The sequence below is a fragment of the Martes martes genome (genome assembly GCF_963455335.1).
Source record: "Martes martes genome assembly, chromosome: 13".
Lineage (NCBI taxonomy): Eukaryota > Metazoa > Chordata > Mammalia > Carnivora > Mustelidae > Martes > Martes martes.
In genome coordinates, this window is record NC_137901.1 from 75,898,129 (window position 1) to 76,041,357 (window position 143,229).

Here is a 143,229-nt window from a genome sequence, read left to right on the forward strand (position 1 = left end):
TCCCCGGCCTCCACCCTTGGGCATCACTCGGCCTTTCTGAGCCTCTGCTTCCTCCTCTGTGAACTGGGAGCGGTGACGACAGATCCTGTCTCTGGCTCTGAGTCCCCCCAGGCCACCACCCCAGACCTGGCTCCAACCCTGCCTCTCCGTCCTTTTCCTGCAGGTGTTTCTAGCTGTGCCCAGGGACTGACTGGCCGAGGACCTCATCGGAGAGCCTTGGACACCCTAACTGAACGGTGAGGGGCTTTTGTGGTTGCAACTAGCGTCTCCAAAGGCCACACCGGTGGGGGACCCGTGACAAGGGGGGAGCACTTGGAGAATGCCAGCCAGCTGTCTCCTGGGTTTGGGAAACACGGAGGGACCCGAGCTCCCAGCACTGCACTCCCCTCCTTCATTGCGCCGAGCATCATCACCATTTTACCATGAGTTGAGGAATCTGATGAATGATTGTCTCCCTCACTAGACTGTAAGCAAAGGGGAGGGTCCTGGAGAGGCAGCAAAACAGGGTTGTCAAGAGGTTCCACTCTGAAGCTGGGTGTGGCTCCTGGCTCTGCCTCTTCTCTGCTGTATAACCTCAGGCAAGGGACTTAGGGTCTGTAAGTACATATGGGGTATGTAGTTAAGTAAGTACTTAAGCCATCAAGATACCAAACTGGCCTGGCCCAGAGTCAGGCAGATCCCCGTTGGCCTTGCTGGTGTTGGCCAAGCCCTTGGAGCCAGTCGCCATCACGCTTCCCCCACTGACCCCTGTCTCCCCTCGCAGGGAATGGGGGACGAGGATTACAACACTTCCCTTGCCTACGATTACTACCCGGATGATTTTGACCCCATCATGGTCCTGGAGGAGTCTTCTCCCCTGGAAGGCACGACGGCCAGGATCTTCCTGGTGGTGGTCTACAGCATCATCTGCTTCCTCGGGATCCTGGGCAATGGGCTGGTGATCATCATCGCCGCCTTCAAGATGAAGAAGACGGTGAACACCGTCTGGTTCCTCAACCTGGCCGTGGCGGACTTCCTGTTCAACGTCTTCCTCCCGATCCACATCGCCTACGCTGCCCTGGACTACCACTGGGTCTTCGGGACAGCCATGTGCAAGATCAGCAACTTTCTCCTCATCCACAACATGTACACCAGCGTCTTCCTGCTGACCGTCATCAGCTTCGACCGCTGCGTCTCCGTGCTCCTCCCCGTCTGGTCCCAGAACCACCGCAGTGTGCGGCTGGCCTACGTGGCCTGCATGGTCATCTGGGTCCTGGCTTTCTTCCTGAGCTCTCCCTCCCTGTTCTTCCGGGACACGGCCCACGTGCACGGGAAGATAACCTGCTTTAACAACTTCAGCCAGTCGGCGGCCGGCTCTGCCCCGTGGCCCACTCACTCCCGCCTGGACCCCGTGGGCTTCGGCCGGCACACGGTGGTGACCGTCACCCGCTTCCTCTGTGGCTTCCTGGTCCCCGTGCTCGTCATCACGGCCTGCTACTTCACCATCGTCTGCAAGCTGCGGCGCAACCGGCTGGCCAAGACCAAGAAGCCCTTCAAGATCATCGTGACCATCGTTACCACCTTCTTCCTCTGCTGGTGCCCCTACCACACCCTCCACCTGCTGGAGCTCCACCACGCCGCCGTGCCCGGCTCCGTCTTCAGCCTGGGTCTGCCCCTGGCCACCGCCATTGCCATTGCCAATAGCTGCATGAACCCCATCCTGTATGTCTTTATGGGCCAGGACTTCAAGAAGTTCAAGGTGGCCTTCTTCTCCCGCCTGGTCAACGCTCTGAGTGAGGACACGGGCCACTCCTCCTACCCCAGCCACAGGAGTTTTACCAAGATGTCGTCGATGAACGAGAGGGAGACCAGCATGCTTTGAGGCCCGTCTGGGAACCCCGATGGACAGACACTCCGGCCTTGGAGGCCGCAAACTCTGCCTTCTCGAGACCACGGTGGAACCCTCCCCAGGACACACCGACGCCCCCCTGTAGTTTGCACGGGGTTGACTGGCATTTTGAGCTGGGAGTCCAGGGCTTGGAACTCCTTTGTTCGAGTGGCCTGATGGACTGGGCAAGCCATGTCCTCTCAACCTTGGACTCTTTCCATGAGGATCTGGGATCTGGGGAAGGCAGGGAGGGAGAAGAGCTCAGGCCCTCAAAGGAGGCCGACTGAAGATGCTCACCCTTGAACTTTCTGGGGTGATGGTGCTTTGCGGGGCCGTAGCTGTTTGGGAGACGGGATGGTGCCAGCCCCTCGCCCCAGGCCCTGCTCGCACCTTGCCTTTGTTTCCTGGGGGCCGGGTCATGGCGGGCAGCATCACCCGAAGTTTCCACCCCATCCTGGGGGCTGCCCTTCCTTCCCTGGTCCACCGACTCCAGCTGCCGGTGCTCAGAATAAAGCACGCCAGGGTGGGGGGCCAGGGAAGGAGGGCCTGTCCTCCTCCACAGCTTCCTCCGAGCCCTGCCCAAGTCAGCTTCAGGAAACAAGCTGGGGGCGTCCTGCAGGTTGGAGAGCGGGTCCAAGGTCTCGGTCACGGAACTCAGCGGAGCCTGTGGCCTGGGCCCTTGTCCTGTGCTGCCGAGAGGCCGGCATTGGGGCCACCTAGGAGTAGCCCCGTTGCCATTTCTCAATGAGGCCTGACACCTTCCCGTGCTACAGTGTCATTATCCCACTTACAAGTGACAAAGCGGACGTCCCGTTTGGGGGTGGGGGTGGGGAGTAACTCACAGTGACACGCAGCTAGCCGGAAGCCAAGTTAAGAGGTGAAGCCAGCTCTGTCTGGCTCCGGAACCTCTGTTTTTTTTTAATGGAGGGTGTATCTATTGAGAATATTCTAGACTCTCACGATAGCCTACATTTACTTAGCACGCCCTATGCTACACACTGTCCATGTGTTATCTCGTTTACTCTGCCCCGGCAGGCCTGAGTTAGGTACGGTTATTACTTCCCTTTTATATATGACGGATAGCTGCAGCTCAGAGAGGTTAAGTAACTTGCCTAAGGGCGTCCAGTGGGTCTCTGCCAGAACCTGGATTTGAAAATAGGTCTTTCTGGCTCAAAGAAGGTGTGGAGAGAGGCTTGGGGTTTTGACCGTAAATATCGATTACTTGGCAGATTCATATAAACCTCTTAATAGCGCATAACCCAGGCTTGCAAAAAGTTTTTCAAAATGACCCAACACGGCAAAGAAAGTACACTTGGCCTCCAGTCCCCTGACACCCACCCACACGTGCCCACCGTGGTTCCCATTTGCTGCACCGCCGGCGACCTCCAGGGAAGGCGGCGTAGGGAGAGAGGCTGGGCCAGAGGTGGTCGCTGGTGGGCCCGAGGCCCTCCGGCCTCCGAGTGTCCACATTCTCTTGTCTTCCACGTGCCGCCGTTGTGAAGCCAATTCCCTGACAAGATGCGGTGAACACATGTAATGTCTACACAGCGCTGGGCAAGTTCCCAAGGCCATGGGCTGTTTGGAAATCACACCTCATTAAGAGAGAGACTGTTCCTTCCCTCCTTGGGTCATTGCGCTTATGAGGAGGCAGCTCGGAACTGACCCCAAGTCAGGGCATCCGGTGGCTTCAAGAAATCTAAACTCGGGCCATCTGGGAGCAAAAACAGGGAGCTTGAAGTCATGCCCAGTGCCCCTTGTCACCTCCCACCGCTGTGGCACAGGTGAAGGAGCTAAGGCACGAGACAGCGTGGGATGTCCGGCCCCAGAGACCGTCCTCAGCCACTCAGCCTCTGACCGCCAGGTGCTACTTGCTCGGGCCGGGGCCCTCGCTCCTCCTGGGCTGCATGCCGGCCGGGCCGGGCCAGGGAGCCTGAAAATCATAAAATCATTTTGTCATTGGAAAAGCTGATGAGCAGGAGTAAAACTCAAACCAGCTGTTTCCTCCTTAGGGTCAGGCCTCTTTCTGGCTGCCCCAGCAGGAGTTTCTCAGTAAATACTGAAATGCAACCGTGACCTCCTCCTGCATCTTGTCCCTGCAGCCTCTTCAGAGTGTCTCCCAGGGGACATATACAAAGGTCCTGTGGTTCACAAAGAGTGTGCCCCTGCACTCCTCCACAGGCAGCCAACATGCTTTGTGCCTGAGAGGGCCTGCCCCCGTTCGGGGCCAGGAACCAGATGATGGGGCGCCCGTGCTGCTTCCTGGGTGGGGTGGGTGGGCGGAGGGCAGACGGGGAAGTGGGCACAGGGACAAGAAGTGAAGGTGGGGTTTGACAGGAAGGGGGGAGGTACGCACAGAGGAAATGCAAAATAGAGACAAAGCAAAGGGGTCTGGCATTCATTAAACAAGTCTTATGTGTCAGGCTCAGGATCTCATCAGACCTTCAAAAGGAGAAGAGGACCACCGGAGCCACATGGGTGACGCAGAACGAGAGGTTCGGCTTGCAGACCCCACCTGCTCAGGGAGAGCTCCCAGCTTCTTCAGCCTATGGGAGGAGGGGGGCAGGAGGCAGCAGGGGGACCAGAGGGAGGGGCTCAAGAGGGGACAGTGACCCAGATGTGGCACTGGCTGAGGAATGAGGAAGGAGTGGCTTAAGCCTGCCCCCAGAGTCAACTCGGGAGGGCTTTGGGGCCAGGCTGGGCAGGAGAGGGTAGAGCCCAACAGTGAGTGCCACAAGGGGCGTTCCCATCTTACAGATGAGGGAGCTGAGAGCTGTTCTTTGACGCTAATGGAGCTGGTATTTGCTTGGATGGAAGTGATCCATGATTTCCCAGCCCTTCCCTCTCCCGTTCCTCCCTAGCATGTGGTGCTATGGTGGCGATGGGTGCCCTGGGCCTGTGGTTGCCAAACCCTGGATTCGGAAAATTGCTGCTAGGGATGGTATTCAGGACCAGGAGGATCTAGGAAGCTATTTGTCCAACCAAGAAATAATTCAGGAGGGTGGGGGTTGCTTGCTTTCTCCCTTTGAGGACACAGTTGCTTTTGAATAAAGAAATGAGAGGTGAGAGTGGGGCTCCGTGCTGGATGTTCCTGCCCACCCCCAAACCCTCTTGCCTTCCTGCTCCACCTCACAGAGCAGCAGGCTAGGCTCAGAGAAGTGCAGCACGCTGCCCAAAGTCACATAGCAGTGTTGTGAAATGGCAGCAGGAGGAAGCCAGAAATTTCCTACCATTCCCCAAATTTAGGACTTCAAAGAAACTGTGTTTTGAAAAGCAGTCCCTCCACTTTATTTCAATTTCTTAGCAACCAAGGACAGTAGATTGTTAGTAATGACTCAAGATAACCCCACCCATCCACTCCAACATCCATCTACCCACCCAGCCACCCGTCCATCCACCCACCCATCCATTTACACAACCCATTCATCCTTTCCATAAAAATCTGTTTAATACCTTCTTTTTGCCAGGCCCTGTGGTAGGCACCGGGAATGCGAGGGTGACCAGGGCATTCACAGTCCCTGTCCTCAGGAGCTCATTCGTTGGTCAGTGGGAAAGATAGACAATAATTTTTTTAAAAACCACACCCTTGATGGAAAACAACCACACTAAGCGCTACACACCTATTAGAGAGAGATCTGACCCTGTCCAGAGGTGAGGGAAGCCTTGGGGAGGAGACGCTTGAGTTGAGATGTGTGGGATGGGTAGGTGCTGATTCGGTGGCGGAGGGGACGGGTGCTGGAGAAGGTGCTCCAGGTGGCGGGAACAGCACAGGAGGGGAGAGTGATGGCAAGGGACGGAAGAGGGTGGGCGCTCCAGCAGAGGGAGGAGAATGAGCCCAGAGCAGACAGGATGGAGAGGAGGGCAGGGGAGGCCATGGGCAGGGCAGGACGTGCCCAGATCTGCATCTTTCAATGATGTCAGGGGCTGCTCTGGGCGGGACAGGATATGGAAGGACAGGAGGGGAAGCCGGGGGGCTGCCGCAGCCCCCAACTGAGTGCGATGGGCACAGAGGTAGAGCTCAAGAGAAAGGGACTATTCTAGAGATACTTAAAATCTACCCAAGCTTTCTCAGGGGAGCGGTTAGCGGGAAGCCAACGCAGGGCCCATTTCAGCGGCACAGAGGCCTCCGTGCGTTCCTTTATTGATGGAAATTAATTGTAAATATTATTCAAATTTACCTCCCAATGCACAATTACATTTCTCAGGGGAGCCCTCTGAGCACATAATAAAGCCCTATAAATAATACATATATTAACCTAAGAGGAACGGAGGCACATTAATGCTGCACTTGTGGGTGGCGGCTGGGGGAGTTTATGCAGACAAGACGCTAAGTGCTTGGACGAGGATTTAACTTGGGAGGTCACCCGAGCTCTGTCCTGGGGAGCTTCTGGAAGTCTCCCCCCATCCCCAGAGGGGCAGCTAGCTGTTGCTCTAGAGGCCCAGTCAATGGCTAGGTGGTCACGGGTGGAGAAAGCACAGGTGTATAGGACCCTTACCTTGTTCCCGAAGCCCCAAGAAAGCATTTCCCATAGTCATAATAGTTGGTCCTATTAATTGAGCATGTGTAGGGTTTGGGTCTCCTCCAAGTGCTTTGGTTTCATTATCTCGTTGGATCCTTACAACAACCTTTGTGGCAGAAGCCATTCCTCTCCCCACTTCCCCATGAGGAAATGAAGGTTCTGAGAGGTGCAGTGTCCTGCCCAGCATCACACAGCTAGTAGGTGACAGAGCTAGGGTTTCCAACTCAAGTGTTTAACTTGAAAGCAACTTGCGAACACAAACTGTCCTCTAACGAGACTCCTTCCTAGAGAGAGGAAGGCAAGTGTATGCTCTCTGTCCAGCGTCAGATTTTAAGGAGATGGGAATGGGGGTTGGGGGCTGGATCTGACAGACTGCTTTTTCCTCTTGGAGGAAGGAAATGGTGTCTGGATGGGCTCGTCATTTCCTCACAGCCCCAGGAATCTTAAAAACCACATCCCTTCCCACCCCCAACCCCCATTTACAGACGGTGAAACTGAGGCTTTTTGCAGATCAGGGGGGAGCCTCCCACCTCCCTGACTGCTGGGACATGAGATGCATGTGGGAAAATGCCCACATGAGCCACTTTTCTGAGCACCACTGTTCTAGAGACCCAAGCACTCACTGAGCTGATAGTTTGTCGGTAAGGGCTTTGGTGCTGAGTTGCCATGAAGGACCCCTGCCCAGGATCTTGGGGGGTGGGAGGAGGATGTCACTGGGGCATTTCCAGCAGAATCCTATAAAGGGAAAGCAGGAGACCTTGGAAACCCTGGTATAGGGCAGAGACAGGCTGGGTTTGGGGCATAAACATTATCCCTCACATTTGCCCTGCATATCGGTGACGATGCTCTCTATCCGGATCTTGGTGCTAGTTACAGGGCTATCTTCGTCCATCCAACCTCATTTGTCTATACATACGTGATCACTGCACTATACTGTAGTAAGTTAGGCCTCAATGAAAGTATTTGGAAAAATAAATTTTAAAATAAAATGTAACATTTATGAACCTATTCATGGGGCCCGCAGGAGTGACACGCCACTTCCTTTGGCACTCTGGACAGAATCAGATTCAAGAGAGCAAGTCAGAGGGAGGTAGTCCTAGCAGGGTCCATCCAGGAGGCAGCATCACGGGAAGGACTGAGCCCTCCCAGGGGTCACCCCAGCCCTTTCCCCATAGCCTTGGATGGCTATGACACAGGGTTGTGTGGGCTCAGGCTTGAATCTCAGCTCCACCATTGACGTGGGCTATGGTTAAGGCCCTATGACTTGGCCAAGCAGCTCAACATCTCCAAAGGTTCAATGTTCTCATCTGGAAAATGGGTTTAAGAATCTGCAGCTCACAGGGTTGCCACAAGGATTCAAGGAGATGTCGCAGGTACGCACTTAGCAGGTGCCGGGCTTGCACACACCACCCACTTTCATCTGGAAGTATGTCAGCCTCCTCCCTGGGCTCTGGCCTTCCAGCCTTGCTCCCCCACAACCCACCCTCCACGAAGCAGCCGGAGTGAGCTCCCATCACGGAGCACAGCAATCCAAACCCCTTACAGGGGCTTACAAAGCCCTAAAGGATCGGCACTGCTTCTCCTTCTTCAGCTCATGCTGTTCCCCATCCAGGCGTTCCTCCCTCCCCAGACCACTGATGGCCTAACCAGGTCCCCCTCCTCTTTCCGGTACCAGCCCCTCCTGAGCGAGGCCCTTCTGGACCCCTCCCTGCAGGTAAAGCAACCCCATCCCTATTCACTGTCTATCAGATCCCCTGTTTTCCATCCCTGACACTACTTCCTGCCATCTGGAAGAAGTTTATGTATTTGTGTTTAGTCGCTTTCCATCTGTCCCTCTGCTGGGTGGAGAGCTCCATCCGTGCGGCAGAGCCCTTGTCTGTCTGGGGCACCTCTGTGTCCCTGGCACCCAGAGCGGTCCTTAGCCCAGGAAACGCGCTCATGATCCTTGGTTGTACAAATGAAGAAATAACCATAAGCTGATGTTCCTTTGATCAAATCATCGCCATCATTGAGTTTCAGGACGGTCACTATTACAATACACTGTTTCCAAAGTGTTTTCACATTTTTTTCTATCCCGAAGAAACCTGTGGGAGGGGAGTATTGCCCATTTCACAGATATGGATACTGAGCTCCCCTGCCCCCCCACCCCTGGCTGGGCTCACTTGGTTCAGAAGTGGAGAAGCCAGCACGGAGTCCTTGTCCTGGAACCATCAGGAGCTCCCCCAAACCAAGGAGGTTTCCATTCAGTGCTTTTGTCTCCCCTGGCCTTTTCCTCTTCCCTTTGTCTGATTAATTGCAGCCTGAAAACAAAGGAACCAGATGCCTCTCCTCCCACCCACAACACCCCCGCCCCTTGCATTGTTTTGTAGTTCTCTTCCGGACCAAGACTCCGTTAAGGATTTGGCTGGTACGACCATGACCACAAACTTCCTGTGTTTATCCTTCCACTTAGAAATCATGGATTGAGCAATCAACTGGGTACCAGGTCTGTGGTGGGCACTGGCCGATGCTATGGCAAAAAGTCCAGCTAGACACCTGATGCCTGAGGACCCCTGGAGCCCAGAAGAGAACCTCAGGATTTTCTTTTTCCCTGGTTTCCACCATGCAGCTGTCTGGCACCCATGCAGCAAGTATCTGGATGACTGAATGAGTTTCTGGTTGGCTTCCAGACGCTGGAGCTGTGGGGCAGGGACACACACACAGGGAGGTGGGGAAAGGGGGCTCTCAGCCATGGCTGGTGGGTGGTAATAGCTGGCAAGCCCCTGGTCGATGGCAGGCAGTTTACTATGACGCTCAGGCCACGGCCAAGACCCTAGTGCTTGACTGGGAAGACTGACTCCTGATGGCATTTCAGGCACCATGACAGCCAGCCAGAGCCAACGCCATATCCATCATTTCGTCTCATCCTCATTAAAAACCGGCTGGGAAAAACCGCCTTCACATTGGACATGAAGACACTGAAGTCCAAAAGGATCAGGGACATTTCCCAGAACCACACTGATAGCCACCCGTTGATTTCTGTGTTGAGCACCTACTATGTGCCAGGGACCATGCTGGGTTCTGGGGATACCTCAGCAGCCACCGCCCTAACATTTTGACTCTTACGACATGTTTGTATGTTCAAGAGCTGGGATTTGAACCCACGTCTGGAGAGCTTTGTTGCTTCTTCTCCTCCACCAGGTACACTGCTTCTTGAGTTACAGAATCCAGGTACAGAAGAATCAGTACAGAATGGAGAGAAAGGCTTTCTGTTGTCATGCCTCAAACCTCTCAGGAGTTAGAGAGATCACATCTTGGCTGGGAACTGAGATCGATTCTGGGAACCAGGAAGCAGCTGTCAGCAACTGCTCTCCCTCCCTGACTCCTCAAAATAGGACAGTGATTGATTCCCCCAGCTCCTTCCCTCCTCCGAAAGACCAGCAGGTAGAGGCACCGCTTAACCCAAAAGAACGGTGCGCTCGAGCTGGAACTGCAGGAACTGCGGTAGACCGACAGAACATGAAATTAGGAATGGAGTGGGTTCTACAGGCCCCTCCCAGACTCACTATGGGATCAATATGGTTTTCATCTGAAATGTCACCTTTTCTAGATCCCAGATTGTAAGCCTCATCCTGATCCCCTGGCCACAGCATCGTCAAGGATGCACTAGATCGATGGAAGTGACTTGTTCAATCTTAACATGTCAGATGGCAGGGTCCTTAGGGTCAGTCGAGTCAAACCCCTGCCCAGGGGAGGGAGGTTAGTCCCACAATCCATGGGAGGTGACCCAGGAAGGAATCCAGAGGTTCCCATGCCCAGCGATTTTGTTCCCTGCTCTTGTACGTAACCATTTGTGCCCTTCGATGGATTGGGCTTTTGTCACATTCTGGTTCAGACACATCAATCCATGTAAACTTGAGGAGCAGAGAAACAGACAATCAGTGTATCTTCCAAGACTGGGAATATAAATAACACAAATAAAAGTCCTTATAATCCATGCTGTTTGGCATTCATCTCCCCACCAACCGTGTGAAATAAACCAAGTGAAGGACGAAAGAAATAAGATTATAGCAATCAGGATGCATTTGGCTGCAAGTAACAAAACCACAACTCAAAACGTCTGACGCAGTAAGGAAAGCGCATCCCTTCAGGCAATGGGAACACCTGTAGGTTGGGAATTCCCCAGCTGGAGATGATGACAAGGGCACAGAGCGTTCCCTTCTCTCTGCTCTGTCATCTTCAGAGATTAGGATTTGTCCCCAGAATGGCATCTCTCCTGGTTATAAGACAGATTCTACCTATGTGACATCACGCAGGAGGGAGAGAAGGTTTCAGAATGTTGCAAGAGCCCCTGGCAAGCTCCCCTGGCATCTCATTGGCCAGAACTGGGTCACATGCTATTGCCGAACCAATCACTGGCAGGTAAAGAAGATGGCTTAGACCAATCAGAATCCACCCAGGAACCACAGGTGAGAAGAGAGGACATTCAAACACAATCAGGGTTCTACCCTGAAGAAGAAAGGGAGGGGATTAGGCACAGGCACCCAGTGGAAGGCAGGACTTGTAAGCTGATCAGCCAGCAGATTTGCCTCCTTGTCCTGCGGAACCAGAAATCCTCAGACCTGACCATTTTAAAACTACAGGGGGCCTGCGGAGGGTGGGGGGCAAATCTTAGAAATTAAGAACTTATTTCTTAGAAAATCAGCATGCTTTATTCCTTGAGAGTAATGATTTCTTCCTGTTCTTTATATTAAGTAATGCATAATCTGTGGCAAAAAACAAACAAACAAACAAACAAAACAAAACTTTAAAATACATGAAGGAGCAAAAAGAAAACAAAAATCAAAGGAAAATCACTTATGATCCCAGAGATCACACAGGTATCATCACTACTAGCATTTCGGTTTATGACCTACAGTGTAGTCTGTTTTTCTTTATCTTCTTACAATGCCTATCAGTGTAGCAAAAAAAGCTTTATTTAGATATTCTCTTCTATAACATTTTAGTCCATTTTTTAAAAATCAGGTCATCCAATGTCCCCGGAACATTGATTATTCAAGTGACGGCCAGCAGATCTGGTAGTCCCACAGTTAATTTGGCCAATCTCCTCTTGATGGACATTTAGGTTGTTTCCTTTTTAGAAGTATGATTTTTTGGTTGTTTTTGTAATTCCCTGATGGGTTTTCCGAGGAGCAGCTACTAGAGAGCCCTAGCCCTGGGTGGCCCCCAGATCTAACCTGAGCTTTCTGCCCACCAGTCCAGCCTCTGGGTCCCTGCTCTCCTTTCTCCCCTTGGAGTGGAGGGAATAGTTCTTGAGGCTCTAAGACGAGGTCAGCCGTCTCAGGAAAGGGTCTGGCAGGGTGGGCAGTGATCACACACGCAGGCTCTGGAATCAGGCCAGGTTGATCGGGCACATAACTGTTGCTCTCTAAGCCGGGGTTTACCCATCTGTGAGATCGGGAGTGTAATAGAAAAAGCCTTGTAGGGTTGCAGGAGGGTTCAGTAAAATAATCCACGTAAAGAGCTTATCACGGCCCTGGAAAATATTATGTGCTTAAAAAGTTGCTAGAGCTCACTGTTATGTTCAATTCTGGTTTTCCCTCATACCAGGGCTACAAGACTGCATTTGTTTTGTTATCTCTGGGGGCCATGCTTAATCTAGGCCAGTGATTCGGGAGGCTGCGCAAATCTGCCTAAATTATATACTGGGGTTGCACATCGAATGCTTGCTACAATTTGGCTGTGTGAAGAAAATGTAATTTCTTTGTAACCTGCGTGATCTGACTTATGACGTCTCTCCCAACCCCTCCCAGCCCTTACCCCACAGTGGCAGAGAACAAACCAGAACACAAAAAATTAAGCTTCACCTATGTTATGGCTCGAATTGCACCCCCTAAAATTCCCGTGTTGATGTCCTCACCCCCCAGCACCTCAGAATGTAACCTGCTTTGGAGACAGACCCTTTCTAGACGTCATCGAGTTAAAATCAGGTTATCATGGTGGGGGGCCCTGATCCAATAGGACGGGTGTCCTTAGAAAAAGGGGATGATATGAAGAGAGGCTGGCATGGGAAGGTCATCGACAAGCCAAGGAGAGGAGACTCAGAAGGAGCCAACCCTGCTGGCACCTTGACCTTGGATTCCCAGCCTCCAGAACTGTGAGACCTTACCTTCCTGTTGTTTAAGCCCTCCAGTCTGTGGTGGTTTGTTACAGCAGCCCTAGCCAACTAAAATAACCAGTTTTAACATTTTAGCTCAAATGTCCGTTTTACAGGTTCCTGAGCTAAGTTTTCCTTGGATAAACATACTCTTTCCCTCCCAGGCTGTGCCCTCCCCTCCCGTTCTAGTTGGGGCACGTGGTGGGCAGGGTTTGCTCTGATGTCTCTGCAGCCTGGCAGAGCATGGAGGTGCCCTGGGCCCTCTGCCACCTGGTGCAGAGATGTGTCCTGCACGTGCAGGTGGAAACCCGTGGGAGGAGGATCTGACTCTGGGCGTGGCTGACTTGGTTCCCCTCGGCTCCTCCCCTTGCCCCCCAGTGCAAACACCCCACCCCGGGTGCCCCGGTGCTGGATGCCTCATCCTCCCTGTACCAGGAGCAAAGTGAACATGCCTGGCTGATCCTCTCTCCAGAATCCCTTTCCCCTTCTACAAATCCTGGTTCTGGGAAAGCAGCAGCTTTTCTTCTCTGCTTGCGCTCTGCGTTCCCATCATCGTTGGTCAGTGAAGTTGTTCCCTGAGTTGTTCAGGGAAGGCGGTCTGATGCTCACCCGGGGAAGAATCCAGAGCTGGGCTTCCAGGCCCGGCTTTTGTGTGTCAAAAAAGGAAAATAAGGGAAACTGGAAAATCCGCCCTCGAGGCAGTGGTCTGACTTGAGTCCATAGCCTTGCGGCTGCCAATCCTTCCATCCCTCATAGACCGCCGGCGCAGTGTCCCCTTCCCCCATCCTTCCTCTTCTGTGACAGAGCCTGCCCTCTTCCTGTGCTCATGGGCTCATCAGATCACTAACAAGAACGGCTTCTTTGTAATTTCCGGAAAAGCCACCCATTAGTGTTACTTCTCCACGCTTTCTGCTGTTCCCAACAGGCTTTGCGGCTTAAAAGTTGAAATGAGAGAGTCAGAATGATACTATTAAGATGATTATTAACAACCCTTCAGTGGTTACTGACGAGGGTTCCACGCTTCACAGATGGGGAAATGGAGGCTCAAGGAGGTGAGTCACCTGCCCAAGGTGACCTGGCTGGGAGCTGCGGTGGTAACAGATGTGGAAGCCACCTTTGTCTGATTTCAGACAAACCGGTTTCTCTTTGCACATCGAAGGCTGCACTGTGGCCACCCAGTGGGACCCTGGTACGGCTGTGAGCAGGTCCCGTGCACAGCTGCATGTCCTGTCTCTGCTCGTTGATGGGTCGAGCTGCTCACCAGACTTATGAGAAGCTGGGGATGGGCCAGCAGCAGCGTTGGAAAAGCTCCATGGGGAGGTGGGGCTTCAGGCGATCCCTAAGGTTCATAATGTATCTGTAATAGGATTAGGGTTGCCTGGAATCCCGGGCGTCTGCCCTCCCTTCCCGAGCAGTCTGTGGCCCCTGGGTCTGAGAGTTGCCAGGAATGAGGCCTTTGCAGACTCTGGGAACAGATGCTCAAGCTGTTCCCCAACTGTCCCGTGTGCAGGGCTGTCAGCCACCTGCTGACCTCACGCCACCCCAGATGTCCACTGGGATGTCCTGATGAGCCCCACTTTTGAAGAGGAGGAGCTGGGGGCTCAGGGAGGTCAAGGCATGTGCCCAAGCAACACTAAAGAATGGTGGGTGCTAAGACCAGAGTCCAGGGCACCGTGGCTGTGGGGCTTCTGGGCTCAGCACCCAACTGGGTGACCTTGGCCACTGAGTCCCTGCTGCTCTGTGTGCCTTAATTGTCCCAGCTGCAAAATGGAGAGGCAGTTCAGGATCTGAAATGAGATGTCAAATCAGGGACCAGGAGACTCGTGTTTGAGTCTCAGCTCTGTTACAGGGTCTCTATGTAAACTTGAGGTCACGTGCCCTTCCTGAGTCTCAGCCTTCCCCTCTGGAAAGTGGGAGATGGGTTTTGAGAAGAGTGCAGTTACCCGAAGCTAGCATGTAACAAGTACCTACCTTGTGCCTAAGGGGCTTAAGACACAGAGCACTTCATAGACCCCTCTCAGCCCTGGGCAGCCTGCCAGCATGGTTCTGCACATGTTATGGGTGCGGAGACTCATGTCTGGGTATTTGCAGAGTCTTGCGCTTGGCAGAACAGCCTCTGAGGACCCCTATAAGCTCTGGCTTTCCAAGATTCTAGGCAGAGGGTTTGGACGGATCAGGGTTCAAATTCTGCCTCTGCCACTTCCCAGCTGTGCGATGTTCTGGACAAATTGCCTCGCCTCTCTGAGCCTCAGTTCCTTCATCTGCAAAATGGGTCCATCGGGTCCACCTTGCAGAGTTACTGGGATAATTATATGATGTGCTAAGTCCACTCTCAGGCTCACGGTTAAGTAGTGGCTCTTCTTTGCCCTTCCCCCACCCACATTTGTGGGGATGCTTGAGATAAAGCATTCTAAGCCAGGAGGCCAGAAGAGCCCTTCTCTCTCAGCAAAACCCCGCCCATCCCTCCCTCGTTGCTGTTCTGCTCCGCCACACTCCAGTTCCAGCAGCTGCATTTAATTGGATTTAACTTAATAGTTTTATTGATGCCTTTTGGTTCAGGGGACAAAGAGGCTTCTGGGTAATTCGCACGTTTCTAACAAACCAAATAAAGAGCTGATAAGCATAAACAAGTCCGTTTTAATTGGATTAAGGGAAGCCTTGGCTTGGGGACTGCTAAACCACAGAGGAGCTGGAGAAAAAAGGACTCAGATTTTCTGCTTCCTTGGACCCCCAAGCACCCTGCACAAGGCGCTGATTTCCTTCTCAGGAGCTGTGTGCTGGTGTGTTTACATCCGTCCGTGCCTTGGTCCATACATTGCACAGGAAGCTCTCCCCCACCCCTCTACCTCTTGTCTTTCCCCACCTGCGCCCTGTGACGGGGGTGCAACCCTCCGGCTTGGTCTCAGATGCCCTGAAGTTCAAGTCCTGCCCTGCCCGTTTCATGTTCACCTTGAGCAAATCATTGAATCCAGTAAGCCCGGTTTCTTCAGCTGTAAAAGAGGGTCATGGTGGTTTCTATCCTCCAGGGTTGGTGTTTGAATTACATGCTGGTAAATTACCTGCTACTGGAAAGGTTCACTAAAACGGCAGCCTTTGATAACCAGAGTCAGGATAAGGGAGGATCACAGTCCCTGCTCTCCCCAGGGTTCCAGCCAAGGAAAGGAGAAGCTGCTGGAGGGTATGATAACTTGCTAAATAGAGGGCCTCCTAACCCAACCTAGGGTATCCAGGGGACAGCTTTATGGACTGAGAGAAGAGACAGAGCTGAAGCAAGAAAGCATTTATTGGGGGTCTCAGAATTGCAATTCGGCACCAAATAGTGTTTCTCCCCACCCACCTCCAGAACAAAAGTCAAGGTTTTGTTTTTTTTTAAAGATTTTATTTATTTATTTTACAGACAGAGATCACAAGTAGGCAGAGAGGCAGGCAGAGAGGGAGGGGGAAGCAGGCTCCCCGTTGAGCAGAGAGCCCAATGCGGGGCTTGATCCCAGGACCCTGGGATCATGCCCGGAGCCGAGGGCAGAGGCTTTAACCCACTGAGCTATCCAGGCACCCAAAAGTCAAAGTTTTTTAAAGATAAAAGGGAATGCTAGTTTCTGAGTGTATTGTTCACAAAGAATTCTGATTGGTGTTAGTGACAGAAAACTCATCTTGGCTGAACACAGTTTCCAAAGCAAAGTCTCTCATTGTAGCAAGTTGCAGGTGTTGTGGTTTGGCGTGGTTCCCCGGGGTGAGGACATGCATGAGACCCACCTCCTTATGGCCTCCCGGCTCAGGTCATGATCCCAGCATCCTGGGATCGAGCGCCGCGTCAGGCTCCTTGCTCAGCCGGGAGCCCGCTTCTCTCTCTGCCTCTGCTGCCACTCTGCCTGCCTGTGCTCTCTCTCTCTCTCTCTCTCTGACGAATAAATAAATAAATAAAATCTTAAAAAAAAAAAAAAAGCCTTAGGCACAAGTGACCCCACTTTATTTCACTTTCACAGCTTCCAGGTGGCCATTGAGGAATGAATAGGAGTTGCTTGCAGTCATGCTTCCCAGACTTGACGGCACGTGCAAATCCCAGGCATCTTCTTGTTAGAATGTAGATTCTGATTCCATGGGTCGGAGGTGGAGCCTGAGATTGATTTCACATTTCTGATCGGCTCCCAGGTGATTGTAGGAGGCTGTTTGGAGGACCACGCCTTCAATAGCTGGAGGCCAGAGGGTTGATGGGGTCCCATTCTGAGACCAGTCTGACCTCCAAACCTGCCTTCTCATGAGCCCACCAGGAGGACAGGGAGCAGGTACGTGGGGGTATCTGGCAGGGGAGGTGGGCCAGGGATGCTTGGAGCCTGGGAGCCTTCATTGACATTGCTTTATTTCATCTTGAACTTCCACGGCTGTTTTGCATTTGATTCTGCGCTGCGTTCGAGCCTTTTCTGATCTAAAAAAGAACCATGTCTGGTGCTTTCACTGCAAGTATATATATATATATATATATATATATATATATATTTTTTTTTTTTTTTTTGCCATGTAACTAATTGGTTGTGGCACAATATTGCCATAAAACATAAAATCATGAGAAATAAGAGAGGGTATTCATTAAAAAGGACATCGTGAAACATAAAAAAAGAATAATGAAATTAAGACCGTTCTATTGCAGAATAACAAAATACGTGAGAGCATTTCAAGTGCATGTAGATTCACAGCAATGCTAAGGAAACAACAGATTTTATCTGGGGGGCTGTACGTAAGCACTTGACTTCAAAGTCTTTGATTCAGCATTATCCTCCCCCTCCCCCCACCTTGGTTGGTCTCATTCCACATCACGCTTTTTCTTTTTACACTAGAATTTATTCCTTCATTAAGAGCGGTATATCCCCCTTCAAATATCAGGATGTGTGTTTGTAACTGAGCTCTGTGTTTGGAAAGACATCTATACCGCTGTTCTTGGCACATTGTCTGATGTCCTTTGATAAACCTTTTAAAGTTCTGTGGGATGGTCGCCAGGGGATCAGTGGGTTGGGCATCTGCTTTTGGCTCAGGTCATGATCCCGGGGTCCTGGGATTGAGCCCCACATGGGGCTCCTGGCTCACCAGAGAGTCTGCTTCTCCCTCTCCCTCTGCCTCTCCCCTTGCTCGTGCTCGCTCTCTGTCTGTCTCAAATAAATCCTTAAAAAACTGTTTTAAAAAAATTAAAAAAAATAAAGTTCTGGGGGAATGTCAGTTGCAAACTCTGTGCCAGTGTCTAGACCATTTGGAGGGCTGAGATTTCTAGAACATACAAATGGGAACAGTGTGTCGGTGGAGAAATGAAATCAACAAACTGTCGACCAGTTTCTTTTTCTTTTTCTTTTTTTTTTAAACCGTTTACAGCGGAATTACCTTACCGCTCAGGAGTTATGCAGTAAAAATATTTGTGGCAAAGATGCTTCTGGCAAAAGTACCTAGAATCAAAAATCACAGTCCCCTCCTTGAAGGTTCTTCTTACATTCTAGTAAAATGGATGCTCCAGGAAGCAGTGATTCCCCCATACAGTTCCTCCGATGAGTGGTGGTCCTGAGGGATTGCTGGGCTGGGTACCCTTTTACTGCCTCTTCCTGGGATGGTACTGTCTGCCCTGGGTCCTGTCTCAGCCTGACTGTGTTAAGTCCCGGAGGTGGGTCTCCTGAGACACATGTGGGGGGCTTTGCTAATCAGGAATTGAGTGTGGAAGACGTTCTATAGGAAAAATCCCAGCACCGTGCCTCTGGTTGAAAATGTGTTCATTTTGGGGGGGGAGGGGTAGAGAGCAATGAGAAGTGAAGGGGGGTGGAAAGGAGTGCCCTGTGTGGAGCCCAGTGCGGGGGCTGGATCTCATGACCTTTGACATCATGACCTGAGCTGAAATCAGGAGTCGGACGTTTAACTGACTGAGCCAACCCTGGGCACCCACCGTGACCTCTGTAAACTAGGGCTCTGTTACGAAGCCTAAGTGAAAAGGGGGGTTGCAGAACTAAGCACACACCTGCTCATTTTAAGTGCTCATTAAACATATTATTAGCACAATTTGAACATAACTGTGTCCAGGGCACCTAAGTGCTTTTCGTGTGATTTTCACTGACATGCTTAGCCTGACCTGCAGAAGTTACTTCATACAAAAAAGCCCACAACCAGCGCCTGGTTGTCACTCAACAAATGTTAGTTCCTTCCTCTCTGGGGGCTCAGTTTGCTCAAAACAGGAGTGTTGATCTAGTCCAAGGCTGAGCACACAGCATGTTTTTGCAAATCTCAAACATCAGGGGTTTGGGGTGCTGACCTCCTGCATAGTCGAAACTCTACTTGTAACTTTGGGCTCCCCCAAAAGTAACTTCTAATAGGATCGGAAGCCTTGGTGATAATATAAGCAGTGACTCACACTATTTGTATGTTCTACACATTGGATATGGGACTTTAAGCCCAAATCCAATGGTTGCTGGATTTGGGCTGCCTGGGTGAAGGGGATGCATGGCCTTGGGCGAGATGGTTCTCTGCAGCTGAATCAATCCTTACAGAGGCTGACCACTGAGGTCAAGGCCTTTATTGAAAGAGTGTATTGAAGGAGGCGTGGCAGATTCCAGAGTCCTCACTACCCACTGGCCATTTTTTGACCTCTCCCTTGCTGACGGAACTCTGGTCTTGTTTGGGGCAGCAATAGAACCAGCCCCTGGGATGCTTTCTGACTCTATTAAGCCTCTCTGCCCCTTTCCCTGTACCACATACTTTTTTTCAGCCTTCTTTACAGCCTGCAGTGGTTTATCTGAGTCTAGTTGGGCCCATGATGGGATAAGGGGAAGTCCACAGGGTCTGGGCAGTGTCATTCTGAGAAAGGTAGTTTCCTAATTGAAAGTGATGGGCATGAGAGAAGGAAGAGATGGCTGGTGGCCCCTCTTCACTTTTTCCTGCCCCAAATGCAGGCATTGATGGTTTGGGCTGTGGCAGCCATCTTGAGGCCATGAGGCAACATACATGAGTTTATCCAAAGATGAACACACTAAGAATAGCCAAAAAAAAAAAAAAATTTGGATCCTTGGTGTCATTGAGACATTGAATTGGGCCTGGAACACTTTACCTCCAGCCCTCTTATTAAGTGGGGTAACAGTTATTGTATACTGTACTACAAATCTGGGCTGTGGAGTCAGGCAGAACAAGGTTGAATTCCATGTACCTCCAAGCTGTGTAACTTTGGGCAAATCTCCCTCCTCCACCTAGGCATTAGGTTTTTCATTCCCCATCTGTAAAATGGGATAAGAATACTACTTCCCTTGTAGAGCTGCTGTGAGTCACCACATATCTCCAGCATATTGGAAGTGAACTATACAAGAAGTAGGAAAGCTTGGAAGGATTCTATGGTAACTGAGCTAAAGAGAGGAATGACAAATATAGTAAAAGACATCATTACCAATGAGAATCACCAAATTCCTAGAAATAAGTTGGTTGGCAGCTTGAGGCAGTTAGCTCTACAAGATTTTTCTCACCTTTTAAATATATAATATAGATATGCATATAAAGATATGTATTACCCCCCCACACACACACACATACACACATACACACTGTGAGTTAGATATAGTCTAGTACTTACTGTCCAAAGCATTCCAAACTGATAGGGCAAGGAATTGTTTTGTCATATGAAACACTACACAAGGGGCACCTGGGTGGCTCAGTGGGTTGGACCTCTGCCTTCGACTCAGGTCATGGTCTCAGGGTCCTGGGATTGAGCCCCACATCGGACTCTCTGCTCAGCAGGGAGCCTGCTACCCGCCCCCTGCCTCTCTGCCTACTTGTGATCTCTCTCTCTCTTTGTCGAATAAGTAAATAAATAATCTTAAAAAAAAAAAAAAAGAAACACTACACAAAACTTCAATACATAAAACAGAGAACTAGTAGTATTCCAGTTAAAATTAAGTTAGGGATTGGCACCACCCCCTTATACTCACCTCCCTCTGGACACTTCCACAGACCTTTACAACTCTGAGGAACCCTACTTTCAAACCCTTAGAATGGGTAGTGTATCAGTTACCTACGGCTACCATAGGGCTGTCTAACAACCCCAAATTTCAATGCCTATAACCATCAGGGCTTGTTGCACTCCCCTCTGAGCTGATCGGCTAGGCAGTTCTGCTGATCTTGGTTGGGCTCGCTCAGATATGTGGGGATGGCTGAGGGCTGGTTGATCTGGGATGGCCTATGCTTGGGCAGTTGGGGTCACTCAGCTTTGCTCTCATCCTCCAGCAGGGATGGCAGACATGCAAGAGGGAGATCAAGTCTAACCATGCAAGTACATTTCCCACCTCTGGTTACATCATATTTACTAACGTCTCTTTGGCCAAAGCAAATGACGTGACCAAGCTCAGAGTCAGAGTGGGAGGGTGCCTCAAAGTCACATGATGACATGTATAAGGAAAGGTGAAAAACTAATGGTTTAAGAAAATAATACAGGGGTGCCTAGGTGGCTTAGTCAGTTAAGTGTCTAACTCTTGATTTTGGTTCAGGTCATGATCTCTGGGTCCTGGGATCAAGCCCTGTATCAGACTCTGTGCCCAGTGTAGAGGCTGCTTGAGATTCTCCCTCTCCTTCTGCCCCTTCCCCTACTTGCAGGCTTGCTCTCTCTCTCTCTCTCTCTCATAAATGCAAACTTAAAAAAAATAATATAACACATGTGGTCTCTGATAATCCTCCTGATTTTATTTATTTTTATTTTATTTTATTTATTTATTTTTTTATTTTTTGGCTATAGGGCACCTCTGAATCCTCCTGATTTTAAACACATGACCTTGAGAGCTCCATTGAAACTCCACCTTAAACTCTACCTTAAGAAGGTAGCTTTTTCTATTTCACTGGCGGGGCCACGTGGTTTGGGGGGTTATACCTGAGGGCTTGTGCTGTAAAAATTACAAGCTCTCAGATGCTCAGGCCAGCTAGTTGTTGAATAGTCCCCCCATTTACATGACTGCAAATATGACCTATCTTCCATCTATATCTCTAAGTTTAAACATAAGACTAGAAGCATTGCACTGGGGTGGGGGGATCAAAGAGCTTGTGATCCAAACTCAATTGTCTGGAGTGGAGAGGGGGCAACTTGTAGTTCAGAAACATAGGAAGCCTATCAAACATCCATGAAATCAGCCATATAAAATCACAGAACTTAAGACACAGTTCAACTTGTTCTGTGATGCATAAATGTCTCCAGGATGAAAAGGAAAACCCCAAGGATCCTTGTATAATGAACTGAGGCTGACACAGCAATTATGCCCTGTTGGTGTGGGGCTTGGTTTACTTTCCTGCCCCCAGGAACTTCTTTGTGTGGCACCCACACAATTTTGTGCCCCTGAGTACATGTGTTCTCACTCTGCTCCAAATACTTGATTTTCTAGTCCTGCTCACATGTGGTTTCTTTCCTGAGAGCTGCTACCACTTGAAAGGTTTGTCCAAACAAAAGTCTATCTTCACCTCATCAGTCTTTTAAGGTAACTGTCTGTCTCTGTGCATTTATGCATCTTATTTCTATTCATGTCTTTCATTCTCTCTTCTTTCACCTGGATTAAAATTCCCCGGAGGGTTGGCTTGAAGTTAGGGGTGTTTCAAGAACAACAGTGGTTTCTTTCTTTCTTCCTTTTTTTAAGATTTTATTTATTTATTTGACAGAGATCACAAGTAGAGCAGCAAGCAGAGAGAGGGGGAAGCAGGCTCCCTGCTGACCAGAGAGCCCGATGCGAGGCTCGATCCCAGGACCCTGAGATCATGACCTGACCTGAAGGCCGAGGCTTAACCCACTGAACCACCCAGGCACCCGAAACAGTGTTTCCTTAGCATGAATGATGTTTCAGAACCATAGACAGAGCACTTCCCACCCTGTAGATATGGTATGCCTACAGTGCAGCCTGAGGAGAACATTTAATTTTCCTCTGTGTAGGGCACCATTTCATCAAAAGATGGTTCAGTGGTTAACAGCTTGAGTCCGGGGTTGGAACGCCTGAATGTAATTCTGCCACCCCTCCCATCATTAACTGCCTGCCTCAGCCATGGTTTCTCCTCAGTAAAATAGAAATCATTAATAGTGTCTAACTCCTAGAGTTGTCAGGATTACATGGCATGGCATATTGAATTATTGGCCCTGATTCTTCAGCCCTACTGGTTATGCATGCTATGAAACTTGGCAGTTAATTCTGCAAGAGTCAAAGCCTGCCACTTGACCTCAGGCTTGACCATATGGCTTGTTCAGCCTATAGGATGTTCGCAAATGTGATGTAAACAGTGACCACAAATATGTTCAGAAATGCTCTCTTGTGCTTCTGTCATTACCATAAGCAAAGCAAAGCCCCCCCCCCTCAAGCAGTTGCTGCCTCTTCAGCTTTGCCCCTGGAATAAACATGGGAACACATTTGAACTCAGCTTTCAGTCTGGAGCTTGATATCCTATCTATCCCTGCCAAGTTGCAGCTCACACCCAAATCCATGAGAATAAATGGTTGCTGTGTTGACTCACTGAGTTTTGGTGCTATTTGTTATGCAGCATTTTTTGAGGCAGCAGCTGACCAATACAAGTAGAACAATTCACGTAAAACACTTAAAACAGTGTCTGCACAAAGTAAGTTCACCATTCCTTTTGGCTCTCAAGGTCCTTGTCAGGAGGAGATGCGAAGGTCAGTGGTACATTACTAAGATCTGGCTGTCTGCCCTGGGCAAGTCCTTTAACATCACTGGTCCTCTCTTTGCTCATGTACAAAGTAAAGCTAGGAATACCCCTTCTGAGTATGTCTGAAATCATCAAAGGAGACATGAACCTAAAACAGTATTGGAAACTATGGGCTGGTCAACAATGAAAGCTATGTGATCAGGTGCTTCTACCACCTCCCACATGTTAGAAACATTCAGATTCAGTCTGAAGACACCAGAGTACCAATGGGGGCAACAGCCATGAAATTGACAAGCTACCAACTTTAAACTCCTTTGTCAACACTACACTTTCTACTGATTTGATGCTAATTCCCATGTACAGAGTTAGGAGACCTCATACACGTTATTTAATTTAGCATCAGGAGGGCACCTGGGTGGCTTGGTGGGTTAAAGCCTCTGCCTTCGGCTCAGGTCATGATCTCAGAGTCCTGGGATTGAGCCCCACATCAGGCTCTCTCCTTTGTGGGGAGCCTGCTCCCTCCCCTCTCTCTCTGCCTGCCTCTCTGCCTACTTGTGGTCTCTGTCTGTCAAGTAAATAAATAAATCTTTAAAAAAAAAGAAAAACTTAACATCAGGAGAAGATCCAAGTAGCTCCCACCAATCTCTCGTGATAGCTGGGGGAAAAATGCTTCCAGGAACACGATTCTCTTGGAGGAAGGCGCTTACTTTTGCAGGACCCTTGAAAAGGTGTCTAAGTCACTAAGAACAGAGACACAATGATAGTTATGTGTCTACAAAAGATTAGCAAGCTATCCGCCAACTGGGAAAGGGAATGAGATGAGTGCAGAGGTGTTCTGATGGCGGGTGTGGGGTAGGCTGGAGGAACAAAACACAAAGCATGAAATCAGGTCAAGGAGAAGGAATTGGAGTGGGAGGATGGAGGAAAATGACAGTGGTGTTTGTGGAAGGAGGTAGGAATTGGGCCTCAATATGCCTGGGTTCGTAAGTGTATGTGGAATTTACACGAAGATTTCTGCAATAGGATGCAAGAAGTACAAACTGAAACAGAAAACTGATAAGGTGGCCTTTGTTAAAATGAACAATTCTTTCTCTTCAAAGATAATGTTAGGAAAATAAAAAGGAAAGCCACAGACTTGCAGTAAAGTCCTTATACCTAGAATATGTAAAGAATGCTTCTAATTCATTGATGAGAAGGCAGCACATTTTTTAAAGGGCAGAATATTTTTATTTTAAATTCCAGTATAATTGATACATAGTGTTGCACTAGTTACAGGTGTACAAGATAGTGATTCAGCAAGTTCATATAATACTCCGCGCTCATTACGATAAATGTACTCTTAATTCCCTTCACCTGTATCAACCATCGCTCCTCCTCCCCTCTGGCAAACACCAGTTTGTTCTCTATAGTTAGGGGTCTGGTTTTTTGTTTCTTAAATTCCACATGAGTGAAATCATATGGTATTTGTCTTTTTCTGATTTATTTCATTTATCATTATATCCTCTAGATCCATCCATGTTGTTGGAAATGGCAAGATCTTTCTCTTTTTTTATGGGTAATATGTGTGTGTGAGTGTGTGTGTGTGTGTGTGTGTGTGTGTACACCACATCTTCATTCATTTATGAATGGACACTTGGGCTGTTTTCCTATCTTGGTTATTGTAAATAATGCTGCAATAAACACAAGGTGCATATATCTTTTTGAATTAGTGTTTTCATTTTCTTTCGGTAAATACCCAGTAGTGGAATTAATAGATCACAGGGTAATTTTCTTTTTTTAAATTATTTTTATTAACATATAATGTATTATTTGCCCCAGGGGTATAGGTCTGTGAATCATCAGGCTTACACATTTCACAGTATTCACCATGGCACATACCCTCCCCGATGTCCATAACCCAGTCACCCTCTCCAAACCCCCTCCCCCCAGCAATCCTCAGTTTGTTTTGTGAGATTAAGAGTCTTTCATGGTTTGTCCCCCTACTGATCCCATCTTGTTTCATTTTTTTCTTTTCCTACCCCCACAACCCTCTACCCTGCCTCTCAAATTCCTCATATCAGAGAGATCATATGATAATTGTCTTTCTCTGATTAACTTATTTCACTTAGTATAATACCCTCTAGTTCCATGCACGCCATTGGAAATGGCAACATTTCATTTCTTTTGATGGCTGTATAGTATTCCATTGTATATAAATACCATATCTTTGTCCATTCATCTGTTGATGGACATCTAGGCTCTTTCCGCAGTTTGGCTATTGTGGACATTGCTGCTATAAACATTTGGGTGCATCTGCCCCTTTGGATCACTACATTTGTATCTTTAGGGTAAATACCCAGTAGTACGATTGCGGGGTCATGGGGTAGCTCTATTTTCAACTTTTTGAAGAACCTCCATGCTGTGTTCCAGAGTGGCTGCACCAGCTTGCATTCCCACCAACAGTGTAGGAGTGTTCCCCTTTCTCCGCATCCTCGCCAGCATCTGTCGTTTCCTGACTTCTTCCTGACTTGTTAATTTTAGCCATTCTGACTGGTGTGAGGTAGTATCTCATTGTGGTTTTGATTTGTATTTCCCTGACACCAAGTGATGTTGAGCACTTTTTCTTTTTCATGTGTCTGTTGGCCATTTGTATGTCTTCTTTGCAGAAATGTCTGTTCATGTCTTCTTGATTGGATTACTTGTTCTTTGGGTGTTCAGTTTGACAAGTTCTTTATAGATTTTGGATACTAGCCCTTTATCTGATATGTCGTTTGCAAATTATCTTCTCCCATTCTGTCAGCTGACTTTTGGTTTTGTTGGTTTCCTTTGCTGTGCAAAAGCTTTTGACCTTGATGAACTTCCAATAGTTCATTTTTTCCCTTGCTTCCCTTATCTTTGGTGATGTCTCTAGGAAGAAGTTGCTGCGGCTGAGGTTGAAGAGGTTTCTGCCTGTGTCTCCCCGAGGATTTTGATGGATTCCTTTCTCACATTGAGGTCTTTGATCCATTTTGAGTCTATTTTTGTGTGTGGTGTAAGGAAATGGTCCGGTTTTATTTTTCTGCATGTGTCTGTCCTGTCTTCCCACCACCACTTGTTGAAGAGACTGTCTTTTCTCCATTGGACATTCTTTCCTGCTTTGTGGAAGATTAGTTGACTATAGAGTTGAGGGTCCATTTCTGGGTACTCTCTTCTGTTCCATTGATCTATGTGTGTCTGTTTTTGTGTCAGTACCATACTGTCTTGATGACAACAGCTTTGTAATAGAGGGGTAATTCTATTTTTAATTTTTTGAGACACCTCTGTGCTGTTTCCCACAGTGGCTACACAAGTTTGCATTTCCACCAACAGTGCACCAAGTGTTCTTTTTTTCTCCACATCCTCATCAAAACTTGTAGTTTCTGGTGTTTTGTTTTAGACATTCTGACACGTATGAGAAAGTTTCATTGTGGTTTTGATTTCCACTTCCCTGATGATTAGTGTTCTTGAACATCTTTTTGTGTGTCTACTGGCCATCTGTATGTCTTCCTTGGAGAAGTATCTGTTCATGTCTTGTGCCCATTTTTAATTGGATTGTTTTTTGGTGTTGAGTTGTAGAAGTTGTCATATATTTTGCATAATAACCCCTTCTCAGATGTATCATTTGCAAATAGCTTCTCTTTAGTAGGTTGCCATTTTATTTTGTTGATGGTTTCCCTTGCTGTGCAGAAGGTTTTTACTTTGATGTAGTTTCAGTAGTTCATCTTTTATTTTGTTTCCCTCGCCTTAGGAGAAATATCTAGAAAAAATGTTTCTATGGCCAACGTCAGAGAAATTATTGTGTGCTCTCTTCTAGGATTTTTCTAGTTTCAGCCACACATTTAGGTATTTACTCTGTTTTGAGTTTAGTTTTCTGTAAGAAAGTGGTCCAGTTTCATTCTTTGCATGTGGTTGACCCATTTTCCCAACACCATTTGTTGAAGAGACTGTCCTTTCCCCATTGCATTTTCTCTCTCTCTCTCTTTTTTTAAAAGATTTTTTTTATTTATTTGACAGAGATCACAAATAGGCAGAGAGGCAGGCAGAGAGAGGCGGGGAAGCAGGCTCCCTGCTGAGCAGAGAGCCCAACACGGGGCTCAATCCCAGGACCTCGGGACCACGACCCAAGCCAAAAGCAGAGGCCCTAACCCACTGAGTCACCCAGGTGCCCCAGCCCCATTGCATTTTCTTGCCTCCTCCTCTATCAAAGATTAATTGACCATATAATTGTGGGTTTATTTCTGGGCTCATTATTCTGTCCCATTGATCTATGTGACTATTTTTGTCCCAGTGCCATACCATTTCGATTACTACAGCTTTGTAGTGTATCTTAATCTGGGAATGTTGTACCTCCAGTTTTGTTTTGTTTTGTTTTGTTTTCAAGATTGCTTTGGCTATTGGACATCTTTGTGGTTCCATATAAATTCTAGGATTGTTCTAGTTCTGTGAAAAATGCTGTTGGTATTTTGATAGGGATTTCATTAAATCTGTAGATTGCTTTGAGTAGTATGGACATTTTAACAATATTTATTCTCCCAATCCATGAGCATGGAATATCTTCCCATTTGTTTGTGTCATCTTCAATTTCTTTCAGCATTATAGTTTTCAGAGTACAAGTCTTCCACCTCCTTGGTTAAGTTTTTTCCTGGATACTTTATTATTTTTGGTGCAATTGTAAATGGGATTGTTTTCTTAATTTCTTTTCCTGCTACTTCATTATTAGTATATAGAAATATAACAGATTTCTGTGTATTGACTTTGTATCCTGCAACTTTACTGAATTCCTTTCAGTTCCAGTAGTTTTTGTTTGGTAGAGTTTTGTATATATAGTAACATGTTATCTACAAATAGTCAAAGTTTTACTTCTTTACCACTTGGATGCCTTTTCTTTCCTTCTTTTTTTTTTTTTTTAAGATTTTATTTATTTATTTGTTAGAGAGAGCGAGCGAGCACAGGCAGACAGAGTGGCAGGCAGAGGCAGAGGGAGAAGCAGGCTCCCCGCCGAGCAAGGAGCCGGATGTGGGACTCGATCCCAGGACACTGGGATCATGACCTGAGCCGAAGGCAGCCGCTTAACCAACTAGCCACCCAGGCGTCCCAGATGCCTTCTATTTCCTGTCTGATTGCTGTGGCTAAGAGTTCCAGTACTATGTTGAATAAAAGTGATGAGAGTGGACAACCTTGTCTTGTTCCTTATCTTAGAACAAAACCTCTCAGTTTTTCACCATTGGGTATCTGGACTTTTCCTCTAAGGCCTTTATTATGTTGAGGTATATTTTCTCTAAACCTGCTTTACTGAAGGTTTTTAAAGGATGTTGCACCTTACTGAATGCTTTTTCTGCATCTATTAGAATGATCCTATGGTTTTTATCCTTTCTCTTGTTGATGTGATGTATCACATTGATTGATTTGTGAATATTGAACCACTCTTGCATCCCAAGAGTAAATCCCACTTGATTGTGGTGATTTTTTTTTTAATTTTTATTTTTTAAAGATTTTATTTATTTCTCTGACAGAGAGAGATCACAAGTAGGCAGAGAGGCAGGCACGGGGTTGGGGGGAGCAGGCTCCCCACTGAGCAGAGATCCTGATGTGGGGCTCTATCCCAGGACCATGAGATCATTACCTGAGCTGAAGGCAGAGGCTTAACCCACTGAGCCACCCAGGTGCCCCATAAATGGTTGTTTTAATGTATTATTGGATTTGGTTTGCTAATTTTTAAAAAAGATTTTATTTATTTATTTGACAGACAGAGATCACAAGTAGGCAGAGAGGCAGGCAGAGAGAGAGGGAGGGAAGCAGGCTCCCCACCGAGCAGAGCCCGATGCGTGGCTTGATGCCAGGACCCTGGGATCGTGACTGAAGCCGAAGGCAAAGGCTTTAACCCACTGAGCCACCCAGGATCCCCTTGGTTTGCTAATATTTTTTGAGGATTCTTGTATCTCTGTTCATCAGAGATATTGACCTGTAGTGTTTTTGTTTGTTTTTGTAGTGCATCTGGTTTTTGGTAACAGGATAATGCTGACATCATAGAATGAATTTGGAAGCTTTCCTTCCTCTTCTAGGACTAGTTTGAGAAGAATCAGTATCAAGACTTTAAATGTTTGGTGGAATTCACGTGGGAAGCCATTTGGTCTTAGACTTTTGTTTGGGAGGGTTTTTTTTTTTATTACTTATCAATTTCATTGCTGGTAATCATCTATTCAGACTGTCTATTAATGATTCATTTTGGGGCCATATGTTTCTAGGAGTTTCTTTCCTCTAGGATGTCCAACTTGTCAGCATGTAATTTTTCATAATACTATAATCCTTTGTATTTCTCTGGTGTTGATTGTTTCTCTGCTTTAATTTCTGATTATGAATCTTTTTTTTTCAGTCTGGCTAGAGGTTTTTCAATTTTGTTGATCTTTTCAAAGAATAAGCTCCTGGTTTCATTGGTCTGTCCTATTACTCTTTTAGTTTCTATTTGATTTCTTTCTTTCCTTTTTTTTAAATTAAAAAAAATTTTTAAAGATTTTTATTTATTTATTTGAAAGAGAGAGAGAGAGAGTGAGAGAGAGCATGAGAGGGGAGAAAGCCAGAGGGAGAAGCAGACTCCCCATGGAGCTGGGAGCCCAATGTGGGACTCGATCCTGGGACTCGCTGATCATGACCTGAGCCAAAGGCAGCCGCTCAACCAACTGAGCCATCCAGGTGCCCTATTTCATTTATTTATAATTTAATCTTGATTATTTCCTTCCTTCTACTGGTTTGGGGGCTTCTTCTTCTTTCTCTAGCTCCTTTAGGTATAATTTTAGGTGTTTACTTGAGATGTTTCTAGATTCTCGAGGTAGGCCTGTACTGCTCTCATCTTCCTTCTTAGAACAGCTTTTGCTACATCCCAAAGATTTTGGACCATGGTGTTTTCATTTTCTTTTTTCTCCATGTATTTTTTTTTTTATTTCCTCCCTGATTTCTTGGTTGACACATTCATTGTTTGTTTTTGTTTTTTTTTCTTTTTTTTTAAAGATTTTATTTATCAGATAGAGATCACAAGTAGGCAGAGAGGCAGGCAGAGAGAGAGAGAGAGAGAGAGAGAGAGGAAGGGAAGCAGGCTCCCTGCTGAGCAGAGAGCCCGATGCGGGGCTCGATCCCAGGACCCTGAGATCATGACTTGACCTAAAGGCAGAGGCTTTAACCCACTGAGCCACCCAGGTGCCCCGACACATTCATTGTTTAGTAGCATGCTCTTTATTTAACCTCCATGTATCTGTCTTCTCTCCAGAATTTTTCCTGTGGTTGTTTTCCAGTTTCCTAGCATTGTGGTCAGAAAAGATGCACGGTATAATTTTAACCATTTTGAATCTGCTGAAACTTGTTTTGTGGCTTAACAGGTGATCTATTCTAGAGAATGTTCCATGTGCCCTTGAAAAGAGTGCGTATTCCACTGTTTGGGGATGGGATGGTCTGAATATAGATTCGCATTCAGAAATATTCACATTCATATTCAGAATCCTGTTAGATTCATCAGGTTCAATGTGTCATTCAAAGCCGCTGTTTGCTTGTTAATTTTCTGTTTGGATTGTCTATCCATTGGTGTAAGTGGGGTGTCAAAGTCCCCTACTATGAGCGTATTCCTATCAATTTATGTTTGTTAATAACCACATTATGTGTTTGGGTACTCCCATGTTGGGTGCACAAATATTTCAATGGTTATGTCTTCTCGTTGGATTGTTCCCTTTATTGATCATGTAGTGTCCTTCTTTGTCTCTTGTTACAGTCTTTGTCTTAAAGTCTGTTTTCTCTGGGGCACCTAGGTGGCACAGTTGGTTGAACGTCTGACTCTTGATTTCAGCTCTGGTCATGATCATGAGAATGAACCCTGCATCAGGCTCCATGCTTATCACAGAGTCTGCTTAGGACTCCCTCTCCCTCACCTTCTGCCTCTAGCCCCCCTCAAATAAATAAATAAATCTTTTTAAAAATTCTATTTTGTCTGATAGAAGTATTGCTACCCCAGCTTTCTTTTCTTTTTTCTTTTTTTTAAAAGATTTTATTTATTTATTTATTTATTTGACATACAGAGATCACAAGTAGGCAGAGAGGCAGGCAGAGAGAGACGGAGAAGCAGGCTCCCTGCTGAGCAGAGAGCCCCATGTGGGAATCGATCCCAGGACTCTGGGATCATGACCTGAGCCAAAGGCAGAGGATTTAACCCACTGAGCCACCCAAGTGCCCCCCAGCTTTCTTTTCATTTCTGTTTGTATACTCAATGTTTTTTCATCCCCTCACTTTCAATCTACATGTGTCTTTAGGTCTGAAATGAGCTTCTTGTAGGAAGCATATAAAGGGGTCTTTTTTTTTTTTCCCCATCCCAACACCCTATGTCTTTTGATTGGAGTGTTTCATCCATTTATACTCAAACTAATTATTGATGGGTTTGTATTTATTGCCATCTTGTTATTTGTTTTATGGTTGTTTTTATAGTTCTTCTCTGTTTCTTCTCTTGCTCTCTTGTGGTTTGATGGCTTTTTTAGTAATATGCTTAGATTTCTTTTTTTTTTTTTTTTTTGTTTTATTTTTTTTTTTTAATTTTTTTTTATTTTAATAAACATATAATGTATTTTTATCCCCAGGGGTACAGGTCTGTGAATCGTCTGGTTTACACATTTCACAGCACTCATCATAGCACATACCCTCCCCAATGTCCATTTCCCCACCACCCTCTCCCATCCCCCCTCCCCCCCGCAACCCTCAGTCTGTTTCCTGAGATTGAGTCTTTTATGGTTTGTCTCCCTCCCAATCCCATCTTTTCATTTTTTCTTTTCCTACCTCCCCCCAAACCCCCCCACCTTGCATCTCCACTTCCTCATATCAAAGAGATCATATGATAGTTATATTTCTCCGACTGACTTATTTCGCTAAGCATGATACCCTCTAGTTCCATCCACGTCGTCGCAAATGGCAAGATTTCATGTCTTTTGATGGCTGCATAGTATTCCATTGTGTATATATACCACATCTTCTTTATCCATTCATCTGTTGATGGACATCTAGGCGCTTTCCACAGTTTGGCTATGGTGGACATTGCTGCTATAAACATTCGGGTGCACGTGCCCCTTCGGAGCACCACGTTTGTATCTTTAGGATATATACCCAGGAGTGCAATTGCTGGGTCATAGGGTAGCTCTATTTTCAGTTTTTTGAGGAACCTCCACACTGTTTTCCAGAGTGGTTGCACCAGCTTGCATTCCCACCAACAGTGTAGGAGGGTTCCCCTCTCTCCGCATCCTCGCCAGCATCTGTCATTTCTTGACTTGTTAATTTTAGCCATTCTGACTGGTGTGAGGTGGTATCTCATTGTGGTTTTGATTTGTATTTCCCTGATGCCGAGTGATGTGGAGCATTTTTTCATGTGTCCGTTGGCCATCTGGATGTCTTCCTTGCAGAAATGTCTGTTCATGTCCTCTGCCCATTTCTTGACTGGATTATTTGTTCTTTGGGTATTGAGTTTGATAAGCTCTTTATAGATTTTGGATACGAGCCCTTTATCTGATATGTCGTTTGCAAATATCTTCTCCCATTCTGTCAGTTGTCTTTTGGTTTTGTTAACTGTTTCCTTTGCTGTGCAAAAGCTTTTGATCTTGATGAAATCCCAGTAGTTCATTTTTGCCCTTGCTTCTGTTGCCTTTGGCGATGTTCCTAGGAAGAAGTTGCTGCGGTGGAGGTCAAAGAGGTTGCTGCCTGCATTGTCCTCAAGGATTTTGATAGATTCCTTTCGCACATTGAGGTCTTTCATCCACTTTGAGTCTATTTTCGTGTGTGGTGTAAGGAAATAGTCCAATTTCATTTTTCTGCATGTGGCTGTCCAATTTTCCCAGCACCATTTGTTGAAGAGGCTGTCTTTTTTCCATTGGATATTCTTTCCTGCTTTGTCGAAGATTAGTTGACCATAGAGTTGAGGGTCTATTTCTGGGCTCTCTATTCTGTTCCATTGGTCTATATGTCTGTTTTTGTGCCAGTACCATACTGTCTTGATGATGACAGCTTTGTAATAGAGCTTGAAGTCTGGAATTGTGATGCCACCGACTTTGGCTTTCTTTTTCAATATTCCTTTGGCTATTCGAGGTCTTTTCTGGTTCCATATAAATTTTAGGATTATTTGTTCTATTTCTTTAAAAAAAATGGATGGGATTTTGATAGGGATTGCATTAAATGTGTAGATTGCTTTAGGTAAAATAGACATTTTCACAATATTTGTTCTTCCAATCCATGAGCATGGAATATTTTTCCATTTCTTTGTGTCTTCCTCAATTTCTTTCATGAGTACTTTATAGTTTTCTGAGTATAGATTCTTTACCTCTTTGGTTAGATTTATTCCTAGGTATCTTATGGTTTTGGGTACGATTGTAAATGGGACTGACTCCTCAATTTCTCTTTCTTCTGTCTTGTTGTTAGTGTAAAGAAATGCGACTGATTTCTGTGCATTGACTTTATATCCTGACACTTTACTGAATTCCTGTATAAGTTCTAGCAGTTTTGGAGTGGAGCCTTTTGGGTTTTCCACATATAGTATCATATCATCTGCAAAGAGTGATAGTTTGACTTCTTCTTTGCCAATTTGGATGCCTTTAATTTCTTTTTGTTGTCTGATTGCTGAGGCTAGGACTTCTAGTACTATATTGAACAGCAGTGGTGATAACGGACATCCCTGCCGTGTTCCTGACCTTAGCGGAAAAGCTTTCAGTTTTTCTCCATTGAGAATGATATTTGCGGTGGGTTTTTCATAGATGGCTTTGATAATGTTGAGGTATGTGCCTTCTATCCCTACACTTTGAAGAGTTTTAATCAGGAAGGGATGCTGCACTTTGTCAAACGCTTTTTCAGCATCTATTGAGAGTATCATATGGTTCTTACTCTTTCTTTTATTAATGTATTGTATCACATTGATGGATTTGCGGATGTTGAACCAACCTTGCAGCCCTGGAATAAATCCCACTTGGTCGTGGTGAATAATCCTTTTAATGTACTGTTGGATCCTATTGGCCAGTATTTTGGTGAGAATTTTCGCATCTGTGTTCATCAAGGATATTGGTCTGTAATTCTCTTTTTTGGTGGGATCCTTGTCTGGTTTTGGGATCAAGGTGATGCTGGCCTCATAGAATGAGTTTGGAAGTTTTCCTTCCATTTCTATTTTTTGGAACAGTTTCAGGAGAATAGGAATTAATTCTTCTTTAAATGTTTGGTAGAATTCCCCTGGGAAGCCGTCTGGTCCTGGACTTTTGTTTGTTTGGAGATTTTTGATGACTGTTTCAATCTCCTTACTGGTTATGGGTCTGTTCAGGTTATCTATTTCTTCCTGGTTCAGTTGTGGTAGTTTATACATCTCTAGAAATGTATCCATTTCTTCCAGGTTGTCAAATTTGTTGCCATAGAGTTGCTCGTAGTATGTTCTTATAATTGTTTGTATTTCTTTGGTGTTGGTTGTGATCTCTCCTCTTTCATTCATGATTTTATTTATTTGCGTCCTTTCTCTTTTCTTTTTGATAAGTCTGGCCAGGGGCTTATCAATCTTATTAATTCTTTCAAAGAACCAGCTCCTAGTTTTGTTGATTTGTTCTATTGTTTTTTTAGTTTCTATTTCATTGATTTCTGCTCTGATCTTTATGATTTCTCTTCTCCTGCTGGGTTTAGGCTTTCTTTGTTGTTCTCTCTCCAGCTCCTTTAGGTGTAGGGTTAGGTTGTGTATTTGAGACCTTTCTTGTTTCTTGAGAAAGGCTTGCACTGCTATATATTTTCCTCTCAGGACTGCCTTTGTTGTGTCCCACAGATTTTGAACTGTTGTGTTTTCATTATCATTTGTTTCCATGAATTTTTTCAATTCTTCTTTAATTTCCTGGTTGACCCATTCATTTTTTAGAAGGATGCTGTTTAGTCTCCATGTATTTGCGTTCTTTCCAAATTTCCTCTTGTGATTGAGTTCGAGCTTCAGAGCATTGTGGTCTGAAAATATGCAGGGAATGATCTCGATCTTTTGGTACCGATTGAGACCTGATTTATGACCCAGGATGTGGTCTATTCTGGAGAATGTTCCATGTGCACTAGAGAAGAATGTGTATTCTGTTGCTTTGGGATGGAATGTTCTGAATATATCTGTGATGTCCATCTGGTCCAGTGTGTCATTTAAGGCCTTTATTTCCTTGTTGATCTTTTGCTTAGATGATCTGTCCATTTCAGTGAGGGGAGTGTTAAAGTCCCCTGCTATTATTGTATTACTGTCGATGTATTTCTTTGATTTTGTTATTAATTGGTTTATATAGTTGGCTGCTCCCATGTTAGGGGCATAGATATTTAAGATTGTTAGATCTTCTTGTTGGACAGACCCTTTGAGTATGATATAGTGTCCTTCCTCATCTCTTATTATAGTCTTTGGCTTAAAATCTAATTGATCTGATATAAGGATTGCCACCCCAGCTTTCTTCTGATGTCCATTAGCATGGTACATTGTTTTCCACCCCCTCACTTTAAATCTGGAGGTGTCTTCGGGTCTAAAATGAGTTTCTTGTAGGCAGCATATGGATGGGTTTTGTTTTTTTATCCATTCTGATACCCTGTGTCTTTTGATTGGGGCATTTAGCCCATTAACATTCAGGGTAACTATTGAGAGATATGAATTTAGTGCCATTGTATTGCCTGTAAGATGATTGTTACTGTATATTGTTTCTGTTTGTTTCTGATCTACTACTTTTAGGGTCTCTCTTTGCTTAGAGGACCCCTTTCAATATTTCCTGTAGAGCTGGTTTGGTGTTTGCAAATTCTTTCAGCTTTTGTTTGTCCTGGAAGCTCTTTATCTCTCCTTCTATTTTCAATGATAGCCTAGCCGGATATAGTATTCTTGGCTGCATGTTTTTCTCGTTTAGTGCTCTGAATATATCATGCCAGTTCTTTCTGGCCTGCCAGGTCTCTGTGGATAGGTCCGCTGCCAATCTAATGTTTTTACCCTTGTATGTTACAGACTTCTTTTCCCGGGCTGCTTTCAGGATTTTCTCTTTGTCGCTAAGACTTGTAAATTTTACTATCAGGTGACGAGGTGTGGACCTATTTTTATTGATTTTGAGGGGCGTTCTTAGCATCTCCTGGATTTTGATGTTTGTTCCCTTTGCCATATTAGGGAAATTCTCTCCAATAATTGTCTCCAATATACCTTCTGCTCCCCTCTCTCTTTCTTCTTCTTCTGGAATCCCAATTATTCTAATGTTGTGTCGTCTTATGGTGTCACTTATCTCTCGAATCCTCTCCTCGTGTTCCAGTAGTTGTTTGTCTCTCTTTTGCTCAGCTTCTTTATTCTCTGTCATTTGGTCTTCTATGTCACTAATTCTTTCTTCTGCCTCATTTATCCTGGCAGTGAGAGCTTCCATTTTTGATTGCACCTCATGAATAGCTTTTTTGATTTCAACTTGGTTAGATTTTAGTTCTTTTATTTCTCCAGAAAGGGCTTTTATCTCTCCGGAGAGGGTTTCTCTAATATCTTCTATGCCTTTTTCGAGCCCGGCTAGAACCTTGAGAATTGTCATTCTGAACTCTAGATCTGTCATGCTACCTATGTCTGTATTGATTAGGTCTCCAGCCTTCGGTACGGCCTCTTGTTCTTTTTTTTGAGGTGAGTTTTTCCGCCTTGTCATTTTGTCCAGGTAGGATTTGCTTTCTCCTGCTGTGGAATTCCGCTGTTCTTGGTGACTGAAGTTGGTTTTGGATGGTTTCTTGTTGATCTTCTGGGGGAGGGGCCTGTTGTAGTGATTCTCAAGTGTCTTTGCCGCAGGCGGAATTGCACCGCCCTTGCCAGGGGCCGGGCTAAGTAATCCGCTCGGGTTCGCTTTCGGGAGCTTTTGTTCCCTGAGCGCTTTCCGTAGAGTTCCGGAGGACGGGAATGAAGATGGCGGCCTCCCAATCTCTCGGCCCAGAGGAGCCGAGAGCTTGGGGTTCCGCTCCTCAGTGCGCTCTCAGAGCAAAGCGCCCAATAGCCCCGCCTCCCTGGCTTGCGGTCGCGCCTCGAGGAAAGCAGTCAATTGTTGGAGCTGGAGAAAAGCGCCGGGTCGCTTTTGTCTCCGTGGCCTCCGGCCGCGCTCCGAGCCCACCCAGCCTGCGACCGGCACAAGGTAACCCCGGGCTTAGAGCTCACTCCTCGGCTTTGTCGCTATAGCCGGCTTCCCCGCTCTAATACCTGCGAGCTCTGCGGCACTCAGACACCCCCAGTCCTTCTGTGACCCCGCGGGTCCTGGGGTTATGCTGACCCCGCCTGGGTTTCCCCCCAGTTTAGCCTCTGGAGCGATGTCTCCCAGTGGAGCCGACTTTTAAAAGTCCCGGTTTTGTGCTCCGTCGCTCCGCCGCTTGCCGGGTGCCGGCCCCTCCCCCCGGGGTCTATCTTCCCGTCGCTTTGGATTCACTTCTCCGCAGGTCCTACCTTTCAGAAAGTGATCGATTTTCTGTTTCTGGGATTGTTGCTCTTCTTCTCTTCGATTTCCCGTTGGATTTATAGGTGTTCACAATGGTTAGATAAGCTATCTAGCTGATCTCCTGCTACCCGATGTCGTCTCAGCCTGCTACTTCTCCGCCATCTTGACTCCTCCCCAATATGCTTAGATTTCTTTCTCTTTATTTTATGTATATCTATTACAGGTTTTTAATTGGGTTACCATTAGGTTTATATATGATATCCTATGTACATAGAAGTCTATAGTAAGTTGATGCTTACTTAAGATTAAACCCATTCTAAAAGCACTAATTTTTTACTCTTCTTCCTCCTGCCCCCACAACACACATGTTTTAGGTATATGGTGTCCTATTTTATATCCCTCTGTGTGTGTGTGTGTGTGTGTGTGTGTGTGAATCGCTTAACTGATTTTTATAGATACATTTAATTTTCCTGATCTTGTGCTCCCTACTTCTTTCTTTCTTTCTTTTTAAGATTTTGTTCTTATTTATTTGACAGAGAGAGAGACAGAGAGAGAGGGAACACAAGCTGGGGGAGTGGGAGAGGGAGAAACAGGCCTCCTCCTGAGCAGGGAGCCTGATGTGGGGCTCAATCCCAGAGCTCCGGGACCATGACCCGAGCCAAAGCCAGATGTTCAATGACTGAGCCACCCAGGCAGCCCTGTGTTTTCTATTTTCTTACTCCTGCTTTTGGTCTTTCCTTTCCATTCAGAGTTCCTCTTTTTTTTTTTTTAAGATTTTATTTATTTCTTTAACAGAGACACAGCAAGAGAGGGAACACAAGCAGAGGAAGTGGGAGAGGGAGAAGCAGGCTTCCTGTGGAGCAGGGAGCCCAATGTGGGGCTTGATCCCAGGACTCTGGGATCATGACCTGAGCTGAAGGCACATGCTTAACGACTGAGCCACTCAGGTGCCTCCCCACCACCTTAACATTTCTTATAAGGCTGGTTTAGTGATGATGAATTCCTTTCACTTTTGTTTGGGGAAACTCTGTCTCTCCTTCTATTCTGAATGATAGCATAGCTGGATAGAGTATTCTTGGTTGTAGGTATTTTTCCTTTTAGCGCTTGGAATATATCATGCCACTTTCTTCTGGCCTGCAAAGTTTCTGCTGAAATATTGACTGATACCCTTATGGGGTTTCCCTTTATATGTAACTGTTTTCTTTTCTCTTCCTGCTTTAAAAATTCTCTATCACTTTTTTTTTTTTGTCATTTTAATGATTATGTCTTGGAATGGACCTCCTTGGGTTGATTTTATTGGGGGATCTTTGTACCTCCTCGATCTGGATGTCTGTTTCCTTCCCCAACTTGGGAAGTTTTCAGCTATTTTTTATTCCAATAAATTCTCTGCCCCCTTTTCTCTTTCTTCTCCTTCTGGGATCTCTATAATGAGAATGTTATTAGATTTAATGGTGTCACTGAGTTCCCTTAACCTATTTTCATTTTTAATCCTTTTTTCATTTTCCTTTTCAGCTTGCTTGTTTGCCATTACTGTCTTCCAGCTCACTAATCTGTTCTTCTGCTTCTTCTACTCTATTTATTCCCTCTTGTATATTTTTAATTTCAGTTACTAAGTTAATCTGATTCTTTTTTATATTTTCTGTCTTTTTGTTGAGGGTCTCCCTGAGATCCTCCACTCTTAAGTTCAGTGAGTATCTTTAGGACCCTTATTTTATATCCTCTATCAGGCATATTGCTTATCTCTGTTCTATTTAGCTCTATTGTTGTGATTTTTGTCCTGTTCTGCCATTTGGCAGAACTTAACACCTCTGTCTCCTCATTTTGTCCAACTGTCAGTGCCTGTTTCTATGTTTTAGGCAAGTCAGTTTTGTCCCCTGCTCTTGAAAATAATGGCCTTATGAGAAAGAGGTCCTGTAACAAAAAAGGCACAGTATTTGAATAGACACTTAAAAGGAAATATAGAGCTAGTAAGTACATGAAAAGATGTGCAACACCATTCACTATTAGCGAGATGCAAATTCAAACCACAGTGAGATACCACTAACATGTACTAGAATATCTAAAAACAAAAAGATGGGCATTACCAAAGGTTGGTGAGGATGTGAGCAATTGAACTCTTGTACACTGTGGGTAGAAATACAAAATGGGACAGTATTTCTGGAACATAGTATGGCAGGTTTTTTTGTTTTTGTTTTTGTTTTTGTTTTTGTTTTTTATAAAGTTAAACATATACTTGTGACCAAGCAGCAATTCTGCTCTTAGGTATTTACTCAAGAAAATGAAAACTTATGTCAGCACAAAAACCTGTATGCCAACATTTATAGCAGCTTTGCTGATAATAACCCCAAACTGGAAAGAAGCCAAATTTGCTATCACTTGGTGAATGGGTTAAAAAAAGATTCGCTATGTCCATACAATGGAATACTACTCAGCAATGGAAGGAATGAACTACTTATACTGATCATGCAACAATTTAGATAAATTGCAAAAGCATTAAGATAGCTAGAAGAGAGTCTTGTATGACTTCATTTATATGAAATTCTGGAAAAGTATAATGCTAGCAAAGCAAACCAGTGGTAGCCAGGGTCCAAGAGGAAGGAGGGAATTAACTGCAAAGGGCATGAAAGAACTTTTTGAAGAAATGTTTAAGTTCTGTAGCATTATAGGGATGGTAGTCATATGATTATATCATGAATACTAAAATTAACCAGCTCATATACCTGAAATTGGCAAATTCTGTCATATTTCAATAAAGCTGACCAAAAAGCAAAGAAAACATTGAGCTCATGGTAAAAGAAATACTAATATTGACAATAATAATTAAGTCACTTCAATGGGTGAGATAATCTGCATATATTTGCCTCCTTTTCTAGACTAGGAAGCAGATGCTCAAAGACATGAAGCAACATTCCTAATGCCACACATCAAGGACATGGCAGGGCTGGGACTTGAACTTGCAAAGGTAAAGGCACAGCCTATATGCTTTCTGCAGGAGTCCACATCTGGGCTCTGATACCAACTAGCCTGCTATCCTGTGGCTTGGAAATTGGATGACTTGTTGGGGAAAGATGCAGCCCTCACACCTGAGGGGCTCCTGGTTTCTGCTTGGGAATTAGCTAACAATTACCAAATCCATGCCCTTAATGAGGTGGAAAGTGGCCTATGATAATAATAATTAGCCCTCGAACATTGCTCTTTCACATTAGCTTGCTTTAAAGGCGTGTTTATTAATTAAATACTTTGCACAGCTGTAGGAAACAAGAGAAGAATGGGGTGGCTGGCTTTCCAGAAAAGTTAGCTGAAGCGAGGAAGTGGGTATGGTATGTCCCAGGTCAGGGTCCTGTCAGCCTCCCATCAGGAAACAGTGACCTCAGTACATTCAACCCGTCAACATGCAGAGCAAATACACATGGTGGGTGGAAGCTCTCTGACTCATAGCTTTGACATCAGGAAAGTAGGTGTGAAATACTGTGTGCCTTTGGGCAAAGCCCTTCCTCTCTCTGGGCCTTATTCCACCTTATTCTGGTGGGTCAGTGTGTGTGATTCCAAGTCCTTCATATGCCCCCAGTCTTCTCAATCCAGGGGTGACTGAATTCTTAAAGGATTGCCCAGTTCAGCACACTGGTTTTGCAGAGGAAGACAGAGACCTGGAGAGGGTAGAGCCTTGTTTTGGTGGTTTTTCTGAAGCAAAGTTTAGCTCCATGATGAGGGAGGGCGGAATGAATGGATTTGAAAGGAACAAGGAGTCACTGAAAATGCCACTCTGTGGTTCAGTCCTTGTAGGATAGCCTGGATCTGCAGGAGGGCTGGATTTCTTTGTGGAGTGTGTTGGATAAGTAGAACTCACCAGAGAGTGAGTAAGGGTGTGGTGATGAGTCGATGGTGAACCAATCATTCGTGAATAAGCAAATGAATGAATTGATGGAAGAGGGGCCATACTTTCCTATTTCTTTGCATGCCTTGTAATTCTTTGTGGACAGCATTTTGAGTATTATAACATGGTAACTCTGGAAATCAGGTTCCCCTCCACCCCCTTCTCTAAGGTTTGTACTTGTGGATGGGCCTGCAACCATCTCTTTTGTGACTTTTCCAGCCATCTCCAACTGCCTCTGCCCTGCAAAGATGGTATTCCTTGTCGTGTGTGGTCACTGAAGTGTCCACTCTGTTATCTCCATGGTCAGTCCGAGGTCTGAGTCCTGTCACTTATTTAAAATGCAGAAATTCAGTCCTCAAGCGTGCCCTGGTTTCTGGAAGTCTTGGATTAGGTTTCAAACACAGAGAAATGTTCCTCTTGTCCAGAGTTGATTTTTGTTGGTCTTTGCAAGTCAATGGTTGTTTCGGTGAGGGTTCTGATTCTTTGAGTGGCGTACTCCACAATCTGGGATGCCAATGTGATATAGAATTCCCACCTCATCATAGTTCCCAGCCCTCCCTATTGCCTCCCCCCCACCAGTGCCAAGTTGACTGCACTAGCGTATTTTTCTTACAGTAGAGAATGAGTTCTCTGGATGTGTCTCTAGTAAAAGTGTGAAAATTAAGGATACGAGAGTCCGATGTTTCAAGAAAATGGGGATGGTCTGTTTCTTTACAGAAAAGAGGAATATTCCTCTGTGTTCAGTGTGTGGGCTTACTGCACACTGACCTCCTTTATGGCACTGGACTGGTTCCCCCAGGCATTCAAACTTGAGAACTTCTACTAAAGCTGGTATCATGGTTTTTTTACTTGGAAGAGTGGAAAAAGGAAGATGTTTGTGCATTCCAGCTGAGCCAGTGTCAGGTGGAACCTGTTCCAGAAGTGAGCTGCAGATAGGGACCAGGGGCTTGTCAAATGAGCTCCTCCCTGAAGACCATTATAGTGGCATTCACCCACAAAGAGCCTCCTGGTGACTCCCTCCCTCCCCCTCTTGCCAACCTGCCCTCCATTTCACCCTCCGAGTTCCACAGAAGCACCCAGTTTTGCTTCCTAGGAATTCCCTCTGTGGGATAAATCACGTCAGACAGGTTCACAAAAGCGAGGCAGATTGCAGAGCTGAGAAAAACTGCTTTCAGGTCAGTGCAGCTGCTCTGATAGAAAGGTGACTGCTCCTGTTTGCTGGTCACCTACTGTATGCTTTAAAAAGGGTAAGCTCAGCCCCTCCTCCCAGCAGCTCTGTGAGAGAAAGGTGCCATTATGCCTACCTTATGGAAGGAAACACCGAGACTCCGAGAGTTTCATCATCAGAAGGGGTGAGGCTTGAGCCCAGAAAGGGAATTGTGTGTCCATGGTGCCACACCCTTGTTTGCTCACTTTGGCTTTCAGTCGTAGCTGGTGTGGACCATTCTGTGCAGGGGTGGGGAGTGGGGCTTCCCATTCTCATTCCTGTCTTGCCTCAAGTGTGGGCCACACTCCTTGCTTTTGGTCCTGGGCCTCTCTAGTGCCATGGACTCCTGCTGCATCCCACATGGGTCATACAAGGAAGTTCAAGGCTCTACTGACAACCCCTGACCTGTGAAGGTGGAGAGCTGATGGGCAGATGTTCCCAGTTCCATTCTGTATACTCTTCAAGGGGTCCTTGTGGTGTAGCCCCTTCCCTGCCGTGGTCTCCACCTGAGACCTTCATAAGGTACCTAATGTCCTTTTCTTATGTCATCTTTCCTGCTCCCAGGGGTTGCCTCTTGATTAAATGGCCTAGACATAAATCCTTGCCTCAGGCTCCGCTTTTAGGAAACTCCCCTCTGCCCCAAGAAAAGGCAGGCAACATAGATTTCTTACCAAGAGTCATCCCAAAGATGGATGTTGGGGTTCTAACTGGTGAATGTAGGAAGTGTGGGTATGCAATTATAAGGCGGTGTTTTCTATGAACTGCCAGACCAGACATGCCCACAAGGGGGTTGTCTGTCTGCTTCAAGGCAGTCCTTGGGACAAGTGTCCCAGTTGACATTGATGAGAAACATTCATCTACTTCAGGGCTAGTTTATAAGCTGCACAGGGAGAAACAGCCCTGTGATCACACTGCTGTGGTAGGTTTTCAGTTCGACAAGACACCTCTCACCTTAATCATGTCTGTGGAGGTGGCTGTAACAGAACATCCCAGACTGGGGGACTTAAACAAGACATTTATTTCTTGTGGTTCTGAAGGCTGGGAAGGACCCTCCTCTTGCCTTCTTGCTGGGTCCTTACACAGTGGAGGGAGGGAGAGGGGTAGAGGGACCTCAGTCTCGTGTCCTTGTCTCCTGTTATACGGGCATTAATACCATCATGACTTTGTTGAATCCTGGTTCCCTCCAAAGGCCCCACATCCTGCTACCATCACCCTGGGCCTTAGGAGGATGCATTTTGGGAGGACACATTCAGTCCCTAGCTGTCCTGGGTCCCTCGGACTAGCCAAGGAGAGAGGTTTCTCTGAGTTATTACAAATGGAATCCTTCATTTGTGAAATCTCCCACACCACCATTAATAATGTCATGAGAGCAAAAAGTACAGCACCCTTGTTCTTTGCTTCCCCTGTGCATAGGGTCCTGTGGCCAGCATAGCAAGCCCCCATGGTTATAGTTCACGATAACCTCCTTTTTAGAGATGAAGACATTAAGGAGCTCCATATCCCCACTCCTCACCCACTTCACTGAATCAATGAATGAAAGAATGGATGGATGGATGGATGGATGGATGGATGGATGGATGGATGAATAACTCCCCTTTTCTGATATTACACCAGGGTTTGTCGACCTTAGCGCCACTCACCTTTTTGGGCAGATCCTTGTGTCATGGAGGGAGCTGCCTGTGCTCTGTGGGATACTGAGCAGCACCCCTGAATTTTACCCAGTAGATGCCAATAACCTTTCTCTCTCCCCCAGTTGGGACAACCCACAATATCTCCAGACACTGCTAAATATCCCCCCGGCTGCAAGATCACCCCTGATAAGAACCCCCACTACTAGAGGCATCACATTCGGTTTTGATTAAAGATAGGATTCTGTTGCCCTAATTTGGAAACCGCTACATTAGATGATTTTTTAATTTCCTACTTTAGGTCCCAAGGGATCTACACAGTCCCCAAAACCACACAAAACTCTGTAAGTGTGGGTGCAGGTGGGCACTCACGTTCTTCTAGGGAGGTAATGCATGGTTTGTGTGAGATTTTTATGGTGGTCTGAAAACCGCCTTCTGCAGGCCCTTCCCAGTCTGATGATTGGACCTTTGGGGTTTTAAGCCCCCCTTTCTCTTTTCTTCTGCCCCCACCCCACTCCAATGTCCCTTTTCTATTGTCATAATAAGAGAGTCTTGGCTCATCTTCTCCAGCACAGCCTCTCCTGGGGAAGAGGCTGTCACCTTGCCTCTGTGGGCTGGGGGGGTGGCCGTGAAGGGAGGAGGAAAGAATTTCTAGAGAATCACTGAGCTGTGGAGTAAGAGATTATCGCTTAGCAGTTGCCATGGGGATCTATAAATCAGCCTCGCTGCTTAGAACCCAGTGACGTCTGGCACACCGCCTCCCTGCCTGCCGCCCCGCCCCACCCTGAGGGTCCTCAGCCCCAGGAAGGCCAACCCTTCCCAGGGTTTATTCCTTTCTTGGCTCCTGTGCTCCGGTCTGTCTTCTCCCAGTTGCCTTGACAAAGCAGCGCCTTCCTTCTTGGCTTGGCGCTCCTTTTCCCCTGAGGATGCAGCGTAGTGGTTAAATGCAAGGACTCTGAAGCTAGACTTCCCAAGTTCAAAGTCCAGTTCCCAGAGTCTGGCTGTGGGACATTGGGCAAATTACTTACCTTCTCTGAGCTGCTGTTCTCTGATGGTAAAATGGAAATACTGAGTCTCTGCCTCCCAGAGGGCACTGATGATTCTGTACATTCCGTACATTCCGTACATTCCCCATGTGAAGCTCTTACCTATATAACTTGCACTCCAATGTATAATTTGTCCTCAATAAATATTAGTTCCTCTCATACATAGTTTCTCATTTCCCTTATTGGCCCTGCAATGTTTGTGAGCACTGAGGTTGGGGGCTGGTGTTAAATAGGATCTTTCATTCTTTCATTAGCTAAATATTTGCTTATTACCTAGTCGGTGTTGGGGGCCATGGAAATGGACGTTCAGAGGTAAAGATATGGTTTCTGTCCTAATAGAGCTCAGGTCCTGGTGAGAAGAGAGAGAGAGAGAGAGATCCCAAATTATTCAAGTGATCACAACAATGGTCATGTCCAAAGCTATGATCAAAGTTAGAGGAAGAGCTAAATTTGGTCTTTGTAGTCTGGGGAGGCTGCCTGGAAGAGGAAGAGCCTGAGCCAGTTCCTAAGGAGGCGAAGATATTAACCAGATAAAGGCTTTCCCGGAAGAGGGGATGGTCTGAATGAAGGACAAGCCCTAGCATGGTGTGTGTCTGTGTTGTGGGCAGTGGTGTGCTTGTAAGTACTTAACAAATGACTGGCCCTATGCCTCACTGCCCCCTCAAAAGACAACTCTGCCTGATTTGCAGCATTTGCCGATTTCCATGGTGTAAATACTCTCCCCACAGCCAATTTCCAGCTACCAGTGCGACATCACTGAACGTGAATTTGAGAAGAGATGTGCACAGACGTTTCTCAAGATCATGTGGAGCCATTGGCTTTGGGGATTCAAGCAGGGGGTCTGTCATTAATTCAGTATTACTGCAGATAAAAGTCAGGGCAGCTAAGGGAATAATAACTCAGGTCTGCTTCGATTGATGACCTGTGGCTTTTCTCTGAATATCCTTTAGTATTCCTTAATTCACTTACTCAGAAAACCACACACACATTTCCTTAGCACTTACTGTATGCCGAGTACGAGCTAGTTCCGAGGCGTACAGAGCTCCCAATGCATGAAAAGCCGGGATGCATGCATGATAGCAATGCTCCTTTGAATGCTTCGGCTGTGGTGATGCCCAGACTGGGGCCAGTGGTCATCAGTAAGACCCCCATAAGCATACATTTGCCTCTGGCCCCCACTCCTGGGTGCCATCTTTGGGAAAACCTGACTCAAAGTCTGACCTCAGACCAAAAAGCCTGGTGGATATTCTGAGCTTTGAAAGCCCAGGTAACAGATTACAGGTTGGGTGCTAACTCGGGTCCCAGAGGAGAATTTGGCCTCGTGCTTGCCTTCCCCTTGCTCGTGCCCCGTCCCCACTGTCTTGGACACACAAGAGTCTGGTCTCCTCTGGTCCCCTCAGAGATGGACCCTCTCCATTCTGGTTGACTGTTCGTTCCCTGTAATTGTTGAGCAAATGACTCCAGAACACACAAAAATCCTCTGGTTTCCCTGCATTCCATTCCGTAAGGACTGTTCATTTCTTTTTCTTTTCTTTTCTTTTTTTAAGATTTATTTATTTGACAGAGATCACAAGTAGGCAGAGAGGCTGGCAGAGAGAGAGGAAGGGAAGCAGGCTCCCTGCTGAGCAGAGAGCCCGATGCAGGGCTGGATCCCAGGACTCTGGGTTCATGACCTGAGCTGAAGGCAGAGGCTTTAACCCACTGAGCCACCCAGGCGCCCCAAGGACTATTCATTTCAATTAGCCATCAGAGGCCCGAAGCAGAGATGCGTGGCCTGCTCTGGTTCATCCCCACCTTTGTTTCATGTTGGATTTTGGGCAGCCGGGGAGTGGGGGTGGGGGGTAGAGTGAGGGGATAAATATTTTAGCATTGCTTCTTCCACGATGTTCTGCCAGTTCTCATTTCCATGTTTCTCCCCCTGCACGCCGGCAGATTGCAGACTGTAAATTTGAGGGGAAATAGTAAACGTGCAAACATGATAAATAAACATGTTGCTTTTGCGAGGTTGGATATTATCATCCAGATTTATGGCTCGCCTTGCCCGCACGTTTTATTGCATTTTGGGAAAAGCCGAGCGAGGTTTCTGTGTTACATTGATCAGCTTTCTGCCCTTCGCCCCCATCACCCCCTCACCCCCACCGAGTCGCTGAAATATCAACCTGGACCGGGAACATAATTTGTCTCCCAGGAAGGGAATGCATCTTGACAGGTGTTTTCTTTGGGGACAACTATTTATAGCTGTAATAACGATCGTACTGCTGGGCACTGTCGTCTATCCCCTCCCCTCCCTCAGTTCTCAAAAATGAACATATTTGTGTTGTCCTGGTGGGAAAAAGTGTCAAATCAGTGATTTAAGTCTCTGCCCTCTTCCTCTGTCTCTCTCTCTGCCTCTCTTTCCGTCGTCAACCCTCTCCATCTTCCGCCTTCTGGTGGACAGGCTCTGGATCATGCCCCGGTTCGAATCCAAGCGTTGCCACTAATTTCTGTGTCACCTGAGCAAATTCCTGACCCTCTCTTACAGGGAGAATTGCGGGAGGCATTTCTGTGCCTGTCTCCACCTCCCCTCCCCCGGTCTCACCCCAGCTAGATGGTGAAGGCTTGCCGTCGGCTTGCCGTCTTTTTTCCCCGCCCTCACCTGCTCCTGGGCCCCATGTTCTCCGTCTGTCACAGGACCCCCACCTGGGAGCTGCGCAGTAGAACCTTGGTGTCCTCACTGCCTTCTTTGTCACTGCCCCCTCCCCACATCCAGCGGTCACCCGGTCCTGTGGATTCCTCTGTATGCCTCTCTCTGCCCCCCCCACCCCTCCTATTTTTGAGTGTCCCCAGAGTGCCAGGCACTGAGCTGGTCTCTGAACACTGTCCCTTCTCAGGGTCACTGCAGTAATCTTTCCGGGGACTCCTGTCTCCTGGCCTGACGCTGCCTTCCCCCTCTTGGTACTTACTGTAACCGCTAAGGGACCGGGCAGTGGCATGCGTGCCTGCAGTTCTGTTGCTAAGGAAACCACTTCCTTGGTTACCGGCCCGGGTAGCATTTGTCTCACTGTGTCTACCTCCTGCAGAGTCGCCCCCCACTCTCCAGGAAGACGAGGAAGAGGAGGAGGGGGAGGCAGGAGAGGACAAAAGGGGTGGGGGGAGCGAGGGACAGGTAGGGAGACAGATCAAGAGGTGGGGAGATGCTGGCACAGACAGCACAGAAATCAAGGAAGAGATAAGGATGAAGGGGAGAGCTGGAGGGAGAGGGGGGTGGTGAGGACAAGACAGAAGAGGTTTAATGAGCAGCTGGAAAAAATAAAAGCAGAAAGAGGGAAATGGAGCCCAGGAGGCATGTGAAGGAAAATGGAGAGAAACCAACGTGGGGGGAGGGGTCTGGGCCTCTGGGATGAGACGTGTCCTTGTGGGATGGGCCCCCAACAGCCCTCTGCCTCCTCACCCTTCTCCCCCTCCCACTCTGTCCACCGAATGTTTGCAGTGGCCTCCTGGTTACTACACAAATCGGGAGGAAATCCCGGCTATCAGCAGACCCCAGGTGCTGCCTGTTCTCTTCTAGAGGTGACAACAGGATGAGCCAGTTGTCCTGACTTCTGAGCCAGGCACCCCCACACCCTGCAACTGGGTGACCCCTGGAATCCCCAGCGGACGCCGTCCTTCTGTGCATGTGAAAGGACTTTCTGGAGAAGGCCCAGTTCTGCTGTGACCTCTGTGGGGCTCAGGCCAGTTCCAGCCAGTCTCAGGCATCAGTGTGCACCACTCCCATCCTTTAGGGTCGTCAGTAACCTCCCAGGGGTCGGCCGGGACCCGCATAGGGTCTTTGCCTTCCCGGCCCGACAATCACATCTTCAAAAGCTTTCTGCCACTTACAGGTGTCTGCTTGGAACTTGGTAAAATGTAAGCTCGGCAGGAGCAGGGATTTTTTTGGTCTGTTTTGTTCCTCTTTAAGTCTCTAGATGCTAGAGCAGGGCTGGGCACACAGGAGATGCCCAGTAAATATCTGTTGAATGAAAAGAGTCAATGCTACCTTGGTTCCTTTTGGGTCTGGAGTACAGATTTGCTTCAAGAAGGTTGCAGAAGTACAGTAAAGATGGGCAGAGACCAGCCAGAGAAGTTGCTCAACTGTCCATCTCACCAGCACCCTGCCCCGCTGTCCTCTGTGGTGGGAAGGTACAGGATCTGTGAGATCTGGGGAGGAGCGTCTAGGGGAGCGTGGGGCTGGATAATCGCTTCTGATCGGGGAGGAAGAGATCATAGACAAGATCAAAGAAATTGGCATAGGGCTTCAGCGCTCAATTTGGGACCAGAGTCAAGGTTTCACCTGTGGTTGGGTGAGGGCCCAAGGGGACCAAGAGAAAGACTCCTCCAGGGCCAGGAGCGGGGCTCAGTCTCCAGCCAGAATCAGTTGTGGCGGATTTGGGCTCAGTCCAGACACACCCTCGGCCCAGGTTTGGGGGCAAGTCAGGGTTTAGCCTGTGCCCCAGGTTGGAGTGCCACCAATGACCTGGGTCAGGACTCAGTATGCGAAGGGCCAAGGTTTGATGTGTGGCTGGAATTGGGCATCAGTATGAGACCGGGACCGTCGATCAGTAGATGTTCAGAATTTGGACTCAGTAGTCACCCAAGATCAAGACTCTAGGATTGGGGCTCAGTCTGTGAACAGGTCAGAGTTGGTTGATGGGCGGTGTGAGGCTGGTGAGTCCCTGGAGAAGGTTTTCTGAATCCCCAGAAGAGAAAGACCCTGCCCTTGGTCCTGGAGCCACCTCACACTTTCCCCCTCCCTGAGCTCTTCCCCCGCCCTATTTCAGAGAACCCAGGGCTGGGGGGAAAAGGCCTCCTCCCCCCTCCTCCTGAGCACTCCCCCATGCTAGGGGGAAAAGTCTCTCCCTGCCCCTCCTCTGCCTGCCTCAGCTCTGCTTCCGACCTCCCTCCCCATCTCCGTCCACAAGGCTGTATGTAAACCCTCGTCCCTCCCAGAAGCCGCCTGCTCCGCCCCCTTGCGTGCTCACGGGTTCCCTCTGCACGCACAGGTGCACAGCACCACACACTCAGGACACACTCTGTCGCTCCCACACAGAAGGGACATCCCTCCTAGACCACCTCACATATGCACACTTCCCAAGGGCGAAGGGCAGAGGCAGGAGACACCCCCACCCCTCCAGCAGGGGGCTCGGGTACTCCAGCCCGCTCCTGTCTACACATGGGAGGTGACACAAATGCCTTAGAAGTTGGGTGGTTAAAAAAAAAAAAGTGGGGTGGTTGTCACGTGAACGTGGGGGTACAGTCTCTTGACTCAGAAGGGCAGGTGAACACAATTTTACACACACACACACACCCCACACCCCCAACTTCCCAAGCACAGACACAGCTACCTGCCCCAGAACCAAAAAAAGAGAAAAACCCGTTTGTGAACTCGCCTTACACAACACTCTACCACGTGGTAGAATCAGCAACAAAACTCGCTTTTAATGACGGTGTTGACCTGAGGAATCTTCAGACAGAGGCCTGCGGCCTGAGGCGACCGCCAGCAGAACGGGCCCAGGTCTCAGACCCCAAGTCTCCCAGAGAGAGCGGATGTCCCCGTGGGAGGGGAGGCCATGCCGTCTACTGCTTCTCAGAAGACTAGAAACTAGCCTGGGGTGGGTGGGGGGTTGAAACATGGTACAAAATACATTCCGGGCTCCCTGGCTGGGCCCTGAGCCTGGGCGGGGGGCAAATCTCACAGACGAGGGGGTCAGGGGAGAGAACCACAGGCCCAGTCCCTAAGCCCTGCTTCTCTTTGCGTGGCCAGGTGCCAAGGGGCAGAACGTAGTAGTTTTATTCCTCTTAAAAAAATAGATCTCTTTACAGTCACCTTCTCCATAGTCTCTTGGGTATTTAGGAATGAGCATTTACCTGCACCCAAGCCTTCAGAGGGGCTGACTGGGGGGCTGCTCCAGACAGAAGAGCAAAGCTCTGGGACCTATGGCTTTTGCGTCTACATGGTAGGGGACGGTGCAGGTGTGGGCAGGACGTGAAGCCACTGGGATCCGAGGTGGGACAGATGGGGTCCTGAATCAGTGCTTTCTGAGACTGATGGTTAGCGACCCAGGTCCTGGAGAATCCTTTGGTTTGATGTCTTACCACCAAGGGAGGTGTGTTTCTATGGAAACGAAAGAACCATCCTCTTCCTTATAGAATCATTTCCAGGGAAGCTGGCCCCACGGGACGAGGACCAAGGGGTAATCGGTGATCTGGGAAGGTAGTGGGGGATCTGTGTGGGTCAAGGTCCCCACCTGATGTGGAGCACTCCAGGCTCTCCCACCTGGATAGCAAAGGATCCCCCGCTAGGGGTCAGAGGGCAGTAGAGGGTCACTGTGTTGGGCCCCACTGTGGTAGAGCTGCCCCTGGGCGCTGTCAGTCTTACTCAAGCTTCTGCTTGTGGCATGTGACCATCCTAGGGTTAACTGCTGGCACCTGAGGACCCCTGGGAGTGGGATCAAAGATGCCAAGGTCCCCTCCTGGGTACAGTGGGGGGTGGGGTGGGGAAGGGCAGCATTCTGGCAACCAGATTGTTTCTCGGAGCCCTGGGACCTTGGGGTGGGGTCCTCATGCCGGCCCCCCGACATGGCAGTGCCCATTAACCTCCTGGGGGCACCACTGCCTCCATAGCCCCCACCGAGTGTCCGAGACCCTTCTTCCAGCAGAAGCGGCCTGGGTCCATGTTGGAGTCCCTGCTTCCCTGGGGTGTGGAGGAGAGAAGGGGAGGCTGTGAATGTTCAGCCCGGAAGGGAAGGGCACCCAGGGCCACTTTCTCCCGTGACCATCCCTTTAGCTCTCGAATCAACATCTTCGATTTCTGCAGTGGGACACCTGCTTCTTGGGGACACGGTGAGCCTTCGCTCCCTCCAGGTGGGATCCCGAGTGGTGGGGGCTGGGGCACCAGAGACAGGCAAGGGTCCATGGGGCTCGAGTGCCCCAAACCAGCAGCCTCCTCCAACTCCAAGGGGGGCAGGGAGTTGGGTGGGGAATGCCCCCACGGTCTCTTCCCTTGAGCTTCCTTCATCATGCAGGAAACTTCACTGAGGGCCAACAGCCACCATGGGGATTGTCCCCAAACCAGAAAGAGAGGACAGGTTGGGGGGAGGTTCCCCAAGGGAGGGGAATCTCGGGACCCCAGCTGGGTGGGGACTCCCAACCCCCCCTTCCCCAGCCCAGGCATCATCTGGGGTAGTAGTCGTCGGGGACGCCCGTGAGGTTCCTCCCCTTAAGGGCCGCGTCCACCATCTTGATGTAGGCCGAGATGACCTTCTGCATGTCGGCCGTGTAGGGGTCGTACTCGAGCTTGCGGAGACCCGAGCGCTTGAAGTTGCCGTCCTTCTGGCTCTCCACGCACAGCAGCCGGTCCTCCCTGACGGCCACGCCCAGCAGGCTCACCATGCGGCCCAGCTGGACGAAGAGGTCCTGCTTCAGGTCCTCAAAGTGCACCACCAGCACCTTCTTGCCAAACTTGAGCCAGTCCAGCGTGTGAGTGGCCCACCACGGGGCGTAGTTCCTCACGAACTCCGGCCACTCTGGGGAGAGGAGGCAGGGCAGGGTTAGAGAAAGTGGGGGGGAGCGCCCAGAGGACCAGGGTCAGGATCAAGGCAGTTACGGCAATGCCCTTCGCTCCTTCAGCCCCCACACGGGCCCGGTCCCTCCCACCTCCATGCTGTTGCTGCTGCCTGGAATGTTCTCAGCCTTTCCTTGTCTTTGGAGAGAACAGTAACCCTCTTAGGTGCTTCCTGCATGGCCGCCCCAGCCTTCTCCATAAATGCATGTTACTGTGTTTTTATATACGTTTGTATTAGTGTAGCTAGTAATTTGCTTATTCCTCACAGCAACCATTCTCCTCCTTGAGCCCAAAGGTGAGGCACAGAGAGGTCCAGTAACTTGCTAAAGGTCACACAGCTATGCAATGGCAGAGCCAGGATTTGAAACCAAACAGTCTGGTTTCAAAGTCTGGGCTTTGAACGATCAAGTTGTCCTGTTTAGTAATGTTATATACTCACAGGAGTATAGTAGGACCTTTGAATAGAGAAGTGGATAAAAGCATGTGAGGTTTGGCCAGGGGGTGGGGTAACTGGGTGATGGGCACTAAGGAAGGCACTTGACAGAATCAGTACTGGGTATTATATGCAATGGATTACTCCTAAATTCTACCCGAAATTAATAATCTATACTATGTGTTAATTAACTTGAATTTAAAACAACAAAGTGATTTGCCCATAAACAAAAAAGCCTCTGAGGGTTTTAGCATGGCACCCCATACCCAGTAGGTGCTCGGTGAATGCTGCCTGTTTCTCTTCCTGTCATTGTTCTGAGCTAGGACATCGACTCCCCGGACTCCCCAGGCCCAGGCTGGTGCCGCCTCTGGGTTTCACTGCCCCCTCCACGACCGCCGTGTGTATTGGGTCTCTCTCCAGCAGACCAGGCTGGGGGGTGGTTTAAGTTAGATGACCTATCTTGCCGTCTCTGCCTCACCGTTCCACTTTTCATCATCGTTTTTTTGTTGTTTTGGGTTTTTTGTTTTCAGTTTATTACCTTGGTGCGGTAATCTGGCAGCGGGGGGACTGTCACGAACAGGGAAAGGTGTGTTAGGGTGGTCTGGCTTGAAGACAGTCTACACCAGAATGCGGCTGATGGCTTGGGGAGCCCCAGAGAGGATCTCAAAGAGCTGCAAGCCAGCCCGGGGGCTGGGGAAATGGACAGAAGGAGAGGTCCCTGCAGAAGAGGGGGGCGGTCACAGAGGACGTCGGGAAGGGAGAAAGGGATTCTGAGCCCCCACTGGACAGTCACAGGCAGGTGCTCTGAAACCCGGAAGCCAGACCCCCTGCTGCTCACAGAGGCAATGCCACCCTGCACCCCCCAGAGGGATCTGCTTTTTGAACGAGGGTCTATCAGTCTCCCAGGCCGGGTTGGGGGAGCCCAGTTGCTTCTTGACAACTAAATCCTCCTCCTCTGCTGGGTGATGGGTACTTACACTCTCATTTAATCCTAAAGTGTACCCTGAAGGGAAAGGGCTACTGCTGACTTGTATCACCAGTGAGGAGACAGGAGGCTCAGAGAAGGGAAGTGACCGGCCCAAGGTCACACAGCCAGGCCGCACCATCCAACCCAGGCCCCTCTGATGCCAGGTCCTAATCTTTCCCAGGCACCAGCAGCCTCACCCCGCTCCCTCCCACTGCCTTACCCCCAGCAGGGGCTCAACGAACGGCTGTTGAACTAAATTGGAATTCCCAACCGCCAAACTGTGACATGATAAAGGGCTCCTCTTTCTTTGCAAAACCATCCGACCCCGTGGTGAGCCTCCTGCTCCCCCAGCGCCCAGAACACCGCTGCTGCTCGGGAAACGTGAATGCCGGGGACAAGGATATCTTTTATCTTTATGATAGATGATTTACAAGGTGTCTGGCTAATTGGGCCCACACTGTTGTAATGGGTTAAGACCAGATGTATCTGAGTGATTAGAGGAACACAGAGCATGTACATAGTCTGTTGTAATTTTTTTTTTTTTGGAGTCTGCTCCCTCCTGAGTCCCCCACCCACCCCCGCACACATCCCTGTGGGGTCGGGACACCGGCTGCTCTTACCGTAGAAGCCCAGCAGGATGAAGGTGGGACTCAGTTGCCCAGGAGCGCGCGGATCAGGTTTCTAGGCCAGGCTACTTCTGACCAACCATCTCAGGTATTTGCTGGGGCGGGGGGGGGGGGTGGGGGGGGGTTGCTGCACAAGCTTCCCCCAAAAAGAAGAGGAAAGACCCATCTGCAGGGTGGTCAGGGACCTGCAGAGGGCGCCCCCAGCCTTGGGTGCTCCTTCGGGGGTCGTTTAAGGCTCTCGGTGTGAGCACAGACCATTTTGGAGGCAGATGGCAGTGTTCACAACCCCCTTCCTCTCTCCGGTAGCTGTGGCCACGTGGGGACCTTGGTCTCCTTGAGACTCGGTTTACCCATCGGTGAAAGAACTGTGCTAAGACCTGCATCCTGGACGCGAGAGGGAATGGAAGCAGAGGGGCAAGGACCCCAGCCCCGGGCCCCAGGAGTGGCTCCTTCAATGTCAGCTGCTGGTATGAGGATTCTGGAGGTAAGTGCCCTGGCGTCACCAAGACGCACCCCCTTATGTGCCATCAGCTGGGTCAGTGCTTCCCGCCAACAAGGCTCGAGCCCCCCCAGGCTGCTTCAGCAATAGCTGCTCACCTACCCCACCAGATTCCTTCCTGGGAGCTCCTGAACTACTTCACTAAAAAGAATGAAAATTACGAACAAAAGCCCTGATGAGCACAGGATCCCCGTCCCAGTGTGGGTCATAAAGGCACGCTGAGCCCCGGACCATGGGTCCCGGCACAGGTTCCGCCGAAACAGTCACCCACAAGTGACTGACAGGGCCCGTCGGAGCTCCCTCCTCTTGCCAGGGGGAGGAACCAGGGCCTGATTAATAGCTTAACTGCACTTAATTCCCTGCGGAATCATTAAACACAGTCTGTTTCATTAAACGGATCCAGGACAATTCACCTTGTGTAATCATATCACATAAAACTTTGCTTTGGACCCACTCCAGGGAGACTGTAAAATTAACATTATGGAACCAAAAATGGGGGGTGCGGGGAGGGTTGCAAGAGCCTTGCCCCAGCTCTACATGGAAAAGCGGGCACCGGCAGGGAGGGGTGGACCTGCTCCCCAGCGGGGACCTCTGCTTCTGGGGGGGGCAGGGAACCCTCCCATACTAGGCAGCGATGCCCAAACTTTCAAGTGCACTGGAAGCTTCAGGTCGGTGGGGTGGGGTGGGGTGGGGGGGTGGCGGGGATCTTGTTCAAGTGCAGATTCCCATTCAGGGATCCTGAGGGCTGAGCTGGGCTTTTCTAAACCCTCTTCCAGGTGGGGTCAAGGCACTGCTGCGGAGACCCCACTGGGAGCAGCAAGGGTTTAAGGCGGTGGTTCTTAAATTGGAGTGTGTGTCAGGAACATATGGAGGGACTGGGAAAACACAGATTACCAGGCCTCCTCTGAGTTTCTGACGCAGCAGGTTGTGGGGTGGGAGGGTGTGAGGCTGGAGGATATGCACTTCTAACCCATTCCCCCGGGCTACGTGCTCCATCCAGCATGGCTGGCATGGGCCCTCTAAAGCCAGGGTCTCAGACTCAAGTACCTGCAGGGGCCAGATGGGAAAGCCAAGAGCAAAGAAAGAAAGGGGTTCTTTGGGGGAAGGCTCCCAGAGCCCCGAAGACCTGGGTCAGGCCTGGGAGGGGATGCAGGGAGAAGGCTCCCCATCCCAGGCTACTGTGGGGGCCCCAGGCCCCCTGCCAGGAGATGCGTGTGCTGGAACCTTCTCTCTCCCTTGCCCTGCAGTCTTGTGCTTCAGCAGGTCGTGACTCCTCCCTAACCTCCCGTTTGCAAGCTCCCAGCTGCCCCAAGGGAGGAAAGAGAGGCCAGGCGGCTCCTGGGACCTAGAACTGCCTGAACCTGAGACCAGGTGCCCGCTGGGCAAGCTGTGAACTCATCACAAAGCCAGGGTCACCCCTAGGTAAGAGACAGCTTGGGAGCCAATGCCTGGGGTCAAGCTCGCTCAGCCCCGTGATTGCTCCCTTCCTGGGCTGGTTTTCTCACCTGTGCAATGGAATGCTGCCGTGACCAGCAGACTTTCTTACCTCCTCTGGGAATTAGGTTTAAATGACCTAATGAATGCAAAGAGCTCAGCGCTGGGAGCTGCCCCATGGAGTCCCCTCTCTTCCCCCTGGGGGCAGCAGGAAGCCCGGGAGGTAGACAGTTGGATTCTACTCCTGTCCCTGGGTGCCCGAATGACCTTGACAGGTCCCTGCCTCTCTATGGGCCTCCGTTTCCCTGTTAATCAATAGAGGGCCAATCTGAGGTTTGGGGTCCTACCTGTACTCTAGAAGTAGCGGGAGCTTTAAAAAAAACAACAACACCGGAGCCCAGGTTGCACTACAGCAATGGTCCCGGTGTGGTCGGGGCACTGGGATTTGCCCCCACTCCTCCAGGGAGGTGTGGCTGCTGTGTGGCAGGGGCTGAGGACCCCTGGGCTTGGTCGCCCCCAGGTCTTTTCCAGCTGGGCTGGAAAAGTCTCTGCTCAGCCAGGCCTCTGCCAAGTGTACCTGCAGACTTCTCAGCCTGGCCTTGAGTGTTCATTTCCAACCGTTCCACAAATGAATCAGAAACCTCTTCTGGGAACAGTGGAACAAATGTCACCACCTAAGCTTCCACCCTCCATCACCTTCACGGAGCAACAACTGGACTGAGTGACCCCACTGTTCCATTGACATTTTGTCCCATCCATTATCATAGCTCAGTGGTTAAGGGCTTGGGTTCAGGAGGAAGACTGTGTGGGGTCAAACCCAGGTCCACTACCTCTGGGGAAAGCCTCTTTACCTCTCTGAACTTGGCTCATCCCATCTCTAAAACGGGGTTAATTATGGGGTTTCAAGACTCTCCTTACAGTGATGGAGATGCGGGTGATAATGGATATGGGATTTTTTTTTATATATATATAAAGATTTTATTTGACAGAGAGAGAGAGACAGTGAAAGAGGGAACACAAGCAGGGAGAGTGGGAGAGGGAGAAGCAGGCCTCCCGCAGAGCAGGGAGCCCGATGTGGGGCTCGATCCCAGGACTCTGGGATCATGGCCCGAGCCGAAAGCAGTTGCTCAACGACTGAGCCAACCCAGGTGCCCTGGATATGGGATTTTGAGAGCCAGAGGGCTTAAAGATATTCAAGATGCTCAAGGTTGGATCTGACTTCAATGCTCTCACCATGATCGTGGGCCACCGGCTCTGGACTGAGATCTTTATCCACACGGCTGTCATCTACTAAGTGCCAGAAGTGAATCTCAAACCCCGGTCATATTAAGATTCACAGCTGCGGGGCCAACATTGTCACTCCTCAGCTGTGTGACCTGGCACAAGTCACTTACCCTCTCTGAGCCTCACAACCCAGAGCTGTTGGAGGTGGTTTGTTGAAATGACGCTCTGAGTTCTTAGAGGGCTCTTGAGTGACCTCCTGGTCATCAGCCACTGACCACGGGCTGGATTCTGGTCTCCTGACTCCCAGGAAAGGGCTCTTGAAACGGCTTCCATCCATCCCATATCAATTACATGAGGGTCTCCATCTCCATAATTACTGTTTTTAAAGGGTTAAACTCTTAGAGCCCCACCATTATTAACTCCATTGTATAGGCGGGACAAGCCGAAGTGCCGGGAGATGGGGTGGAGCTGGGGTTTGAACCCAGGGAGTCTCGCTCTTGAGCCCATGCCCTTGAGGGCTGCCTGTGACCCCACCGGGCTCCCAGCAGGTACAGCTCGTGGACTGGAGGTCACAGGGAGCCCTTCTGGATCCCTGGCAGCACCCAGCATCGGCTGGACTGCCCACCCCCGCATGGCAGCCTGCCCCCCACCCCCACCCCTGCAGTACCTTTGCCCTTCCAGTGGGCGTGTGCAGCAAAGCCGATGTGGCCGCCGTATTTGCGGTTGAACTCAGCCATGAGTGCCTTGTAGGGGTTACGTATGAGCAGGATGGCAGCATCGAAGGCCTCGATCTCCTTCTGGCCGCTCTCGTGCGTCTTGATGCAGATGGTCCTGCCGCTGCGCCAGTGGTCCCGCTCACCTTTGAACCCTGCCCCAGTCAAAGGAGGGAGACACAGAGCAGTGAGCCCAGGGACAGGAGTCCCGCCCAGTCCCCCAGGCCAACTCAGGAAGCCTGCTGCGTTCACTTGTTTCTTCCCATGTTTACTGAGTACCTACTGTGTGCCAGACACAATATTGGCAGGTGGGAATAAAATCTGCAAAAATCTTCATGGGTCTTGCCATCTTTGGGAGTCAGGTAATGCAGATCATGACCTCGTTGACCACAATGAGACACCGTGCCACAGAAGTGGCTGGGATTTCGTGCCCAGGTGCCCCAAGAAGCACCGGAGAGGGACGCACTGGGGGAGTCCTCTTTGGGTGGAGCGTATGTCCCCAGGCATGGCCCTATGACTCTTTTTGGCCAGGGCAATGAGGACAGAAGTGGTTTTCTAGCATAGCCCCCAGGCGCATCACATGTTCATTTAGTCTTATGTGCTCTGCCGTTACTGTGAGAAGGACGTGGCTACAAGGCTTCTGGTCCCAAATGGTGAGAGACTCATGAAACAGACATGGGTGCAACCTGGAGGGAAAGGGGTATAAGCTGACATGGGAAGGATGAGAAGGAATGACTAACCCAAGAGAGGAAGGGAAAGGTGTGGGGGAATAGCAAATACAAAGGTCCTGGAGTGGGTCAGAAGAAATGTGTCACATGGATGACTTCTGAGGGGGAAAAGAGGGGAGTGTAAAGTCAGATCAGATTGTAGCGGTCATGATGGAGAGTTCAGCACTAAGACCACAAAGATTAGGAAGCCCTGAAAAAGGATTTAAGCAAAAGACAGCAGGACAAAATCAGATTTTCCTTTCAAAAGCCGAGTAACTGACAGAAGTTGTGGGTCGCAGGAGAATGTTTCTCTGGCGCCAATGGTATGCTGGACACTGGTCTGAGCCTTTCATGTAATTGGGCAACTCCATGCTTGCATTGGTCCTAGGAGAGATTTTTATGGATAAGGACAACTAGGCATAGGGAGATCAAAGAATTTGCCCAAGCTCTAGAGCAAGGGAGGGAGACGTGAAGCCAAGATTCAAACCCAAGCCATCTAGGCACCGGAGACTGAGTTCTTGGGCCTCCTGCTCTCCCGGGAGGGAAAGCACTTGGATGGCATCTTGAAAGCCAAGTAGAAATGTTCTCAGACGATGCCTTCAAGACACCCGCTGTGTTTCCAACTCCATGTTATTTCTTTGGGCCTCCGTTTCCTCATCTATAAAATGGAACCATGCTGCTTCTCCTTCACAGGGCTGTTTGAGAAAATCAATGAGGCCCAGAGGAGGAGTTCAATCAATGGCAGCTCAATGACAACCAGTCTTGGGAGGACACGATGGGCTGTGAAGCCACCCTTCCTCCCCTTTTCTCTCCCTGTCCCATGCACAAAGGTTTCTGAGGCTTTTAAAGTGGATTAAAATGAGGCCAGTCTGGTACCGATTCCTGTTCCTGGAGATCGGGTTTCAGAAAAGGTAAAACTCCAGTTTCAGAAAAGGTACAACAACCCACCCCCCAACTCCCCGATGGGGTCACAAGAAATGGAATATCATATCCTGAGCTAGAGTCCATCCTGGGACTTGCCAAGTGAAACCGCAGGAAGTATCCCAGCCTTGCAAATTAGCACTGGCCCCTGCCCAAAAGGAAATATTCCCCCACAGTCTTGGGAGGCCCACGGACTGCCCCATGTCATGGGACAATGAGGAGTGGGGTCTGGGAGCTGGAGAGCAGAGCCTGGGAGACAGATATTGACCCACGAGTTGGGTCCAATTTCAAGGCATGCAGTCCTGCATTCCATCGGTAAAGTGCCCCATGACACAGACAAGGAATTTCCCATCTAGGATGGCATTTTATCTTTGCCAAAATGCATTTCAGCATGAGCACAGCAAGAGAAAAACACGTGCGGGGATTACACAAGGACACATACAGGTTCTCAGAGAAGAAAGAACTAGAAACTTGGCAGAGGGGTTTCAGTAGTTTAAATCAGCTCTTGCCATCAACAGACGAATGGATAAAGAAGATGTGTATATGTATACTCTGGAATACTACGCAGCCATCAAAACCCCAAAATCTTGCCATTTGCAACAACATGGATGGAACTAGAGGGTATTATGCTTAGCGTAATAAGTTAATCAGAGAAAGACAATTATCATTTGATCTCTCTGATATGAGGAATTTGAGAAGCAGAGTTGGTTATGGGGGATAGGGAGGAAAAAAATGAAACAAGACAGGATCAGGAGGGAGACAAACCGTAAGAGATTCTTAATCTCAGGAACCAAACTGGGTGTTGCTGGGGATGGGAGGGGAGGGATAGGGTGGCTGGAGGGATAGGGTGATGGACACTGGGGAGGGTATGTGCTATGTTGAGTGCTGTGAATTGTGTAAGACTGGTGATTCACAGACCTGTACCCCTGGGGCAAATAATACATTATATGTTAATTAAAAAAAAATTAGCTTTGGTGCATTGTGAGACCTAGATTCCATTTCTCTGTTATGTGGTGGAGTCAACCCAGCACCGTGTTTATCAAGATACAAAGGTTATGCACATCGGAAAAGACCTGCTCTAGACTCCAGATGTGGGTCTCCTAAGAAGTTAGTCTGTAAGGTGCACTGCAAAAGTAGGAAGGTGGAGAAAGTTCTATCTAGCACAATGCCTCCCAGAGAGAGGAGTTCTGTGTCTAGGAAGGAGCCTTTAAGAATCCGCATGGGATCTGCCTGCCTGAGGAACTAGGGGTGGTTGCTCCACCAGCCTCCAGGGAGGGCCCTGTAGGTGATTACAATCAGGGATGCAAGCAGGGGGCCAGAGCGGAATTGCTGAACTCCACCACCAGGGGGCCCCCTCTCCACTCCTCCGTGACCCAGGACCCAGCTCCATTGCATCTGTGTGGAGCTTTTCAATCCTGTTCCTTTGAGGGTTCACCATAATAGCAGCTCATCTGGGGCACGCATGGGACCCTCAGAGACTCTCAGGAGCCGGACAATGGTCAAGGCTTTGGAGAATAAGCTATGTATTCTCTCCGCCCCACTGCCCACTATGACATGTGCTTGTGCACTCTGCAGTTAAAGAAGCCGTCACGGAGAAGGGCAGGAGGCCCGGCTCCACATTTCTGTGTGCCCTGCCGTTTACTGGGGAGGGAAAGGTCCCCAAAAGCCTGCCTCATCCACGCCCCGCTGCATCTGTGTGGTCCCCAGGAGCGGAGAAAGGCCCTGCCAAACTCTGGGCAGTCATTCCAGCCTCTCCTGCCTCGGGATTCACTCAGCCCAGAGAGCTGGAGCCTGCACTCCGGGCAGTGGGGTCCCTGAGATGGGGAGGGGGACAGAGAGGGGAGAGGGGGCCTAGGGAGAGGGAGGGAGAAGGGGAGAAGCAGACACAGACACAAAATAAGAAGAGACACAAAAAAGGAGAAAGGGAGACAGAGACAGATGGACACACACACAGAGAAAATCATGTTTTGCAGATGGCCAGCCTCTCTGGGTAAGGGCAAGAGGGGGCAGAGCGCAAGTGGTACACACACTTGGATTCCGGCAGAACGTTCTCCCCCTGCACCCCTCCTTCACTCAGCAGCCCCTCAGGGGGGCAGGCTGTTGCCAGGAGGAGAGAAGACGAGGTTGCAGAGAAAGTGCCAAGCAGCCCATTAGACCTAGGAGGGCCCTGGGGGTCACCCACCGAACACAAGCTTATTACACAGGAGGAGATGGAGGTTTCAAGCTGGGGGGGGGGTGTCCCCCATTATCCAGCTAGTTAGCTGCAGGGATGAGGAAGGAAACTCTGAAGTATCACAAAGCCAGAGTCCCTGGAGCATCAGCTCATCCTACAGAAACCAAGCTCCTCCAGGCCCATCCCTGAGGCCCCTCACTTCCAATCAATGGGCTCCTACTGTCCTTCCCACTGTCCCCTGTACCCACTACTGTCCCTGCAGCTGGACATCCTCTCCAAGCTCTGCGGCCAGAGGCATATTTCACACATGCAAATCCCAGCACAGCACTCCTCGGCCCGAGATCCCTCCATACCCGACTCCGCACCGGGCCGGGGGCCCCAGCATAATATGCTTTCAAGGGCTTTGCCCACCCAGTCCTGGCTGCCCCTCCTGCGTCGCACCCCCAGCCCTCACCCCTGCCACCGTCCAACGCCACCGAATGGTCATTGACCAATCACACAGTCCCCTGCTCCTCACATCACTGCCCCCATCCACAGCCTCTCCCTGGGGCTTCTCCCGCCCCTCTGGGGGGAGTCCTGTACACTTTTGCACACCCCTGCCCCAGACTAAATCACAAAATATAGAAAGCACCCACCCCAGAGCTGGGTCCATTGCAGACATTCCATGAACACCCACAACACTTAGTATCACTAAGGGCGACATGACATATTGTGACGATAAGGACCATGATGAAGGAAGGCTCTGGGAACAAGGAAGATGGGGCAGGAGGACTCGGGAGTCTGCCAAAGGTGCTGGAAGGGGGTGTGATCTCGGCTTGGGGAGAGCAGGTTTCCAGGGAGATGAGCTAGGATGGGGTGGGGGTGGGGATTGATGATCCAGGGAGTGGACAGTCGTGGGCATGTGGCTGGCGTGTTTCCGAACTATGAAGACCACGTCCTACCTGAAGCCTGACACGCGAAGGGGACAGCAGACCAGTCAGCCAGTGGGGGGCAAACCCCCTTCCCACGCCCCACCCCCAAGCATTTGAGGATTTCCTTAAGCTGAATGTGTCTCTACAGAGGTCATGTGGGGAGGAACTTGGGGTTAGCAGGACTGGCCAATGGTATTTTAACACCAGAGCCTCATACACATCGTCTTATATCTTTTTTCAAAATCAGTGTGCATTCGCTGTTGACATCCCCATATTATAAATGAGGAAGCAGAACCTCGGAGAAATAATGAAATCTTGCCCAAGGTCCCACACCTGCTAACTACCAGCGTTCAGTCTGAAGAGTCAATCCCCTGACTCTGTCTTAAGACACAGTTTCCCTTTGTCTGAAGCTAGGAGGTTGAGTTAGATCAGAGGTGGTCCTATCAGGCACGTAGCCCACCATTCCCTGTTCTACACCCTCAACAGGCATCACTACTAGATTAAGGCACTTAAAGAGAACCTCAGAATCCTTCTTTTTTTTTTTAAGATTTTATTTATTTATTTGACAGAGAGAGAGAGAGAGATCACAAATAGGCAGAGAGGCAGGCAGAGAGGCGGGGGAAGCAGGCTCCCCGCTGAGCCGAGAGCCCGATGTGGGGCTCGATCCCAGGACCCTGAGATCATGACCTGAGCCGAAGGCAGAGGCTTAACCCACTGAGCCACCCAGGTGCCCCAAGAACCTCAGAATCCTTCTTAACACATCAACCTAAAACAGGGATTCATCGGATGGACACAGGAGATGAAACCACTTTGAATCCCTGGACTAATGATCCTGAAAGACCCTTATATTTGTAAATTCTACCATTCCATAAACAGGGTTCCTGCCCCAGCCCAAGGGCCAGCCGTGGGATGCTTCCTGAGTCTGCTTCTCCTTACCACTCTCCAGGACAAGCCAGAGATAGTCCAGACTCTGCCTGGGTTCCTCCCAACAACCCCCACAAAGGCAGCACGACAAAGTGTTTGTTAAAAGCACAGATATAATGTTGACAGCCAGGCCTGGGTTCAGATCCTGATATAAGCAGGAAAAACCCTCACCTAGGAGCCTCGAACACATTTCATGCTCAATAAATGATCGCATAAGCCAAAACTAAAAAATCAGTAATATCAAACGTCGGGATCCTAAGACAGACCTTACCGCTTGTTAACTCCGTCCTTCAACCCGTCCCTTTTCATCCTTCTTGACCTTCCTCCTTCCTGCTTCCCACCCTCAGACAGAGGTCCCCTGGCTCTCCCAGTGCCTGGCCCCCAGACCGTAGTGTTCACAGCCTACACTGATGGCACGCTCACTCTGCGCTAAGCCTGTTACACGCAGCAACTTCTTAACTCTCACAATGACATACCGTGATCTCTGATTCGTGCATGACGACGCAGGATCAGAGAGGTGCAGAAACTTGCTCAAAGTCACACAGCCAGTAAGCGGGTCTTCATCTGGCTTGCAGACACAAAGACCCACAGCCACAGGCTGCCCCGCATAAAGACAAAACCTCTCACAGATAGAGCTGCTTCCTTGATGCCCCTGCCAGAGCTGGGAGGGGGCCTCACCTCCAATGAGCCTTTCACCCAAGGTTTCCAATTTCCCAGTAAGAACCCCCAGGGTCTTCTTGCCCAGATGATGGGAATAGTAAGAATGCAGGCTTTAAAACTGGAATGCCCTAGGCTGTAATCCCTCACCAGCCTGTTGAAAACAATCTGCGTGACTTGGAGTAAGTTACCTTTTCTCTCCAAGCCTCAGTTTTTGCATCTGGGAAATGGTACCACATCCTATGTCCTAGGGTTGCTATGCCGGGCTAAAAATGGAGCACCTGGCATGGCTCTTGGTGGCCAAAGAAGTCTGTCCGTGGCCTTCTAAACCTACACGAAGCACATGGCACACAGTCGGTGCTCCATAAATGCCTGCCAGGAGACCACACTTAGGAGGTGCCTCCGGAGCCCAGCAGCGCTCAGTGAACATCTGTGAGCAGAAGGAAAATAAAGCACCCGCACAACAGATACCACTGGCTTCAGGGTAGGTAAGACACTTGGTACCTAGTAGGTGCTCAGTAAATGTCTCCCAAAATGAACCTCGTTCTGTCCCTCTGTATACAGCACAGAGATGCTGGTCCATTGACATCGGTGGGGAGGACCTGCCTAGAGTTGGCGTTCCAGGCAAGTTGCAGTGCCCTAGCCAGAGAGAGAAGGTAGCACACACATAGTAGGTGCTTGATAAATGTCCCTTTTTGAATAGATACTGCTCAGGCAACATTTGTGGGGCATACAAGGAGGCAGGGTACCGAGCGCACAGTAGGTCTTAACAACCATGCCCAGGTGAGCCAAGTGGCACACAGTAGGGATGCAGGAAGGGTTTTCCCCTGCCCTCCCCCAGGTGGGTCTGCTTCGGCCTCCTCACCTTTGTTGTAGAGGGAACCGTCAAAGTAATAGCTGCCAGTGTAGAAGCCGGTGGCCAGCTCAATGAGGTGGCGAGCCCATGTGTTGCCGGCACCTGGGAAGCTGGCCAGAGCGATGAGCTGCTTGGACTTGGCTGGGAGGAACTTTCGGTCCATGCAGCGGTTGTCTGCAAAGGGCAGGACACGGTCAGGGGCAGGCAGATGGAGCTGGACAGGAAGGGAGCAGGGCGTGAGTCCCACCCCGACCCCTTCCCAGCCCTGCGGCCCAGGTCGTGTGCTGGTACTTCCCCCGGGCCCCCTCCCTTCCCACGGCTAAAAGGAGAAAAATGGTTCCTCGTTACTGGGTTGACGTGAGAGTTGAATGAGACCATGGATGAGGAGGGATATCCCCTAGCAGGAATTCAATGAACATCAGCTAGGAGAAAGAGTCTGCTCTCCTGCCTCAGTTTCCCCTCCAGCACGGAGACTCACTCTCATACCACCCCCACCATCCTTTGCTCTAGAAGACAACCCTCCAAAGGCATCTGCCTACATGGGGTCTGGTCCAGGGTTCTGACCTTGGCCTCCAAGCTGGGTGTGGCCAGGTTCATGTTTCCTTCCAGGCTCATCCCTCCCACCCACCTGCCAGCCTCCAGGGTCCCTCCACGTCCTGTCTGTGCTCTGCTCCTTCCTGACCCAGCGGCACCCCCAGGGACAGTAGGAGACTTTGCTGCCTCCACCACCCCCACTTTTGCCAGGCTGATAGTTTATTTCCCTGTCCTCTGCCGAATCAGCACCGCCTGGCTTCCCTCCTCCCCAGGCTAGCCTTCCCCGATGGGGTCCTTCCCCTCCTTGTCGCTCATCTCCATTGTTACTCGAAGGATGATTTGTTGATAATGCCCTTTGCTGATTCTCTAGCACTTTCTATATCTTCTGGCACAGAGTAGGGATAATAAAAGCGTCTTGGGTGGATGGATGGACGACGGATGGGTGGGTAGATGGGGAATAATAATATTTACTTTATAGGAATCTTGTAAGGATTGACATAATACATATAATACATTAATACGATAAAGTGCTCAAAGGGGATATTTTTTTCCTTTCCTTTTTTTTTTTTTCCTTTTTAGTCTTCATCCTCCTTATGTGTATGTCTAGATTCTCTGGCTTTATAGAGTCCTGAGGGTGCCCCTGTTGTCAGAGCCCCAGCACCTCCTCCTGCAGCACAGAAGGCACCGTGCTGATTTATTTTGACCCCTAGAGATGCAAGGGAAGCTGAGGGAAGGCCCAGCATAGGGGACTCTGCAGCGGGGGAAGGAGAGGAGAGAATCCGAGATTGGGGTTCTAGCCCTGCCTCCTTACTTGGGACCAACGAGCTCGATCCTTAGTTACCACAAAGGGACAGCAGACAGCCCTGTCCCCCTGGCATGTTTCACCTGCCCCTGAGCCCACCAGACCCCCTGCACCCGCCCCCCACAGGCTCCTCCTTCCCTCCCACTTCCCAGGGAGAAGGGCTATCACCGCTCCCGTGCCTGGGTCCCCATCTCCTCCCTCCTCCCCGATCACCCCCCTTCTCTCTCATCCAGCTGGCTCCATCACATCCACATTCACACATGAACAAATCATGCCATCATTACAAAAATCTCTTTCAAGGAACACCTCTCTGTTCTCACCCCATTCCCATCCCACCTCTGGCTGAGCTGTCCACACTCGCCATTCCACCCTCTTTCTGCTCCTCCTTGCTCCCAGGAGCTCCCCTCTGGGCTCCACCCTGCTCATGCACAGACCCAGACACTCTAGAGGCCCTGGTGACCGCCTGGAGCTCTGTGCAGCACCTGACACCATGCCCTGTCCTGCCCTTCACAGAATTCCTCCCAGGGTCTTCTTTCCTGTCCTGCAGGACCTGCCCTTACCAAGATCTTGCTGGGAGCCACGCTGATGTCTTGTAACAGCCCATCAGGGAAGCATCTGAGTTCCTAAACTGAAATTCCAATTCTGCCACCTGTTTGCTGGGTGCCCTGGGAAAAATGACAGGTCTGAGCCTCACTTTCCTCACCTATAAAATGGGACTACTGACAACAGTGGTGCCCTTGGGAGGGTCACAGGAGGAAAGGTGTATGAACACGGGGCTCCCACATTAGAAGCACCGATCAATCACACCTCCTCATGCTGTGGCTTCCAGTTGGGGGGCCCCAATTCTCCATCCCGCTACTGCCCCAGGTTCAATATGTTCAGAGCAGACTTCAGAAAAAATAAACCCAGTTTTGGTCTTTGTTAATTCCAAGTGGGTGTCTGGGGACAGTTTTCCTGGAAACACTGCAGAAAAAGACTAGGTGTGTAAAATTCTTGGTTAGGTCTTATATTTTGATAGGGGTATGGACTATCCTGTTGACTTTGAATGGTCCCCTTAAAATCTGAGCATTTCATGCTATGTAAATGTTACTTCAAAAAATCAATAGTGGGAAGCCTGGGTGGCTCAGCCAGTCAAGCCTCTGCCTTTGGCTCAGGTCATGATCCCAGGCTCCTGGGATAGAGCCCTGCATCGGGGCTCCCTGCTCAGAGGGAGCCTGCTTTTCTCTCTGCCTGCTGGTTGCCCACTGCTTGTGTGCGTGCTCGCACCCTCTCTGTCAGATAAAATCTTAAAAAAAAAAAAAATCAATTAGCCAAATTCAAAAATTTTTTTAAAAAGCCAAAAATAGCAAATATTGAATTATAATGAACGATACATACATGGACATGTAACAACGTAACTTAGAATTGACCTTCAAAAGACCTGGGTTTGAACTGTGCAGGTCTGCTACACACATAATTTTTTTTTTAAATAAATCCAGTACACGACCATAAATATGTTTTCCTTAGGATTTTCTTAAAAATATTCTGTTTTCTCTAGTTTATTTATTTGGATACGGTGTATAACAAAAGTAACATACAAAATATAGTTTAACTGAATGCTGGTGTTACCGGTAAGGCTTCTGACCAACAGCAGGCTGTTAGCTAAGTTTTGGGGGAGTCCAAAGTTAAATGTGGGGGCGCCTGGTGGGCTCAGTCGGAAGAGCAATGCAACTCTTAATCTCCAGCTCGGGAGTTCGAGCTTCACGCTGAGCACAGAGATTACTCAAAAATGAATAAAATTTTAAAAAAAAGTTAAACGTGTGGGGCACTTGGGTGGCTCAGTGGGTTAAGCCTCTGCCTTCGGCTCTGGTCATGATCTCAGGATCCTGGGATCGAGTCCCGTATCAGGCTCTCTGCTCAGCGGGGAGCCTGCTTCCCTCTCTCTCTCTGCCTGACTCTCTGCCTACTTGGGATCTCTGTCAAATAAATAAATAAAATCTTTAAAAAAAAAAAGTTAAATGTGGATTTTTCAACCACACCGGGAGGTCATCACCACCCCTAACCCCCATGTTGTTCAAGGGTCACGGGTGTTTTGAAATGCATGAAAAAGATAAGAAGGATCGAAGGATGGCAAAATGGAGAGATGGGAGGTCGAGTCCGTATAATAAAAAGTCTATGGGATGCATCGTAGGTGTTCACGGTGTGATTCCAGTTTTTTTTCTGGAGGTTTGACATTTTTTTTTCTCCAACGTGAAATGTTGGGAAGGAGGAAAATCAAAAACAGAAAACAAAACCCTGGCCCCTCAATTTCTCCAGAAAACGGCATTCTCCATTCAAATGCTGTCTGGGAGGTCAAGACCCATTCTGAGGTAAAGGCTGTTGTGTTCGGCCCGCAAAATAAGGTTTATTTGTTTATTTCAGCCCTGAAAAAGACAGTTCCGAAAGTCCAAGCAGGTGCTGGAGCTTTGGAATCAGAGCTCAACTTACGCCCAGGCTGTCATGGCCAAGCGTGAAGAAGGCTTTTCTCCTCTCAGAGCCCATTTCTTCCTGGAAAGTGGGGCTAATCTCCTTACAGGACGAAATGGAAAATACGTGGGAAGCATTTTCAATGGCTACTGAGAAGCTGCAGTTGCCCAGGATTCAGACCCCACCCGGGTCTGCATCCCAGCTCTGCCCCTTCCTACCTGTGCCACCCAGGCCCAGCTACCCAACCTCTCTACGCCAGAGAGGCATAGAAATATTTCAGAATATTTCTAAGTATTTAGTATTTTTGAACAGTTGTGGACCAGTAATAATAGGGGCACCTAGGTCCTTGCGAGGACTGAGTGAGTTAATTCAGTCTCAAGGGTTTGGACAGCACCTGGCACACAGTAGGTGTTGGAGAATCCTGTTCCCAGCAGGAACGTCAGGGTTTAGCACGCAGCAAATGCAGAATAAATGGCAATCATGATGGACCAGACTCTTGGCAACCTAATAAACCACGGGCCTCTCGAACCTTGCCAGTGTGAAGGACTGCAAGCCTGTTGTGGAAAAACTGGAGAGCAGTAATGGCCTGGGGACATGGCCCAGGGGATGAGCAAAGCCATCCATCAGGGGCTCTTTATCTGCTATTGAAAAGGCTCCAATGTCTGCTCCGTCCACATCAAAGCCATTCACAGTCACAGAATAATTAATCTGTGCGTGACTCTGCCTTAGGCCAGGGCCACACGGTTCTGCACAGAGTCACCCACACTTCCTAAATGCTAACACATGTTCATCCCTCTTCGCTGTGCTATAAACAAATCCAAGAGCTGCACTTACTAGATTCTTGCTCACTGGGTTCTTAGCACAACTTCAAGTGCCACAGAAGGAGCCCCAGGAGGCTACTAATGGTATTCCCATTGGACCAAATAGGGGACAAGCTCTTACTGGAGCTGCCACTAGCTCTTTAGACACCTTTGTGCCCATTAGAAAAAGACACCCTCCCCTTCCTCTGGGTAGAGGCGCTGCTATCCAGAGTGCAGAGCACGGCCTGGCTTTTGGGCACCACTTATCTTACAAGTTGTGACTGTGCAGTGCCCAACCTGCCCAACCGTACATGGAAGCCCAGTTCCTGGGAGATGAAAAGGAGGTCTAGCACAATCATGTTTCATTGTATCTCCAGGCTTCAGGGGGTATGGGGAGTGTTCTTTGCTCTGTGGGCAGTTTTCTAGCAAGGGCTTTGGAGTCTGAGACATGAAAACAAAGCATTCTCATAGAGTGCAACTGTGGCCAGTTCCCAACCCTGGAGTCCTGCTTCTCCCACCTGGAAAACAGTGATGATGTCGTCCTGATTATAGGCTTACTATGGGCTTTACATCATTCAGCGAGCTGAGGTGGGGCAAGGGACCCGTGCTTAGTAGGTGGTCAGCATATTCAGATATTCAGATACTGGGGTAACCCTGCAAGGGTTTCCTTTGGCCTGAGTGCCCCAGCACCCTATGTGCCACCCACCTTTCATGATGCCTCAGTCTGGGGAAATGGCTTTCAGCTAGAAATTGTATAAGCAGTGTGACCTTGGGCAAGGCCCTTAACGGTTCTGTGTCAGTTTCCCTGCCTGTTAAAGCAGCCATATTGACCATTCCCACCTCCCGGGAGAGCCGAGGGGATTCAGCAAGAAAGCATGAACTAAGAACTCAACACAGACTCTGGCACCAGGAGACCCTCAGCACCGCCACCATTATGGGCCAGCAGCCCCAAGAGTCGGGAGGGGAGCCAGGCAAGAAGCCGAGGTCCTTCCAGCAAAGAGAGGATGACAGAAGATGAAGAAAGAGAAGATTTTATAAATAAATGGACAGACTCTTGGAATTGAAAGGGCTCTTGGAGATCAACCATCTAGAGCTGCATTTTGCAGATGGGGAAACTGAAGCCCGGAAAGGGGACGTGACTTGCCCAGGATCCTGCTGCAGGTCTGGGTTGGTCCCCGCATCCCCCACTCCCAGCCCCAATGACATCACACTCAATCTCATAGCCTCTACCATGGGAGACGAGCCACCCAGGTGGGGGCTCAGTAGGAGGGACAGAGATGAGGGTCTCTGGAACCTCCACACCCCTTGCCTAGGGCCCTTGCCTCTGCTGTCCATTGGGATCACTGAGCCATGCCAAGTTCTCCAGCCCTGCCCTTGCCCCCTGCACTCTGGCCTACACAGTCGGAGCGGGGTAGGCTGGGATGGGCTGGCCGGGAGCCCTCTGGGAGGGAAGACGCTGGAGAGCAACCGCGGTTGGGGGGGGCTCTGCTGGGGGATCCCCGGCTTACCTTGGACTTGTGTCTGGTACACGATGAAGTAACGGGGAGTCCCGCAGCTCTCAAACTCTTCTGCACTACACTTCTGGGCACAGAGCTGCTCGTCCTCCCTCTCGTGGAGGGGGAATAGCGTCGTGGGGAACCCGCAGTGGCAGGCATTGCCAGCGAGGGCGGCCAGCGGGTACTCCTGGACCGGGGAGACGGGAAGGAAGAGCGTCACTAAATCCCCGGACGGCCCAGACTCCCCATGCAGACCAGGACTGGTATTCCAATCATCCCCAGCCTGAAAGGTCCCCAAACTTCACTTGGATAAGTTTGCCCCCCTTTGCGTCCCTCCCATGCTAGCATTTCTTTCCAGCTTAATTAAGGTATAATTGACAAATAAAACCAGGCACTCCGGTACATTTTGCAAATACTATAGAAAGAAACAATGTAATTACTTTCCAAGGAGGCACTCTGCCTGCCAAGACTCTAAGCCCCCATGGGCTCTGCTTTTCCTGCAAAGGGGAGATTAGTGGAGGGTTGAGAGGCGTTAGACACCTGAGCATGGAGACGGAGCTTTCTCCTGGAGGACTGGAAAGAAAACTACAAAGAAACTGCTTTTCTTACTGTCCTGCGCCTTGCCACCGGAAAGCCCTGGCTCTCAGAGGGACCCGAAGCCCACGCTTTGGGAAAAGCTGTCTGAGCCCATTCTTTTAAGCCAAAGAGGATACGGATCCCCATGTCAGCTATGCTCTTCTCGGGGACAGCTGCTCCTAACTGCTTAATTTGTTCTGTGCAACAGCTGAGCCGGAGCGAGGTGGGGCTCAGGTTCGCTGTCCTTTGTCCGACCCACAGCCCCGAATCCCCCCGATGGGAATAACCTAGTAATACACCAAGGTCGCATCTCTGTGGCCAGTCCTGCAAACTTTGCACAATAGGTTCGGCTTTTCCTAACACATACCGAATAGGAACTTTACCTCTCCGCTGAAGGGCAGAGGCAGAAAGAGAGGGACAGCGAGACGCTGGTACGCAGGTGGGGCTGCGTGGGGCGTGACTGATGGCGTTTCTAACAGGTGATACACATCGAGCCTCGGCCGATCGCCTAAATCTCCTACCCTCCACCCCACGGCACAGGTAGTTCTGTACCCCTGCCCACGGAATCCCCTCAATTTTTCTCTTGTGACCCCTAAGGAGATCAGAGGAAACTGGAAGAGGGAGCTTTGCAGGGGGGCCTTCCTGTCCAGCCACACACGCTCGCTTCCCTCCAGTCCTGCATACGGTCTGACTCATTGTTGCGCTGCTTCACCTGGGGCCTCACTGTCTCACCTGTCTGTGTCCCACCTGCAGCTGACCTGCACGGTCATCAGGGACTGGGGCGTGTCCACGGAGCGGATGCTACGGGGAGCGGAGAGGCATTCCCGCTGAGAGAGAAAGCTGGGCCCGCCTCCTCAACTTAACAACTTCTCCCCTGACCTTCTAGGATGCCTCTTAGATCCAGAACAAGTGCTCAGGAAATGCTCGGTGACTTGAACTTGCCTGGCTGCCCTCGAATGGTTCTGGAAGCCTCTCTAGGGTAGCACAGAAATTTGGAGTGTAGATGGGGAGTCAGGCCCAGGTGTCAGCCCTACTTGCTTGTGCTATGAGCTCAGGCAAGTGACTTCACCTGTCTGGGCGCTGGCTTTGTCATCTGTGAAATGGGCTTGAAAATCCTCAACTCCAAGTCTCCGTGTGAAAGGTAAACTGAGACCCATGTCTCAGGGCTACACAGTGGGCATACTCAGGAAGCAACAGCCTCTTGGCATTCCCACGAGGGGCTTCGTGGATCAGGAGGCTCGATGAGGTGTGAGACAAGCAGGGAAGGTGGGGCATTGGAGAGTTGGGGTACAGGCTTGAGCACCCGGCAGGAGTCACAAGGCAGGCCCCCAGCAAGTGCCAGCATCTCTGAGGACAGATACAGCATCTGGTTGACCCCGCATCCCCAGCACTGAGCACAGAGGCCTGACACAAAGCAGTTTCTTCGTAGATATCAGCTAAGCAAATGAATGAAATGGGCAACCACTTTTTGTGGTGTGGAAGGGGTGGGTTTTTGGCCTCTCATGGAATGAGCTCATCTTGAAAGAAGGATGGAGCGTCTCAGACATCACTGCCCGGCCCAGCTCTGGATGTTGGGAGGGCACCAACGTTCAAGGCACAGCCCCTACTCTTGTGGAGTTCACCATCTAGTTAGGGAGGAAGGATCTCGGGATCTCAGGCTAAGACAGGACCCACAGATCATCTAGTCCAACTTCAGTCCAACGCCCGAAGCCATTGGATTCAGCTGGACACAACACCTGCCCTGTCTCTACTTGCATGCCTCCAGTGACGGGGATCTCACTCTGTCTCAAAGGGGGGCTGCCCTTGCCTTTCCCTGACAATCTCATGCTTGTAGGCCCAAGTTAGAATGTTACCCTCATTCCTGAGCATTCCTGAGATTAGAACAAACTCACCTCCTCAGTGGGAAACAGACGGACCCCAAGTGACTTCTACCCCTTAGATTCACATGAAACTGTTGTGTCCCTCACCTGTGTCACCGATCACAGAAATGACCCCCTCAACCCGGCTGGGCCGCTGCCTCTCCAGCCAAGCCCCTTCTTCCTGCAGCTGTTCCATACCGCCCCTTCCCATAATTCTCTGAGCAGGACCCCTGGCTCACCTTCTCGGTGCAGAGGTCCACACACTTATCCACGGACATGTTTGGCATGGCAGCCGTCACAGGCAAGGCCAGGGAGAGGTTGTCAGGCCTGCGGAAGCAGCCTCGGAAGACTGCGCTTCCATCTGGAGAACCGGGGGAGGGGAAGGCAGGAGTCAGATTTCGGCTGGAGAACCACCTTCCGAAGAAAGTGCTTTTATTTACTTATTTAAGATCTTTAAAATTTATTTGAGAGAGAGCACCAGCGGGGAGGAGGGGTAGAGGGAGAGGGAGAAGCAGACTCCCTGCTGAGCAGGGACCCCCCCCCCGGCCCCGCAATGTGGGGCTCGATCCCAGGACCCTGAGATCATGATCTGAGCCGAAGGCAGATGCTTAACCGACTGAGCCACCCAGGAACCCTATGATGGTTGTTTTAGGTCAACATGGCTAGGCCATGGCGCCCTGTTGTTTGATCAAACATACACCTAGGTGTGGCTATGAAGGTATTTTGTAGGTGTAACTAACATTTATACGTACTGGATGTCAAGGAGACTTACAGGACATTACCCTGGAGCACATGGGTGGGCCTCACCCAATTAGTTGAAGGCCTCCAGAGCAAAACCCGAGGTTCCCCAGAGAAGAAGGAATTCTGCCTTCAGGCTGCAGCATTAACTGCTATCCGAGTTCCCAGCCGGCTGGTCTGCCCCACAAATTTCAGGCTTGCCAGCCTCCACAACTGCATGAGCCAATTCCTTAAATAAATCTCCTAACGTGTGTGTGTGTGTGTGTGTGTGTGTGTGTGTGTGTGTAACTCCTACAAATTCTGTTTCTCTGGAGAACGCTGACTAAGAGAGTAGCATCTTAGGCAATTTTTATTCCGATCTTTTTAAAACCGTTTCTAGCTTTCTGTACAGTGAATACGTATTTTTAAAGTAATTAAGACAAATTTTAAAAATGTTTAGGGGCACCTGGGCGGCTCCGTCAGTTGAGTGTCAGACTCTTGATTTCATCTCAGGTCGTGGTCTCAAGGTCGTGAGATCGAGCCCTGCATCAGGCCCCGCGATCAGCAGAGTCTGCTTGAGATTCTCTCTCTCTCCCTCTGAACCCCCACAACATGCTCACACTCTCTCTCGCTCTCTAAATAAATAAATATTTTAAAATTTTTTTACTGCCCCTGTCAAATCTATCAAAAAGCTCATGATGCCCATTTAAAATTGAGGTCAACAGTTCTCAAATTGGAGTTGTGTGAACCTTTCCAGAACACAGCTGTCAGTTAAAACCAAGGACACTATCCAGACAGCGCACCAAAACCAGAAGCCCAGAAACTGATGTCGTTTACTGAGCGCCTGCCGCGTGTGATCTACTCTGCTGGGAACTTTACTGACATTCTCTCACTGCCCCTTCTGGAAAACTCTGCAAGTTCTGGAGTAAACTCTCGTTGTGCCCCTGAGGGCAGCAGGGCTCAAGCCGTGGTTACGGGACAAACCGAAGGACCCACTGTTGGCAAAAACTTCCTGAGGATCATCTCCCCAACCAAATAAAGCTGCAAAAACCATGGACATCCATCCCTGTCTGTCTCCCGGTCCTTCTGGAACATGAAGCCTCCAGCTGGCGCACACGCATCTGTTAGGTTTGCGTGCAGGGAAAGGATACAGAATTGTCCCCCAGGCAGCCGGATGGTGGAGGAGCAGGAGGGAGGGAAGTGGGGAGTGATCGTTTTAAATGTCAGCTGTCATCCTGGGGATTATCTCTAGCACTTGGCACCCAGGAGCCCGAACGAAGTCTTTGCTGGCAGAGGCAAATCTAGCAAACTGAGAAGACATCTGGAATTTGGCTAAATGGTGACTTTCCAGAGCTAATTTCCAGCCTCGCACATCCAGTCCTGTCTCCCCTCACTGTCCTCAGTCATTGCTCCAGGCTGGTGAAGGAGGCGGCGGTGGCTGTGGTGGCTAGGAGTGGTCAGCGTGCTGTGGACCAACCCTGAGGTCCTCTGGGCCTCAGTTTCCCCACATACAAATGGCAGGGAGGCGGACAGACCACACAGATTTTCTTCCATACAGGGCGGCACTCCACCCCGCCTCAAGTAAGGCACTGTCACACCCCAAATACCACTAGTGTCCATCCCGTGGCCCAGGGTGCTCACAGGGGAGCCCCAGAAATCAGTCACCCCGAGGAAGATTTGACGATGCTCAGAGAATGTGCCATCCAAGGTGAGGCCTGGGAGAGGAGTCAGGCATTGGAGCTAAAGATTCACGGCTACAAGGTGGGACACCCAACACAGGTGTGTGGACCCTCAGTAACCAGAAAACTCCGTCTGGAAGCCCACTCCGGTCCCAGGCTAGAGAGACACTGCCTGGTTTCCAGAAAGAGGGGAGCTTGCCTTCTCTCTTCAACTCTCCCTCCTCCTGATTGACCCCCACCCCCCATGCTGGGTGCCTGGCCTCTCTTCACGGCAGCCCCTGGGGTAGATGCTGGGGCTCCCCCGACTTATAGATGCGGAGCCGGAAACTCAAGGACTCTCTGCCTTCCAGCATCACCAAGTGGTCCAACGACAGAGTGATATGAAGCCAGGTTGCTCTGTCTTCCAAGTCCCAGCTTCTTCCAATAAGAATGATGCAGTTATGATGATTGGGGGCTTCGAGGAGTATCGGGGTACGGCTGGGATCACTGTGGTTCCCGCATACTGGCCACATGGCTGTCTGGGGGAACAAGGCTTAGCTGCTCCCACGCATGGACTTGGTGAACACGCACAACACTCTGGTGGCGTAAGCTTTCCCCCTTGTACGGAGGCAGGAACAAGGCTCAGAGGGCTGAAACCACTTGACACAAGTCAGTCAACATGGAAGAGGCAGAGCGGATTCTGGAATCGAAGTGAGACACCTTGTCCTCACTGGGTGCCAGCCACTCGGTAAATACCTCTTCTCTACAAGAAAGGTCTCATTCTCCCCATTATACAGAAGGGGAAACGGAGGCTCAGAGGGGGAGTGACTTGCCCAAGGTCACACAGCTGACGAGGAGTGGCTTCTGGATTCTGAACCCAGGAATGTCTAAGCTCCAAGGCCTCACACTCTGGGCTGTCCCTCTTTAAGAAGCCACCCCCGAGCCTCATATTAGCCTTTGCAAAACACTGTGACACTCGTTTTGCCTCTCCTGCCCTTCACACTCACTCCACCTTGACTATGAATCCTTCACAAAGTCAAGGCCGTCGCTCTGAGATATCTTGACACTGGAGTCAGATTTTCTTTAACTATCAAGAAAAACTCTTGACCCTGAGTTTCCAAAACCATATTCGAATTGTTAACCTTGGGGCGCCTGGGTGGCTCAGTGGATTAAGGCCTCAGCCTTCGGCTCAGGTCATGATCCTAGGGTCCTGGGATCGAGCCTCACATCAGGCTCTCTGCTCAGTAGGGAGCCTGCTTCCCCTCCCCCTGCCTGCCTCTCTGCCTACTTGGGATCTCTGTCCGTCAAATAAATAAAATCCTCAAATTGTTAACCTTCCTCTTTCCCGTGGGATTCTATTCAAGAGACCATCCTATAGCCGCCTGGGTCATGGTTGAGGCTGGGAGGGTTGCTCTGGGAGATCATTCCGGGGCTGAGGCTCGGGGAGGCCCCTTCGGGATGGGGGCAGGCCAGGGTGTACTGTAAAGTTCTGAAGCCCACCACCTCTTCCCCTCTAGGAGCTTCCTTCCTAAGTGCCCCTGCCACTCCCTTGAGACCGTATGGGGGAAGACAGAGTGTGTTAGAAGGCGTCAAGGGTGTTGGGGCACCTGTGGGGTGAGAACATGTCTCTGCATCAGTGGAGCAACAGGGGACAGCCATGAATTAGCTGTGGCCTGGTTGTAGTGAAGTGTGTGGGAGGTGGGACAGGTGCGCATACTGTGTGTGACAAGGAGGAAATGTGTGTGCACCTGATTGTGGCAAAGTGAGTACAGATTGACCTGTTCAGGCGTGTGGACGCTAAGCACTGAGACTTCGAACCTGGCCATGAGGGTCTGTCTATGTGGGCATCTGTACGTGGCTGCGGCTGGGCGTGGGACCCCCACCATGCGGTGGAGACATAACCCCAGGTGATCTCTCTGGGCTGCCTGGCAACCATGTACCCAAGAAGAGGGCTCCCTGTCTCCTAGCGGAGGGCCAGGCGGAGCCTCAGCCAGCCTTCCACCAGACAGGCTCAATGCTACCAGGGGTTGTGCTTTTCTCAAAGATCCCCGAAGAGTCAGCACCTAGGTTCCGGCAGATATGGGTTTCCGTAGTGCACCATGCAAGAGAGAGATCAGGAGGGGGTGGGTCCCTCTACTGAGCCCAGCCTGAGTGGTGTCTCTCCCCAGGATGCTGAGAGTATGGGGACTGCTCCTGCTGGAGCTCACATCCGGGCACTACTGGTATCTGTCTGGGTTCTGTGTATCACGGGACCTGATATATAGATCTCTGGACAGCAGCGTGGGTCTGCCCGTGAGCATGTGTGTGCTGGCATCTACCCACAGCGGTCTCTGGGGTCGCCCCTGCTAGGAGTCACCCCTGCATCCTCTTGCAGACGTAACTTGGAGTAACTGAGGTCATGGGGCCATGAGCCCACACACACATCAGGACCCCCCCAGGGCTGAACGCTCGGCCCTCCATCACCCCAAGCCCGATACCTACATCTGGGGGTCCAACTGCTGACAGGCCCACACCAGTATGTATCTGCAGCGACCTCGAGGTGCTCGGCCCTGACCCAGGGTCTGTCCAGTCTGGGCCCACCCCCGGAAACTGCAGTTCCTCCCTGGAACCGACAGGCTGGGGATGAGCTGCCTGGCCTGGGAGGTCTCGTGTTCACACACACGAGCTCTCGTGCTCACTTTGCTTCTCTCCCCTGGACCTTGACCTTGGAGTCTCCACCTGCCACACAGGCAGCTCCACCCTTCTGCGATGTTTGCCCCTGGGCAGTTTTGGAGCCTTTACAATCTCATCTCTAAAATGGAGGCACGGACGCTGGGCGGAAGACACAGAGACAGCACTGCGGAAGCCTGGTGAGCGGGAAGTAGAGTGGAAGGGGCAGGGAAAGGTCTGGGGACCCGTCTCCTTGTCGCCCGGCCTTAGGCTTAAATGCAAAAGCAGGCGGAGAAGTAGTTGAATCTCTTCCCCGCCATCTCTCCGTGTGACGTCCTCCCGCTGGCCTGGACACCGTCTTCAGGCAGCCAGACTCCGAGGGCGGGAAGGGGTGGGAAGACTCTGTCAGCTCACCTCCACGCAGGTTGTCTCCCTTTGACATTTAAGCATCTGCTAATGAGTCCCTGACCCTCCCGGCTTCAGAGGACGGCTGAGCTGAATTCCCTGAATGGCAAATGTGGCGAGGTTTTCCAAGGAGGGACGAGCCAGGATGGAATCAGGAGGGCACTGCTCTGAGTCTCTCTTTGGACAAGGTGTGCGCTAGGGTTGGGGAAGGAGGGGACCAAGGGTGGGAAGGCGGGTCCAGGCACAGCTGACCTGTGGGATGTGGGGGTCTTCCTCCAGTCCTGCCTGGTCACTGGGGGCTTCCTGATGTCCTGCAGAAAGGCGGGGCTCCCGGGGATCTGGGAAGCATGCCTTGGAGGCCACTTCTCTCGGCAGCTTGCTTGCCTTCATGGTTTGGTGATGGGAATGTGAATATCCAGGGTGGCCAAGACCTTTAACTCTCCCGCTACTCTCATCTTCTCCGTCTATAAAATGGACCGCCTGGTTCTCCCCATCAGTGGTGAGTGGCCCTCTCACTACTTACGTCTGCAAATGAAGAAGTGGCCAAACCCGGGTCCCTTGACCTTCCTGACCCTCTTCTTCGATAGAAAGAATTTTGCATTTCCACGGCAGTCGGGAGAGGCCTTCCTGTTTGCAAAAATCCCTGGTGCCCGCAGAAAGAGAACTGATTTACAGTTCAGGCAGACCTGGGCCAGATATTGACTAAGCTGTGTGTCCTCGGGCAGGGGTCTTCCCCTCCTGAGCCTTGGTTTTCCGAGGAAATAAACGGGGATCCTATCAGTGCCGCATAGTGAAGGTGGAAGTCGATGTGATTGTATTTATAGTAACTGAGACCTAACCAGGACTCCCTGCTCCTTTCTCCTTCATTCATCTGTGATATGGGAAAGGTGTCCAGATCCTACAAACGAGCCACTGTCTGTGCCCCATTAGCGAGCCCCTGGCACTCCCTACCCTGAGACAGATGGACAATGACTGGCAACAAACACCCAGGACTGGGTCTTTGAACCAGTGAGGAATGGGCTGGACCTACCAGGGAGTTCCTCTCCCTAGGAGCCCCCCTCAGCCCATGATGGGGGAGTGTGGGAGGGTAAACACCGCAGCTGCCTCTCCCTCTGGTGGGACACCTCTGAAGCATGTTCACCCCCATCTCCCAAAGCTCCCCGGTAGGATTAAGTGTCGGCTGTCCTCAGTGGTGAGACCTGCTTTGTAAAAGACCTTGTAAGGGCTCCCTCCCTTCCTTGTCCCACCTGTTCGTTCCTCTACAGGTGCACTTTCAGCTGGCTTCCCCAACAAACCAAGGGTCACATCCTGGCCTCTGGGGGAACCCAACTTGAAATGGCTTTGGATCTTGGAGCATTTTTAATCCACAGGGGAAATCCCACATGGCGTTCAGGGCCATTGCTCTTCCCAGGCCACAGTGTGTGGGAATGGTGCTCGGGGAGTTGAGCCATACCCAGCCTCTGAACAATGGCAGTGACCCTGAGTAGGGTCTTCCTCCTGACTGACACTAAAGTCAACAGAACATCAGCTGCTGGCTCTACGTCACCAGTGCTGCGTGTTACACGTACCATACCTATGATGTTGGCCAAACTGTTATCCTGTTTCACAGGTGGGGACCCCGAGACGTAATGAGAATTCAGTTGCTTTTCCAGGTCACACAGCTAGCGGGGAACAGAGCTAGGATGTGACCCCCATCCTGCTTGACATCTCCTCTTGGTTTTCCACCCCTCTGCCGTTCCACGGGAGGCCTGCCCTGTTCGCACATGCCTGGGGGCTCCAGAGACCCCATACCAGCCCCCCGAATTTCCCAGAAACCCTCTCAGGCCCCACAGCAGGGGTCCAGGCATCACAAAAGCCCATGGCCCACATTCTGATAATGTCAGCTCTTCATTGCCGGGCCAGCTGGGATGGTGCCTGACCTCGGCAGCTTGAGGCTTTTACTAGCAAGAGGTGAGCAGAGCAACTGTTTGGCAACTCCCTTTGCTGGGGGCAGATGAAGAACAGCCCGGAACCAGCTGCAAGTGTCTCTGAAGTCCTATCATCTCTTTGTTCTGGGGCTTCACAAAAATGAGGTAAATGTCACCAGGCATCAGCTTAAAGGCAGGTGTGGAAGAGTTCCCCTCGGTTTGAAAGAGGCCACCACCCCCTGGGTAATTAGGCCAGGCTCTACTGCATTAAAGATGCCAGCGAGGAGGGAAGGCAGTGAGCTGGGAGCTGTTAACAGCTACCTACAATCAGAGAGAGATTGAATTACACAAAGAGCCTAACTGTCCGAGAATTCAAGCCAGCTATTTTTAGCCATCACCAAAGGCTCCCGCGGGCTGTTGCAAATTCAGAGAGCATGAATTGGGTGCTTCTTAGAGTGCATTGAGAAGTTTTCATTTCAGGAAGAAAGGGGCATCACAACTGCTCAAGAACACTCAGCTAGGTGCTTGCTTGACTTTATGTCCCTGGTGGTCACAGCCATCTTTAAAGGCTGGAATTGTCCCCATTTTAACGATGGGGCACTCGAGGCTCAGAGGGTCAGCAGCCCAGTCAAAGGCAACACGCCAGGTAAGTGAAAGACCTGGAAAAGAAACCATGTCCGCCTGAGTTCAAAACCTACAATGTCTCTATCATAGTCTTTGTGGACTTTCTGAGGGGATAAGAACAAACCAAGTATTCCCCCATCATGATACAGAAGAAAATTTTTCTAGCTATCATCTTTTTTTTTTAAAGATGTTTATTTATTTATTTGTCAGAGAGAGAACACAAACACAGGGAAAGGCAAGCAGAGAAGGAAACAGGCTCCCCGCCGAGCAAGGAGTCCAACGTGGGACTCGATCCCAGGACCCTGGGATCATGACCTGAGCCGAAGGCAGACGCTGAACCGACTGAGCCACCCAGGCATCCCTAGCTATCATCTCCTTGACCCTACACAGAACTTCTGAAGACCCATATAAATTATAAAATTCAGGGGTCCTGGGAACATATCAAAGGGGAGAGATCTCCAGAACTGGCAAAGGAGGAGCTAGGGGTGGTCCCTCCAGCCACTGGGACTTTCCACAATCATCTGTGGCTCTCCTTGGCAGAACTGACTGGAATGGAGTTATCAATGAGCATAACACAAGCACAGACACAAAACTCTCCTTCTAACTTTCAAAGACAACAAATTGCCAAAACTCACAGTACACAAAATACACTATGTAAATTGTGAACCCTAAGTCAAGGATCTATTTTTTTTCCACGATCATGTAATACTTTCACTATAGTAATAACTTCATAATACTTCCACCAAGACAGAAAACAAACAAACAAACAAACAAAAAACAAGAGGAAGATGTGCTGAGTCCTGGGAGAAGCTAGTCTGTCGGCAGTCCTGGGGGTTTCAGGTAGAACTAATGGGCAGTCAGCACCACGGACAGCCACCCAATGGGTCCTGTATGTACAGAACAGGTCCAGGATAGTTCTAAGAATCCACGTAACACGTATCTTGGCAAGAATCTTCCAGGCAAATGGAATTTCTTGCAACATCCCATAAAGCCTTAATGCTGTCAAATCACCGACAGGTCTGCCCCTGGGAAGAGAGCTATGCTTGCCGACACATTTAGTGAACTTCTGTGAAAAAATGTAATCCAACCAAGAAGGAGGTCCATTTCTCGCTTCTTTTATAACAAGAGCAAAGAGCCCATGTGCCTGAGAGTCTGTGCTAAGGAAGAATGCCTGCAGACATTTGCTCTGCCATCCTCTTAATGCTCTCGCTACTAAAGGAGAATTCCATCACCCAGGAACACATAGGCTGCCTCCCTACGCAAGGTGTATGCCCCACCAGAGTGGAGCTTGGAGATAACAAGCCTCCTTTAGATCTTTCCAATCATTAAGAATTCTGTGCCACTGCTTAGGGAAACACAATTAGGATATAGTGTTAATATCAACTAATGACTATACAAATGGAGTCTGGTTTCTACCATACCTGTTTCCTGGTGCATTTTCTTATCTCCCTGCCTCGTGTTGTGTGCCAGTAACTTGGAAGGCCTCCCATTCTGATTCATTTGTACACAAATGTATAAATCAGAACCAGAAATGGGAAGCCAAAGGTACACTGGGTTAGAGCAAAGACACTGGCAATTCTGTTTTGCTTGGAGTCAGCAAAGGGGACAGAAAGACAGATCAGAAGTCAGGAAAAGTGGAGGTAATCTGCTTTACCAAGGGTTGTAAATCCAAGGAATTCTCCCAAAAGAGAGAAGCTGAGGTCCAGAATCCAATACAAGAGGTCAAGGGACCCATAGCACCCAAACTAGGAGTCAGAGGGGTGGGTTCCCGCCCATGTGCAGTACCTAGGAAGCACCGTGGCCTTGGGTAAATCATACTTGCTCACCATTTCCTGAAGCCACCTTCCAACATTTGCACACTAATTTCTCCTGCCTACATTTCTCTCCCACCCCTTTGCAACTTGAGTCTGGATATCCCCCTCTCCTACACCATGCAAAATCCTATGCATCTTTTAAGGCCCTAATCAAATAGCTCCCTTCTGTGAAGCCTTCCTCTATGGCCATTCAACTCAGCCACTTATGCTCTCCAGGCTTCAGTCTCTAAAGCTATAAAAGGGGACATAAGCAAGGAAGGTGCTTCCAACAGGGTACTCAACATAGGACCTTTGCTGATCCTGTACCTTTTGCTCATGGTTGGAATATAGGGCTCTCCCTTTCATCCAGAAATCTCCTTGGAATGAGATTCAGCTCAAATGTTGCTCCCTTGGTTCCCACAGACAGAGCCCCTGCGATCCCCCAACACATACCACCCCTGGGGCTGGGTCTGTTTCTCCACTGGATGGTGAGCTCCCCGAGGACAGGGACCATGCTTCATTCTCCACTCATCTTCCCCATGCCTAATCCACGTGCATGCCCTTCAAGCATTTTGCCTCAATGAATGGTCCCCATGCTCTCTCCAGACACCCTGTTGCCAACTAGGAGCCCACCAGGAATCTCAGTCTGACATATCATCAACCTTCCATCCCCTTATCCAACCCACTTCCATTCTTGTGTCAATCTTGAGGTTAATAAGGCTTCGGTTTTCTTCTGGAGGCTCCTGCTGAAGGTACCCAAGCTGCAGACCTTGTAGAGTGGTGTTTCGGAACAATGTGTTGGACTGAGAGACTCCAGGACGCCACCCTCTGTAGACACGACTTATGTTCCCTTCTTGGACATCAACCCCAAAGACTCCTTTCTCAGATGGAATAAAACGCCATCCCAGGTAATTTTGCTGCTGCAGGAGGCGGGTAAGCTGAGGGGAGGCAGCGGCATCCCTGCCAGCCCCTGGGGGCTGACTCCAGCAACCACCCAGCCCTCCCGCTGCTACAAGGGCAGGACACACCCTGTCATACAGAACCGAGTGCCTTTGCATGCTGCGGCTTGTGTATTTCAGCTGACTGAAAAATCTTTGATGGCCTGTGATACTCTTCTTCCTATCAGGTGGTCACAGTAGTTGTGTGTGTGTAAGAGAGGGAGAGAGTGTGTCAGGGGTTGGGGGGGAGGGGCAGAATATGTCCAGATTATCCAGCCAATCTGAACATTAACCAAAAGGAGGTCTGGCTGCTGTCTAGCTAATGACTGACATGGCCTAATTCTGTGACCCGGCTCTTCCCATGTACTAGGATGCTATAATGGCAACAGCTTTCTTGCCAAATACCCACGACTCTAATGCCACCTCGCCAGATAGTCAAAGTCGCCATCAAAATAACATAAATATTGGCATAAAGGGATCTGCTTGAGGACGGTAAATCTGCCATCAAATTAAAACCTCATTACGCTAACGGCCAAACCAGAGTCTTGCCGTGTGGACATTCTCCAGCCTGGATGTCACACACCACCTGTGCCCGCTGCCAGCCAGGAGTTCAGCCCCGGGTGACCTGGGGTGACTCTGGGGTGGTCGACGGTGCCTCTGTTTGCAGCATTCAGCACCCTTGGAAACTGGCAGCACCCTCAACCGTCCTGTAGAGCAAAGCTCGAGGAGGGAGGACTTCAAAAGCACAGGATTTGGGAGACAGAACGTATTATCAGGCAAACCAACAATGAGTTTTTATAAACAATGGCACTGGCCCCATTGCAGACAGGCAAACCTGCCCACGTGGGCAGGCACCCGTTCTGGGCAGGGCGAGTCCGCTGAGGTCTGAGGCCTTATTATTCCAAGTGTGGTCCCTGGCCCAGCAGCCTAGCATCAGCTGGGAGCTCCTCAGAAATGCAAAATCTCACCCTGACCTGCTGAAACAGAATCTGCATGGTAACAACATCTCCATAGTGTTCACAAGCGCATTCAGATCTGGGAAGCGCTGGCCCAAGGGTCAGAGGTGTGGTTGTAGGTTCCTGTTCCTTGGGACCACATCAGAAGGGTAGCAGGGAGAAACGCAGCCCTCCGTCTTTTGTACAGGCCCTTAGCCATTTTCACAAGTTTGTGGGTCACCTTTAAATAGCCTGGGTGACCTTGGCAGGTTTACTTAAACTCGGCAAGCCTCAGTTTCCCCACTGTAAAATGGGAATTAACATTGGTAATGACCTGGAGAAGCTATAGGGAAGGGATACAAAATCGGGCCTTGCAGCAGGCTTGGCATAGCGCCTGGCACACGGCAGATTCTTGCTAAACAGACATTAACTGTTAGGAAGTACCCAGAGCAGGGGACAATGCGACCATGTCTGCAGAAGACGGGCCAGCACCTATGCTCTCCTGCTCGTCTCCCTCCCTCCATGGGGAAAGGGAGGGTTTTTCCAAAAGCCTGAAGCATCAACATGCAAGAAATTCTCTCAATGGGAACATTAAAGACACAGGCTGCGGAGTTGGTTTAAATCCTCTGCGGCTTAGGTGACACGACCCTCGGTTTCCTGGTCTGTCAGACGGGAATCAGAGGAGAACAGGGCCTACTTGCAGGGTCACTGTGAGGATAGGCTACTCCGCATAAAGCACTTAAAAAGGACCAAATGTCCACTCTTGCCACCATCATAGTCATCCCCCTCGCCCGCATCATCGATACGGACAATAGGCTCTCAGGAAATGAGGTTCTCAGGAAATGAGGAAGGCTTACTTTGTCAAGGAGGGAGACAGGGGAGAAAGGGGGACGCAGTTGGCACAGGGGACAGCTTGGTGTGGGAGGGAGAGGACAAGGACAGGGGGGATATGTTTGGAGAAGCTGGAGCAGAGGACTCTGCAAGGACTGTGGTGGAAGCTGGGGCGAGGCAGGACCGTGGGGGTGCTGGGGAGCCACGGAAGGTGCAGGGCAGGGAGCAGCACAGCCACGGAGAGGGGCAGGGCCGACTCACGTACACCTGCGTGCAGACTCCTGGGCCAGCTGCAGCCGGTAGACGGAGAGGCGGTTGGCGCCACCGCACACGCTGCCACGCTCGCCCTTACATCCCATGTCACACTCGGCCTCGCTCACGTTTGTTGCCTGGATCTTGTGGCCGCAGTAGCACTCGGCTCCGAACTCCAGCCCGGCATACAGGTAACCCCTGGGGAAGGCTGCAGTCAGGCTACCGTGTGGACCCAGGGGCCAGGAGACTTGGGGGGATGGGAGGTCTTGGGGCCCAGGACCCCCAGGACCACCCCCCTGCCTTCATCCCCATACACCTACCCACGTGGCCACAAGTGTTCTCCTGACACCTGCTTTATACACGTCTCACACACACACACACACACACACACACACACACACACACACGCCCCCGAGCCTGGGGTCCCTCCATCCCAACCTACCCTCTTGCTCCTCCCGTCTAGTGCCAGGAGCTAATTCTATCTCCAGAGTCCAGCCCCTTTATTCCAGGAAATGTCCCCCAGGAATGATGCCTCCAGGTCCCTTGAGAAGAGTTGGAATGAAAGGAGGAGGCAGGGACTCTTGTATCCCCTTGGAAGACGGCAAAGCCAAGGTCACATAGCCAGCCAAGGAAAAATTCCTTCCCCTAAAAAAACCACAAAAAATCCAGGCACTGCAAGGTTTTCAACTTTTTTTTTTCCTGTAGCCATCAGATTGTTTCCTAAAAAGGACTCTCAGTGGACACCCATTCTGTAAACAGACGGAAAGGCATGGCCTGCTCTGGCTGCAGGGGTGGGGACGGAGGGAGAGAGTTGCTCAGCCTCCTTGCCAGTGAGGTGTTCTCCAGAACCAGGAAGGCTCAGCCTGCAGGGCCCCTGACCATGTGTGGCGGCCCCGAGGGGAGCAGTCAGCTCACGTCTGTGGGCAGCCGGACAGACGGATCCACGCAGACTCAAGCCTCCAAACACCCCTGCTAACCGTGTGGCATGTGCTAGCCTCTGCTCCACACGCTCACCTGGACAGGTGCAGCCAATGGGCACCTTGGTGCCTACCCCCAGCATCCTGGGGCTGGGCCAGCCTGCCTTGCGCCTGTCTTTCTCAGAACTGCCGTCTCTCTGAAGCCCTGGTTCTGGGGTGCCTTGAACCCCTCTCGTATAACTAAATCCACTGATGGAAGGAACCCAAGGCGGGGGAGAACCACTTCCAGGGGGTGTCACAATTCTAGAACAAGCAGTAGCTTCCTCCTAGCCCTCTCCCTGGGATGGCTCACAGTAGGGAGGGTCAGCTGCCCTGGGAGGACACAGCCACCACCTGGGAGCGCCTGTCTCAGACGGGGATTCTCAAGTCCCGTCCGTGCCCTCAGACGGCTGCAGTCGCTGCCCCTCTTGACCACAAGGTCATAGAGACACTGAGGCAGAAGCACCTGGCTAACCCCACTCCCAGATCGTAGTTTCTGGCACCCAGAAACTCTGGGAGTTGATAATGTTTGTTGGTTTAAGACACTAAATTTGGGGATAATTTGTGGCCCAGTGATGGATAACTAATACAGGAAGGGAAATGGAGTCGGCCTTGCTATCCTTAGGGTCACTGGTGGTCCCTGGGAGGACCTCAGACAGTTAATCTTGATGTGCCCGCTGCGGCCTTCGACAGAAAGATCTTTCCAGAATTCAAACAGATCACACCTCTCTACTACCCCACCGCCCCCTCCCCCAACCCACCCCCAGGCTTCCACTGCCGGCAGATAAGCTTCCAGATGGCTTGGCTCAGCCTACAAACCCTCCTATCAGTGGTTAACATGGACAGCCATTAGGATCACCTGGGGAACATTTTTTAAACGCCACACCTGGCTCCCACTTCCAGAGAGTCTAATTTAACTGGCCCTGTGATTCTAACATGCCGCTTTGTGTGAAATTCAGAGGAGTGGTGCTCCAGCCGTGGGCCCGGGACCCACAGAATCCATATGGTCTCTGTCTCGGAACTCAGGAAAAATGCAAATTCTGGTCGCCTTCCGCCTCCTCTCCCCCACCCCGGCCCAAACCTACCGAACCAGAAAGTGGGAATGGAGCCCAGCCGTCTATTTTACAAGAGCCCAGGTGATGGAGATACTCACTCCAGGCTGAGGACCCCTGTCCTAGATGATCTGCTCCCCCCCACCCTGTCTCCCCCGCAAACTACCCCTTCATTCTCAACACCTGGTGTATGCTAAGTGTTTCACAAATATTTGTGGAATGAATGTACATCAATCCCCCGATAAACAGCCTCTAGCAGCTCCCCCTTGCCCGTGGCCAATCCAGATGCTTCAGAAGGCATTCAAGGCCGCACGTCAGCAGGCGTCAGCCAGCCCTGCAGCTTCCCCTCCCTCCTGACAGCTCCCCAGTGGGACTCCCTGTGCATCCCCACCCTGCCTGCCCGAGGAGGGTCGGTGTTGAGGATGTTTCAGGAGTTCTGGTCTTTGAGTATGCTGCTCTTTCTATCCTACAGGAACTCCCTAGAAAACTCCTATTCATCCTTCAAAACCTGGTTCAAGATCTCACCTTTGTAACTCTTCCTGAGCTCCCCATTCCCTCAGCCTTTGCAAGCCTGCTGTCGTCTGGCTAGCACACACCGCCCAGCACCCCTCATGCTTGATGTCCCCACAGTCTGGTTTCCTCATCAGCCTCTTAGGGATTTTGTGGGAGGGGAAGGAGTTTAAGAGTTAATATTTGCAAAGTGCTGAGAACCGTGTCTGGCACGGAGCAAATGCCCAGCACAGATGAGCTGCTGCTCCTCTATTCCCCAAGCCTGTGCCTGCCTCTGTCTTCCCAACCGGCTGGGGAGCCCCCAGAGGGCAGGGCTGCGGCTGACTCATTGCTGCGTCTCCAGCACCCGGATGCACACACAGGCAGCAATAAATATTTGCTGAACTCAAACGGATTTCGTGAGTTCATCTGACTCACTCTCTGAAGCTCACCTTGGCGGTCACCTCCTCTGAGTCTTTCCTGACAGCTGAAGCAGGCTGGGGGCTCTTCTGCATTTCCACGGTCTGTAGTTCATGCCATCTGAACCCTCATCTCGCTACAAGGCCCTTTTCGGTGAACCTGCCTATCTCTCCATCAAGGCTGTGACTCCATGGGGGCCATGAACTCTGCAGAAGTCACCTCTGTCTCCCCACAGTTTGGTACATCCTTAAGGTCTCTGCGTCTTTCCCAAGATGGAAAGGGCCCTGTGCTCAGGGAGCTGACTATAATGGGACATCCTCATCAAGAACAAAGGGAGGAGCCCCTTGGCCACCCCCGTGCTCATTTCCAGGACAGCCATGCAGCTGGGGTCCATCAGAATTTGTGATCTCAGAGCTAGCCAGAGAGAGTCTGAAGGTAGGCAAGCTAGCAGCCCCTTCACAAGCCACCCCCCAGGCTAAGGTGGCAATGCCAGGGCCCAGGCACAAGCTGAGGATCCTATCCCTACTTGCCAGTCCTGTGGGACCTCCTCCACCTTTTGGAAGTCCACTGCCTCCCCCAGTATATGTCCCCATCAAGAACATCACTTGCTGCAACTGGAAATCACTGTGGGTACAGGTGCATGTTTCTACGTGTGAGATGTCCCATGGGTGTCCTACATGCCTCCTGCTCACCGAGTCACACCCGTGGGCTTTTTCCGCACACGGGCACAGGTTTGGAGCCTGGTACACAGATTCACAAAGTCTCCTGCGCACACACCACCATTACTTAAAGATCATGGTGCATGCGCGTGAGGCTTCCGAACCTAGGCCGCTGAACCCGCACACTGTACGTACAAACTCACACCGAGGCACAAGGTCAAACTACCCGACCAGAAACTCCCACAAACCAACGGTCCAGCTCATTTGCATACACACAGGCGCACAGCAGGCACACACCCCCACCCCCCAGCATCATACGTTCCTCGTGACCACATGCTCATCCTCCACCGTGCCCTTCCGTGGAAGAGGAAAGAACACCGCCAAAGGAAGGAGTCTGGAATGCATGGAGCGCGGGACATCAGGGTCCTACCGTTCTGCGCAGTTGTCCTGGCAACGGAAGATGGTCATCTTCTTGTAGTCGAAAAAGGACACGCCTCGCAGGGCCCGGCTCTGGGTGTCATCCAGGTAGCAGCCGATGTACTTGGCTTTGGGGAGAAGAGAAAAGTCAGATCTGGCTGGGGACAAAGCAGAAAACGGTTTGCAAACGAGTGGCAACCAGGGTCCCTCTGGGTACATGGTTGGTTCCTCCCTCGCATCAGAAAAGCAGAAACAAGAGACTGAAAGTCATATGGGCTGGCAGACCGTGACCCTGAAGGGCAGCGGAGGCCAAAAGAGGAGGAAGGGACTCTTCTGTGGCCAGGATAATGACCAAGCCCCTGGACTCCACTGGTGACAACCAGTAGACGCCCGGAGAGCCAAGCCAGGGTCACTCTCCAGTGACCAAGCAGACGACACCCATATGGAGACAGCTCGGAAGAGTCTGGCACAGCTGAGAGCGTGTTCTCATTTCTCTGCCTCAAGACACTTACTTTTCCTTGCACACGTGGGCTGGGAAAGCTCAAAGGGTAGCCTCAAAGGCTTCCCAGTTTGGTTACTTCCGGGCACTGGCCTAGTGAGTCTGGGCCAGGGTCCCTCTCTAAGATCTAACGTTCTTCACTGTGGGGATGAAAACACTACCAGTGAGGTCAAAACGGAATGATCTGCATAAATGTTTCCACCATAGTGTCTTGAGTGTAACAGGCGCGAAGGTAAAATGAGTGGAACACGATCTGCCATTCGCAGCGCCATGCAGGTACCTCACAGTGTGCCCACACGCGGGCCAGGGTCGGTGCTCTCATCCAAAGAAAAATTTCAAATGATGTATGAAAGCCAACGTGCTCTTGTATTTCACGGTAAATAGTCATTCTTGCACATCAAGACCACACTTCACAGTTTATAAAACGGTCTTTCCCTGTATGTTCTTAGGACTGGGACGCGTGCTTTGCTAAGTGGTTTACACAGACTGTCTCGCTGAAACCTTACGATGATCTTCCACGTGCTAATATTCCCACGCTATATAGAAGAGGAAACGGGGGCCCAGAGGGGTGAAGTCACTTGCCCAAGGAAGCACAGCTGGTACTTGTGGAGCCAAGGTGGGCCCGGGTACATGTCCTGAACCCCTGCTTATTTCTAGAATCCAGAGAACCTTGCAAGGACCCAGGTGAAGTGGGAAGCGCTGGCAGGTTCCCGCTCTCTGATGACTCAGCAGACGCCCGGAAAGGTCCAACGGCTGGCCTAAAATTTGAGGCTCAGTGGTGGCAGGACAAAGATTTCAGTCCAGGTCTAAGGGAGCCCCAGACCATGGCTTTTTCCACTAGTCCATTTGCAGGTAACTGGAGGATGCCGCCAGCGCTCGCCGAGGATGACTGAGGACAAGACGACATGCCGCTGGGTCACTTTCCCTGGCAGGCCTGCTGTCTCCTTCAGCCGTGGGCTGGCAGCCCCCTCGCTCGTGGTGGAGAATGGGCTTGAGCAGAGGGTGTAGGCTCCTTCTGAGCAGTCGAGCCCCTTGGGGCCAGCCTGCTAAGTGCAGAATTTGTCAGCGCTGCTGGAAACGGGCCTCGTCCTCATCAATCTGAAATTCTTTTTTTTTTTTTTAAAGATTTTATTTATTTATTTGACAGAGATCACAAGTAGGCAGAGAGGCAGGCAGAGAGAGGAGGGGAAGCAGGCTCCTAGCTGAGCAGAGAGCCCAAGGTGGGGCTCGATCCCAGGACCCTGAGATCATGACCTGAGCCAAATTTGGGCAGAGGCTTTAACCCACTGAGCCACCCAGGTGCCCCTGAATTTCTTTTCTAAGACAGTGGTGATGTGGTTGGCTAAGAAGAGTCCAGCCTGAACAGAAAGATCGCTTCCCTGGAGCAGGCCCATCAGACGGGGACAGTTGTGGAGAAGCCCCCTCCTGTCCCCATATTTGCTCTATGGTGTGTGTCTTTCCTGTCACAGAGGGGGTCCTGGCCTGGGGTGCTGTTCGCACCTGAGCTGGGAGGAAGAGCTTCGGCTCAATAGTTCAGTAAAGGACATAGTGTTCCGGGACAGACTGTAGAAGGAACAAGACAGGTGGAGAGGGGGACAAATGGGGAGTAGGAAGAGGGAGAGAGGAAGGGGGGAAATGTTATTTTGACAGCGTGAGTTCTTTGTTATCAGATCAAAAGACTGTGTGTGGGGCCATGGATTGAGCACATACTGCATGCTGTCTACTATGGACCATTCCTTTTAATTTTTAAAAATTTTTAAGGTTTTGGGGTGCCTGGGTGGCTCAGTTGGTTAAGCATCTGCCTTTGGCTCCGGTCATGATCCTAGGGTCCTGCGATCGAGCCCCACGTTCCTTCTCCCTCTGCCTACTGCTCCCCTTGCTTGAACTCTCTCTCTCTCTCTCTCTCTGACAAATAAAATCTAAAAAAAGAATGTTTAAAATTTTTAAAGTTTTCATTCTAGTAAGTTAACGTATAGTGTTATATTAGTTTTAGGTGCACAATACAGCGATTCAATAACTCTGTACGTTACTCACTCATCATGGTAAGTGTCCTCTTCCTCCCATCCCCTATTCCCCCACCCACGTCCCTTCTGGTTTGTCCCCATCAGTTTGTTCTCTAGAGTTAGGAGTTGGGTTTCTTGGTTTTTCTCCCTCTCCTTCCCCCCTCCCTTTGCTCATCTGTTTCGTTTCAGAAGTCCAGATAAGAGTGAAATCATACAGAATGTCTTTCTCTGGCTCATTTTGCTTAGCATTATTTTTTTTTACATTCACACCCTCCCATGCTTATTAACCCATTTTACAGATGAGGAAGCTGATCCTAATGACAATTACACCTGCCTGCCTTAGAAGCGAGTCTGAGTTTTGGCATACTGTGTCTGTTCTGACCCGTCACCACGTTACTTCTGTTTCTCCTCTTTTCTAAACAGAATTAGAAGCTACGGCATTTACCTCAAGTTCCTACACCCTGTAAGCATCTCACTAAAAACTTAAGCCCGGGTCTGTCCTCCAAATGTTTTGCTTGTGGAGAGGGTCTGCTTCCTTTGGTCCAGGGTCACCAAGAGCCACACAGACCTGATGGGGAAAATTGTGAACGCTCCCAGATCTGCTGGGCTTGAAGCGAGACGTGCTATGGCTTTGGGTGGTCTCACCTAAGGGTGAAGGTAGGGGCATTTTGCTCTATGCGGGACAGTGGATCTGTGCTCGATGCAATTTTGATCATCAGAGTAACAACAGTCAGAGTACATGTGTGTATACACACGTGTCCACTTTGGAGTGAACGGTGGGGGGGGGGTGCTGTTATGATATCGTTCACACCTTCAAAGCAATACCTCTTCTGTTTTTTTCTCCTAGTAGACCTTACCCGCCCCTGACCTTGGCAGGGCCAATTATGTTGCCCCTCCCACCAGCCAGTGATTGTCTGATTGCTCCAGGGAAGGGCACACGGTCTACTCTCTGGATTCTTGCAGATCAAAGCTAGGAGAAAGAAATCTGTTTCCCTTGTGTTAATGACACTGTCAAGAAATCTGTTTCCCTTGGGTTAATGACATTGGCAAGACATTGGTAAGCCCAGTGCAACCGAGAGCCATGATCCCTGAGACCAAAGTCAGCCTCTTTGGGAGGATGAAACCCATGGAGGCAAGCAGAGAGGAGAGCCAGAGAGAGACAGAGGGCACACATCACTCCTTTGAAAACTCCAGTCCCTTCTGCAGTTGGGTGACAAGACACAATGCATTTTCCTCTTTAGCTTAAGCTGGTTCAAGGTGGGCTTTTGTTCCTTGCCCCCAAAGTGACACTGATTTACGTGTTAATACTCAAGCCAAAGGGCCTGAATCCACCCAGCTCTGAGGGTCCAGACTAAACCCATGCCCAGGCCTGTCTGTTCCATGCCCCTGGATGTGTACCATGGTGAGTCTTGGCCCAGGAGGAGGACATCTCTGTCCCCAACAGAGAGACCACCCTGGGGATGCTGGGAGAGAGAGAGCCCCTTAGGAGAGCTGGCATTTGAGCTTAGGTCCATCTGTCCCAAAACCTGGGCTCTGTGCTACCTCCTCTCCATCCCTCCCATCAGGCCAGACATCAGGCTGCAAGGTCTCACGCAACAGGTGCTCAAACAGGGTGGGGGTGGGGTGGAGGGGAGATACATGGTCCCTCATGAATGCCCTGGAGAAACATGGGTGTGTTACACACTCTGACCTGATGAAACGGCTGAACTCTGTGGGTCGGGAAACAAATTCTGAATGTTTCCTCCCCGGCCTGGCCGAGTGCTAGAGCATCTTCCCCTGCAGACTCTGGTCAGCACAGCCATCATCCGGCCCCCAGCGTCTGCCACCTGCTGACCTCATCGCTGCGGTTCCCCCGCCAACCCGCCTCAGTGGTTTCCCCCGTGCCCTGCCTTCAAATCTTGCTGTGGTGGCACGATGTGTCCAAGACAAGGGGGGACGCCAGGTATGTAAAACTCAGGCAAAATCACAGGCCACTTGAGGGGGGATAAATGGCCAAGTTCACACCATCTATCAGCTCATCTCTGCAGCTATTCAAATATTGCTGAAATGGCAGAGTCGCCCCGGCTGGACTATTTATCTCCGGCACGGGCACCACAGAGCGGGGAGCCTGGGAGAACGCAGGCAGCTGGAACAGAGCCCTCCCCACTGTGGGTTCCCCCCTCCTTTCCTTTCCTTTTTTTCCCTTTTGCTTCAATTAATCTTCCTTTTCAAGAAATGTTGCTCTCTTCAATAAAGGTAATTTGTTAAAAGGATAACTAAACACGAACAGATCTGTATTCCTTTTCTTTACTATCCGTGAGTGGATTCCACAAACCAGGAGGGATTATGGAGTGCGGAAAGAAGACCAGCTGTGGGGTCAACCAGATTTGGGTTTCAGTCCAAGCTCCTGGATATATCATTACCCTGCCTGGAAAGTGGGAATAAGAAAGTGTTGGGGGGGTTGAATTGTGTTCCCCTCCTCCCCGCACAAAAAAGACAGGCTGAGGTCCTACACTCAGAACTTAAGGATGTGACCTTATTTGTAAACAGGGCCATTGCAAATGTGATTCATTAAGGTATGAGCGCATATCAAAGTGATGGCACGGCAGTCGACAGGACTGGTGTCCTTCTAAAAAGATGGCTGTCTGAGGACACAGAGCCACAAGGCGAAGGCATGTGAAAAGAGGCAGAGGCAGGAGTTTTGCAGATGCAAGCCAAGGACCGTCAACGGTTGCTGGCGATGCCAGAAGCCAGGAGAAAGGCATGGAATGGGTTCTCCCTTGGTGTCCTAAAGAGTGCACGCCCCTGCTGACAACTTGATTTTGAACTTCTGGCCTCCTGAACTGCAAGAGAATACATTTCTGTTGCTTTAAACCACCTAATTCCTGCTGCTCTCTTATAGCCGTGCTAGAACAGGAATACAAAGCGGTATTGTCAAAATAAGTAGGATTAACCTATACACTGAGCCTTGGCACCAGGCTTGGCACAGAGCAGAGACTCAGGAGTTATTTTCTCTGCCATCCTGAATTCTCCATCCTTCAAGATGACCACTCCAGCGCTGTCTGAGTTTCCTAGTGCAGAGAACAAAATTTTCTGCTCGTACCCAGGCTTCCGTGGGGCACAAGGGATGCATCTTTCACTTTGGTCAAAGGCTACAGATCCCACAGACTCAGCTCAATAATCTCTTCCTCCAGGAAGGCAGCCATGATACGCTCCGATGGCTGAACGGGATCCCTCCCTTGGGATGCCAGATCCCCTGGCTCCCACCCTTCCCTAACACTGTTCTAAACAATTCTCCAGACACTGTCCATTCCTTTTTCAAACCAGAAATGATTTAGGTTCATCGCAGAAGAATTCTGACCACAAGGAAAATGTGTTAGCATGGGGGAAAGCAAGACACAATGCTATCTAAATACAAGATGTGCTTTGTCAATACACACGGAAAGGAAAGAGACAGGCAAGACACCCAGGGTAGACGGTGGCTGCAGGCAGATGATCCGTATTTTCGTCTCTCTTTCTACACATTTTAAGGTTTCTACAATGAGCGCGTGTGATTTTGATAATCAGGACCAAGTTATTTTTTGAACATATAAATTTTTCATTTTACATGCCTGTCTGCCCCCCAGGGACTGTGACTGTTCCTCAGAGGGAAAACTGCGCTTGAATCATCCCTGTGTCTCCACCGAACAGCACTGGGCAGGGGACATAGGGGGCATGTGATAACTATGAGATGGATGGATGGATGGAGTGAGTTGGGGATTGTACAGCTCAGTGGTTAAGAATAAGAGCTTTAGGCTCAGACTCGGGTTGGAGTCGCCTCTTGACAGCTGTGTGACATTGTTTAAGTCACTTAACCTCTCTGAGCTTCAGTTTCTTCGTCCATGAAAGGGGCTCCAGTTGCTGCCTCATGGGAAGCTGAGGGTATGGATACACCATCCCTGACATAGACCGGACCCTCAATAGCCCGCAAAGATTGTATCTTCAACTGGAGGAGATGGGGAATGAGTGCCCCGCTGCTCTTTCCAAAATTGCAGATCGATTCTCCCTACTGTCCTTCTTCATGCCTGGGCTTCAAAATCAAATTGGATTTGGTTTCTGCACAGGCTCTGCCTGTGACTAGCTGTGTCACCTTAGGCAAGTCCCATCATCTCTACGCTTCTCTGTTTTCTCCTGTGGAATTATAATATTGATAATAAAAGCTGCCATGCCTTAAGTGCTTGCTATGTGCCAGTCTGCGCTGAGCCCTTCCTGTATACCAAGAAGTGAGGGGCTACGATGGTCAAGGTTCAGAGGTAAGACTCAAAACAGCAGGGTTCACATCACTAGTTTACTCCCTCCTCCTGCTGGACAACCTTGGGGAACTGCCTTAACCTCTCTGTACCTCTGTTTCCTCCCTGTAAGATGGGATTAACAACAGTGTGCACCTCGCTGGGTTGCTATGAAGATCGTGGGATGGAATAGGTACAAGGTGCTCGGAAGCACGCCTGGCACTTAGCCCACAATTGATTTGTCTTAGGTAATCTGCAGGATAGCCCGCCGCTGTTATGTACTTCTTAGCCGCAAAAGGAAATGGAGGCTCAGAGAGGTGGAGAGACCTGCCCAAACCTGCACAGTCAGCAAGCTACAGAACTGGCAGGTGGACCCTGATTTGGCGGCTCAGAGCACAGGCTTTCCCAGGGCTGGGGGAGGTTAAAGGAGCTGGCAAGGTGCATGGTACATCCAAAGTGCCAGACCCACCCCAGAAGTGAGACCCACCCCAGAAGTGAGACCCGCCCCAGCCCAGCCCTGGAGTGGCTCCTCCCTCCCCTCCCAGCCTGGGTTGGGCTCTGAATCCTTGACAGCCCGAGTCCCGCATCACTGCATCAAGTAGAGCCCTTGGCAGCTTCAGAGAAAAACCAAATGTGTTCCGCGTCAGGTCAGAGAAGCATCTTGTTTTTATTAGTGTTAATCTAATATGTTGTCTTTCCTCTCTGAACTCTGAATAAGTTAATCAAGGACAGGCTGGCTTTGTGTTTTCTTAATAACGCCGCCTGATTCCGAAGACTGCCTGCTGTGAGCTCTAGGCTCCGGCTCCTTGCTTAGTTTCTCTTCTTCTCTCTTTACATTTTTTAAAATATCTACGATGTCCAGGGGCAGAGGGGTTAGCGTGGTATAGAAAAAGGCTCGAGAGCTTTGGAATGAAATGAACCTTATTTTAAATCTCAGTTCTTCACGTCTACCCATGTGACCTGGGTTTCTGAGTTTTAGATTTTCCCATGTGTGAAACAGAGTAACAGTGGTTTCTAACTTTCCGAGTTGTTGTGATAATTAAGTAAGGCAATGAAGCACTTGCAACATGGTCCAGACCATAAGGATCACTCAAGAGGTAGTAGTTATGATTTCTAGTATAGACAGTAACAACACCAATTAAGTGACCTATTTTGAACTACGAGAGGTGATAAGCATCTTACATATAACATTCCATTCAAATATTATGTGAAAAACAGGGCACCTGGGTGGCTCCATCATTTAGGTGTTTGCTTTTGGCTCGGGGTTGTGATCTTGGGGTCCTGCGATCAAGCCCTGTGCCGGGCTCCCTGTTCAGCAGGGAGTCTGCTTCTCCCTCTCGATCTGCCCCTCCCCCAACTCTTGCACTCTCTCTCTCTCTCTCTCTCCGTCTAATATGTAAAATTTTTAAAAATCTTTAACATATGGAAAACAAACCAGACAGTGGCTGGCATGATGTAGGTGTTCAAGAACTGATAGTAACTGCTAGTAGTAGTGGCAGTGAGTTCATTCTCACAACTGGGAGGTGTTGTGAGTGTTGTTTGTATCAACTGTATCACAAGGAATTCATATTCTATCTGGAACCTTGACAAGCACAGGCGATTATCATTCGCCTAAGGCCCCTGACAAAGACCAAAGAGGAAGGAGGAGCATTTGATCAAGTCTGGCAGGGGATCACAGACAATTTCCTGGAGGTAAGCGAAGATGAGAGCTGGAGGAAGAGTGGAGTTGACCCTCAGAGGCACTCCAGACAGAAGGATAATTATTCATTCACGGGTCCATCTGATCTTTCATTCATTCAACAAGTAGGTACTGAGCACCATACCCGTGCGGGGTGCTGTCCCAGGTGCTGAATGAACAGAAACACCCACCCGAGGTAGGGAGGAATGGTGGGAATAGGACTGGCAACATCTCTGCCCTCACGGAGCGGACAGTCTAGTAGGGGAGGCAGACTACAGACAAGGAAGCAAACACATCAAGAGGATGCTTTTGGGTGATGGTAAGTTGGTAGTGCTGTCACAAAAGTAACTGGGGAGTGTGGTTATGACCAGGTACAAAGTGGGGCTATTTTCCTTAGCAAGGCTTCTATAGGAAGGTGGGGTTTCACCGGGGACCTAAAGGAAAGGAGGAAGGGAGCCATGGAAAGATACAGAGGAAGAGCATCCCACATAGAAGGAATTGGCCATGTAAAGACCCTGTGTTAGGAATAGGCTTGGTGCATCCAGAGAAGGGGAAGAAGTACAGTGGGGTGGGGTGTGGTGGTAAGAGGGACAGAAGGAGCACTACAAGATGAGATCCGAGGGATGGCCACAGTAGGAGACTCTGGACTTTATCCTAAGTGGAATAACAGTATAGCCTAAGGTGTGGGCTTGTGACAAACTTTGGGGCTTGCAAACTACCAGAAGGAGTTGGGAGTGGCTGGGGAGAGATACAGCCAAGTGAGTGGAGAAGGAAAGAGTAGCCGCTTCCTGATTTCTCCATCAGTGCCGCACTGCTCGCCTACAGGATGGGGTCCCTTCCCCCAGGCAGATCCACAAGAGTTTCCTGGCCACCTTTAAGAACCCACTATGTGCCAAGTGCTTTTACAACCACTGTCTCAGTGAGCTCTCAGGAAAAGCCCAGGCGGGTGGGGTTCCTGTCCCTACTTTACAAATGACAAAACTGAAGCATGAGAAGGTAAAGCCATGTGCCTAGCCACATGGCCAGCTGGGACAGAAGTGGAATACAAATCCAAGTCCCCCAATCTGTTCTGCCACCTCCCACCTTCTCCTTCACCTCCCTGTGAATGCAGTGTTCTTGAAGAGGCAGCTTCTAGGAAATCCCTGAGGGCGGGATGATGGGGTCTCCTGGCTGGCTCCTGAGCCAGGTATGGGGTGGGACGGAAGCAGGGGAACGTGTTTGTGAGGGATGGGGGAGGGGCAGTCCCACCACTAATCCTGCTTCCCTCCGTGGGGAGAGAAGGGGTTTTCTAGTCGCTGAATCACAGCGGAAGTGTGACATGTGGCAGGAAACACAAAGGCTGGGGAGGATTTCCTTCTGTCCTGATTGGTGCTGGATCTTCCCAAACCATCTGGTCCGGACTCCCAAAACGTGCATTTGTGTTCATCTCCGAACCGGCGGGGTTGCGGGCTCCTCCCCTGCAGGCCAGCCAGCTGCCGGGGAGACATTGGCCCACTCCAGGAGATGGTCAGGGGGCCGAGCATTCGGGCCAGTTGGGTTTGATTTCAACTCTACTGCTCTCCGGCCTTGGGCAAGGGTCCCCCTTCACCAAGCCTCAGTTTCCTGAAGTGTAACCTGGTTGTAGGATCACGCTCCTTGCTCAAGTCCATGGGGCGGGGTAGAAATCAGATAAGGTACTGCACTCACAAAGAAGAGCCCTTTTTGACTGAAATGCTAAGAAAATGCAAGGACATGTGTCCAGGGCAATGATGTCCTCCGGGAGCCATCACCAAGAGATCCAGTGAGGCGACCGACAGGCCACGCAGGAGAGCAGTAGCTCTACCACTTACCATCTACACAGCCCTGGGCTTGTGGTGCCTGTTTACTCACCCCTAAAATGAGAGTAACAGCACCATCCATGTGGAATCGTAGGAACACTTTAATACACATAGAGGGCTTAGAAAAGTCCCAGGCACACAGTAGGTGCTCAATAGACACTGCTTCATTCTCGTGTGTTATTTATTTAACAGGACAGAGAAGGCTGTGAGGAAGAGTCAGGCTTTGAACTCTAATGGTTGCAGGGTCCTAATCCATACTTGGCTGTTAACAAGCTGTGTGAACTTGGGCAAGTTACTTAATCTCTGAGCTTCCCCTTTCTCCTCTGAAATGGGGGTTACAGAGCCGCCCCAGCATGCTGATAGCAGGGACTGTATGGCAGCTGGCTCCTATTATATGCTGAGACCTGGTGGTTCTCACTATATTCTTCCAAGCCCCTCCCTTCTGCTTGGCCACCATCCCTGTCTACCCCTTACCTCGTTCTTCCTCCTTCTCCCGGACAATCCTCCCCTTGAGGGCTCGGCTCCAGGCTCCACCATAGTCACCCAGCTTGGTCCTCTCACTCCCATCCTTGCCCTTGAACCAGGGTCCGTAACGGCGGGCAATGCTGGAGGCTTCGCCCGTGTCCCGGAAACCTCTGCCCAGATGCAGGTCTCCCAAGAAGGGCAGCTCGGCGCCCTCAGCCGGGACCCCCGCGGCAGGGCTGGCCTGGCTCTGGGAGACGGCCGGCTGGCCCACAAAGCCAGAGTGCAGGAAGACCAGGCTCCCGGCCGTCAGGTAGAGCACCAGGAAGGTAAAGAAACGCACGGGCTTCCTGCGGAAATACCGCTGGAATTTGAACCAGAGCTTGGCCATAGCAGGCTCATTCCGGACTGGCTCGCTGGGAGTTCGGCTGGTTGGTCAGGGGTTCAGGAAGGGGAAGGAAGGGGCTGCGTTTCCCAAGCTTCCCTTAGGGATGGAACCCCTGGGTGTCTGCAGTCTTCTTTCCTCTGTGAAAGTGATGGCCAAAACCAGAGCAGAAGGCCAAGTCTGGCACTTGGCCGAGACCAAGAGAACAGGACCCTCCTGTGGTCAAGGCGAGCTTCTCTGGGCCACAAAAGAGGCCCAACATCCAGGAGATGGTCCCATTTTCCTACATCTTGTTCCTTGTGACGGAGAGTTCCTGAAGAACTTTGACCACAGCAATTGCAGGAGGAATCTGCCAGCTCACTTCTCGCTTCTTCCTGGCTGCTCAGGCCTGTCAGGGCTGGATGATTTCACTCAGGGCAGTTTTCTGGTCCCTTCTGCAGCTGGGAGCCAAGCTCAGCGTGTCTACCTCATGGAAACAGAAGCGGGCGGGATTCCATCGGCTCAAGCATTAAGGCCTGGAGCTGCAACCTGCAAAGCAGCACGAACACAGATTTAAGAAGCCTCCGAACAGAGACCCTCGAAGGATCCCTGTACCTTCTCAAGGGGGATGCAGAGGCCCAGAGAAGTGAGGGAACCATGTCCTGAAGCACCCCGCAGTGCCGGGTCTTCTAGAATCCCTCCCTTTTTCCTTAAACCAAACTGGGAATCTGGGGGCTTGACTCCTACAGGGCCCATGTTTTGGGACAAGCTTTATCTTGGACAAGCCCAAGTTCTTACACCCCCTATTTCCTATATATTTGTCAGATAGATACGGATTCATGAATCGTTTTAAGTCTGAAAAACACCTCCGGGGGTCCTTGCTGAACTGCCTCCTGGACCAGGCTGATTCTGAACCAGATCAAATTCATTCCCCACCCCACCCCCGTCAGGAAACACTTAGTGATCACCTACTATAAACCAGGTGTTGTGCTAAGTTCTGGAGATAATGCTGTGAACCAGAGAGACCAAGCTCCTTCCTTCACAGGGCTCACATTCTAGAGTGGGAGAGATCAGTGCCCTAGCCTCTCTCCTCTATCCAAGGAATAAAAGGAAATCAGGATTATTTAGCAACAGAGTCATTCGCTCTGCATTTATTTAGCACCTACAGTATGCCCAGCTTTGTGCCAAGCCCTCTACGTGTATTACTCATTCATTCTTCCCAGTGGTCCTAGGAGAGGTAACCATTTCCTCACTTTACAGATTAGGAAACTGAGGCCACGTAGCCAATGAGTGGTGGAGCTGGGATTTCAACCCAGGACAGTCCAAAGGCAAAACCACAGCTCATAACCACTGCCTTTATGACTTGGCTTTTTTTCCCACCCATACTGGGTACAAGGGGGGGATTGAGAGAGAGAGACCCTGAAGCAGTAGCCCATCTCCACTGCCTCCCAGCGACCAATGACTCACTCATTTGACAGGGGGTCCTCAGAGCGTAGTCCAAGAGCCCCCGATTCATAATCACCTGAGAGCTGGTCAAATATGAAGATTCTGGACCTCTCCAACCAGAATTTCTGATAGAAGGGGAAACCTACAGGTGTAACAAGGTGCCCTCAGAAAATGGTGATGGGCACAGAGGGCTGAGGGCACCGCTTTATGAGTAAACATTAAGGACCAATGCAATTTCATATTCTCACCAGCAGGGGGCCTCGTGACCATCTTGGCCAATGCCCAGGATTAACAGGCCGCCAATGGAAGATCTGAAGGGTAACCGCTCCCCTCCAGTCCAGAGCAACATGGGAGTTTAACTGTGGTTGGAAGTAGATTCCATCAGTCCTCCATATGCCATCCTATTCATTCCGGGATGAAGTACTAAGCACGTATTGGGCACCAGGATTGTTTGAGGCACTTGGAATAGATCAAGAAACAAAACAGCCCCAAATCCATGATTTTGTGGAGTGAAACTACCTGTTTATCCATCGATCCATCTATCTGCCCATCATCCTTTAATCCATCCGTCATTCCGCCTACCCATCCATCCATCCATTGCCCATACCTCAGTCCATCCAGCCATCCCCCATTCATGTCTCCATCCATCTGAACTACAGCAGCCCATTCACGCAGCTCTCCCCCGATCCGGCCATCTGCCTCTTCCTCACTCATTCAAAAACGTGTGCTGCTCGCCTACTGTGTGTGCTTGGGAATAAATCGTCCAGGGTCCTGTTTTCAGAGAATTCAGTCTACCGAGGGGGACAACAATTGAATCAACCATCACACCAAACAGCTGTACTAGATAGTGATAAATCCTGTCGGACAGGTACGTAGAAGACGAGCAACAGCAATTAATATGAATAGCTAATGTCTCCTGGGCACTTGTTATGTGCAGACATTGCTCTGAACACGTATGGACTCTGACTCAATCCCCACACCAATCCTAGGAGAGAGAACTGTAGCCATTTCACAGAGGAGATAAGTGAGGCTCAGAGAGATTAAGGAATCTATCCAGGGCCACACAGACAGAGCGAGCCTTGAAGGCCAAGTGCAAGAGTCTGGTTGGGGTTCTAATGGCTTGTGTGGGGAGTGAGTGAAGTCTCATGGTCACACCGACACTCTAGAAAGACCAATTTCTAAATCAACCTGAAAGCCTCCAGCCTCCAGGCAGTGGGGGATGACCCACGGTATTCTGCACAGATCACACACGGGCCAGATGTTTCTGCAGCTGGGCCAGGATGAGAACCAGCCAGCAGCCAGCATGGGGATGGGCAGGGGGAACACCAGCCCTTCCCGAAGCAGACAGGCAAGAGTCTGGGCTCTGGAGGTGGACTGACCTGGGTTCAGAACCTGCCTCTTCCACCCACCTGTGGCATGACATGGGTCAAGACACCGGTTCTCACCGGCTGGAAAGCCCCGCCTGTGAAGTGGGCGTAAGAATCTTGACACCTCCCCAAAGATACACAGCCGGGAGGACTGCATTTAAAGACATCGCCGAGAGCCTGGCATGGGCGCCCCAGGAAAGCACGTCCCCGCCCCACTCCTCGCTCCTCGCAAGGGCACGTGGGAGCTGCCTTCAAAGGCGTTTGCCTCGGCAGCACATTTGCTGCTGTGGAGACGACAGAGATTCTGGCTGTTGTGTTCCCTGTGGCTTTTTGTCTCTCTGAGGATATTTCTGGGTCTAGTCCTTTTTTGTTGTTCCCTTCTCGTTCTTTTCTATTTCAACACATCTTTTCTCTAAGTGGGTGCCAAATGGGTTTTAAGAGGATAATGAGCTCATTAGAAGCTGGCAGGGAACAAAAAGAGACAGAGGCACTGGTGATGTGGGGAGTGAAGGCGACCCAGTCAGGAAGGGACTGTGAGGAGGGGGGCTCCTCGAGGGGGCCGGGGGCGGGGCTGACTTGAGCCACCCACACACCTGCCAGGGCTGGGGGGAGGGCACCCCGGAAGCTGGGCTCTCCACAGAGGTGGCAGTATCCTGTCTGTTCTCTCTCCAAGTGAGCCCCAACATCTGGAGCACAGGCAGTCCCCAAGACGTACAGGACATGAGTGAAAAGAGTCAGGGGACTCACCCCCCCTGGGGGCTTAAACCTAAACCCTGTCACCAGACCCTGAGGACAGCCTCAGAGAACAATGTTCAGGACTCTGTGGAGAGAGTGTCTTCCGTTTCTCAGCTCTGGGTGGTCCTGGGGCTCAGGGCCCCCCACTGAGCCACAGTCTCCCCTCCCTCCCCAGGGGAACCTGGAAGACTTCTCTGCCTCTCATGACCCTCTGTCACTCCCCCATCCCCAGGTTGCTCTCCGTCTCTTTCCCTCTCTGTCTCTCTCACAAGACAGAAATTCTGACCCCAAAGGGAATGGGGACATGAAGCTAATGCCGTTTGTGGAACACCTGCCACACGCTGGACGCTGCCTTCAAAGGCTTTGCAAACACATTTGAACAAACTCCTTCCTCCCAGCAATCCCGTAAGGCAGGGGACGGTCCTCCCCAGCCCACAGACAGCGCATCTACAACCTCAGGCAGGGGGCATGTGAGGGTCTTCACCTCTCGGTCTTCACTGGCCCATTACATGCTGGAAACCACAATCCCATCAGCATTCTCTCCTGTCGCTTACGGGCGTGAGACCCCGGCAGGTGCCCTCACCTCTGTGAGCTTCGATTTTCTTTCTCTAAAAGGGGTCAACCATAGAGTTTTCTTCTTGGGGTCCCGGAAAGGCCTGATGGGACAGCCCACCAAGGGCTGGAGCTAGTGCTCACCATGAGCTCTCAGGCTTGATCTGTCTCCGTTCTGCATGAGCACACTCTGAGCCTCAGTTTCCCCATCGACTGAACATGGCGGATGACCTGATGCCTACCCTGCCTTCCCTCCCCGGGGCCAGTGTGAGTTTCCACAAGGGGGAGGGCAAGTGGCTGCCTTTGCAAGAACGGCAGCATTTGGTTACTGCAGCTCGTGTTTCCAGCTGGAGTCGCAGAGTGTCGAAACACAGCCTATTTTTAGCGCCGAATGAACCTCTGGTGCTGCGCTGCCAAGAAAATGACTGGAGGGGCAGAGCTGCCCTGCGGGGAAGGAAAATGGGAGGTTCAGCTGCCCACGGCTCCCTCCCCTGGGGGGGTGTGTAGAGCTGCCCCTCCAGATTTGAGGGGCAGGCAGATCCCGCTGGAAACCCATGAGCCTAGCCAGGGGGCACTCCCTCTCTCTCTCCAGCCCCCTGAACTTGACTTGAGGGCACCCGCCCAGGGACCAGCTGACCCATCAGACCATCCGAGCTTGGGGGCCAAGAAAGAGCTCCCAGGTTGTGATTTCTTCACACTCTGAGTAGGAGATGCAGCCGGGGCTCTCCAAGAACCTGGGAGCCCAGACCAGAGACAGAATTTTAGTCTTAGCCTAATGATGACAGTATCAACCAGAAATCACCAGTATTTGCTGGGGATGCACTTTGTGTCAGGCTCTATGCCAAGCACCTTATTCCCACTGGGCCATTTAATCCCTCCGAGGACGCCTTCGAGGTGGTTATTAACCTCTCTGTTCCTCAGTTTCTCCATCCCCAGAATGGGGGGAAATAATAGTACTTTTCTGATAGGATCCAGGGGAGAACCAAATGAGTTCACGTAGGCAAGTGTCACCTATGTGTTACCTCTTATTGTAATGATTTGCAGGTCATGTATGTGGTTTTGCCTGCCCAGCACCTGTTTTTGTTTTGTTTTGTTTTTTTCCAGGAGAAGGACTCCATTTTCCTGCACAGAGCTTCTGTGTCCTAATTCTTAGCTTGTGTGGCTGGGGTAGAATGAAACTCCCTCACCAGCTGCTACAAGCACTTGAACCTGTCGTCTCCTGATACCTGTGCTCCACGACATAGGGTGCGCATAGACCCAGGAGTGGAAATCCCAGGGCTGACAGTGTGTGCGTCTCAGGACAACACAAAGAAATGCTGACTGGTTTTCCAAAGGGCTGTTCTGACAAGCACCCCCCCACACACCCCCAGTTGGAGTATGGGCTTTCCTGTTGCTCCAACCTCAGCATCAACACCTAACATTGTCAGCCTTTTGCAGTTTTGCCAATCTGATAGGTCTTTCATGGATATTGTATGTGTCCCGCCCCGGGAGTTAACTCCCAAAAGCCATTTGGAAGCAATGGCGGGAGCTGGTGAGTCAACACCCCCACCCCCGGCTCCGTCTACCCTGGGATGGGGTAACTGTCAGGTGGACAGTTTTTACAACCTCCCTCACTCTCCCTGGAGGAAATTGCCAGTTTTCCTCCCTTATAAATAAGTAACCCTACGATTAATCTCCTGTATGTAGATCTTTGTCCAGATTCCTGGAAGGCAACATAGGACCTCTCAATAATGAGATGTAGTTATAATTATACCCATTTTATAGATGGGGAAAGCCAAGGCTCACAAAGATGAAGTGATTTGCCCAAGCACATAGCTTGCAAGACACGGAGCATGAATCCAAGTGCACAACTGTCTAGATCTCAAATTTGTGATACGCTGCCACCAAGTAGATCACCAGAACAGCTAGCTCCCCCTTACCTATTTCCTCCTCGGGGAATCCCAGCCTCAATGGAAAGATTCTTCCTGAGCTTAGAGACATGGAAAACCATCCCTCAAACACTTCTTCTCCAGGGAGCCTAATTAAAAAGTTCTGGGGCACCTGGGTGGCTTGGTGGGTTAAAGCCTCTGCCTTCAGCTCAGGTCATGATCCCGGGGTCCTGGGATTGAGTCCCGCATTGGGCTCTCTGCTCGGCGGGGAGCCTGCTTCTCCCTCTCTCTCTGCCTGCCTCTCTGCCCACTTGCGATCTCTGTCTGTCAAATAAATAACTAAAATCTAAAAAAAAAAAAAAAGTTCTTCTTTCTCATCCTTCCTGCTCCTGGACCAGCCATTTAGCAAATGAAAGAAGTCATGAAATAGCCCCCGAAATGCCATTATAAATTATATGCCAGTCTCGTGGTTTTCACTCATGGTCTTTAGGAATCTAGAATTTTCTTTTTTTTTAAAGATTTAATTTATTTATTAGAGAGAGAACATAAATGGGAGGAGGGTGGTAGGTAGAGGGGGAAGCAGGCTTCCTGCTGAGTAAGGAGCCCGATGCGGGATTCAATCCTAGGACTCTGGGATCATGACCTGAGCCGAAGGCAGATGCTTAACCGACTGAGCCACCCTGATGCCCCAAGAATCTAGAATTTTCTTAACCCAATGAACCTGGGGAAGAACTTTATACCCCTACATGGTGTGTGGACCCCCGCCAGGACATACCCTTCCCCTCATGGGTGTCCGCCATATAACGATGCCACTGGGTCCATGATGGACCTGCTGTGTTGGATGTCCCCAGTTCCTGGCTGCTCTGTGCAAAGGTACAATGGGCACTTCAGTACATACAGACTTGCTTTGGGGACCCAAAATGTGGGATTATGGTGTCCCAGATTGTGCACATTTGTGTGTGTGCCCACAGGGGAAAACCTTGCTCCAGGCTCCTAAAATCAGCCTGTGCCTTCCGCATGCTCACATGGCCGCCAGGAAGAGTCCCGGAGCCCGCACACTTCCTTCCTTCCATTCCTAGGACTAGGACGGCACTCACCACCAGCATCCACAGCTCGCCATCCATGTCCATTATCATTCATCTTTCCCAAAACTCAGGAAAATAAATGAGAAGGCAAAGTGCCATTAGCTTAATGGCCTTTAACACCCAGCCATCTGCCATGATGTAATTAAATAAAAAAATCAAAAGGAGCATATGGTGCCCATTAAAAATAAATATTAAAATTTTGTTTCCCTGGGTAATGACTCTAGTGCCTCTTGCTCCACAAGCAAATTTTATGGCCTTCTTCACTTGTTGCAGAGAATCAGGCTGGGGCCACAGTGACTAGAAACCAGCAGGGGAGAACCGTGGAGAAGGGTCTGATCTAGAGGCAGCCATTTCTGGTTTGACCCTGCATCGGCCATATGGTGGCTGTGGGATCTTCTGGCGAGTGGCCTGCCTCTCCGAAACTCAGTTTCCTCTCCTGCAAGATGTGGCCAATCTACCCTGCCTCACCAGAAAGGTATGAGGGTACAAGCTAAAGTGTGTCAAAGACAGGGTACTGTAATAATCGCACATCCTCTTGTTCATTGAGCACCTACTATGTGTCAGGTGTCATTGGTTAGCCCCATTTTACAGATGAGAAAACTGAGGTTCACAGAGGTTATGGCATCTGTGCAAGGTCACGTGGCTAGGCAGTGGTGGAGCCTGGCTCTGGACCCCGCATTCCACCAAGACAGGCGCAACAATTTCTCAAAAGATGGTCATACTATGCCCCAACTTTGGTCAACTCAACAAACCATCTCCCCCCTTCTCATGACCAATACTGTTGGTCCAGACTTCATCTCAGAAAAGGATGAAGATTCAATGAGTTGTTGTGAGGAGTCTTGACCACCCATGGTAGGTGTGGAGGACCCATTCTGGGGGGTCGGTCTAGTAAGTGACCTCCAAGCCCCTGCTCACAGGGGGCAGGCCCCAGTGGCCATGTCTGTACCCCATAACATGCCCACCGCCATTGCTGCTGACCACAGGTGGACTCAGATCTAAAACTGGCCAATCAGTCCTCGCCCCACTTCCCCCTTGAATGTGGAAATGGGATCTGAGGCATGACACTCTCTGCTTGTTGCTTGGACGAGAAGCTGTCATCACACAGCCAAAGAAAGAGCTAAAGTTAGTCCGCAAAGAGAGGAAGAAGAAAACACACAGAGACAGAGGGGCCAAGAAAGCTTTGGGTTCCTGACTCATGGCGGGCCATGTGCCAGGCTGCAAGGCCTAGAGTCAGCTCTGAATGAGAAGATGTGGGCACTTCGCCTATTATGGGGCTGTGTATACAGCAGGGACTCAATAAGAGTTCGCCGGGGGTAGGGTTCAAAGGGCAGCCATACAAAACTGAACATACTCTAACCATGTGATCCAGCACTCACACTCCTTGGTATTCGGCCGAAGGAGCTGAGCACGCAGGTCCACACCAAAACCTGCACACAGAGGCTTACGGCAGCTTTATCCGTAACCGGGATAACGTGGAGTCCACCAGGATGTTCTTCAGTAGGTGAATGGATATCTAAACCGTAGTACATCTGAACAATGGAATATTCCTCAGTGCTAAGAAGAAATGAGCTCGTAAGCCAAGAAAAGATATGGCAGAAGCTTCGATCCATCTTACGAAGTTAAAGAAGCCAACCCAAAGAGGCTACGTTCCGTACGTTTCTGACCACCGGACGTTCTAGAAAAGGCAGCACTAGAGAGACAGTCAAAAACTCAGTGGTTGCCGAGGGGTGCAGTGGAGGGGGGAAGGAGGAGTGGGGGGAATACAGAGGATTTGGCGGAGGGGTAGGGCAGTATTCTATGTGATACCAGAGCAGCAGATATAGGTCATTATAGATTTGTCCAAATCCAGGGAAGGTCCACCAACCACCATGAGTGAGCCCAAACATAAACTGGCCTCTGGGTGACAGTGACATGTCAGCGTAGATCCACCCACTGTAACAAATGTCCCACTCAGCTGCGGGACTTTGGTGGGGGGGAGCCTGCGCCGGGGTGGGGCAGGAGGCCTCCAGGCGATCTGTGTACTTTCTGCTCCACTTTGCTATGAACCTAAAACTGCTTTTAAAAAGTAAAAATCTGTTAAAAACAGGGATTGCAATCCTACCCCTGAAAAGGCAGGACCCACCAGAGTGGATGTCCACAAGCCCTTAAAACTCTGGGCTGGGGGAAGGGGCAGAGGTGCAGGAAGGGACGGAGTGGAGGAGGGGCTTGAGAGGGGTAAGTAGCAGCTCCCCTCCGCCAAGGGTTTGATGAAAGCGGCCCAAGGTGCAGCTCGCCCAGTGCCCTGGCCTTTCCTGTCAGACACACAGCTGGCAGCCTTTCTTGGAGCCCAGATCACTTTCCTCCCCAAGAGGGACGTCTAAAGAAAGGCCCTAAATTCCTATCATTAAGCCATCTGGAGTCATCCTTCTCCTCCAGGAGCTGCTCTGTCGCAGGTCAATTAGGGCACATTTGCATACAGTTCCTTAATAGGTTGCTAATTGTCTGGGGGAGATAATGGATGGCTCTGATGATTCTGGGCAGAATGTTTACCCACAGGGGCAGACCTACAGGGGGTATCAGAGACTAGGGAGGAAGGCTGGAAGGGAGTCGAAAGGAGGGGAGGGGAGGGAAGGAGAAGACAGGGGGAAGGAACAGAGCAAACGGTTATGGCTTGACATGCAGCAAAGGGCAAGAATTATCTTGTGAACCTTTTGCTTCAGTTTGTGTGTGTACTGGATCCTAACTGTAAAGTGTCTTTCTCGCTGTAAGTCCATTAAAATTGCTTGAAAGCTCTAGTGATGGAGAAGAGCAGGGGAGAGACGTTCTGGGTAGCGTGGTTGCAGAAGGACCCACTGAGAATCAGGTGGCTTTGGAGCGGAGAGCTGATCAATGAGAAAGGGGGTGACCGTGGAAAGATCCGGGGCAAGGCTGTCACAGGCAGAGGGGACACAGTGCAGAGTAGGAAGTGGGAAGGGGCCCAGCCATCCCAGAAGCGGGTGGGCAGGGTCCGAGCAGGCAGGACAGGGGCCGGGAGCTGGGGCATGGACCCTGGCACCCAGGGGCCTGTGGGAACTGCGGTGTGAGCCACACCTGTCTCCCACAAGGAACCATGAGGAGGTGGCAGAGGGTACTTGGGAGGACCCTTCCTGTCCCAGGGGATGGTGCCGACTCTACAACCCTGAGGTGGGACTGGAGTGGAGAAATGCTTGTTGAGTGGTGGAGCTGGGAACTGGCCAAGCGATCAGTGGTAGCTGGGGAGTTTCTTTCTAGGTGGGGCTCAGGGGAAAACTCTGGCCACAAGGGCAGGCTCGGGGTTTGACCTGACCGTGTGAGATGCTAAGCCCTTAGAAGAAGTGAGAACGTTTGTCACTATCAGGGTTGGCCAACTGTGACCTCGGGTCAAACTGGCTCTTGGCCTGTTTTTGTCAGCCCGAGAGCTAAGAATGGCTTTTATATTTTTAAAGGGTTATGAAGAAGGATAAGCAGCAGCAGACCCCATGTGACCCCCTCAAAGCCTAAAATATTTACTATTGGGCCCTTTCTCAGCAATGGAGGCTGAGATCACACTCCCCTGTGGAGATCACAGCGGAGAAAGGCATAGGGCCTTCCTACCCCAGAGCTCAAAGACCACCCCCGTGCCCCTACTCTCTTAGCAAGTTCCTCAGAGCAGGTAACAAAGGGTTGGAAGGAAGTCTGGAAATCCTTGGCCTTGAAAAACAATCTCCTTTTACAGAAGGGGAAACTGAGGCCCAGAGAACCCTCATCCATGTGCAATGCTTCCCATGAACCTGAACCCAAGTAAGGCTTCATTAAGTTTTAGCTATTCCCATCGTTATTACTATTGTTTTTATGCCACCATAGAATCATAGAGTCAAAGAGTCCTTAGAAGTTGTGAGAATAAGTCTGAGAGTTTCCAGATGAGGAACCTGAGGCTCAGGGAAGTTCAAGGGTTCCCCAGGGTCACACAGCCAGGCCAGGTAGCACCAGTTCCCAGACCAAGCCTGAGGCCCTACAACTTTCTTCCCCGTGCTCATGCCTCTCTCCCTGCCAGCGCTCCCCACCCCCAACTCCCTGCCACCACCAAGAGTCCATCCATGGACACTTACTGGCTCCCAGCTGGCCAAAGTGGATTACACTCTCATTTAGGACCAGGGACAGCTCCCATGAGCAACTGCTCCCAGGAGAGGTTTTCTTTTCTTTCTTTTTTTTTTTTTTTAGAGATTTTATTTTATTTGACAGAGAGAGAGGGATCACAAGTAGGCAGAAAGGCAGACAGAGAGAGAGGGGAAGCAGGCTCCCCGCTGAGCAGAGAGCCCGATGCAGGGCTTGATCCCAGGACCCTGAGATCATGACCTGAGCCGAAGGCAGAGGCTTAACCCACTGAGCCACCCAGGTGCCCCATGGAGAGGAGTTTTCACCAGAGGGCTCCCTGGCAAGAACCCTTGCTCCCACCCCCAAATCCCTCAGCCCCGTCTTTCTGCCCAAGCTCATATGTATATGTGTGCATGTGTGAGATGTGTGTGCCTGTGTCCATGTAGGGGGGTGTGTGTGTCTGTCTGTCTGTGTAGGTGTAAGTATGTTTGTACATGCGTCTCTACATATGGGTTGGCATATATGTCTGTGTAGGTGTGTGTATGTTTGTATGTCTGTATCTACGTGTTTGTGTGTGTGTGCAGGTGTGGGCGTGCATGTACATAGGTGTGTGCATGTTTGCGTGCGTGGGTGGGTGTGGGTGTGGCTGTGGAGGTCTATGTACACAGGTGCAGATGGGTATGTAGGTATGTGTATGTCTATAGGTGTGGGTGTGTAAGTGTATGCATGTTTGTATGTATGGTTGTGTGTGTTTAAGTGTAGAGGTCCATGTATGCCGTGTGCAGATGTGTATGTACGTGTCTGTCTGTTGGGGGGAGGGGTCTCTGAGCCCCCAGCCCAGCTGCTCACATTCAAGCTCTCTCCCCTCCCAGTGCACTGACCCCTCTGTTCTTAGAGCAGAACCGAGAGGCAGGCGCTCAGCCCATCAGAGCTGGAGGGAGGACCTTTCACAATCCCCAGGCCACTTTCCTCACTGACCCAAAGGGGAAGGTGGAGTCAGCCAGTGACTCTACCCAGACCTCCTAGATCCCAGCTGAAAGCCGTGACGCCCTCCCTGGGGGAAAAGGACAATGTATAAACTGCTGTTTATTGCACACCTACTGTGTGCCAGACCCTTCCACTTACACCGCATCACTGCTTCTCTCCCGTGGCTCTATTCGGCAGGTTGGCTTTATTCTCACCTTACAGCTGAGCCAGTCGGGGTGGGCAGTGGGGGAGGCCAGTCACCTGGGCAGAAGGCCAAGCTGGTGAGTAGAGCAGAGCAAGACCTGACCAACCCAGAACCTTAATCACAACATCCCTGTGACATTGCCTCTGGCTGCAGCACCGACCTCTGAGACCACCGACCTCTGACATCTTGGACCTCTGCGTGATGAGTGCTCTGATCCCAAAGGCTCCAGGCCAGAAGACCTTTCTCCGGAGAGTGTGCCTGGGCAGCTGGTGCCCCTTCTGAGACCCCTCAGCTGGGAGTGAGGGAAAGGAGCCCCTTCTAGAAGGCACAGGGGTTTGGGGACTTCGGTGTGGACTTCAGTTGCCCGGGGGGATCTGCTGGCATCCGACAGAGAGATGTACCCTCCCATGAAGGTAACCACTGCCGAAAATGGACAATACCTCGGTCCCCTGTTTCGCCATCTGGACGTCATCAAGAAGAGACACATGCATGCATAAACACGGACACCCCCGTCCTGTCACCCTCCCTCACAGCATGCATACGGACCTGCTCCTCTTTCTCCATCCCCATTAACGGCACATGGCAGGAAGCCTTCAACCTGACTCCCGAATGACAGACAGCAGACCCGGGTGACACCCAGACATGCTTAGGGTTGCACCTAAAGCCAGAAACCAAAGCTTCTCGTCGGGACCAAATATGGCCCCTTGTGCCCTGGGATTAACCAAAAGAATAGAGGAATGGACCAGAACACCACTCTGGGCCCCTCTGACTCCGGATGCACAGAGTGAAATCATTTCTACAGCTCAGTTCTGAGATTTTCCCCCACTGCTCTGTCGTCAGAGAGATCATAAGCTCCAACACCAGGATCCCTGACGCCTAGCGCTCTGTGCTGGGATACTGGGGTCTGTTTCAATGTCAGCAGGGTCTGAGATTCTGAAATTCTGCTCTGAGCCCGTAAGATCCCATCTCCTCCCGTGTCAAGGTTGAAATTCTCCCCGGGTGACAGCCATGCCTCGCTGCCTTCCAGTGACCAGGATGAAAGACGAGCGCATGAATTATATATTTCCAGGCATCTCTAAATTGCTCGGCAATTACGGAACACCGAAGGTCAGCCGCCTGGAGCAAGACTGTCCCCTTCGGCAGAGAAAAACAGCTGGATGGAAACTCACCAATGTACATAAAGACATTACCTCTCACAGGGTAGGTGTAAGAGAGATTTTATTATTTTTTCTTTTTGCCCGTCTTTTCTTTCTTCCCCTACTGGCTATGGTTTAAAGAAAGAGATGGAGAGTGCACGGATTTTTGAGGTCAATGAGACTTGAGTTGGGATCTTGGCTTCATCACCAGCACTAAGCAGGTGAGGAAGCCATTTCTCTCTCCTGGCTGCAGACTCCTCATCCGTAAAATGGGATAAGAATGGTGACCCCACTTCATGGGTTGTTTTAAAGCACTTGCCCAAGGGACCCCTGGGTGGGTCAGCTGGTCAAGCACCCGACTTTTGATCTCAGCTCAGGTCTTGGTCTCAGGGTTGTGAGTTCAAGCCCTGTGTTGCGTTCCACACTGGGTGTGGAGTCTTCCTTTAAAAAAATAAATTAAAAAAAAAAGTATTTGCTCCAGTAACACACATAAACTACTTTTTAGCACAGGGCCAGGCACACTGCTGGGTCTCAACACAATCACAACCATTGCTAACTTCATGTTTGAGTCCAGCAGGTAGCCGAGGCTTGGATGAGAGCACGGGGTTTCTGGAAAGTACTGGCATCATTGAATCCTACTTTAGCTGTCTCTGCCTAACCTAAGACTTCGGTAGAGCTTGGCCCGTCTCTGAGGCTCTGTTTTCCCAGCTTGTAAAACGGGCACACACAGGCCGCTTCTCGAGGTCCCCCACAGGCGTCTGGCCCCAACAGCTGTGTCTTACCTGCGATGATCATTCCAGTGAGTGAATATACGGTGTTACACTAGCTTCAGGTGAACGATAAAGTGATTCAGCCCTTCCATTTATCAGCCAGCGCTCATCACCACGAGTGCTCTCCTTCATTCCCATCTCCTGTTACAATCCCCTGCTGCCAGAGGGCTGGGGTCCGCCTGGGGCAGAAGTTAGAAGGGGGGGGGCACCTGCTCCTTCAAATTATTCCTGATTCTTCTTAAGGAGAGACCTCACCAGTCTCCACATTCATAGGCTGTTGCTGGCATGATGGCTTTAAATTTAGACAAACAGCCCCCACACAAACACGCATCCACCCACACACTCCCAGGAATAAATCTTCCCCTAGGGTAGGCGGAGGGAGGTCTGTCTCCTTCCATCCTGGGAGGGAGAGGGAAGCAGGGGAGCAGTCAGGTCCCTGGGCGGGGGGGGGGGGGGGGGACAGGGAAGCTCCTCTCCTCCCTGCCCAGAGCGCCAGACAGCAAGTCAGAGCACTCAGAGGCTCAGCCCACCCCCACCCCGGGTGTGCTCAGGGACAGGTTAGCACAATGAAGGAGCAGACTCGATGACTGCTAAGGTCCGTGGGTTCGAATCTGGGCACCCGAAGACAGATGGGTTGCCCCGGGTAAAATGTGCAACCTGTCTGAGCTGGGGTTTCTGCACCTGTAAATGAAGTGGTCACAGGGCCCTCTCCCTGGGCATGCTCTCTGTGTGGTCCCGTGGGATCCCGCCCTCGGTTTATGGCCGCCATCTTGAAAGTCTTGGCAATTATTGGACAGGAAGCATCCGCATTTTCCAGGAGGCCCTGCAAATGATGTAGCTGGTCCTGGGTGGCTGTAAAGGTGGAAGAGGGCTCAGGACTGACGCCCGGTGCAATCCTCAGGTGAGGATTCCGATTCAAGTTTCGTCTTTCACTCTCCTACCTCCTCCCCCTCAACCTTTTAAGCTCCTTCTATGCATATGTGTCCCAAGGCAACTGGATTGTCCTCTGGGTGCCTTCAGTTTCTCCTTTGGAAAACACAAAGACTACCTAAAATGTCTTCTGGCTCCTACTCACTGCCCCCCTCCCATTCAAACTATGATTCACTCATTCGGCGATTGAACGTTCACTGAGTGCCAGCCACCTGCCAAGCCAAGGTTTGCCCCCCAGGCCTGATACAGACCAGGGGATCTATCTATGGTGAGAGCTTGTCCTGGAGAAACTTCACAAATGCATCATCTCTGGAGAAAATTTCTCCTTCCTCACCTCGAGGGATCCCTGCTCTGGGCCACAGGAGCCCAATACTCTCCCCCAAACGTCCACCATCTGGGGTGTGCAACGTGTTTTCATTTCTTCATTCAGCAAGCATTTATTGCGTGTCTGCTGTATGCCAGGTGCTGTAGCGAGCTCCTGCCACCCCGCCCCAAAGAAGATGGGGCCTCTGCCATCAAAGAGGACAAAGAGGACAACCTGATTTCTTAGCCTGGGGTCTAGGGGAGGGGGAAGGGTGAAATAGGTGATGGGAATTAAAGAGTACATTTATCATAGGGAGCACAGAGTAACGTATAGAATTATCGAATCACTATGTTGTATACCTCAAACTAACACTCTTTGTTAACTCTACTGGAATTGAAGTTTTAAAAAATAAAATGAAATCTTGGGGTCTACGTTGGTTTCAAGCACTAACAATGACACTTTGTTAGCTTCCAGAGCTTGTAGTGTGGAATTTCAAATGCTCATCATCTTGTAAGGTGGGTGCTATTCTCTCTATTGTACAGATGAGAAACTGAGGCTCAGGTAGGTCACTCAGCTCACAAGAGGCAGAGCTGGGATTTCAGCCCAGGGCTCTGTGGCCCCAAAGGGCTTTTGGTGACACCACTGCCTCTTGGATATCTTTCCCCCAAAGGGAACATGTGCTGCTCAGGGCTGGGGACCCTGCCTCAGAGTCTTCTCATCTCCATGGTTGACTTGTAGCTTGGGACATGGAACCTTCTAGCAAGTCCTGACTGAGTCTCTGGAGCACACCATTTATTTTTTTAGATTTTATTTATTCATTTGACAGAGAGATCACAAGTAGGCAGAGAGGCAGGCAGAGAGAGAGGGTAAAGCAGGCTCCCTGCTGAGCAGAGAGCCCGATGCGGGGCTCGATCCCAGGACCCTGAGATCATGACCTGAGCCGAAGGCAGAGGCTTAACCCACTGAGCCACCCAGGTGCCCCAAGCCCACCATTTCTGAAGGAATCCCAAATACAAACACCAGCCCCACCAGAAGAAACTTTTCTGTGCTACTCAAACAGTGAGTTGGTTCCCGAAGTCTCAGAAATCAGAGACGAGGAAGCCATTCAAGGCCAGAGAGCCACAAGCTGTAGGCCACCCAGGGCTAAAGCTTTAGGTCCCATCTGGGATCTGACATGCCCTTTTGATCTGATTCAGTTAGGCAATTCTGTGCTTCGATGTGATCCTCAGGGGACAAAGCAGGGGTTCTCAAACTGGAGTCAGCACAGGAAACCTCTGGAAGGCACTGGGCCCTACCCCCAGTGTTGCTGATTCAGCAGGTCCGGGGTGGAGAGCCTGACAATGTGCTTTTCCTTTTCTTTCTTTCTTTCTTTCTTTCTTTTTTTTTTTTTTTTTAAGATTTAATTTTATTATTTATTTGGGAGAGCAAGAGCAAGTGGGGGGAGGGAGAGAGACAAGCAGACTCTGCCCTGAGCGCAAAGCCGGATGAAGGGTCTCGATCCCAGGACCTGAGCTGATAACAAGAGTCAGACGTTCAACCGACTGAGCCACCCAGGCACCCTGACAATGTGGGTTTCTAACAAGCTCCCAGGGAGGCGGCGGCAGCTGCTGCTGCTGGTCCATGGTCCAGACTGTAAAATTTTCCTGTCTAGGTAATTTGTAATTACAAGAGGCTGGGACAAATCAGGATTTGATCCTCTGGCTGGGGGCACAGCCTCAGGGGACAAGCAGACCTCCATTCACATGCCAGCCCCCCACAGGGACCTAGGAGACATGGGGCCGAATAAGGAGCTGTTCTGAGCCTCAGTTTCTTCACGTCTGAGTGGACCGTAACTCCCTCACAGGTCGCCGTGAGGAATACAGGAGTGACACCTGTAATAGTCCTCCAAGAGTGCTTTCTACGCACGGTGATGGGTTGAACTGGGTCCACCCCAATCCCCAACCAAATTCAGATGTTCGAATCCCAACCCCCACACCTCTGAATGTGACCATATTTGCAGCCAGGGTCTTTACAAAGGTAATCAAGTTAAAACAAGGTCACACCAGGGCTCCTGGGCGGCTCAGTGGTTAAGCGTCTGCCTTTGGCTCAGGTCATGATCTCAGGGTCCTGGGATGGAGCCTCCTCACTCAGCAGGGAAGCCTTCTCCCTCTCCCACTCCCTCTGCTTGTTTCCCTCTCTCACTGTCTCTGTCAAATAAATAAAATCTTTAAAAAAAATAAAATAAAATGAGGTCATGAGGGTGGGCCCCGATCCAGGATGACCCGTGGTCCTGTTAGAAGACATCGGTCTTGGGTATGGAGGGAAGCCAGTGGGAAGTCATCGGCAGGAGGTGGCTTTGTAGGAGCCAAGGAGACAGGCCTGGCACAGAACCTTCCCCCATCACTGGCCTTCGCAAGGGCACAACCCTCCTGACACCTTGATTTTGGATTTTCAGCCTCCAGAACTGTGAGACGATACATTTCTGTCCTTTGAGCCACTGGAGCAACTCAGACTTTGTCTTACCATTGCTTCTTTTTTTTTTTTTTAAGACTTTATTATTTTTTTGAGGGAGCATGAAAGGGAGAGAGATCACAGATGAAGAGGGAGAAGCAGAGTCCACTGAGCAGGGAACCTGTTGTGGGGCTCGATCCCAGGACCCCAGGATCACGACCTGAGCTAAAAGCAGATGCTCAACAGACTGAGTCACCCAGGCATCCTGTTGCTTTAAAAAAAAACAAAACAAAACAAAAAAAAACAAGAGAACCTGCATACATTTTGGTAAAAAACGCACATCTTAAGTGCAGAGGAGTCCTATAGAATCCTATGTTACACATGTGCCCACGTTCATGTGACCCCACCGGGATCAAGACCTGGAACATTCTCCGTACCCCATAGAGGATCCCTCGCGCCCCCTCTCCAGCAGCCATGCCTGGTCTATCACCACACATCAGTGTGGCGTGTCCTTGAGCTTCACGAACGGCTGAACAACGTGGAACAGAGCAAACCCACCCTTCACGTTTTAAAGCCACCTGACTCTCATAAAAATATCCCCCTCCCCGAAAAAGGTACTATGCTGATCTCCATGGTACAGATGAGGAGTCAGGGGCCCAGAAAGGTCCTGTAGCTTGCCCAGGATCACACAGCTAGGATGTAGGCAGCAGAGCCAGGATGGGAACCCAAGTAATCTGGCTCACTCCCTATATTTACTGCTTTTATAACACAAAGTGAGTGCCCAGTAAATATAACTACAGTGACTTCTACCAAGCCGGGTACACTATATTATATAATATATACATATACACACACACACACTATGTAGCATAGCTAGTTGTAAATATTAGCACTGTCCCCTTTTACAGAGGGAAAACTGAGGCTCAGAGCACATCCAAGGTCATGGGGCTCATGAGTGGGACAGCAGGGATGGAGTATGCCTGTGTGCAAACTTCATGCTCTTGACCACTGACATCACCAGCCTCCGTCCAGCTTCCTCTAAGGGACAGCACCAGGACCAGAGAACCCAACAAACTGCACTTCCATTAAAACCACAATGAGATACCACAGCACGTCCCCCAGAAGGGCTCCAACATGTGACCCAACAATCTGAGTGCCAGAGAGGATACAGAGCGACCGGAACACTCCTGCAGGCATGGGGCCATGCAAAAGGGGATATGGACACTTGGGCAGGCATCTGATGGTTTCTTATAAGATTAAATGTCCATGTAGGACCCAGCAACCTCACACCTGGGTACTGACCCAAGAGAAGGGAGAACTCGTGCTCACACGAAAACCTGGATGCAAACGTTGATAGAGGCTTCATTGTCGTTGCTGAAAATAAAAACCACCCAAATGTCCTTCAAGGGTAAAGGGACACCCTCGGAAGCATTTATACAAACGGGAGTAGTACTTGGCCATTAAAAGGGATCCACTACTGACACACACAATGGCATTGATGAATCTCAAGGCATTTCACTGTGTGAAAGACGACAGACTCAAAAGGCTGTATGATTCCATTTATAGGACATTCTAGGAAAAAACCAAAGGCAAAGAGACTGGTCGTTGCCAGGGGCTAGGATTGGGGAGGGGGGTGCTGGAGTGACTACAAAGGAGCACAGAGGAATTTTGAGGGCAACGAACTCCTTTCTATCTTTATTCTGGAGGGGGTTCTGTGGCTGAATGCATTTGTTAAAACTTGTAGAACTATAAACTACCATGGGCAAATTTTACTGTAGGTAAATGATACTCCAAAAACTGTGCTTCCCTCCCCCCTGTTCTGCTGGCTGAGCTCCGAAGGAAGAAAGGGAGGCTTCCAGGAGAATCAACGCCTGCTCTCTTCTCCTCTTGGGGCCCCTGGGATGCTCACCTGGGGGGAGGGGAGGGCCCAGCCAGGGCAGGACGGCTCCCATGAGCACCTGGGTGCCCATGTGACCCTCCACTCATCGCAGGCTTTGCTCTGAGAGCAGGAACAGTCAGGGTTATTTTTGCTCTGAGAAGTACCAGCCATAGGGTACATCCTCCACAGGCAGCCGCCATCCCCTGCTGTGTTTACATAAAAACACATTTGCCCAGGGTTTTGTTTTTACATTTGTCTTAGCGCCCTGGATTCTATTAACTTGTGGGGAGGCCTGATGATCCGGCTGTAGGCAGCTGATGGGAGAGGGCACAGGCTGAAGGCAGGTGGCTCAGGCTTGAGCTCCCTGCCAGTCCTACGGAGCCCTGGGGTCTCTGTGCAGAGATGACAACACTCACCATGCTCCCTGGTGCACATGTCGGCATTTCCCAACCTTGGCATCTGGGGGCTGGATGATCCCTTGTGGGGAGGAGGGGGCTGTCCTAGGCATTGCAGGATGTTTCTAAGCACTCCAACTTCCACCTACCAGCGCCCCTCCGCCAGTTGTGACAATCAGAAAGGTCTCTAGACATTGCCAAATGTCTCCCAGGGGAGCAAAACTGCCCCCTCCCAGTTAAGAATCACCAGCACACACACAAAGATTCATACACGCCAGCTCTGCTAGGCATCCCTCCGCCTTCCATCCCTGACTCCTTCCACAGTGCCTGACACATTCGTATGCTAGACGCTCGAAGCCTTTTGTGGGATGGGTTACCCACGGCAGCAGGGCTGACGCCCGTGGTCCCAAACTGCCTTGGTTTGGAGGATACAGTCCAGGACACGTGTTCATCTACACCCCATACCTGGCGGTCCCCACATCACCACACCCAGCCCTGGGATGGAGGTCCATGACAGTCCCCATTTGACAGGTCAGGAAACTGAGGCAAGGGTGAGGAAACTGGGGCACTCGGCTGGTGGGTGGTAGAGCTCGTCTGACACGAGCGCCCGATCTCTTCATCATCTAACTCCACTTAAGGCAACTGCAGCCTTAAATATTTTTTAAGGACAAGATGGGGAATAAATAGTGACAGAGATTCTCTGCTTAGCAAAGCTCTACTCAGCCTTCCCTGAACTTGCCTTCAAGTAGGCGTCTCTGCATTGTCCAATTTTAGCAAGAATCCTGTCAAGTCAGCTCAGCAGCTTCCCCATTCTCTGTAGCTGATCACCTTCAACACCGTCTCGAGCTCCTCATCTCCCCAGCACCCCACCCCCCGCCATCTCCTCCCGCCGAAGGTAACGTCTGATCCCCTGGCCCACCGGCAGCACCAATCCTGTTGGGTCGGTTTAGCCAGAATCCCGCCCTATCCCCCCGACGGTTCCCAATCTCCCACCCACTGACCGCCCCCCACCCCCCAACCTGGTTTTAGCTTGAAGTTTCCATTTGCCCATGCGGGATTCAGATCGGAGCTGCTTCTACCCATGTGTCTCTTTTCCCCACATTGCACAGTCTTGAGTACGATCTGCTTCTACCCCTGCAGCCACTGCCCAGCTCCGGGGAAGGAACGTGGTCAGAAGGCAGAGACCCTCCCAGGGTCACTGTGGTCAGGAGGTGTGGACTTTGGCGGAAGACAGAGTGGCTTACCAGCTCTGTGACCCTGGGCCAGGGACTGAGCCTTGATTTTGGTCATCTATAAAATGGGGACAATGACAATAATACAGGCCAGGATGTCTGTTAATGGTTAAATGAGATAATGCTGGAAAGGGCTTTCCTAGAGCCTGGAAAATCCAGGCACCATAAATACTAGTTGGATGGGTATGTACATAGGCTTAGGGGAAAGTGGCCCCGGCTAAGGTGGAAACCAGAGGGAGAAGTGACTTTATCCCATCAAGCATCAGGCACGGGCGTTCAAATCCCAGACAGTCCCTAACACACACACACACACACACACACACACACACACACACACACACACAGTGAGCCTAAAGCCAGCTACTCCTCGATGGCCTCCTGCCCATTTGATTGGACCAAGTGGATGTCCACGGTACATGTTAACCAAGGACAGGCTGGCAGGCTGAGTAAGAAGCCCACCCTGGCCCTCTGCCTGGGCATCAAAAGCCTGCTGACCCCCTGCAAACGGCAGAGCCTAATTCAGCATCCCCTGACCCCTTCTGTACAGAGAGACCAAACCCCAGAGACTCTGACCTGGCCTCGGCTGAGACTCTGGGAATGACCAAGAGGCACCACTGTCCCTCCCAGGCCTGACCGCAGGCCAAGACAAAGGCGGCCATCAGTCATGGAAGGTTCCGCTTCTCCTCGTTAATTCGAGAGCATCCACGGCCCCTGCTGAGTCGCTGAAGAGCTCTCTGGAACCTCTTTTCAACTGAAAACAGTAATTTGCGAGAGCTCACAATGCAAGCAGCAGACGGGATGCCGAGTTGAGCCCAGCCGGCCTTTCTCACAGCCCCCTGCTCCGTGGAGCCACTAGGAGGCTGGGCCACTGCCACAGGCTGGTGGGAGGGGACGGGGACGGGAAGGGAGCACCACACATCCACAGCTCCCTGGAATAAGCTGGGGCGTACACCGTGACAAGCAGCAAGACTGTCATGGCCAGAGCATCTGCTTCCTGGGGCTGCCCTAACAGATGACCATACTGCGGGGCTTAGGACAGCAGAAATTCATCTTCTCCCAGACTCGGAGGCTGGAAGCCCAAAATGCAGGTGTCGGCTGGGCTGGTTCCTTCTGGAGGTTCTGAGAGGACATCAATTCCGTGCCTGTCTCCTAACTTCAGGTGGCTTCTGGAAATCTCTGGCTTTCGTTGGCTTATAGATGCGTCAATCTGATCTGCTCCATCTCTATGTGTGTCCTCTCTGGGCATCTGTCTTTGTTTTCTCTTCTTAGAAGAATACCAGTCACTGGGTTGGGGCCCACTCAAATCTAGTAGAACTTCTTCTTAACTCCTTCTACCTAGTTCCATCTAAGGTCCAGTGTGGAGGTTCCTGATGGACACGAATGTTGGGGGGACACTATGCAATCCAGTCCTCACTGTACTAAATTCCACTTTTGCCACTTGCTGCTGTGTGATGGAAGACAAGTGACTTAACTTCTCTGATCCCGTTTCCTCATCTCTATTTATTTTTTTTAAAGATTTTATTTATTTATCTGACAGAGAGAGAGATCATAAGTAGGCAGAGAGACAGTCAGAGAGAGGGGGGAAGCAGGCTCCCGGCTGAGCAGAGAGCCCAATGCAGGGCTCGATCCCAGGACTCTGAGATCATGACCTGAGCTGAAGGCAGAGGCTTAACCCACTGAGCCACCCAGGCGCCCCTGTTTCCTCATCCTTAAATAGGAATAATTTTAAGACCATTGTGATAGCTAGACCATGATGCACTACAGCAAGGGATTACAAGCAAAGACTCTAGAGCCGGATGACCTGTCACCTACTTGCTGTGTGACCCTGGATAGGTTGCCTAACCTCTCTGATCATTTGCTCGCCTGTCTGTAAAATGAAAAGGTTAAAAGAAATCATGGTTCTCCTCCCCCTCCCATATCCCAAGTTCTTAAAGATCCCTAAAGGTACCACAGAGGTCAATGGGACCTCTTAGGATTTCCAAAAGCCTAGAAATTACACATTAACTGTCAACAATGGTACAACTCCATATTTGGGGGCTGGAATTGGATTCACTTGTGCTACACTCCATCCTCTCTCAAGACAGACAGAATTCCTCAACAAGAATTATCAGTGTCGGGGCACCTGGGTGGCTCAGTGGGTTAAAGCCTCTGCCTTCGGCTCAGGTCATGATCTCAGGGTCCTGGGATCAAGCCCCTCATCAGGCTCTCTGCTCAGTGGGGAGCCTGCTTCCTCCTCTCTCTCTCTCTGCCTGCCTCTCTGCCTACCTGTGATCTCTGTCAAATAAATAAATAAAATCTTAAAAAAAAAAGAATTGTCAGTATAGGGGTGCCTGGGTGGCACAGTGGGTCAAGCATCTGACCATGGGTCTTGCTTCAGGTTGTGATCTCAGGGTCATGAGATCAAGCCCCGTACGGGGCTCCACACTCAGTGCAAAGTCTGCTTATGACTCTCTCCCCTTCTCCCTCTGCCCCTCTCCCTGCTGTTTCTAAAATAAATAAATAAATCTTTTTAAAAAAATGATTGGTGTCTCTGATAAGTCTTTTTTTTTTTAATATAGTGAAAAAAAATTCTTTCTTAAAATCATGCAGTTCATTTAAGAAACAAAAATCTTTCTGGTCCCAGAAAGGACAATTAAGAACATTCTTGGGGCTGGAGAGGTCTGGGCTCCATGGGGTCAGCCTAGATCAGCTCATAATAAACAGCAACACAGTTCTTAGTTATAGAACACTCACCTGATGCCAGGTGCTATTTTCACTACCGTCCACCCTGTCTCTCATTTGCTCACAAGATAACCCTATGAGGCACGTATTCTTCCTATCTTTATTTTACAGTGGAAGAAACTAAGGCCCAGAGAGGGGCTGTGAGTTGCCCAAGGTCACACAGCTGGTTAGGAGCTAGGCCTCCGGAGAGCTGAATTCAGGTCTGGAACCCTCCTGAGCAAGCTGTTCAACTGTGGAACTATTAAATTTCCGCTAACTGTGAGCTCAAGAGCAGAGAACTACAACGTCAGCCACGAGCATAACCAAAAATGCTCAAGCAGCCACATCCAAAAGGAAGAGGAGAAATCAGCTTTAATCAGGTACTTCAACAGAGCCCCCAAATCTAGAACATTGCCAACCCAGCACGAAATAAATAGAAACATGATTATTAACAACGTATTTTATATTCTTTTCTTCACACGAAGATCCCCAGATCCAGTGTGTGTCTTACAACCTACACAGCACAGCTCGGATCAGACTAGCCCCCTCTCGACCGCCTGGTGGCCCCACGGAGGCTGGGGTAGCCCAGCAGATCCGGAGATCCATCTGTGGGTTTGCAGAGCTGGAAAAAATATCTGGATGCAGCTCACTCCAAATCAGGAGGCATCCCAGGGCCTCCTTAGGTGGGAGGCGAGGGAAGTGGCAAACTGTGTGCCTGGCATCCAGATCATCTAGGCACCAGGGGACTCCTGCCGTGCGTCCCAGAGCTCCAGCCGCCCCCGCCTTACCCACTCCAACCCTGCGGGCAGCCCTGGGCCGCTCAGCAGAGGGCCTGCTGGGGGCTGACTCAGCTCAGCATGCTCGGGGGCCCATCTGGGCTCGTGCGGACCCAGCCCAGGCACCCCATGAATGGAAACCACCCTGCAGGGATGACTGAAACTGCTTCTGCAGGCCAATGGGACTGGCCGCCCGTGCCTGGCTCAGCACCTTCTGTGCGGGAAAGCAGGTCTGCTCCGTAAGACAGGAGGTTTTCAGAATACCCCTCCTACACGGGGTTGACAGGAGGGCCCCACGAGGAACTCTCAGAATCGCCTTTTTTTTTTTTTTAAAGATTTTGTTTATTTATTTGAAGAAAGAGTGAGAGAGCATAAGCAGGGGGAGCAGGAGATGGAGAAGGAGAAACAGGCCCCCACCCTGGAGGGAGCCCCAGGCGGGACTCAATCCCGGGACCCCGAGATCATGACCTGAGCTGAGGGGAGATGCTTAACTGACTGAGACACCCAGGCACCCCAAGAATCGCCTTTATCTGGGGCACCTGGGCGGCCCAGTCAGTGAAGTGTGGGGCTCTTGATTTCAGCTCGGGTCATGATGTCAGGGTGGTGGGATCGAGCCCAGCGTCAGGCTCCAGGCTCAGCGGGGAGTCTGCCTGAGATTCTCTCTCTCCTTTTCCTCTGCCCCTCCCCTGGCTTGAGCTCTCCTTCAAATACATAAATAAATCTTTAAAAAAAAAAGAGAGAAATAAAAAGAATCACCTTTATCTCTTGAATGTTTATGTCAAACACTGAGTGTGGTCCAGAGACGTGCCATCTTATGGACAGGGAAGCCGAGGGTGAGATGAAATCACTTCCCCAGCGTTACACGACTGTCACATGGTGGATCCAATGACCACAAATCCTTGCTCACAGAGCGGCTACAAGAATAAAATCAATTAGTACATTAAATGAAATCACTTCAAAGGGTGCTGGGCACCTAGTGGGCTCAGTGGGTGTTTGCTCGGTCATCACCCCTATTGTCATTGGTATCACATCACCATTTATATCATTGTCACCATCACCATCGTCATCATCACTGTTAACATTGTCACCATCATTGTCATCATTACCATCACGGTCATCACTGTCATCACCATCACAACCATCACCGTCATCACCGTCATCATCGTCATCACCACCATCATCACCACCGTCATCATCATCATTGTCATCACCATCACCACCGTCACCATCATTGTCATCACCATCATCACCACCACCACCACCATCATTGTCAACTCCATCACCACCATCACCATAATCGTCATCATCTTTGTCACCACCACTGTCATCATCACTGCCATCATCATTGTCACCATCACCACTGACATTATAACTCTCACCCTCATCCACTGTCTCACCACATGTGTTGTGAGCAAAAAGCACTGCTGGGCATAGAGGGACAGGGTCCAGCTTGAGTAAGCTTTTTTTTTTAAAAAGATTTTTTTTAAATTTATTGGACAGACAGAGATCACAAGTAGGCAGAGAGGCAGGCAGAGAGAGGAAGGGAAGCAGGCTCCCCGCTTAGCAGAGAGCCCAATTCGGGGCTCGATCCCAGGACCCTGAAATCATGACCTGAGCCGAAGGCAGAGGCTTTAACCCACTGAGCCACCCAGGTGCCCTTGAATAAGCTTCTTAACCTAAGTAATAAATTGACTGAAACCCAATCAATAACACATAAAAATCAAGGTAGGGCTGAAAGTGGATTCTTATTTGGGGCAGACACATACACATACACACCTCTACACCCAGGACATTTCCTTTGGCCAAAGAACACTGCCAGCACACAGCTTTGAGCATGCCTAGGTTGGGAGGGCGTGGGTGTGGAGAGAAAGCTAAGTCAGCCGCCACAGGTCCTGTGCAGTTTATTTTTTCTGTCCAGCACAAGAAGTCTCAAGGAGCACAGCCTCCATCTTTGGCTTCTTGGCCACCCACGGAGGACGCTGCCAAGTGCAGTAACCTCCCTCAGGTCTTTAATGGTCTGTCCAACAGAGGGGGGCTTGTTTGGGCATTCTGTTTATTTATTGTTAGCTCTGCTGCCAGTCCAGCTTATACAGGGTCACTGCAGGTCAGGCTCTGGGCAGAACCAATGATGCTCTCTCCGGCTGACTTTCCCCAGCCTCTCAGTGACTCCTTCATTCCTCCATCCCTGACCCCGCAATATCTACCAGGCCGGTGTCCTACCCCCCACAACATGCTGCTCTTCTCACTCACTCTTTATAAAGTCAGTGACACCCTGGAGACCACAGATTTAGGACCAGATATCTGGCTGTTAGCGGGGCCTTCCTGAAAGTCGAGGCTCTGGGTGGGGGGATCTGGCAAGAGCAGAGACTAGAATTTAAGAGAAGGGAAACCTGGGACATTTATTCCACAAGTTTTATTAAGCACATACTATACACCAGAAGGGATGCTAGATAATGAGGTAGAGGAGAGAATGATAGGAAGCCCCAGTTTCATGTATCTTACATGACAGGAGGCTAGAAAGTTGATTTCATTAGCTCAATAGTCAAAATCATCCCTTTTTATTATTTTTTTAGAGATTTTATTTAAGAAAGAGAGAGTACAAGCATGAGTAGAGGGGGAGCAGGGGGAGGGGGAGCATCTCAAGCAGGACTCCCTGCTGAACAGGCAGGGGTTGGCATGGGGCTCAATACCACAACCCTGAGATCAGGACCTGAGCCAAAACCAAGAGTCAGTTAACTGACTGAGCCACCCAGATGCCCTAGAATCATTATTATCTTAAACTCGCATTTACTGAGCCCAGCTCCTGTGTTAAATGCTTAACTTACAAGATCATTACTGCAACAACCCCAGGAGCTGGGTACCACTCACATTATCCCCCTTTGACAGATGAGAAAACTGCAGCACAGTGAGGCTAACAGACTTACCCCCACCTCATTCACCAAGAAATTGGGACAAGTGGGACTTGTACCTGGAAGCCTAAGGGTCTACAAGCACATGAAGGGGCATCCCACCCGTCCTGGGGTCAGAAATCCGGCAGTGACCCGAGATGTGTAGGTGTGCCTAGTGAAGGAGCTGGGGACAAAAAGAAAAGAAAGTTGGGGGAGATGTGCCCCGGGAGGGTAAGGCACTTACCTGAGGGCCTGAGTCAAAAGTGGCAGAGCCCAATCAGGTCCAAAGACTTGGGCCTCCAGTCCCATGTTTCTGCTCCCTTTTTATACCCTTGACCTCATGAGCCCTGTTCTCTAACCAGCTAAGCTAAACCAGGGCTCAGCAGGGGCCCAAAATAGCTGCAGCTTCCAGGCAAAATTAGTGCAGAGTCAATCTTGCCCCATTCATCACTCTGACTCCAACCTTGTTATTTTCAGGCCACAAAGCACTGGGAACGAGGAGAGACAGATGGACAGACAGACACATAGAGAGATGTTCCTTCAAACCTATTGCACTGTTAGGTCTCTAAGGGAAAATCTATCATTTCTTCATCTCAGAAATGTGTCAAGACATTGGCTGATTGCAACCCCAGCATCCTTTTATACACCCCACCCCCAACTCTCTCCTTCCAGCATCAATTCCCTACAGAATCTACATGTCCTCCAGCTTGTGTGGCTTGAGTAAGGCTAACTCTAGATTCAGTTCCAAAGATGGGCCCTGACAGGCTGAACCCAATCACCATAGACCACCTCCCTCTCTCACTCCTCGTTGGTTTAGAAAAAAGCAGGTAAATTAGAACCAATACGACTGGCTGGCAGAAGTCCTGGTTCCCAATGGATTAGGGTATCTGAGAAAAGTGGTCTTGGATTCCTGGGGACATCTTGCTACTATCGGAGTGCCAACAATGAGGGAAATGCAGAGACGCAGAAAAGCTAAGATCTGATGGTCTTTGAGCCTGGATCAAGCCATACCTGAAGGTATTATGGATTTTGGTGTAAAGCCAAAATAAATTGCTTTCTTCTTAGAAAGTCTATCTGAGTTGTGTTTTTGCCACTTTCTACATAAAAAGGTCTTACCTGAGTCAGAGCTGTTGCGGAATTCCCACCTAGGTTTGTGAAAATCTGTGGTCTCGGCTGTGGGGAGCAGAATTAGAGGACAGAATTACAGTTGAGAGGGAGGAGCTTCCTGACACAAAGATTTGGGATGATCAGGAGTTGAAGAGGCAGAATAGGCTTTGCAGAGAATTTAAATGCAGCCCATGGCTTCCTCAAGAAAGGATAATTATAGTAGCAGTTTTTGTCTCATAAATATCTGGCTATTGTCTTTTGTGCCGTATCTAATCCAGTCATTCTTCTCTCTTGATGAGATAAGGGTGAGTATTCCCAAACTGAGACCCAGGTAGAAGTGGCATAGTCAAGGCACAGGGTGAGTAGACAGTGGAACTGGTCTTGGAACCCAGATGGTCTGCCAGGGACACCCCCCTCCCTATATCACAACCTCCTTGAAAGCAGGTGCATGGGGAGGTCCAATGGATGGGATTTAATGTCTGTGCCTGTGAACAAATGACAAAGTGTGAATTTCACCAGGACCATATTCTCCACTTAACCTTGGCAGGATCTCAAGGGCAATAAACACTCCCCTAGAACAGTATGAAGTGGTCAGATGACTTTGCTTAGGAGCAAGGGCCCTAACAGGAATTGCCATATGCACGGCCATCCTGGATGCTCATTTCCACTGCAAGCCCCAAGATTCGTGAGCTGTCCCCATCATGATGCTGCCAAGATCAGGGTCATTCCATGGGAAACCCCCAGGCCGCCAAAGCTGGGGCCATGTTGATCCTGTTGTACAAATGAGGATGCTGAGAGGATGCTGAGAAGTCACAGATTCAAATTACGGAGCTCAAGTGACAAGATTCAAATAAAGACCACTTTCCAGGACCCCGGCACTTCCCCAGGTATGGACCCAGCCTTGGCATGAGAGAAGATTCCAGCATTAAGTAACAACCGATCACAAAGTGAGAAAGTAATTCCTTTTTAGTTTTCTTTCAATGTCCCTAATTACATCAAAAACAAAATCTTGGGGCACCTGGTGGCTCAGTGGGTTAAGCCTCTGCCTTCGGCTCAGGTCATGATCTCAGGGTCCTGGGATCGAGCCCCACATCAGGCTCTCTGCTCAGCAGAGAGCCTGCTTCCTTCCCTCTAGTTGCCTACTTGTGATCTCTCTCTCTCTCTCTCTCTCTCTGTCAAATAAATAAATAAATAAAATCTTTAAACAAAAAGTCTCACTTGGGTTCTAACAATTCTTCAATGCCTCGCCTCCCTGATGTTCACCAGTCTGCCATGATGAGAGAGAGGAGCCTCAGGGGTGTGGCCCCTGGCTGGCGACAGTACCTGGCTAGAACTGATCAACTTTGTTTTGCTTTTATAGACTGTACGGGGATTAACCCCTACTCAGGGACAGTCTGATTGATTTCGTATTTGAAGGTAAGTTAACTCCTTCAATAAATAGTTTTCAGCTAAAAAAAAAAAAAAAGGAAATCAATTCGAAGAAAAGCATGCAAACACGGCAAAAATCTCAAAGGTGGGGTGCTGGTAAGTTTGGGAGAAATCACTACACACTTAGCTGAACCCAACCTTCCACCTTACCAACTCACCACATGGGGCACGAAGATTTCCAGCACGGAATGAGCCCCAACTGAAAGAGAGAGGTCCTGCCCCCTTCCTGTCCAGCTGCACCCGTGTTCCACCCACCCTAACCCTAACCACCAGGTCGGATAATGCTCTCCTGGGCTGGGAGGGGAGGGGCCAGTCTTGCACCTCCTTGTCTCATAATCCCGGGGACCAGCGCAGCCCAGAGAAAGAGAATGGATCTTCTGGAAAGAAGGCTGAGGTGGGCCAAGAAAGCGCTCCCAAGGTTCACTCCAGGCCAGAGAACCAGGGTAACTACTACCATCTACCTGTCCTACGGTCCCACAGTGCCACTCTCAGGCACACACCCAAGAGAAAGGAGCGCTTGTGTCTACCGCAGAACGTGTACAAGAACACTCCTAGCAGCTCTGTTCATTATGGCCCCAAACTGGAGAAACACCCCACACATCCTCCAGCAGGAAAGTGAATGAACTTGAACTGTTGATACGTGTAACAATGTGAGTAAACCTCAGACATGATGTGGAGCTAAGGAAGCGTGCACAAGAGAAAAGACGCCACGGGATACTACTTATATGGAGTTCAAGGACAGGAAATTAATCTTTGGGGACAGAAATGCAAGAAGCGGGTTACCCCCAAGGGGTATCAGTTAGGAAGTTTGAGTGACTGGAATATCCTACATCTGGACTTTGGCGACAGCAACACGATTCTATACATTTGTGACACGTCCTGATGTTTTACTTTACCATATATAGGCTGTACCTCCATAAAAAGTTCAGTCCCCCTCCCCCGAGATCAGGGGTTAAACAACCCTATAAGAGAATGAAACACTTAGATCACAATGGCAGTGCCAACCACTCCCTCACTAGGCCCCAGCAGGGGTGGGGGCGGGGAGAAGACTGTAACCCCACTGGGATGTCCCACAGGCGAGCACTAAGGTCACCGTGTATCATTCATTCATTCAGTCCCACTGGGAAGCCACGCCTACATTCACGCGCTCTCAAGACATGCTTTATGCTCTTCGTTAACACCTTTTATTTTTCTTCTCTATGCTTCGTGCATTTACTTCCTGGGGCGGCAGTAAAAAAACACAGAAGCTTAAAACGACACAAATTTATTCTGTTAGAGTTCTAGAGGTCAGAAGTCTTTTAAAAGCAAAGCATCCACAGGGCTGGCCTCTGTGGAGACTCTGGTGACTTAACTCCCTAGCTTCTGGGGGGCCACTGGCATTCTCAGCTCGTGGTCCCTTCCTGCCATCTGTCAGACCTCTTGCAAATGTCATCCCATCTCCTTCCCTGACTCTGACCCTCCCGCCTCTCCTTCTTCTAAGGACCCTTGGGAGGACACTGGGCTCTTCCAAATAACCCTGGATAATGTCCCCTTCTCGAGATCCTTAACCTCATCCCATCTGTCAAGTCCCTTCCCCCATGTCCGGTAGCATATTAATGGGTTCAAGGGATTAGAACAGACGTTGTTGAGGCGGGAGCCTTAATCAGCAGACCTCACTTAGAACAGAGAGACTTTTTTAAAGATTTTATTTATTTATTTGACAGAGAGAGAGATCACAAGTAAGCAGAAAGGCAGGCAGAAGGAGAGGGAGAAGCAGGCTCCCCGCTGAGCCGGGAGCCTGATGTGGGGCTTGATCCCAGGACCCTGGGATCATGACCTGAGCCAAAGGCAGCCGCTTAACCAACTGAGCCACCCAGGTGCCCCCAGCAGAGACTTCTGAAGAGCACAGATTTCGGAATCCGGTCAGACCCCTGTGGGCTCAGATGCTTGTCCCACCACACACTAGCTTCTCGTCCTTGGGAGCGGCGCTCAGTCTCTCTTGAAGGCATTTGCACAATGGGGCTTCACTGCATTTCCTTCGGGCTGCTGGGAGGGCAGGTGAGCAGTGGGGCAGCTGGCGTGGAGTCTGGCTCACTGGAAGCACTTGGTAAGGAGCCTGTGCTTCTTCAGTGATAGTCAATGAATGAATGATTTTTTTATTCTCGATACTCCCCGCGGTAAGTGTGGTCACCATCTGTCACCGTACAACGGTATGACAATATCATTGACTGCGTTCCCGGTGCTGTAGCTCTTCATCTCTGCAACTGAGTTTCTAAATCAAGTTTGTCTCCTTTAATTCCCCTTACCTAGTTCACTCATTCCCTCTGCCGCCTACCTCCCCTCTGGAACCAGGGTGTTCTCTGTGTTTATGAGTCGGTCTGTTTTTTTGTTTTGTTTTTTAAATTCCACATAGAAGTGAAATCATATGGTATTCTCCTTTCCCTCCCTGGTTTCCCTGAGCCTAATACCCTCTAGGTCCATCCGTGTTGTTGCAAATGGCAAGATTTTATTCTTTTTTGATGGCTGAGTAATATTCCTGTGAAAGAGAGAGAGAGAGAGAGAGAGTGTGTGTGTGTGTGTGTGTGTGATCTTCTTTATCCATTTATCTACCAATGGACCCTTAAGTTGCTTCCATCTCTTGGTTACTTAAATATGCTGCAGTAACTATAGGGGTGCGTATGTCTTTTCAGATTAGTGGGGGGGGGTTGTTTTCACTGGGTAAGTACCCAGTAGTGGAATTACTAGATTGTAGGATATCTCCAGCTCTAGTTTTTAAAAATTTTTATTTTTTATTTATTTTCTAAAAAGATTTTTATTTATTTATTTGAGAGAGAGAGAGAGAGAGAGAGAGATCATGAGTGAGAGTGCAGAAGCAGGGGGAGCAGCGGGGGAGCAGGAGAAGCAGGCTCCCCACTGAGCAGGAAGCCTGACACGGGACTCGATCCCAGGACCCTGGGATCATGACCAGAGCTAAAGGCAGACACTCAACTGACTGACCCACCCAGATGCCCCTATTTTTATTTTTTTTAGGATTTTAATTATTTATTTGACAGAAAGAGAGAGCCCAAATAGAGGGAGCAGCAGAGAGAGGTTGAGCAAGAAGCAGGCTCTCTGCTGAGCAGGGAGCCCCGCGTGGGACTCAATCCCAGGACTCTGGGATCATGACCTGAGCCAAAGGCAGCCGCTCAACCAACTGAGCCACCCAGGTGCCCCCTAGCTCTAATTTTAAGGAACCTCCATACTGTTCTCCACAGTGACTGCACCACTTTACATTCCCACCAACGCTGGTGGTTTCTTTTTCTCCACATCCTCGCCAACACTTGTTATGTCTTGTTTTCTTGACACAAGCCATTCTGACTGGTGTAGGGTGATCTCATGGTTTTGATTTGCATTTCCCCGATGACGAGTGATGCGGAGCATCTTCTCATGTGTCTGTTGGCGGCCGGGATGTCTTCTTTGGAAGAGTATCTATTCAATTCCTCTGCCCATCTTTAAGTCAGATTATTTGGGCGTTTTTTTGGTGTTGAGTTGTATACATTCTTTATACATCTTGGATATTAACTCCTTGTTAGGTCATTTGCAAATACATTCTCCCATTCAGTAGGTTGCCTTTTCGTTTTGTTGTTGATTTTGCTGTGTAATGAATGAGTGATATAGATGGGGAAAAGCCACCTAAGTTCTGGGCACTTTTCTACCCAGTCTACCTGACTCTAGAATTCTTCAGAAATGTTCCTGACGTCCTCAGGTCTGGGTAGAGCTTATCTGGAGATGGGGAAGGAAAGGACTGGCTCCAGCTCTTCCAGAAAACAGATGGAATGTGTTCTTTAGAATGCTGGGCGGCGGGTCTTAGCCCAATTCCTCCCCTACCTGGGAGTACACATCTTAGTGTTTCTGGTGACTGCTTACCATTTATCAGAGGTGGAAACTCCTTGGCATTTTGCGGGAAACAGATGCTGAGGAAGCAGAACAAAATAGCTTTTTTTTCTTTCCCCAAAAAGCACAACTTGGTTCATACATGTGCACATTCATAAAGCTGGAATAAGAAAGCTTTGTCGGCCCTAGGGACCAAGGATGTGTGTGAAGTGGGTTAGAGGGGTTGAAGCGCCGCCCCCACCCCAGCCCCAGTCCCTTTGCATGCTACATGCAGTCGATTATTCTATATGTGGATCTGAGGAGGGATCTGGGACTCCCCCCCACACACCCCCTCACCATCTTATCTCCCCCAGTGAACAGAAGGACTCTAAGAGCGTGGGGAGTGGTGGGGACTACAAGGGAGACACTGGATAAGCCCAAAGGAGGAAATGACAGGAACAGGGCCAATCCCATCTTCCTGCCTGGATGGAATCTGAGATCACCCTCTTTCTCTTCTGCCCTCACTTGAGCTCCATGGCCAAGGGCCTTAGCATGTGCAGTCTATGTTAGACCCCATGTCTGCCACTTGGCTTCAGTATGACCTTCGGCAGGTAACTTCTTCTGTCTGGGAGCCTCAGTGCCCTCATCTGTCAAATGGAGAGGACAGCAAAGATAGGGGTCATTGGGAAAATCTGGGAAGAGGGGGCACAGAGAACCTGGAATGAGATGGGCACACAAGCGGTCCCATAGAGCATCCACTTTATGAGTTAGGGCACCGAGGGGCCCTGAGAGGGAAAGTGACTTACCTAGGTCACACGGCCTCGCTGGGAAGGGGCTATCTGCTAGCTCTGTCCAGCTCTTGACCTACCGTCATTTATACAAGAATTGCACAGTGGAACGTACTAGTGACGGGCACCATGCAGTGGGCTGTCAGTCTGCGCAGGGCTCTGTGCTAAGCCCCTGGATTCGTTTGCTAGGGTTGCTCACAAAATACCACAGACCGGGGGACTTTCACAGCATGGATTTATTTCCCTCACTTCTGGAGGCTGGAAGTTAAGTCAGTGTCAGTTCCTTCTGCGGCTATGAGAGAAAATTGTTTCCACAGCTCTTGTCTGGCTTCTGGGGGGTTACTGGCGATATTTTGTGTTCCTGGGATATGCACCACCCCGATCTCTGTCTTCACAGTTCCTTGGCGTTCTGCCTGGCTGCATGTCTGTGTCCAAATTTCCTTTTTATATGGACACCCCTCCTGTTAGATTAGGACCCACCCTACTCCAGCATGACCTCAGCCTAATTGAATGAATTACATCCACAATGACCCCATTTCCAGATTAAGTCCCATTCTGAGGTACTGGGGGTGAGGTTAGGATTTCAGTCCACGAACTCTAGGGGGACGCAACACAATTCAACCCGCCCCAGCCACTACATGCGTTATGACATTTTCCTACAACAGCTCTATGAGGTGGACTGGAAGTAACATTTGCACGTTACAGATGGGGAAGTGGAGGCTCAGAGAGGTCACGGGGCAAAGCAGAGGACACACAGCGTGTCAGGGGACAGAGCTGGGATCTGAATTGTGGTGTCTACCTCCCAAGTTTGTGTGATGCCCTTGTCACTCGGTTTCTGTGAAATCTGGGTTTATTACGTGGCATGGTGTATGTGGTACAGAACAGATAACACTGTACAGTATAGACAGTTTAATAGACGGTATTGTAAGGACAGTTTAGTATAAACTGTGTAGCAGAGATAGCATAGAATAATCCAGATAGTATAGCTCGGACAGTATAGTACAGAATAGACAGCATACTATAGATGGCTTAGTGTAGACAGTGTGGTATACAGAAGGGATGGTATAATATAATACAGATAATACAGAATATAGTGTAACAGTATAGTACAGTGCAGAGAGCATAAGATAGATTGTATAGCATATAGTACAGACAGTATAGTACAGATAATATAGTACATACAATAATAGAAATAGTTTAGTGTGGCGTAATAGAGTATAGGATAGAGAGTGTAACGCCGTATAGAACAGATAGGTCAGTACACACAGAAAACAGCAGAGTACAGTTTAGTACAAATAGCGCAGCACAGCATAGAGAGGATAGCACAGGCTCGATCATCTAGTAAAATAAGAATATTCTAGTACACATCACACCACAATCATATCTAGCTACAGCACAACCAGGAAAGGATTTGGAGCAAGCTGTGTAGACACCAGACCTCAGGCTCCGAAGGGAGTCCTTCCGACAGCCCCTGCTCCCCTGCCCGTGCTCCCAGCCATCCTCCCGCAGATCCCACAGCGGTTCATGTGCCCTTTGGGTTTGAAACCAGCCTAACGCTCAGCAGCCTCCGCAGCCCCAGCAGCCCTCACGCCTGGTCCAGCCTGCTGCTAAGTTAACGAGGAGGCTGTCCCGAGGCGCGGCTCTCACGTTGCCACACCCGTGTCTAACATCCCCACTAAGGCCCCAGCAGAGCCCCAGCCAAGCAGACGCCCTGTGTCTCGGTGCAAGGGGAAACCTCAGGAGTCCCCCGCAGGCAGAAATCCGCCCCCCGCCCCCCACGCTATCGTATCCTTGGACGCCACTGCCTGCCGGAGGAGGCAGTCTCTATTGGAAAACAGTCTGAGAAAAACAAATGATGGCAAGGACCCTCCTCCCACACCCTCACTGCCTGGCGAGAGATGCTTTGGTGGCAGCCAGGCCTCTCTGGGGCAGGGAGACTGGATTCCTCCCTTGGCAGAACCAACTCACAGTCCAAGTGGAATGATAAGTACCCCTTACGAGCAGGCAGTTCCGAGCAAATCAAGCAGGGCTTTGACCGCGATGAGCTCATTTATTGCGCAAGATGGTCATTCATCATGCACGGAGACTTTGCTGAGCACCCCTTGGTGCCAGGCCCTGTGTGCTGAATGCTGAGGCATAGCCGAGCGAGACAGAGACCCTGCCCCGGGGGACCCAAGATGGAGTGGCCAGAGGCAACTGTAACACTGTGGGACCCCAGCAAAGACACTTTGCTCTCTGTGCCTTGGTTCTCTCATCTGTAAAATGGGCACAGAGTCAGACACACAGAAAGGATGGTCTGTATGTTGGCTGTTACTCTCATCGGGGCTGTGATGGGGAAACAGAGAGGGCTAAGGAGGGCTGCCTGGACAATGAAGTGTCAAGAGTGACACCTGAAAAGAAGATGATGTTGTATTAAGAACAGGAAAGCAAGCATAGGGAACGGCAAGGGTGAACATTCAGAGGCCGGAGGGGCTCCATCAGCTTCAGGGACAGAAAGGAGGCTAAGATGGCTGGTGAGGTTCCGTTTCATCCTAGAGGCAGCAGGGAGCCCTGGATATACTAGATCTGTGATTCAGGAGGAACTCTGGCTACAGTGTGGAGAATGTTCCAGGAATCCAGGCAAGAGACAGAGGTGGCCCAGATCAGGGTAGCTGGACGTGAGGATCAAGATACAGAGAAGGTCACTGAGGAGACGCTGGTTTCCCAAGGCCAGGGACATGGTCTATCTTGTCTACCACTGTGTTCCCTGGAGCCGAGGACAGTGGCTGGCACCTAGGTGCTCAGTAAATACTTGTGGATTGAATAAATATGGAAGGCGAGGGTGAGGGAGAGGGGAAGGGAGGATTTGAGTAGGATGACCGGGACAGGAGCAGAACGTTGGTGCTACGGGAGGGAAGAAGGGCTGGGAGAGAAGACAGAAGAGCCCCTGAGATACGACAACTGCACTGACACTCCCATGAGACCTTACTGCCACCTTCTCTTTTTCCATCTAGAGATGGATACAGGGACTCAAAGAGACACAGCAACTTGCCTAAGATCAGACAGCACAAAGGGGGCAGATACTGGACTCCAAATCAAGTGCTCTTATCACCACTCCTCGACCTGTCCTGGAGGCTCTGAGCATAAGGACCGCAGAGGGCCTTGCTGGGGTGGGGGAAGAAGAGAGCACGTTCCCATCATGCCAGCTCCCGTTTCACTGCTTACAGATGCAGGGTTTCCTCCCAAGTAAAAGCCCGAGGCCAAGGTCAAGGGCCGTCTTCATTTCCAGCCGTGTCTCAGTGATGCTCTGGCCTCAAGTCTCCCCGAGTCTCCCCGTGCACCCGCCACCTCCACTCCACCACCCGCTGTTCCACCGGCAACTGAATCTCTGGGTGTCTAGTTCCCCGACACACTCCAGGAAGGGGGTTAGTAGGGTGAGTTGCAGCATTAGCATAAATAATTGACCCAGTGCTGTGGCAGCCACTGAAGGACACTCTGCGTAGCCTGATGCCGGGGTCCATGGCCTCCGACAACCAATACTTTCAGGTTGTACGGAGAACACAGGGGAATAGAATCTGCTGAGTGCAGAATGCTGGCTGACTTTGTTCCAGCCTCACAGGGCGCCGCAGCTGGGTTTGCATGGCTTCAGGTGAGCCTCCCACAGGTTACAAGATAATTTCCAGGGGAACAAATTTGTGTTAGATTTCCCTATGTTTTTCTCCTCCCCATTTTAAGCAGGTGGCCAGGCTGTTGTGAGACCTGGCCTTGGGGATGTATTTGCAGGGCAAGAAACAGAGGCAACCCACAAATCGGAGGCTGTTCTGGTCCTCGTAGGAGGCCAGAGCAGGGTGGCAAACTCCAGTGCCTCTAGGGGCCAACAAAGGGAGAGGGCACCACCCATACAAGGACACAGAGGAAAGCATGGGACGGCTCATTCCCCTCTGAGAGGGCAGCAACTAGAACTCAGCTCTACCAGAACCTACCAGGGATATCCTAATTCTTCATGAGATTTTGGTCCCCTGGGTTTTTACATAAAACTGAGCACTTTTTTTTTCATCCTGGAAGCTAAATTAATTTAAACAACACAGAAAAGGCCAAACTATGGAGACAGTAAAAAAAATCAGTGGTTTCTAGGGGTAAGGGAGGGAGGGAACATAGGATTTTTAGGGCATGAAGTTATTCTGAATGAGACGGTCACTATGGGTACAAGTCATTACACACACGTCAAAACCCCAAGAACATACAAGAGAGAGTGAACTCGAACTTGGTAATAATAATGTATCGGGGACACCTGGGTGGCTCAGTGGGTTAAGTGACAGCCTTTGGCTCGGGTCATGATCCTGGAGTCCCGGGATCGAGTCCCACATCACGCTCCCTGCTCGGCAGGGAGTCTGCTTCTCCTGCTGACCTTTCTCCACTCATGCTCTCTCTCAAATAAATAAATAAAATCTTAGAAAAAAATAATGTATCAGTATTGGCTTATCAGCTATAACAAACAAGCACACTAATATAAGATATTTATCATAGAGAAAGCCCAGGGTGGAGGTGTGGGGAGAGCAGGGTTAAAAGGGTATATGGGAACTCTGTACTGCCTGGTCAATTTTTCTATAAGCCTAAAAATGCCCACTCTCACACGAAGTCTATTAATTAAACAAATCAGCAAACAAACCCAACAAGCAAAACTGAAACATTACGGGGGGGGGGTCTCATTCATTCTTAACAACGGTCCATCTGCAAAGTCTCGGCAGTACTAGAACAAAGTGGGGAGACTCCTGATGCCAGAAATACCCATCTGGGCACAGGTTCCACTCCCCCCCTTCAGGGTTGGCCCAGAATTGGCAGAGTTTCCCGATTTGGAGAAAACATGGAGGATGACTGCATGAGTTGATGGGGGCAGGTAGATGGGCTAAGTTCCCAGGGATATCTATCCATCCCTGGTGAAGGAGCCCCAGCAATGATGAAAATTCAGTTTCTTGCAAGCTGGTAGAGACTCCATGTCTAATCTGAAATCACTTGCAGAGATTTAAGAAAGCTGGTATTTCTGGTAAACCTGAATTTGTTGGCTTAAATAGATTTCTTGACACCCACCACCCACCCCTGTCCGCCTGCACCAAACGCAGCGCTCTGTCAAACCAGATTCTTAAATGAGCTGGTTCCTGAAATATACAGACAGGGCTGGATTTCAAGCCATTCTTGGAAAGGCACTGCTCAAATCCAACCAAAATGCCTCCACGATTCCTCTGCTACTGGGTCCACCTTGCAAGGACAGTAACACGAGTTAGCCTGTTGCTGAAAGACTAAGGGACTGATAGGAGAACAGGCATGACAGTCCCAAGAGGTCAGCGCTTGCTGGGACTGGAAACCCCTAGAACACTCCACGGTGAGCATATGGGCTCTGTGAATCAGACAGACCTGGGTTCAAATCCCAGAGTCACACTTAGGTGCTACCTACTGTGTGCCAGCCTCTTCATCATCATTATTTTAAACACTTCCAACAGCTACTAGTGGTTGGGTTCACTGGGTACTGAGCTAGCACAAAGGGGCAACGTGGGAGTGACCCATTTGCATAGAGGGGGCACCCGTTCGGAGACACCAAGTGGCTGTTCTGAAGTCACTTGATCATAAGCAGCAGAGCAAAGCGTGTACCCTGCTCACCCTCCTTTCCCCCCTCCTCCTCCTCTTCTTTGTGACGAACCACATCTACTGCCTTCATTTGCTCCCCATCCCCAATCTATTCGTGCAATGTAGCGCCAATTAAAGATATTTTTTGTTCACGTGGGATTTTTCCTTTCAGCAGGCCTTGAAGAAGCCTCTTGAACACAGTGTTGGCATGTTGCATCTGAACCCTGTTTGCACGGCAATAGGAAGCTGTTGGTGCAAAATGGGAGCGGGGGAGTCCACGTACATATCAGAGACCCCCAACATGCCTCCTCATATACAGGGTCTCCACAGAAGTTCCCCCCGTGCCCCCGTGGGGGCCTGGGAGAAGCGTGGGCGCTTATCGGATCATCTACATCTTCCCCAGACAACGTGGGTGGCAAAAGTAATAATAGCCCTTTCAGTTGTTATTTCTAGAGCACTATGTGCCGGGCGCTGGGCTGGGCGCTCTCCCTA

The 143,229-nt window shown here is 50.1% G+C and overlaps 2 protein-coding genes across 2 annotated transcripts; one reads left to right on the forward strand and one right to left on the reverse strand.

Moving 5' to 3' along the window:
• Positions 1 to 766: 766 nt before the first annotated feature.
• On the forward strand, positions 767 to 3,926 carry CMKLR1 (chemerin chemokine-like receptor 1; the record flags this gene model as incomplete). The annotated part of the gene is made up of 1 exon (XM_080822230.1): positions 767 to 3,926. The coding sequence occupies one exon, from the start codon at positions 767 to 769 to the stop codon at positions 1,859 to 1,861; it is 1,095 nt and encodes a 364-aa protein (XP_080678356.1). The 3' UTR covers positions 1,862 to 3,926.
• Positions 3,927 to 50,768: 46,842 nt separating this feature from the next.
• Positions 50,769 to 102,796, reverse strand: WSCD2 (WSC domain containing 2). Its single transcript, XM_080821574.1, has 8 exons — positions 101,896 to 102,796; positions 91,191 to 91,305; positions 87,198 to 87,382; positions 74,715 to 74,836; positions 72,053 to 72,227; positions 65,973 to 66,137; positions 58,769 to 58,969; positions 50,769 to 52,880 (listed from the first exon to the last, which is right to left on the reverse strand). Exons 1-8 carry the CDS (start codon positions 102,272 to 102,274, stop codon positions 52,528 to 52,530), a joined length of 1,695 nt encoding a protein of 564 aa, XP_080677700.1. The 5' UTR covers positions 102,275 to 102,796; the 3' UTR covers positions 50,769 to 52,527.
• Positions 102,797 to 143,229: the final 40,433 nt, after the last annotated feature.

Bases quoted from the DNA above. Each gene is read 5' to 3' on its own strand.
- WSCD2 (XM_080821574.1), bottom strand. From the start codon at position 102,274: ATGGCCAAGCTCTGGTTCAAATTCCAGCGGTATTTCCGCAGGAAGCCC. The intron at 72,228-74,714 runs GTGAGCCAGGGG...TCCCCGGTCCAG, and splicing joins TGGACCTCTGCACCGAGAAG to GAGTACCCGCTGGCCGCCCT. The intron at 58,970-65,972 runs GTGAGGAGGCCG...TGACTGGGGCAG, and splicing joins CGGTTCCCTCTACAACAAAG to GGTTCAAAGGTGAGCGGGAC.